Genomic DNA, 118365 nt, shown 5'->3' on the forward strand with positions numbered 1-118365 from the left:
GTAATTACAGTGTTATTTGGTATGAAATGACCTATAACTATAGTAATTAGAGTGTTATTTTGATATGAAATGACCTATAACTAAAGTAATTACAGTGTTATTTGGTATGAAATGACCTATAACTAAAGTAATTACAGTGTTATTTTGGTATGAAATGACCTATAACTATAGTAATTACAGTGTTATTTGGTATGAAATGACCTATAACTAAAGTAATTACAGTGTTATTTTGGTATGAAATGACCTATAACTATAGTAATTACAGTGTTATTTGGTATGGTATGAAATGACCTATAACTATAGTAATTACAGTGTTATTTGGTATGAAATGACCTATAACTGTAGTTATTACAGTGTCATTTGGTATAAAATGACCTAGAACTATAATTTCATTTCGAAAATATAAGTGTAAAAAGGACATACCTTGTTTAAAATACCACATATACTGGTATGCTTTAATTGGTTACGATGGTGTATTCATTATTTCAAGAAAATTTGTCTTTGTTCATATTGAAATACACTTTCTATCATGTACAAATTTGTCCCATGTAATTGATAAACAAACTAAATAATGATTACAAGAACATCAAACTCTAAACTAACATCATTTAAACTTTATTTAATGATATATAAAGCATATTTTGCACATGTGCCACAAGATATTGATACAATTTTAAGAGCAGGTCTGTAAAACTTAATGGGGTATAACTGACATCATACATATCAAACTGTTATAAATGAACTATCATGCAAGCAAGTGAATACGATTTTAATGTCAACATCTTATAATTTCAATCATAATCCTATACATCAATATGAACACAAAATGTTGAATAGAATACATTATGTTAAACAGGCTATGTTATCTTTTTATACTACTATTAATCAAATTTTGTTTACTTGAATTCAAAAGAACTTTTTTATGACCATACTTATACATTAACTTGTGTTTGTTGTCAAAAGAACAAATTACACAATTGCGTCAAGTGCCATATGAATTAATCTGCACATAATAGAGGATTTTCGCCGATAGAGTACTTCCTATGTAATGAGTTTTCTTTCATAAAAATAAAAATATGTGAAATTTTCAAAAACTGTAATCTCCCAAGATTTTTTGTACAACTGCTGTTGAATCTTTATTCAAATTGTTTATTTTTCAACATTTCATCTGTTTTGAAAAAAATATTACTATCATTATATATTCATTATATATATATGATTATTATTTAAAGTCGTTATATTTTCAACAATTTCTTTGTTCGGAAAAAATAACTATCATGCTATATACTTGCTTACAGACCAGAGAAACACTAATTAAAGAATAGTAGACAGACATGTATATCTTTATAGCTAAATGCTACAAGTTGACTATAAGTATTAAAATCTCATGATCAAATAAGAAGCAATGTAATTATAGCACTTTTACACATGCACTTATTAGAAGTATGCTCTGGGATATTTCGAATTTTATATAACTCAATACAATAGAATTACTTGAGTAACACAGGGACTAATTTCAATACATGCACATCCATGAGTTAGTTATCATAATGCAGACATTGTAAGACAATTGTTATAAAATACTTGAATATGTATATGTTGCTCATTTCATTAAAAACACAGGTATGATATACATACGGTAATTATTACATATTATCATGAATTTATTTGAAAAACACAACATCTTTTTTTAAAGTTCCCACTTGCAGAACCAGCTATAAAATAAAATCAAACCATAATTTTTTATAGGTTTTGTAAGTGTGGAAATTTTGCCATCATCAACAGCATTGCAGTCTTTTACAGTTGTTCAGTAATACATTGTACAGTCAGTCATGCAGTCATTTATCCTGCACTTACTTTGACTGGGTGAGCTGGCTCACTAGTATTGGTACTATCCACACATACATATTGCATCAGTAACTTGCAACTGCACATCTTAAATCAGGTGTAGTAGGAAAAAAGTTACAGGAGAATTGCATTAGGAAAACTCAAAGACCAATCACAAAACTAGTTATTTTGCCTATCCCAAAACTGAACTAGCAATCCTTGGATTTTTTATCCAGTGATTTACAAATTGTCTGCAAATTATGCATTTCAACTAAACAAGTATCCAAGCAATTTGTGACAGCTATATTAATGGGAACTTCTTCATTACAGTCCAATTTATATATAAATTTAACATCAGAACATGATATTAACATAGAATACATACAGATGTCACATAAGAAACTTGAAACATAAATTAACATGTGAACATGCTGGTGTTGACGTTATGATGCTCATAACAAGGGCTGTTTTTAAAACATGCATGCCCCCCCATATGGGCTGTCCGTTGTAGTGGCAGCCATTGTGTGAATACGTTTTTTGTCACTGTGACATTGACCTTTGACCTAGTGACCTGAAAATCAATAGGGGTCATCTGCAAGTCACGATCAATGTACCTATGAAGTGTCATGATCCTAGGCAAAAGCGTTCTTGAGTTATCATCCGAAAACAAATTTTCTTAAGTAAAATTCATTTTAATTATTAAATACTTACCTGTTATCTCTAGCTACCCCTTTCCAAGGGAGTTATTTCATCCGGAAAATATTCAAGCGCTGGGAATCGTCCACCTCTATAAGAATCCAAATCAGGTTAAACATAGTACAATGCAACCTAACAGGAAATCAAGAACCACAACTCATCTTTCCTTTACGCAAACATAAAAAGGCGATGAGCGGGGTGGGAGGTGGGACTTACCGATAACAGGTAAGTATTTAATAATTAAAATGAATTTTACTTAAGAAAATTTGTTTTAATATCATAAATACGTTACCTGTTATCTCTAGCTGATTTTGCAGCTGCGGCGGGAAGGTTCGCATATTTTTTCCCATCACAGCAAAACCCATATAGAGGGTTTACAGCCAGAGATAGTAGAATCAAGTCCTCTTATAATCTTTGTTAGTACAGTATAGTACTTAATTCTCGGATGGCACCAGTGTACTTACGCCATAGAAGAAACTACAGTTTGAGCCACTACAAGAGGACCCAACTTATACAAATTGTCTTGTTGGCACTCAAGAGAACGAAGATAAAAAGAGGAGAAGGTGGTCGGATTCCTCCAGAAAGCAGCTTGAAGCACTTCAGATAGTGGGGTCTGATTAATATAAGCCCACGAAGCCGAAAGAGCTCTTAATTCATGCGGTCTTATCTTAAACAGGGATGAATCCCTCGATGAAAGAGAAGAATAAGCTTTCCTTATAGTCGAGGCTATCCAACGAGAAATAGAAGCCGCAGACACATCGCCCCCCCCTTTTAATGGAATGAAAAGTCTCTTGCGAGAACCTCGAATAGACTTTACCTTTTTAAGGTAGAACTTCAAAGCCCTGACCGGGCAAAGGAGTCTATCATCATCTTCATGTCCACAAGTTCTAGATAGACTTGGAACTTTGAAGGGTTTGGAAGCCATAGAGGGGAGTTGATTTTTAGCAAGGAATCCTGACTGACACAACAATGTAACAGAACCATCAGAAGAGTCAAAACGAAGATGACTATCCTCGATAGAAAGAGCATGAATTTCACTTCTCCGTTTGGCTGAAGCCATAGTAAGAAGGAAAACGGTCTTCCATGTTAGGAATTGTAATGAAGCCTGATCAAGAGGTTCATAGGGAGCCTTAATAAGGGAACCAAGCACACAAGCTAAATCCCATTTAGGAGCAAGTGTACGAGATACAGGACGACTAAGTTCCATAGCTCGAACAAGTTCTGAAATAGCTGGATCAGCACAGACTTGTGAAGACTTAGTGAAAGCCAATGTATGTGAAATCATAGATCTGTATCCTTTGATGGAACTAAGAGAAAGTTTCTTATCATCAAAAAGATAAATGAGAAAATCCGCTATTCGTCTAGCAGAGGGATTGAGGGGATTAATTTTCCCTCGAAAACACCAATTGGAGAAGAGTTTCCAACGAGCATCATAGACTGCTCTGGTGGATTTTCTCCTTGCCGAAGCAACGAGGGTTGAAGCCCTGACAGAAAAACATTTCTTCTGCAAAGATTGCCTGATAACGGCCAGACGTGTAAGTGGAACATTTTTGGGTCCACATGTAGTCTGCCGCTTTAAGACAGAAGATCTGACCTGTGAGGAAGATTCCTGGGATAATCGTACAGGAGACTGAGAAGATCGTTGAACCAAGATCTTCTGGGCCACCAAGGGGCAATCAGGAGTATCCTGCAAGAGCTCACCCTGATTTTCCCCAATATTTGGGGAATTAGAATGGGTGGGGGATAGGCGTAAGCGTCCAGTTGGTCCCATGCAAACGAAAGCGCGTCGATTGCCCACGCTGCTGGATCGTAAACTGGACTCACATACAGAGGAAGTCTGTGATTGTGTCTGGTTGCAAATAGATCGACCAGGGGATAACCGAACTTGAAAAAGATCTGGTTGGTCACTTCTTGATGAAGTGTCCACTCCGATGGAAGTAACTGGTGTTTGCGAGACAAACCATCCGCCAGGGCGTTGAGGCGACCTGGTATATATTTTGCCAGCAGATGAATGTTGAGTGTTTTGCAAAGAACAAGTAATTTTCTGGTTTCCAGATACAGGGATTGAGAATGTGTTCCCCCCTGTGCCTGGATGTAAGCCACCACAGATGTGTTGTCTGTTGACACCATCACACAAGAGTCTCGAAGATGTGATTGGAAATGAGATACAGCTAGAAATACTGCTCGCATTTCTAGATTGTTGATATGAAGGTGAGATTCCTGATGAGACCACAACCCTGAAATTATCAGACTGAGAGGTTCCAGGTGAGCATCCCACCCTTCCTTGCTCGCATCCGTTATTAGATATAATGACGGTTGCGGGGGAAGAAGGGGTACTCCTGCCAACAGAGTCTCTTCGTCTAGCCACCACTGAAGATGAGACCTTAAGGAGGGAAGGATTGGAATCTGTGTTAATAGATTGCCTGGAGACCATTTCCAACAAGCTGAGAGATAGTGCTGAAGAGGACGTAGGAAGAGACGTCCCAACTGCACAAAGTCTGCTACTGAGCTCAGGATACCGTTGAGAGAGAGGAATTCTTGAGCTGTTATATGAGATTGGGACAAAACCCAGTTGACCTTCATCAGAAGGTCTGATATACGTTGAATAGACACTCTGACCCGATTGATGTGGGTCAAGAAATTCATTCCCACAAACGTAAAGTCCTGTGAAGGAATGAGGTCTGATTTGTCTGCATTGAGAAGGAGCCCTAACGAGAGGAGCTCCTTCCAAGAGAATTCTATGTTGTACAGAAGCAATTGACGATCGAGCTGGTGTAAGAGCCAGTCGTCGAAATACTGAAGAAGAATAATCCCGTGAACTCTGAGGTGTGATCCGACTGCCGACATTAGTTTGGTAAAAACTCGTGGGGCTGTCGCCAACCCGAAAGGCATAGACCGGAACTGGTAGACTTGGCCTTGAAAGGCGAATCGCAAGTACTTTCGGTAGTTGGGATGTATAGGAACATGGAAGTAAGCATCTTCCAGATCCAAAGACACCCCCCAGTGCAGGGGTTTGATGGATTCCCGTATGAAAGAAGGAGTCTCCATTTTGAAAGTTGGTTTGAGGAGATACATGTTGAACACTTTTAAATCTATTACTGGTCTCCAGGAACCATTTTTCTTTTGAACAAGAAAAAGACGACTGTAAAATCCTGGAGAATAAGGATCTTGAACCCTTTCTACCGCCTGTTTTTACAAGAGCCCGAGAATGGACTCTGGAATATGTGGATGCCGAGATACCAGCTCTATAGGGACGCGAGAAAGTGGAGGCCTTTTTTCGAATTGAAAAGTCAGGCCTTTTGTCACAAGAGAATGAACCCATGCGTCTGAAGTAATTTGAAGCCATCGATTTGAGAAGTGGAAAAGTCTGGCCCGACTGGTATTTCCGGCATCGGAGGTTGTGGCGGTAGAAAGGGAAGGGACCTAGGGCTGATAAGCAGGAGGTGCGCCCCTGCCGGTAGAAGGTTTGAAATTCCTCTGTCCCGGCTTGGGTTTGCCCTTTTTCCCAGAATCTTAATTAGAAGACTTGTGTGACAAAGAAGGTCTGTTATAGGAAGACTGCCTATTAGGACCTGACCGTGGATTAAAAGAAGGCTTTTTAGAGAAAAGGTTATTTCTCTTAGCCGTCTTGAATGCTGGAACTGCTGGTGGCCTAGAAGCAGGATGCTTAAAGACCCCTTGGCGTTGTCCAGAGTTGTTTCTAGCTAAAGAAGCATGAAGTTGGTCATCCTTGTCAGCTGTGATTGCTTCTTGTATCCTTCCACCAAAAAGAAACCCTGATGTGAGAGGAGCTGTTCTGAGCGAGTTCATACCAGGTTCCAACAGAAAATCTTTAGGTAAAGAAGTAAGGATAAGATCTCTACGAATCCTTAGCATCTCGGACATTGAAGAAGCAGAAGTGTGAGATAAGGCCAGTGTGGTCCGTGAGAGATGAATTAACAAATCACGGAGTTCCTCCGGAACAGATTCCGACCAATCACACACCATTTGTAAAATTGTCGCTAGCATGAAGTCAATTTGGTTAGTCAAACCTAATGATCTACGTTCCCTCATTTCCCAAGTTTCCAACATTGAAAACGGAACAGAAACTGAATTGGAACCACTTGGCATTACAAGAGATAGCTTGCTTATGTCCGGATCTGGAACCGGAAGTTTTGAAAAATCCAACCCAGATGTTGCATGTGGTACAGGAGGTTTGTAACTTTTACTACCTTCCTGGTGTTTTGGATCAGCTAGTTCCTTAGGAATTTTCCATGTTTCTCCTCGTTTTGGAATAGTCTTATTAGCTGATTCCAATGATTGAAGAACAGATAGAACAGTAGAACCAATGGGAAGTCGTGGGTCAGGACGAGCCGTCGACTTAATAACCCTGTTGGGATCAAATGTACGAAAAAGTTGTTCTGTCACAGAAATCGTCGCATTTGAAGACAGTTCAGCAGGTCTTGGACAGTAATCTTCACCAAGAGTACGAAACATCAGTTCATAGATCTGACCAATCGGAGCTAAATATTGATCCGTCTCAACATTAGATTCTGCATCTGAATCAGCCTCACTCTCTACAACACCAGCGGTTTGTATAGAATCAGCAGGAACAGAAGTGAGAATATCTTGTACCGGATTATAATTGTCTGGTAAAAGCGAATGATCATCCCCGACGTCAGTAAACTGATAATGTAAACCGGAAGAAGGTAAATTATCAGCATTGACCGGTACAAAATGTCCTGCCGAATTCTGTATCCATAGTGTATCAGGATTCGACAGGGTAGCTGTAGGGGGTACACGACTAGATACTGTAGATGATACCCGTGGTGTTGACACTGACGCCGTAGTAGTGAGATGAGCTCCTGAAGATGCAATACGTGTGGCAGTCAACGTTGGAACCGACACATTTGGCATGGAAACATGCGATTCCATAACGGAACACGATGGTGAACGACTATACGTATGGTAAGTCCGATGCTGTCTACGTGAACGTTGCCGACGTCCTCGTTTCCTGCAATGTCGAGATCTGGATCGGCTGCGCTGTCGAGATGTGGATCGGCTGCGATGAGATCGAGATTTTTTGGAATACCGTCTCCGTGAGTGACGACGTGATCGCTTATGAGCGCCGCGACGATGATAACTGCTCGACGAAGAAGAGCGTGTCCGATGTCCACTCCTTGATGAAGACGATGTATTCGACGACGAATCGGATGTAGAAGAATACGCCGATGATGAAGACCGAGTTCTTCTTGACCGGCGATTGGTGTTATCGGTGGCAGGCCCAACTGATGACTGTTGACCGGTGACCGGTGACCGGACCGGTGACCGGACTGGACCGGTGATCAATGACCAGACCGGTGACCGGACCGGACCGGTGACCGGACCGGACCGGGTCACCGGTCCGGACCGGACCGGTGACCGGACCGGACCGGTGACCGGACCGGACCGGTGACATGACCGGACCGGACCGGTGACATGACCGGTGACCGGACCGGACCGGCCGGTCATATTATGACCGGTTACGTCACCGGACAAAGACCGTAGAATGGCGGCTGTCATGTGGTCTGACATTGATCCAGTCGTTCCATGATCAATGTCGCCGGTATGCATGGTGTGAGTCATAAGATCTGATGACGATCGACTGACAACAACACCATCTTGCCCGGTACCCAGTGACTGACAAAACCGCTGGTCATCCTTGACCAGTGGAGTCACCGGGTAATCAACGTCGGATGGAGGTTCGTTGCGTTTGCGGCTGATCGACGTCCTCCGGCGACCTGCTTTTGTCCATACGTCGTAAGCCCACAAATCGCAAACCGCACATTTGTTATTAAATGTGCAACCGGTACATGCCAAGCAAGTATCGTGGGAATCCCACCTTGCTTTGATATGACCACAAGAACCTCTATCCTGTAAGTTCATTCTGAAATAAAAGAAACAGAAAGAACCTACAAAAGACAAATTAATGATTATAAATTCAAATAAAAAGTTAAACCACAAAATGTAAACACAAAGAACGCTGTCCAATTGACCTCAATTACTTATTGGGGAATAGGCACGAATTCCTCGTGGTTCACGTGCTCATGACGTCATGTACATGAGCGACGATGCAAACAAAGAAACCCAGCAAAAGCAGAAATATGACAATTACTGCAACAAAAAGTATAGAAATATAAACCGAATGATACAAATAAAAGATAAATAAACTTTATCCTTTTAAACTCCGCCAAAAACACAGTGAAAAGAACACATAAGTCCTGAGCCTAAAATAGGCGTGCACATGGTTTTATCCGGAAAGGAAAGATGAGTTGTGGTTCTTGATTTCCTGTTAGGTTGCATTGTACTATGTTTAACCTGATTTGGATTCTTATAGAGGTGGACGATTCCCAGCGCTTGAATATTTTCCGGATGAAATAACTCCCTTGGAAAGGGGTAGCTAGAGATAACAGGTAACGTATTTATGATATTAAAATCATATTACTATTTCGGGTCAACGTGACCTTGACCTTTGACCTTGTGACCTCAAAATCAATAGGGGTCATCTGCGAGTCATGATCAATCTACCTATGAAGTTTCATGATCCTAGGCATATGCGTTCTTGAGTTATCATCCAAAAACCATTTTACTATTTCGGGTCACCGTGACCTTGACCTTTGACCTAGTGACCTCAAAATCAATAGGGGTCATCTGCGAGTCTTGATCAATCTACCCATGAAGTTTCATGATCCCAGGCGTATGCATTCTTGAGTTATCATCCGGAAACCATTTTACTATTTCGGGTCACCGTGACCTTGACCTTTGACCTAGTGACCTCAAAATCAATAGGGGTCATCTGCGAGTCATGATCAATCTACCCATGAAGTTTCATGATCCTAGGCGCATGCATTCTTGAGTTATCATCCGGAAACCATTTTACTATTTCAGGTCACCGTGACCTTTGACCTAGTGACCTCAAAATCAATAGGGGTCATCTGCAAGTCATGATCAATCTACCCGTGAAGTTTCATGATCCTAGGCGTATGCGTTCTTGAGTTATCATCCGGAAACCATTTTACTATTTCGGGTCACCGTGACCTTGACCTTTGACCTAGTGACCTCAAAATCAATAGGGGTCATCTGCGAGTCATGATCAATCTACCTATGAAGTTTCATGATCCTAGGCGTATGCTTTCTTGAGTTATCATCCGGAAACCACCTGGTGGACGGACCGACATACCGACCGACCGACATGAGCAAAGCAATATACCCCCTCTTCTTCGAAGGGGGGCATAATTAAATAAAGACAACAGGGATAACTTTTACCCGTAAACATGACATCACGGGCAGGGTTCACATTGAACATAAGCCATTTCTTTACAGTTGAAATACTTGACCTGAACTCCAATATGTAAATAATATCAATACACCAAAACACCAAGGTCACTACATGTATGATATAAGCTCTTGTTAATATAAATATCCTTGCATACATTAGCCACAAATCGTGAAACTTTATGTAAAGAGGTAAAACTGATGCTTTCACGAAGAAGACAAGAGAATGGCATACTATCAGAACTGGTTCTATAGACAGACAGAGTACTTCATTATCTCTTATCCAGCAGGTCTTTGTAAGTCCAGGTATCCCCAATCTTCTCAAAGAACTGAAAATAAGAATATAACATTTCACAAGCACCAAACAACCACTGACACTGGTAACATATTATAACACACTTTTTACTTGACAGTCATTGGTTGGTAACTTGCATAAATCAATACATGTAGATAACTTGTTGTGGCACTACATTTAGGAAGGATACTCAAATTTTATTTTGTTAACCCTTTGCATGCTGGGAAATTTGTCGTCTGCTAAAATGTTGTCTGCTGAATTTGTAAAATTAGCATTTTCTTTGATTTTTTTTCAAAGAATACTATCAGAATAGCAAACAGTTTGGATCCTGATGAGACGCCACATTCTGTGGCGTCTCATCTGGATCCAAACTGTTTGCAAAGGCCTTCACAATTCCGTTCCCGCACTGAAAGGGTTAAAACACTATCATCTGTATCAATTTCCTACACAACTGGTAATGTGTTTATAGCTCAAAGATCCTTCTAGTAAATTTAAATTTACAAAGCAAAGACTGTCTTGTGAAAAATATCATGAGAAGCAAACAGTAACTTATTTAAAAAGATCAAAGCAGAAGTACAAGGTATGAAGCTTTCTCATACCAATTACTTGTGATCTTGAGCTTCAATCTAGAACAAGATGTGTTTGTGAAACACTATGTCCCCCCCATATATATGACCTTGAAGGCTGACCTTGACCTTTCACCACTCAAAATGTGCAGCTCCATGAGATACACATGCATGATAAATATCAAATTGCTATCTTCAATATTGCAAAAGGTATGGCCAATATTAAAGTTTGACGCAAACCAGCAAACAGACAGGGCAAAATCAATATGTCCCCCAGTATAGACTGGTGGACATAAAAATATGTAAATATGGTAGCTGATACATGGGACACATTGCCTTGATAAAATGATTATAATTTCTGCCATTTTATTTTGAAATCTCACCAAAACAAACAAGAGGGCCATGATGGCCCTCAATCGCTCACCTGACTAACCTTGCTTCATCAACTTAAATTCTATCAGACCCATATACAATTCCAAGCCAGATTTCATTAATTAATACATTCTGACAAAATTTAATTAAGACGTAATGAAAACTGTGACCTCTTTCATCTACACAAGGTTTTACTAGAATTGGGTTGGTGACCTAATTTTTGACCCCAGATGACCCATATACGATCCAAGAAAGATATTATCAAGATAAAAATTCTGACAATATTTCATTAAGATCAGATGAAAACTATGACCTCTGTTGTCTACACAAGGTTTTTCTATTATTTGACCTAGTGACCTAGTTTTTGACCCCAGATGACCCAAATACAATCCCAACCCAGATTTCATCAAGATAAGCATTCTGACCAAATTTAATAAAGATTTGATGAAAACTGTGACCTCAATTGTCTACACAAGGTTTGTCTATTATTTGACATAGTGACCTAGTTTTTGACCCCAGATGACCCAAATGCAATCCCAACCCAGATTTCATCAAGATAAACATTCTGACCAAATTTCATTAAGATCTGATGAAAACTGTGACCTCTGTTGTCTACACAAGGTTTTTCTATTATTTGACATAGTGACCTAGTTTTTGACCCCAGATGACCCAAATACAATCCCAACCCAGATTTCATCAAGATAAACATTCAGACAAAATTTTATAAAGATTGGATGAAAACTGTGACCTCTGTTGTCTACACAAGGTTTTTCTATTATTTGACCTAGTGGCCTAGTTTTTGACCTCAGATGACCCAAAACCAATCCCAACCCAGATTTCATCAAGATAAACATTCTGACCAAATTTCATAAAGATTGGATGAAAACTGTGACCTCTATTGTTTACACAAGGTTTTCCTATTATTTGACCTAGTGACCTTGTTTTTGACCCCAGATGACCCAAATACAATTCCAACCCAGATTTCATCAAGATAAACATTCTGACCAAATTTCATAAAGATCGGATGAAAACTGTGACCTCTACTGTTTACACAAACAAATTGTTGACGGACACATGCACGCACAACGGACGCCGGACATCACACGGTCACATAAGCTCACCATGTCACTTCGTGACAGGTGAGCTAAAAAAAAAAGGGGCTGGACCAAAAACGTCTACTTTGATTATATCCAAGTACGACTATAGGTAATATGCAAGAAACTCGCGTCCACTATTTAAGTCACCTTATCAAGTGTGCCCATTTTATTGAAAAGCCAAGTATGCATGATACAAAATATGGGCTGCACACAAATAAGTGCTTCCCGATATGCATATGTATACTGATTCATACAGAGTACCTGCACACTTCACCCATTGACCTTTCAACCCATTACCACTTAGATAGATTTTTTGAAGCATTTGTAGTCCTTTAGAAAGTTACATTCAATTTAAGACCTTTTTTACTATATTTAAGTTGTAAAGGCTTCATTTCTAACCCTAGATACTGGTGAGCAGCAAACAGAATTAAACCTGAAAAGTCTGCGAGTTTCTCCCAGGCTGTTCTGGTTTTATGCTGTTTGCACACAGCCATTTTCACTTTGCTTCTGAGTGGGAAAGGTATAACAAGCAAAGTATGACATGATACAAAACAAGGAACATCTTTTCAATACTCACTCATTAAAATAACATTTTCATCTTCCAATTATCAATATAAATTGCTGAACTTATTTAATAAAACCTGATGTGAAATCCCTATGTTCTATTCTATATTTGCATATATTACCTTGGTTGGGAACTGAGTGTTGGTATCCTTTCTGTGTCTCTCCCCTTCACGTTGTCTCTCCTCCAACTGTAATAACATAATGGGACTCAATTGTCATAGAAATATTAAACAGCCCTATTTGAAGCGAAATCTTTGCTTTAAACTGTAAAGTGCCAAGAAAAATCATTAAAAATCAATTTAGCTTGGTGCCCATTACACGTCAACATTGCCAGAGAGGCAAACAACAGTAGGCAGGTGGAAGATGCGGATGCACCGCCTTCACCTGTCGAAGCCTATTCCTTGGCCAGAATAATTGCACCCTGGGATTGGCTTGCCCAGACCCTGGTGCATCTGTATACATTCAATAGATTCTACAAGGTTCATTCTAAAGATGTCACACTGGCTTAATGGAGACATGGTTTTTGAACATGAATCTGTTATTGAGTCCTTCACCACTCACAAATCTCTTGTGCTCTGTGGCAGTGTTGATGTCCCCGATCTGTAGTGCCGTGGTTACATGTTGCCATAGACGTCGGGATTCAAACTCGCCCTGCTTCACCAGCGGGCGCACTCGCTTCTTCCAGATCTGGTTATCAAGCACATTCACTGTCTTTGTTGTTCCCTGGAAACACCGTTTTGTCAATTAGTTACAAGCATTAGAGGAAGAAGGTGTTGAAATATATTCTAGTGATTGTGAGATCTTAAGTTTGTTCCCTAACAAGGCAATGTTCAAAAGATAACAATAAGCATGAACCTTCCTAGTACACGTAGTTATGAATTTGTACTGAGATAATACACTTGCAAAATATTAAGCTAAGCTTACCTCGCAAGCAAATTAAAATGAATAAGTCAGACTTTTTTATATGCAGTAGCAATTATAACAAAAAAACAAAGGTTTTAGTTCAAATATTCAACACGGTCTCTTGATAATAGGAAGGGGAGATAACATAGTTACTAGACTACACCGGATCAATGGAAGACCAAAATGTATTCTTAACTTTTCTAAACACAACACCTTATTAAGATTTGTTGTATTATTGCATTGATAATAAACCTCTAATATGGAAGTATACATTAACCAAAGTAAAAAACATTCTCTTACATTTTGATCATTTTTTATTCCTAATATTTTTGTAGAGTGGTTATATTGTAAAAATAACAAGACTATTGCCAAGCAATATATGTCCCCTACCAGCTCCACCATTGTCAGAAATTCCACCATTGTCAGATTTTTTTATATATTTGTTTCCATAGCAACCAGAAATTTTGATGTAGAAACAAAATGAAATGATGTGCATAATGTCCATATTGCCATCTATCCATGTTTCAAGTTTCATGAAAAAATATGAAGAACTTTTAAAGTTATCGCAGGATCCAGAAAACTACCATTTTCAGCAGTATTTCTAGTCTATTTTTGTTGCCATAGCAACCAGAATTTTTGACATAGGAACAAAATGAAATGACGTGCATAATGTCCATATTGCTATCTATCCATGTTTCAAGTTTCATGCAAAAATATGAAGAACTTTTAAAGTTATCGCAGGATCCAGAAAAGTGTGACAGACAGACAGACTCACAGACGCACAGAGCGAAAACCTTAAGTCACTTCCGGTGAAACCGGTAGGGGACAATAAAATTAACGACATTACAATTTTGCCTTATTCAAATCACAGACAAATTTGTCATCTTAAACAATTGGCCAATGGGTCCAGACTAATTTCCATTTAGGATAAACATCAGTCATTGACTCACATCAGCATAAGTGAACTCAAAGCTACTGTTCCATTCTCCCTGCACCTTGCAGCTGATATTGCCCGTGTTCCCGTTCTTCACCTCTGCTGTAACCTTGTGTAGCCTACCACCATAGAATGGCTAAAATCACATACAAACATCTTAAGGCTTTATTTAACGTGCCAAATATTTATGTCTTTACATGCCAAATTCAAATAGAAGATATTATTATACACACAAGATTTAAATTTTTAAATAGAGGGCAATAGGTTATAATATGATAGACAGCAAATAGACTGACATTTATTTGAAAGGTCGAAATGTTAATAATAAACACAAATATTTTTTCGCAGCTTAGAGAATGGATCTGTTTCAATTACTTATTAGTCATGAAATCAGAGTTGTTAAGCATGAAATACATTGAAGTTAATTTAGAATTTCGCATATTGAACTTTTTTGTTTGCTCTTATGAAATTGGTCTCGATGTAGGACATCCTATATTATTTGTAAAAATTGTGACTAGGTTACAGTTTGAGATAAGTCCATTTAGATTTAACCTCATATCTTTCGGTAAATAAATAATTGAGTTATTGAATAGAAACAATTTGCCAATATTTACTACATATGATCGTGACCCTCACATTTTTAGTTAGCAATCTTAGCCTATGGAGTTTTTAAGTTTGAATCAAAGTCCTTAACCCTTTGCATGCTGGGAAATTTGTCGTCTGCTAAAATGTCGTCTGCTGAATTTGTAAAATAAGCATTTTCTTCATTTTTTTTTCAAAGAACACTATCAGAATAGCAAACAGTTTGGATCCAGATGAGACGCCACGTTCTGTTGTCAGTACTTTTAACCTTTTCAATCATTTTGAGCAGTAAAACACCATGACTGGGTCACATATCAGTTTAACGGTACATAAAGTATAAGATGAATTAACTTGCTAATAATTAAATCTGTTAAGTGATTTTATTTGCTTTTATTTGTTACAGCCCTTGCCATTTGGATTGGGAAAAATGGCGCGATAAACCATGAAATTGGAAAAAATAGCGTGAAAAACCATGAAATTGGGAAACATTAAGCATTATAAATATAATTATAAGTAACAGAATTAAAATTGTTTTTAAGTGCATGTTTGACAGCATTTTTATATTATAAAGTGCTGCTTTAATGTCTTCTTACGATGAAGACAATATTTAATTAATATCCATCCACATGCATATTAAACTTACAATAATCTATAGATTCTTAAATACACCATTTGATCATAATCTATTAATTTAATTCATTATTTTTAAAAATTAAATATCATAAGGGGAAAACATAAACAAATATTGACAAACACCCTTTAGTGTTCTTGTTGTGTTAATAATGTATTAAATGGAGTTAAAATAATACATTTTATTTGTTTACCTTTCAATATCTTGCACTTGACAACCTCAGTGCAATGCTATTTCATTAAACTGTACAGCGTAACAAACATAATAAAGCAGAATATGCATATGAATCTGAGTATACACAGATCAACGTACATATAAATCAAATCATGTTTTTCTCTTTCCTTTTGCGAACGATACTCATTATAATAAATGCTTTTACTTTGTGAGTAGACTGAACTACAATTTTTCCACACTTGTTTCCGTGACGCACATTCACGTGCATATTTTCTGCTAAATATTTTATTTTTATCTCAAACGTAGTATTTGCGTGAATTGACACACTCATTACATTATTCCCTAATGACCATACGATATCCGTTGTTAATTTGAATGGTATTTATTATTTTCGCCGTTAATCACAATTTCTCGTCTGCTTGCCGCCATCTTGGACGTGTGTAAAAACAGGCGTGCTCAATACAGATACATCGACTACCGTCGGTATTCTCCGAAATAGAGAGAGAGTTGTGTATACTGGATAGCAACGTAAAATCGTATATATTCGGCTAAATTTGCGAACCAATACGCAAGTCAGTTGTTGTTCGGTGACGACTCGACAAGCTCGATCAGCACTCGTTCCCCGGGAGGCTTGAATTTTAACTTTTCTTACTACGCAAGCGCCAAAATGATTATGATTGATACATTACCCGCAAAGACAGAAAATAAGCGAAAGTACGATTAAAAACTGAAATTTGACCATTTTGATCGATGGATCCGTAGTTTTTCATAACAAATCCGTAGTGCATAGTTTAGCAAAATAATCCGTAGTAACTACGGCGAATCCGTAGAAGTAAACAGGTCTGCATTATTCACAGGAAATTACCTTCTTAACAAAAAACTTAAACCTATTTTGGTGGCTGTCGCCAGAGTGCGTTAAGTCAAGCTTATTATAAATAGTACCTTTGTATGGAAGGTGACACTAGCGCTCATGTTGGTCTTGGCACAGGTCATCTGTATCTTGTCGCCCATCTCCACCCAGGGTGTAGTCAGGATGGAGCGGGCGTAGGCACTGGGCAGGCTGAACACATACTCCTCATCAAAGTCTAGTAACTTGAGAACAACTGCAAGTACAAGGCAAACAAGGGCAGCTTCAACACAACTGGAAGTACAAGGCAAACAAGGGCAGCTTCAAAACAACTGCAAGTACAAGGCAAACATGGGCAGCTTCAACGCAACTGTAAGTACAAGACAAACAAGGGCAGCTTCAACACAACTGCAAGTACAAGGAAAACAAGGGCAGCTTCAACACAACTGCAAGTACAAGCAAACAAGGGCAGCTTCAACACAACTGCAAGTACAAACAAACAAGGGCAGCTTTAACACAACTGTTAGTACAAGGCAAACAAGGGCAGCTTCAACAACTGCAAGTACAAGCAAACAAAGACAGTTTTAAAACAACTGTAAGTACAAGCAGCAATTAAGGGTAGATTCAACACAACTTTAAGTAAAAGGCAAACAAGGGTAGCTTCAACAAAACTGCAAATACAATGAAAACATGGGCAGCAAGAACAGTTACACTCACAATAAATTACAGTAATCATGAGTCTGTTTACTTCAATATTTTCAGTGTAAACAATTTGTTAAGTCTAACCACACAAGTCACTTGACCCACTCACTCATCAATGAGAACTGTTACAAATGCATTATGCTATTGCAGACTTCAATTGGTAATTAACAATAAATGAACATATCATTTTAACATTTTCTTATTAAGAAATGTTGTTTTGCTTTTTTAATGCATTCATTATTTTTGAATCTATGGCTTTTATGTTGTCAATTTGCCAAATTGTAAGCAAGTCCCTATTATCCGACAGCTAACAATACATACCCTTTCCTACCATGACCACCCCTATAGACATTCCCATAAACTTGGACTTGGTCCAGATGGATGCGTTGATACACACATTACGATCAGGGCACTCAAAGTAGAACGCTGAGACTGCAAGGAGTAATATATACATACTCGTCAGTCTATATTCATACCTAAATATAAGACAATGAAAATACAGAAAAATTATCAGAAGAGAACTTCTTGTTGGCATCTGTAAGTCTTTTATTTAAGGCAAGTTTCTGATGGCCACTACAATACATGACAAATGTAATTGTTATTCATAAGAAACAGGGCCTTACACAAACAGTACTCCCATTGTACAGGACAACCAACATAAGGTCTGGACAAGTCAAATCAGAATCTGCTTAGTTTAAAGGGACAGGTAAAAAAGACAAGGTCCTCTTTCATCCTTATGAACAAGCAAGAAAAATGTTTTGCAGACAAACCACTCAGAAGCCAAGTGAGAATGGCTATGTGCAAACAGCATAAAACCAGAACAGCCTGCGAGTAACTCACCGTCTGTTCAGGTTTTATGCTGTTTGTTGCTAATCAGTATCTTAGGGTGGGAAATGAGGCCCCTAAAACTTGAATCTAGTAAGAAAGTCTTAAATTAAATTTATCTTTCTAAGGGACTTCAAATGCGTCAAAAAAGTAACTCAGTGGTAAAGTGTTAAATGACAAAGTTGAAGGTATTTTATGCACAGTGTCATATTGATAACAACGGAGATAAGTTACATACTTCAATTCACAACACCGCCTCAGTTCCCTTTTTCAATTGTTCACACTCTGCTGTTACATATCTGCACAATAAATGTCTACGAAAACTCCAATAGCTATTGTAACTATATAGTCAAGTCAAAAGATACATGTAGGTTACAATTGCGGTTATTTTGCACAATGGTGTCAATATATTGAAAGATCTTTGAGACATTGTATAAGAACACTTATCAAGGTGCTATGTTTACATGTTTATAAACGATCTTAAAATAAAAATCCTGCTAAAATATAACTATACATATTGTAAAAGTACTCAAAGCTGATAAGAAAATTAACTGTTTAGAATAAAAATAATTTAAAGGCACTTGTCAGACTTGACTAGTGGCTTCTAAAGTTGAACAACAAGTAAAATGTAAGACCATGTAAGACATTAATGCATGAATATATATACAAGTTGAACACCAAGTAAAATGTAAGACCATACAAGACCTTAATGCATGAATATATTAAAACACTGTTAAGGTACATTCAAGTTTCCATGCTGAAAGTTGGTCTACCTGTCATTACATGTTTGAAACACAAGTACATATGGCATGCCAATTCTTAACTCACTATAAACATTTGAAAACAAACCGTCAACACATCTTACTGTAAACATTTAAATTTGTCTTTACATAGCAAAATGGCAGGAGCTGAAAACCCCAAACAACAGACATCCACCAAAAATTAGCAATTCCACAGAAGAAAGACAATGATGTCAATCTATACACTGGCCCTGCCACACTGGTTGTATATTGATAAGATACAGTCAGTCCCTTACCAGGTGGGTGATGTGAGACTTGTTCCGCAGTGTACGTCATCAGGTATGGACTGTCTCTTGTGGTCCCAACATCCTCTGGAGGGATCTTCCATGAACAGTGGAAAGTCTCGCCAATAATTGGGTTGTATGGCTTCTTTGCAATCGAGCCCTGCATATTGTATAATTAGTTGTGAGTTTTAAGTCTTATATATAAAAATTGTTTTGATACCTTGAGATTGCCAGAATTAGAATCATTTTTAAACATCTAAAATTATACTTATTTTCAGTCTTTATTAAAATTTTGAAAAAGAATTTAAATTGTTTTATTTTTTTATTCGGTTAACAAAAGTGCCATTTCTAAACTATATTTTCTATTCTTTGACTTGATAGTTGTTATTTAGAATTTGTAATAGAATTTTCATTTAATATCCCATTTTTATAACGTAAACATACGTGTCACTTGTAAACCTCTAAGCTTGAATGGCTAAGGAATCAGCATCACCACTGCCTATTTACGGGCTTGAGAGTGTACATACCTGTCTGCCGGCATGGAAGGAGGTTAGATACCACTCTAAGACAGCCATCATCCGATCTTCTGGGTCAGGAAGATTAGTTATCCTGAAACACAAGCTTGTTTACTTGATATTGGACTTTTACAGAAAGTTTCTAACTAATAAACATCACTCTTACACAGTGTTTGGTATTAAACACGTATGAACATATAACAATAATAGTGAGAGCTGAATTTGTGAAACACAATGCCTCCTACTGCACTTTGACATCCCACAGCAGCTATTTTGAAGAAAACAAGGCCAATAACTAAGCCAAAAAACCAATGGACCACAACGAATTTCACACTTCATCTGTATGTCATGAAGGTAGACTCAAATAGAAGAAAAACAGGTCAATATCTAAGAGTGTTGCGCACAAAAACCTCCAGAAACGGTTACTTTACACTTCATCCATAGGTTATGTAAGTAGACTTTCATATTAAAATTCAGCTAAATACCTGAAAGCATTGCAAATATGTGTGTTAACAAGATTTTACTATAGCCATATAAGGAAAAAGGCCCCGCCCCTTGGCAGCCATGTTTTTCAAGCAAAGGTTACCATTTTCAAACTCATCCAAGATATTATTGGGACAAATCATCTGAGCACGTTTCATGAAGATCGGAAAATAAATGTGGCCTCTAGAGTGTTAACAAGGTTTTACTATAGCCATATAAAAAAAATGCCCCACCCCGTGGCAGCTATGTTTTTCAAGCAAACGTAACCATTTTCAAACTCATCCAAGATATCATTGAGACCAATCTTCTGACCAAGTTTCATGAAGATTGGGCAATAAATGTGGCCTCTAGAGAGTTAACAAGGCATATGTTGAGGCCGCACGACGGACAAAAGGCGATCACAAAAGCTCACCACGAGCATGTTGTGCTCAGGTGAGCTAAAAACAACATGATAATTTAAAACAAGTTAAGTAAAGCATAGACATATAATGTTTTTAAAAAATCCAAAAGTAAAAAGAAGATGTGAAAAAACACAGATTTTGGGAAAATCTGTGAAAGCAGACGTTATTACAAAAACGGAAAATCACCCAAGATTTCACAGCTAATAAGCATTGAAAAGAAGTGCAGAGTTCATCATATAAGAAACTTAACTGAACAAATCATATATTTTTGTAGAATAATTTAAACTGAAGAAAACATTACTGAGTTTCAAGTACCTGAGGAAGACATCTGGGTGGGCCATGCAGTCTGCAAACAGCTCCAGGAGTGATCTCCTCTCCAGGATGAAGGTAGGCAGCACCACCTGGGTAGGCACAACACATCACCCTTACTCAGGGACATGAGCCTCATTGTGCAATAATTGGTACCATGGATTTAATACATATATGTGTCTTGTTCAGAGAAAACTAGGCATAATGAATGTGCATTAAGTGTCGTCCCAGATTAGCCTGTGCAGTCAGCACAGGCTTATCAGGGACGACACATTCCGCTTAAACTAGATTTTCGGTAAAAAGAGACTTCCTAAGAGACTTCCTTTAAACGAAAAATACCATTAAAGCAGAAAGTGTCGTCCCTGATTAGCCTGTGCGGACTGCACAGGCTAATCTGGGACAACACTTTACGCACATGCATTTAGCCCAGTTTTCTCAGAACGCAGCTCATATGTTGCCAGACTAGCTACAGACCAGCTTAAGCAATCACACAGTCTGGTCAGGAGCTATTAACTCCACTATAAGGTTACACAAGGTTTTGTGGTGTCATTATTGGACATTATGACTACTCATTAGGGTATACCGATACAGAGACATATCTAGAGCTACAGATAAGGCATACAGCCCTATTTCAACACCATGCAGCTCTTCTGGGTATAACACCATATGGGACTAACACAGCTACAGAAGAGCCTGGGTATTAGCGAGGTCTGGTCAGGAGCTACCCTGACTGCTATTAAGACAGTGTTGTGGTCTCATTAGCGGATGTTATGACACCTCGTGTTTGAGTATACTAATGCAAAGGCCTATCAAGAGCTTTACTTGCTAGGGAACTTGTTGGCTTGAGGCAGCTTAAATATGGTTTAATGTATAATTGACAGCAATTTAACCAGTCCAATTCGGAAAATTGTGTGCGAAAAACCCTGAAATTTGGAAAATTCGTGTTGTGAAGTCTTCATATTTGGAAATTGGTGTATTTAATTTTTTGCTCCCAATTACTTAAATATTCGTAACTAAATGTTGCCAAGTTGAGTTTGAGGTGGGACAGCAGGTGACGTATGATAGACTGACCTTGGTGAGGTCCATGCCCAGTTTGAGCTGGGACAGCAAGAGTAGTATGATAGACTGACCTTGGTGAGGTCCATGCACAGTTTGAGCTGGGACAGCAGGCACAGTATGATAGACTGACCTTGGTGAGGTCCATGCCCAGTTTGAGCTGGGACAGCAGGCACAGTATGATAGACTGACCTTGGTGAGGTCCATGCCCAGTTTGAGCTGGGACAGCAAGAGTAGTATGATAGACTGACCTTGGTAAGGTTCATGCCCAGTATGAGCTGGGACAGCAGGTGTAGTATGATAGACAGACCTTGGTGAGGTCCATGCTCAGTTTGAGCTGGGACAGCAAGAGTAGTATGATAGACTGACCTTGGTGAGGTCCATGCCCAGTATGAGCTGGGACAGCAGGTGTAGTATGATAGACTGACCTTGGTGAGGTCCATGCCCAGCATGAGCTGGGACAGCAGGTGTAGTATGATAGACTGACCTTGGTGAGGTCCATGCTCAGTTTGAGCTGGGACAGCAAGAGTAGTATGATAGACTGACCTTGGTGAGGTCCATGCCCAGTATAAGCTGGGACAGCAGGTGTAGTATGATAGACTGACCTTGGTGAGGTCCATGCCCAGTTTGAGCTGGGACAGCAGGCACAGTATGATAGGCTGACCTTGGTGAGGTCCATGCTCAGTTTGAGCTGAGACAGCAAGAGTAGTATGATAGACTGACCTTGGTGAGGTCCATGCCCAGTATGAGCTGGGACAGCAGGTGTAGTATGATAGACTGACCTTGGTGAGGTCCATGCCCAGTTTGAGTTGGGACAGCAGGTGTAGGATGATAGACTGACCTTGGTGAGGTCCATGCCCAGTTTGAGCTGGGACAGCAGGGGTAGTATGATAGACTGACCTTGGCGAGGTTCATGCCTAGTTTGAGCTGGGACAGCAAGAGTAGTATGATAGACTGACCTTGGTGAGGTCCATGCCCAGTTTGAGTTGGGACAGCAGATGTAGTGTGATAGACTGACCTTGGTGAGGTCCATGCCCAGTTTGAGCAGGGACAGCAGGGGTAGTATGATAGACTGACCTTGGTGAGGTCCATGCACAGTATGAGCTGGGACAGCAGGTGTAGTATGATAGACTGACCTTGGTGAGGTCCATGCACAGTATGAGCTGGGACAGCAGGTGTAGTATGATAGACTGACCTTGGTGAGGTCCATGCACAGTTTGAGTTGGGACAGCAGGTGTAGGATGATAGACTGACCTTGGTGAGGTCCATGCCCAGCATGAGCTGGGACAGCAGGTGTAGTATGATAGACTGACCATGGTGAGGTCCATACCCAGTATGAGCTGGGACAGCAGGTGTAGTGTGATAGACTGACCTTGGTGAGGTCCATGCCCAGTTTGAGTTGGGACAGCAGGAGTAGGATGATAGACTGACCTTGGTAAGGTCCATGCCCAGTTTGAGCTGGGACAGCAGGTGTAGTATGATAGACTGACCTTGCTGAGGTCCATGCCCAGTTTGAGTTGGGACAGCAGGAATAGGATGATAGACAGACCTTGGTGAGGTCCATGCCCAGTTTGAGCTGGGACAGCAGGTGTTGTATGATAGACTGACCTTGGTGAGGTCCATGCCCAGTTTGAGCTGGGACAGCAGGGGTAGTATGATAGACTGACCTTCGTGAGGTCCATGCCCAGTTTGAGCTGGGACAGCAGGTGTAGTATGATAGACTGACCTTGGTGAGGTCCATGCACAGTATGAGCTGGGACAGCAGGTGTAGTATGATAGACTGACCTTGGTGAGGTCCATGCACAGTTTGAGTTGGGACAGCAGGTGTAGGATGATAGACTGACCTTGGTGAGGTCCATGCTCAGTTTGAGCTGGGACAGCAGGTGTAGGATGATAGACTGACCTTGGTGAGGTCCATGCTCAGTTTGAGTTGGGACAGCAGGTGTAGTATGATAGACTGACCTTGGTGAGGTCCATGCACAGTTTGAGTTGGGACAGCAGGTGTAGTATGATAGACTGACCTTGGTGAGGTCCATGCCCAGTTTGAGTTGGGACAGCAGGTGTAGTATGATAGACAGACCTTGGTGAGGTCCATGCCAAGTATGAGCTGGGACAGCAGGTGTAGTATGATAGACTGACCTTGGTGAGGTCCATGCCCAGTTTGAGCTGGGACAGCAGGTGTAGTATGATAGACTGGCCTTGGTGAGGTCCATGCACAGTTTGAGCTGGGACAGCAGGTGTAGTATGATAGACTGGCCTTGGTGAGGTCAATGCCCAGTTTGAGTTGGGACAGCAGGTGTAGTATGATAGACTGACCTTGGTGAGGTCCATGCCCAGTTTGAGTTGGGACAGCAGGTGTAGTGTGATAGACTGACCTTGGTGAGGTCCATGCACTGTTTGAGCTGGGACAGCAGGTGTAGTATGATAGACTGGCCTTGGTGAGGTACATGCCCAGTTTGAGCTGGGACAGCAGGTGTAGTATGATAGACTGACCTTGGTGAGGTCCATGCACAGTATGAGCTGGGACAGCAGGTGTAGTATGATAGACTGACCTTGGTGAGGTCCATGCAGTTTGAGCTCGGACAGCAGGTGTAGTATGATAGACTGGCCTTGGTGAGGTCCATGCCCAGTTTGAGCTGGGACAGCAGGTGTAGTATGATAGACTGACCTTGGTGAGGTCCATGCACAGTTTGAGCTGGGACAGCAGGAGTAGTGTGATAGACTGACCTTGGTGAGGTCCATGCCCAGTTTGAGCTGGGACAGCAGGTGTAGTATGATAGACTGACCTTGGTGAGGTCCATGCACAGTTTGAGCTGGGACAGCAGGAGTAGTATGATAGACTGACCTCGGTGAGGTCCATGCACAGTTTGAGCTGGGACAGCAGGAGTAGTATGATAGACTGACCTTGGTGAGGTTCATACCCAGTTTGAGCTGGTACAGCAGGAGTAGTATGATAGACTGACCTTGGTGAGGTTCATACCCAGTTTGGGCTGGGACAGCAGGTGTAGGATTATAGACTGACCTTGGTGAGGTTCATACCCAGTTTGAGCTGGGACAGCAGGTGTAGTATGATAGACTGACCTTGGTGAGGTCCATGCCCAGTTTGAGTTGGGACAGCAGGTGTAGTATGATAGACTGACCTTGGTGAGGTCCATGCCCAGTTTGAGCTGGGACAGCAGGTGTAGTGTGATAGACTGACCTTGGTAAGGCCCATGCCTAGTTTGAGTTGGGACAGCAGGAATAGGATGATAGACTGACCTTGGTGAGGTCCATGCCCAGTTTGAGTTGGGACAGCAGGTGTAGTATGATAGACTGACCTTGGTGAGGTCCATGCACAGTTTGAGCTGGGACAGCAGGTGTAGTATGATAGACTGACCTTGGTGAGGTCCATGCCCAGTTTGAGCTGGGACAGCAGGTGCAGTGTGATAGACTGACCTTGATGAGGCCCATGCCCAGTTTGAGTTGGGTCAGCAGGAGTAGTATGATAGACTGACCTTGGTGAGGTCCATGCCCAGTTTGAGCTGGGACAGCAGGTGTAGTATGATAGACTGACCTTGGTGAGGTCCATGCACAGTATGAGCTGGGACAGCGGTGTAGTATGATAGACTGACCTTGGTGAGGTCCATGCACAGTTTGAGCTGGGACAGCAGGAGTAGTATGATAGACTGACCTTGGTGAGGTCCATGCCCAGTTTGAGCTGGGACAGCAGGTGTAGTATGATAGACTGACCTTGGTGAGGTCCATGCCCAGTTTGAGCTGGGACAGCGGTGTAGTATGATAGACTGACCGTGGTGAGGTCCATGCCCAGTTTGAGCTGGGACAGCAGGTGTAGTATGGTAGACTGACCTTGGTGAGGTCCATGCCCAGTTTGAGTTGGGACAGCAGGTGTAGTGTGATAGACTGACCTTGGTGAGGTCCATGCCCAGTTTGAGCTGGGACAGCAGGTGTAGTATGATAGACTGACCTTGGTGAGGTCCATGCCCAGTTTGAGCTGGGACAGCAGGAGTAGTATGATAGACTGACCTTGGTGAGGTCCATGCCCAGTTTGAGCTGGGACAGCAGGTGTAGTATGGTAGACTGACCTTGGTGAGGTCCATGCCCAGTTTGAGATGGGACAGCGGTGTAGTATGATAGACTGACCTTGGCGAGGTCCATGCCCAGTTTGAGATGGGACAGCAGGTGTAGTATGATAGACTGACCTTGGTGAGGTCCATGCACAGTATGAGCTGGGACAGCGGTGTAGTATGATAGACTGACCTTGGTGAGGTTCATGCCCAGTTTGAGTTGGGACAGCAGGTGTAGTGTGATAGACTGACCTTGGTGAGGTCCATGCACAGTATGAGCTGGGACAGCGGTGTAGTATGATAGACTGACCTTGGTGAGGTCCATGCCCAGTTTGAGCTGGGACAGCGGTGTAGTATGATAGACTGACCTTGGCGAGGTCCATGCCCAGTTTGAGTTGGGACAGCAGGTGCAGTGTGATAGACTGACCTTGGTGAGGTCCATGCACAGTATGAGCTGGGACAGCGGTGTAGTATGATAGACTGACCTTGGTGAGGTCCATGCCCAGTTGGAGCTGGGACAGCAGGTGTAGTATGATAGACTGACCTTGGTGAGGTCCATGCCCAGTTTGAGCTGGGACAGCAGGTGTAGTATGATAGACTGACCTTGGTGAGGTCCATGCCCAATTTGAGCTGGGACAGCGGTGTAGTATGATAGACTGACCTTGGCGAGGTCCATGCCCAGTTTGAGCTGGGACAGCAGGCACAGTGTGATAGACTGACCTTGGTGAGGTCCATGCCCAGTTTGAGTTGGGACAGCAGGTGTAGTATGATAGACTGACCTTGGTGAGGTCCATGCCCAGTTTGAGTTGGGACAGCAGGTGTAGGATGATAGACTGACCTTGGTGAGGTCCATGCTCAGTTTGAGTTGGGACAGCAGGTGTAGTATGATAGACTGACCTTGGTGAGGTCCATGCACAGTTTGAGCTGGGACAGCAGGTGTAGTATGATAGACTGACCTTGGTGAGGTCCATGCCCAGTTTGAGCTGGGACAGCGGTGTAGTATGATAGACTGACCTTGGTGAGGTCCATGCCCAGTTTGAGCTGGGACAGCAGGTGTAGTATGATAGACTGACCTTGGTGAGGTCCATGCCCAGTTTGAGCTGGGACAGCAGGAGTAGTATGATAGACTGACCTTGGTGAGGTCCATGCCCAGTTTGAGCTGGGACAGCAGGTGTAGTATGGTAGACTGACCTTGGTGAGGTCCATGCCCAGTTTGAGATGGGACAGCGGTGTAGTATGATAGACTGACCTTGGCGAGGTCCATGCCCAGTTTGAGCTGGGACAGCAGGTGTAGTATGATAGACTGACCTTGGTGAGGTCCATGCACAGTATGAGCTGGGACAGCGGTGTAGTATGATAGACTGACCTTGGTGAGGTTCATGCCCAGTTTGAGTTGGGACAGCAGGTGTAGTGTGATAGACTGACCTTGGTGAGGTCCATGCACAGTATGAGCTGGGACAGCGGTGTAGTATGATAGACTGACCTTGGTGAGGTCCATGCCCAGTTTGAGCTGGGACAGCGGTGTAGTATGATAGACTGACCTTGGCGAGGTCCATGCCCAGTTTGAGTTGGGACAGCAGGTGCAGTGTGATAGACTGACCTTGGTGAGGTCCATGCACAGTATGAGCTGGGACAGCGGTGTAGTATGATAGACTGACCTTGGTGAGGTCCATGCCCAGTTTGAGCTGGGACAGCAGGTGTAGTATGATAGACTGACCATGGTGAGGTCCATGCCCGGTTTGAGCTGGGACAGCAGGTGTAGTATGATAGACTGACCTTGGTGAGGTCCATGCCTTATTTGAGCTGGGACAGCGGTGTAGTATGATAGACTGACCTTGGCGAGGTCCATGCCCAGTTTGAGCTGGGACAGCAGGCACAGTGTGATAGACTGACCTTGGTGAGGTCCATGCCCAGTTTGAGTTGGGACAGCAGGTGTAGTATGATAGACTGACCTTGGCGAGGTCCATGCACAGTTTGAGCTGGGACAGCGGTGTAGTATGATAGACTGACCTTGGTGAGGTCCATGCCTAATTTGAGCTGGGACAGCAAGAGTAGTATGATAGACTGACCTTGGTGAGGTCCATGCCCAGTTTGAGCTGGGACAGCAGGTGTAGGATGATAGACTTGTGTTCCTCCACGCCACCCAGGTCCTGGTCATGATACTCCTCCTCATCCTCTACCTCCTCCTCATGAACCACAGGGGGAGCTGAAACATAGTCGTATCCATGGCAACCAAACCAAGTACAATATCCACGATAACCAAGATTTAACGGTATCCAAGACATATTGGGCCCAGATGAACAGCTTCAGCAGGTATTTTATTTATCGCCAAATTCATCTTTTGAAACATAGCGTCTTTCCTTGGTTACATAATTGTTTAAATATGTGTATCTATGGTATTGTTTCTATACTGGTATTCTTTATGACAATTTTGTTTTGGATTCCAAAATTTCAATGCCAAACAATCATTTTGTAAACATAAGTATCCATGATAGCAAAGCTTTACAGGCAAAAATAAGATCCCTACAATGGCATAGAGGTGACATTCACTCCTCTTTTTTTAAATTGTACCACTCTTTTTTCTATCTCGTGGCTTTGACTTAGTAACTCAAGGCCACCACTTACTAACTTGTGGCCACAATGTTAGCTATGTTAAACAAAAGAGGAGAGAATTTTAAGTTGTTTTTATCAGAAAAACCTATTCAAGGAAAGTAGTATCTATCCTGTATAATATATAGTACAGTTTATATGTGTGTTTTGCAAATATTTAAAGCAAACAAACAATATATATATTATGTGCCTATAAACAAAACAAAAATACAACATAATACAAAATTACAAAATAATTATGAGTACATATTACTCATATGTGTCTTGGCATAATTCAATTCAAACGTATATTTCCAGGTCCTGATCAAATCAAGCTTCATTAATCATATTTCATCTGTTTACTTATTGACTACAAAATTTTGTTCAATGTCCATACCTGAAGCAGCTTCTAGAAAAGGGAACGGAATCTCATTTGCTGATGTGAAACTTCCAATAGGTGAAGGGATTGAATCTGAAATGCTCTTGGCGCGCATCTCCAATCTTGGAAGCCTGATGAAAACAGCAATACACAACTCATAGAGACTATAACTACAAGGAATTCCTTTGAAATTCACAAAATTCTTACAAAAGTCAAGGAGAAATTAATAATCATATAAGACATAATACACATAACAAGACATAGAGAATAATAGATTAGTGTTGATTATAGATCAGGTTTATCATGCGAGGCTTAGAAAACAAAAAGCATGAGCTTTGGCTTTATTAATTACAATTTTATTCATATTGCATTGCAAATCTAAAAGTTTTATAACATCAATATAACATTAAGTTGTTATATACAAGGAACTACATTTGTTTACAACATAGCCTAACAACGTAGCACGAGCCGTGGTTTATAGCAGAAATTTAATCAACGGGGCTTTAATCAACCGAATACTCTGTAAAAGTGGTATAAAAACATTTCCATAGAACACTGATGCCCCCATGTTCCACTTATTGTATAAAAAGTCGGTTTATGTCAAGCAGGTTGATAGACAAGTTTGACATTTGACCTCTAAGTGGGACCTTGAACTTTGAGGAAGAGATGAAGGAAACATGCACCAGGCCGCCTATTTGTAGTATTGTGTGATTTCCTATTATACATTTGTTTGATCAATGACAAAGTTACAGTTCTGAAAAGCTTTTTTACAAAGGCGTTAAACTGGACTGCTGTCTCTTCCTGTTGGTCATTTCTTTTTTTAGTAATCTTAAAATTGCAAAATGAATGGCTAAGTTACACTCAAAACAAACTGTTGTATGGCCAAATTTGAAATTCGACATAAGTTTCTTAGATTCTTGAAGGCATACGTCTGTTTGAAATTGTAAATGCAACAACAATGATAGTCATCTAAACTTGCTGTCACAGTGAACTTGTGCCATCCATGAAAACATGTTGTTACTTCTATAAATAATACAATGCTTGTAGTAAAAAATGTTATGGTTAACAATATACACAAATCTCAAATGAAAATCAAATTATGAAATGTATAGACAATATTGATAATGGTTCTCTTTAAAAGATGCAAAACTACAATATAAATAATGCATTAAAAAGGCACATCATTTATTCCAATACGATACTACAGCTCAATTAACAAAATGACAATACAGAATATTATGTAACTATCACTCACATGACATAACCCGTATCATGCGAAAATGGATCTTATGCCATATGCTTCAAACATAGCCCCTGTCAGCTCAATCTGGTCAGGAACAACTTTGTCTACTACTTCAATCACAAAACCTTGTGTGACTTTAACTCTGACAAGGTTACTTCTGACCAGACTGCCCCGATGAGTTGTCTGGTCTGGAGCCAAGCTGGCCGCGTATGGTATAGGACCCTTTTTTGCATGCTGTGACTCACATGTGCCACAAGCCACAACATATCACTAGACAACACTTACTGGTCTACAGAAGAACTAACACTCTGCTGTCCCAAAGATGCACCACCAAAAGCCTCCTACAACAAAACAGTAGTTAAAGAAGAATTATAACAACTATCTTTATTCAACTTAGGTCACATTGGCCATGTAAAAAGTCACATTGGCCATGTAAAAAGTCACATTGGCCATGTTTTGACATGTTTCCTCTGAAGTCTAAATCAGATCAACAGATCTATTTATGCTCTTAAAGGGACTTGTTAAAAGATATTTAAAAAATGTAAGTTAACATATTTACTGCAAAAACTGAATTACTTAAAACAATTAAGTATTGAGACATTTTGTTCTATCAATTCTAAGTTTTCACATAAATTGTGTAATTCGAAAAGTTTGTGAATACACAATACAAGTATGCAGCTTATAGCCTAATGAATTCAATAATAAAGTGCAAGCATACTCTGCACATGCATCATAGCACCTGAAACAACAGCTACACATACATCATAGCACCTGAAACAACAGCTACACATACAACTATGCACTATTCAAACAAAACATAAATCCAAAGCATCAGGAATTTACAATAGTGCACAGATGCCCCAAGTAAGTAATGTTAAACACAAGTTGTGTATGGCCATATTTTATATTTGACCTTGACTTTTGAGGTTATGTGATGGGTAATAATTGCCACACATAGTTCCCACATAGACGTTTATTTTAAGTAGCATGATGAAAGACAAAGTTTCCGGCTTGAAAAAGGTTTACGATACAAACAAGAGCTGTCTCCATAGGAATAGGATGACATATGTCCCCGAAAAACGCTTTGATAGAAGTTATGAGCATTTTTTGAAACCTAAACACTGATTTTGAACCTAAACACGGAGCATGGAAAGGCTTTGTCCATATACACATGCATACCAAATATGAAGGTTACATCTGAAGCGACATAGAAGTAATGAGCATTTTTCGAACCCTATATGCAGATGTCGAAACCTAAACGCAGACCATAAGTTAAAGGTCAAGGTCAAAATTTGTGTGCGAATGGAAAGGCCTTGTCCATATACACATGCATGCCAAATCTGAAGGTTACATCTGAAGCAACACAGAAGTTATGAGCATTTTTCGAAATCTACACAAATCTACACAAAGTGTGACGGACAGACAGACTGACAGACGGATGGACAGTGCGATCACTATATTCCCTCCTTCAGGGGCATAAAAATGTTGCCTTACCATGGATTTAATTTCTGTTATGCCATTTTTAAATAGCATGCTATATGACAAAGTTACTGAAAGGAGGCTGTTTCATGGAAACTTCAACCTTTGAACTCTAAAATTGACCTTGACATTTGAGATAAAGAGAAAAGTTTAACATACCACATGTTAACTTATGATAGATTGCATTTTATCCATATTATTTCAATAACCATCCATAAATAACAAAGCAATGGTAATTGCAAGCTGTTTCATGGAAAAAAATTACCTTTGATCTCCAAGCCTGACCTTGACTTTTAAGGTAGGAAGGCAGATATTACACTTGACACATTGTCTTGTGCTAGTTAACATTTGTGCCATTTATAATTTTAAAATTCATTATTATATGGCAAAGTTTTGGCTAAGACATTAATTTCAAAATGTTTACTGGCCAATTTTGATCTTTGACATCTAAGTGTGACCTTGACCTTCAACATAAGGAGACAGGTGTTAAACGCCACATGTAAACTTATGACGGAAGACATTTTGGCATTTAAATTTAAAATCCACAAACATTTGGCAAAGTAATAGCTTATACACACAATTTTGCACAGGAAGATAAAAAGAAAGACAGTGTGAATGTTATATGCTGCCTTCTTAAAAAAGGGACATAATAAAAATAAGTTTGTTTATTGTTTAACTGAATACATACATGCTGTTATATGATATTGTAATATCCAAATATAATGGGAGCCAACATTAATTTTGTTAGTCAATTGAATATAATATTTTGTGGGTTATAATGCAAAGCTGTTTATTAATTGGTTCTATAATTTTTAACTATGTTACAAATTCTGGCATACTGTTTGTAAGAATATCTTATGCTTATAATACTTATACATGAAGTAATACAATACTTCTGCTTAAGAAAGCAAAGTAAAAGGAGTTAAGCTGTCTTGGCTTGTAAAATTAGCACAGTATATAAATGGTTAATGCCTACATTTATTTTGATGAAATTATAATCAATTAACTTACACTTTCAACATATACAAGCAATCATTGACATGTTTACAATAATCATCCATACCATTTGAACTGAAGTAATTAACAATATAAAAGGGATACCATTGACTGACCTAAGCACAGTAAAGCTAAGTTAAAATGCACGGTTGATTTCCAAATAAAACATAATAACTGAACTATTCATCCATACTAAACTAAATCAGAACATGCCATACCCTATGGAAAGCTGTAAGTCTTGCATATCTGTCATGCATTCAATACATAATTCACGGATACAAGTACTAAATAAAAAAAGCTTTTGACTTTGACTGCACATTACAACACAAATGACCACAACCGAAGGTCAATGTCACCAGGGGTCAAGACCACCAGTTAAGCTTACCCTTTTCATATGACGCTGGTATATGAAATGAAGCACATCTCCCATAAGCAACATTTCAATAAATGCCATCTTTTGGTTAAAGCATTCAAGTAAGTTATGGATGAAAATATATTGGTGGGTTGTTATAAAAATATTTAAGATAAGACAAATCAAGCTGTTCTCAATATCAAGAATATTTGCTTCCACACAGATAAAAAAGTTGAATGCTAAAAAAGTATTCTACTCATGGTTTAAATTTGATACTTTAATAAATAATATAAAAGATCCTGGAATATGGAAAACCATTAAGTCTCCACATACTACTGTTGGCATGACAATAATTGTTCATCAAATAAAATAAACAACTGTCAATTCACTTATACAAATTTATACATACCAATGATTTGTTTGGAAATGAAATCAAATTTACAAGGAAAATTGAGGACTCCCCTTTTCACAACTGTGATATGTTGCGATGGTAATAATCATGTTCCAGCAAAAATGGCAGACAATGTGTATGCAATTGGTTTCGTGGGATATTATTCCTTTTTAAAAGTAAAAAGCCTGCAGCCAATTTATGACAAGAAACCGTCTGAGACGGGTGATGCTCCCCAAAGTTTTTTTTTGTCACAATATTGCACTATAAATTCAGATAAAAGGAAACGTCTTGAGGGGCATAACTTTGGACAAAATAATACGATGGATGGTTTAGCAACTTAAAAATTTCAAAGGGCCATAACTCTCTAAATAAATTATCTAACAAGCACCCACAAATAACATAGGCATCTCCTCAAAGTAGTTAAGTATCTCATAGAGCTTCATTGAATTCCAGCCAGTAGTTGGGGGGACAAGAATTGCCCTATATCTACAGTTAATGGAAAATTTCAAAGGGCCATAACTCTGTGAAAAATCATCTGACCAGAACCCGCTGATAATATGCACATCTCCTCTTGGTAGTGAACATTCCCATAAAATTTCATTGAATTGCTGGTCATTAATTGCTGAGAAATAGCCCGGACAAAAATTATGCACGGACTGAAGGACACAGGGACAGACGAAGCGTCGACTATATTATGCTCCCCCCCCCCCCAAATAAAATTTTGGGGGAGCATAAAAAGCAACTAGATGGGTGTTTTGCCAAATTTGACCACAGTTGATCCCAACCTATCTAAAACTCAGTTGACCACAACACCTATCATTAACTATGACCTATATATTCTCATATCTGACCAGTATTTTTGTTCTATACATCAACACCACATGAAACCTTTACATAAAACTTCATTAACATGTTCACGTCTCATACAGCAACTGTCACAAACTATAAACAAGAGCACCGCCTTGTGGGTGCAGACCGCTCATCTATTTTCTTTTTTAAGGTGTAGGGACCTATCTCAATTTCAATCACAAAGGAGGGAGGGGTGGAGTGGAGAGGGGTGTATAGTGTGGGGTGTGGTCATTTATTAGATTATCTTCCAAAAATGCAAAAAAAAAATAAAAAAAAAAATTATTCTTTTTTGGGGGGGGGGGATTCTTGGGTGGGATGGTCTGACCGTATTTCAAAAATAAAATAATAAAAATAAATATTTGTGTTTTTTAACCATGTTTGAAAAAAACAAGAGATGTGGTTGTCAGAAACACAATGCCCCCTATTGCACCGCTTTGGACAAAAGTTTTTTGTTTTTTTTACCTTTGACCTTGAAGGATGACCTTGACCTTGAACTTAAACCGCTCAAAATGTGCAGCTTTATGAAAACGCCGCTTTGAATTTTTAAAAATCCTTTAAGGATGACCTTGACGGATGACCTTGACCTTGAACTTTCACTACTAAAAATGTGTAGCTTCATGATAATGCAACTTCATGAGAAAGCTGCTTTGATTTTGTTGTTGTTGACCTTTGACCTTGAAGGATGACCTTGACCTTGAAGGATGACCTTGACCTTCCACCACTCAAAATGTGCAGCTTCATGATAACGCTGCTTTGAAATTATTAATTTTTGTTTACCTTGAAGGATGACCTTGACCTTTAACTTCCACCACTGAAAATGTGCAGCTTCATGATAACGCTGCTTTGATTTTATTTAATTTTTGACCTTTGACCTTGAAGGACGACCTTGACCTTGAAGGATGACCTTGACCTTTAACTTCCAACACTCAAAATGTGCAGCTTCATGATAACGCCGCTTTATTTTATTTTTTTCAACCTTTGACCTTGAAGGGTGACCTTGACCTTAAGGGTGACCTTGACATTGAAATTCCAGCACTCAAAATGTGTAGCTTCATGATAACGCCACTTTGAAATTATTATTTTTTGACCTTTGAACTTGAAGGATGACCTTGACCTTGAAGAATGACCTTGGCCTTGAACTTCCACCACTCAAAATGAGCAGCTTCATGAAAACGCCGCTTTGAAATTTTATTTAAAAAAATTCACCTTGAAGGATGACCTTGACCTTTAACTTCCACCACTGAAAATGTGCAGCTTCACGATAACGCCGCTTTGATTTTATTTTTGACCTTTGACCTTGAAGGATGACCTTAACCTTGAAGGATGACCTTGACCTTGAACTTCCACCACTCAAAATGTGTAGCTTCATGATAACGCTGATTTGAATTTTTTTGTTGACCTTTGACCTTGAAGGATGACTTTGACCTTGAAGAATGACCTTAACCTTGATCTTCCATCACTCAAAATGTGTAGCTTCATGAGAACGCCGCTTTGAAATTTAAAATAAATAAATTGACCTTTGACCTTGAAGGATGACCTTGACCTTGGAGGATGACCTTCACCTAGAACTTCCACCACTCAAAATGTGCAGCTTCATGAGAACGCTGCTTTTAATTATATATATATATTATTTTTTTTACCTTGAAGGATGACCTTGAACTTCCACCACTCAAAATGTGCAGCTTCATGAGATACACATGCATGCCAAATATCAAGTTGCTATCTTCAATATTGAAAAAGTTATGGGCAATGTTAAAGTTTTCTGACCCACAGACACCATAAATTGAACATTTGACCTTGAAGGATGACCTTGACCTTTCACCACTCGAAATGTGCAGCTCCATGAGATACAAATGCATGCCAAATATCAAGTTGCTATCTTCAAAAGTAAAAAAGTTAGGGCAAATGTCAAAGTTTTTTTCGGACGGACGGACAGACTGACTAACATACTGACGGACAGTTCAACTGCTATATGCCACCCTACCGGGGGCATTAAAATTATTTTTTTGGGGTGGGGGGTGGGGTGGGGGTATAGTATGAGGGTGTGGTGGTCATTTATAAGATATTCTTTAATTAAAAAACAAATAATGGGGGGGATTGAGGGGGATTTGGGGGGGGGGGATTCGGGGGGGGGGCATGGGGGATGGTTTGGGTGGAGTCTATTGTGGTATGTCAGGTAAGAGTTGTTTTGTCAAAGTATCAATCGAATCTAATCATAAATAAAGAAGTTATGGCAACTTTAGCAAAATTTAATAATTTGACCTTGAGAGTCAAGGTCATTCAAAGGTCAAGGTAAAATTCAACTTGCCAGGTACAGTACCCTCATGATAGCATGAAAGTATTTGAAATTTAAAAGCAATAGCCTTGATACTTTAGAAGTAAAGTGGATCTAAACACAAAATGTAACCATATATTCAAAGTTACTAAGTCAAAAAAGGGCCATAATTCCGTTAAAATGACAGCCAGAGTTATGCAACTTGTCCTTTACTGTCCCCTTATGATAGTTTGCGAGTGTTCCAAGTATGAAAGCAATATCTATGATACTTAGGGGTAAAGTGGACCAAAACACAAAACTTAACCAAATTTTCAAGTATAAAGGGCCCATAATTCCGTCAAAATGCCAGTCAGAGTTACATAAGTGCCTGCACAGTCTCCTTACGATAGTTAGTAAGTATTGCAAGTATGAAAGCAATAGCTTTGATACTTAAGGAAAAAAGTGGACCTAAACACAAAACTTAACCAAATTTTCAATTTTCTAAGAATAAAAAGGGCACATAATTCTGTCAAAATGCCAGTCAGAGTTACATAACCTTGCCTGCACAGTCCCCTTATGATAGTTAGTAAGTGTTGCATGTATGAAAGCAATAGCTTTGATACTTAAGGAATAAAATGGACCTAAACACAAAACTTAACCAAAATTTTCAATTTTCTAAGTTTAAAAAGGGCACATAATTCTGTCTAAATGCAAGCCAGAGTTATCTAACTTTGCCTGCCCAGTCCCCGCATGATAGTAAGTAAGTGTACCAAGTTTGAATGCAATAGCATTGATATTTATGAGAAAAGTGGACCTAAACGCAAAACTTAACCGGACGCCGACGCCGACGTGATGACAATAGCTCATAATTTAAAAATAAATAAATAGATGAGCTAAAAAAACTTACTCAATATGATATATGCTAAGATGTAGATAAAATTTTTGATGAATGAGTGAATTTTAAGTTTGTTCAACAAATAATTAAAAACTAAGACAATGAATAATTAATATTTATTCACTATTTATTAAATGGACTCATTTGTTCAAAACATTAACTGTTGGTTAAATTAATCATGATACAAAATTTAAGACACTGTTTATTTCTTCTAAATATTTGCTTATGCATGAAACAAAGAAAATTAACCAAGGTTATCACAAACCAACAGGTAATGTTTTGAAGATCCGGGCCCTGGTGAGACAAGCACACCAATATGGCAGCCCCTGCTGGACTCACCTGTCTCTGCTGTAGCATGGTGAGACACTGCCCCAGACACTGAAGGGTTGCCGTGGAGGTTGCCTTCATCAGCAACATGTCCTGCAACAGTCACCTCGGTAACAGCCCAGTAGCTTCATTGTATAAGTTGTTACAACAGCTTTGTTACAGAACAAAACAGCAGTTCAATACTGGGTTAATATCATCACAGTAGGAACAGGATCACCATAAATTTCTTTCACAAGCACAAGTAGTAAAAGAATCAAGATCTTAGTTTTTGCTTATTTCTGTAACCTTAGAAACTACAATATTTGTCTAACAAATAAATTGAAGTAGCATGCATATTACTCAATTGCCTCTCTACATGCATTCACATTCTGTGATTCATAAACCCAGCCAAAGTACTTTTCGAGAAGCCTTTTGACCCACACATTGAGTTTCATAAACCTAAACAAAAACAAACTGAAAAACAAGTGTAAATTGTGTATTTCCCATTCAGCTATCGATCCTCATACAGGGTTTCATCTAGATTGTGTATTTTTCAGTTATGTTAGGGTCAAATTTTAAATTATTTCTGAAACTATGGGCATTCACAAGCAGGAAATAAGTTTAATTTAGGTAGTTGCTGCTTGCATTCAAAATAAATTGGTGTACTTTAATGGATCTATTCAAAATGTACTTACTTTATCCAGCCCTGATATTGGCTCCCCGGTCTGTGGTAATGCCTGCAACAGATCAGTTCTGTCATTGCTATTTCAACAAATACACTATATCCTCTTGTCACAACAAAAGTTGATCCAGGGTGACTTATTGAACAGTTATGTGAGTAAAATGCAGGGAATACATCCTCTGATTTTGTACATCGTTACCTACAGGGAATACATCCTCTGATTTTGTACATCGTTACCTATCTTGTGTAGTTTAACATAGACCAATACTTATTACTTCATCATTAAACAAGCGGCTATGTTCTAAATCTATGTTAATAAGATCGGGTGCAACAGGGTAATATTTATCAACCCTAATTTTACGCTCAAAAATAATAATTCTTTATTTCAAAGGATCAATTTTATTGGAAAATCAACAATACAACCCTTATGTACCCTAGTAAACATCAACAACATATTGAATTACTTTATGTTAGGAATACTTAAATTGAAGACAATGTCATTTACTAAAAACTCATGATAAAGCAAACACATCTGAAAACCAAACAATGAAACCTAATCCCAATGCTGTTGAAGTTAGAAAGATTTCACTGTCTCTTGTTCACAGACAAATCGAGAATAACTTCCATGTTTTCAGCATTTTTCAGTGTAATAGTGAATATGTTTAGGTGCAGCAATTAAAACATAAAAGCAAATCCTGTTTAGTGTTGGCCATCTTGTAACAGTATGTCATAAGTCGCTGTAATTTTTGTTTAAATAAAGTATAAAGGTAAATTTCTACCAAATGTATCATCATTGTCAATAGTTCAAAGATTTGACTAACAATTATTGATTTGTAGTCTGAAATTCAAGCATTACAGACCAAACAGTAAAACATAAGATACAAGAGTCATAGAACACATTTTACACTATAGAACACATTTTACACTAAATGGGCCTTTTGATATAGAAATTAAAATAATAAATAACCAATAAAGGTACAAAAATGATGTTTCTATCTATAATCATTAACAGACTTTCACAAGAATGTAACCTTTAAATGCTATCTTGCAATTAAATTAAATACAGTGAGAAAAGTGATTCTGCAAGTAAACAGGATAAAGAAAAATCACCGTTGGTGATGTGAACAAGCAAGTTTATCAAGTTTGGGTGGAACCCAATTATATTGATAAACTCCTCCACAGTAGCACTACTGCTGCATTCTCTGTATCTTAAATCATACAGAATACTTAGATAACCATTTTTTTTACAATTAAAAAAGAATTCCATGTCATTTAAAAGTATTGTCCATCAGACCGAAACTTTGAAATACCAAGGTTTTACTGTATTGTTCTCTGGCAAACATACACTGATTTTGTCGAGAAGGGAATGAGAGTAGTCTTCAGCCTCCATCATGTATTCTTTCACCTCCCTGAACGGGTCAATGGTGTGGGGGTGGGCCATAGGAGCCTTGCTGGTGGGTGGAGGGGGCCTTAACGGGAACAAAAACATAATGGTAATCAGCAGTTCTTTAGAATAATGTTCAAGTACTTAACACATACATGGGTTTCACGTGAAACAGTTGTAATTGACAAAGACATATTAAGCACTTACATCAGTTTCCGCTTAAACATTAAATATTTACCTACGTCGTTGGGCAGAATTTCTCTTCCACCAGGTTTAATGCAAAAAGCGAAAACTTGAAAGAGTTTTAACTGACAGTCACATTATTATGATGATACATCGATATTTTTTTGTCCACCAGTTGATCACCTACCGAGAGGGAGGGGCACTGTGTAAGGCAGGTTGTGCAATATTCTCAGCAGAAGACTTCAGTGCCTTGGGCCCACTCTGGCTATCAAGCTGACCAGCGCTACCCATAGACAGGGACCTTACACTTCTCAGCGACGGGTCAATGGGTGTCAAGGTTTGCTGAAAGCAATACATACCACTGGATGTTTAAGCCACATTAAGCCAACATGGGTTTCATGTCATATGCAGCCAGCCAAGGCTCCACACCAGCCTGCCCCTGCACGCAGTCTGGTCTAGAGCTTCCATGTTTGCTAGTCTTCATGTCCTCAGTAACGGACGGGTAAGATCCTTACCAGACCATGAAGGATGCAAATGCCTTGAGACCCTTGGTTGCACAACTCAGCTCTATTTATAAAGTAGGTCCTTTGGTTACAAGACTTCTCCTTCCAATTTTATTAGAGAAGTGAGCCAACCTTTGATCAAACGCCTAAATGTACTTTAATATTAATGTGACATATATCTAAATAAAATTGCTGTAACACTAACTAAACATTTTCTTTTAAACTGCCATGATGTTATAGAGATATTGCTCTCCTTAGAACTGTAAAACATGTGTTTTATTTGGCCAAAATACACATTCATATGTAATTGTAAAAGAGCCTGAGAATGTAGGATAAAGGGAATATAGGGCAGAGCCCTAGCATATTGGTCATTTTTTTAGTCTTTTTAAGTGCAATTTCTGGTTAGTACATTGTGAAATATTGTCAACCAGACCATCCGTAACACTGCATGTTTATTTGTCATTCTATAAAAATGTTATAATTAACATCAAAAATAATTAATATCGACGAACCATACGTATCCGAAAACAACTGTCCGAAAACATGTTGATATACGTCTTTTGCACATGGAAGTAAAATATGCATATTGTTTGACTGCAAAGAATGAAAATCAGTAACCTGTAACCTAACAAATATGCAATTAATATATTATTTGGTTGACATAATGCTTTAAAATATAATATTGCAGTGCTTTACTTTGCTTATAGATAGTTTAAAATTGCAAGGTGGCGGACATTAGCAACATTCATAGATTGTTACACGGTTTTCGGACAGTAGCGAAGAGGTTTCATCACTTACTGCTCATGTCAGTGCCAGCCGCTTACCAATCAGAAATCAATAAATAAAAGACCGGGCAATGTCTCATGGCGATATAGTAAAGGCATAACCATAACAATGCAAATACTATATTTTCTTAATGCTATATTTTATCCCCTTTGCGCACAATAAGTCACTGTAAAGCAGTTGGTTATTTCTCTTCGATTGTTATTGCATATGCACATTTTTAACTGAATTTAAATTGGCAATTTATCCCAATTAATTTCGCATTATGCACCAGTCTCAATTTGCAAATAAGAATAACGACAGAGAGTAACGTGTATATTTCATGGGAGATTCTTCAACAATACATGTTTATGTTCTATGCCAGCCATAGCTTAATTATTCCAAGATTTGTTGTTGTGTTTTATTCGATTAAAATACATAAATTGATGTAACACACCATACCATTCTGAAATAACCTAAATTGTAATTCTCCCAACTGAGTGTTGCGTGCCGGTAATTCTAATGTTTGAACGACGTCAATGACTTTTAATGGAATGTCCCCACGTGCTTTTTACTGCGTTTTTGGATTAAACTTTTAATTTGTAAGTCTGTTTCTCTGTTTGTGATATTTGTTAATCTCAGTACTCAAATATATTATGACTGAAATTTAGCAGTGAGATTCGTTTTAAGTGGTACAAAACTTCAATCATAACAATAAATGAACAATGGCTGTATTAGTTCCAGACAGCCTTGACAAATAACAAGAGCCGATTAAAAAACTGTTAACGAGGTCAGGAGCCTCGACTGGCATTCTATACATACATGGTGATGTCATTACACTATTGTCGGTAAGACAGGTGTGTACTGGAATAATCCAAGGCGACTTGCATCAGCGGTCAGTGATGCCTGGAAAATCCTGTCGCTATCAGTAGATCAGATAACCGATAATTGCACACAGTACACAATGACAGACTTAATTAAGTCAATTAATGATCTTTCACATACATGTCATAGCTAAACTGAAAATATTTGTGTAACCTACATAACTATGACGGACATATATGACAAAATTACAATGCATAGAACAAATTTTGGTCCTGCCACATACAATGTATGATATGTAATTTCCAAGGTTGACAGCTAAGAGACATGCATTTCTGACATATTCATAAAATGTCTCACAAAATTCAAACATACCAGAAAACTATCATTCAGCAGGTGGACATATTTTTTCCAGTTTTTGGGGCTCCATTTCCAGAGGGGGTAATCACGTGACAAACAAGATGGCGACAACCATGCCGAGGCAGGTTTCACGTGATTACCCCCTCTGATTTCTCCCAGACAAATAATTATAATTTTTCCACATAAAAATTCCCCTATGAAACTTTTAAAAATTAGTTTTGAAATGTTTGTGAATTTTAGTAAAACAAATAATTCTATGCAGTTACAGCATTGTGTGTGTTTATTACATAAAGCATATATATTTCAATTAACTAGATGTCCATTCTTTTTAAGAAAATTAAAATATTAAAAACATGTCATTCTCACGATAAAACTCCCCCATTACAGGCTCGGGCCCTATTCCTCCAGGAATGAGAACATGACCTGTATTTGTCCTTGGGAGGGTCTGAGGTATGCTTAGATATCTTAAATGAGCATTCATTCAACAGTTTGACATAAAGGGAACAAGAGCTGTCACCATAGGATGACTTATGCCCCCTATAAATGCTTGATAGAAGTTATGAGCTTTTTTGCAACCTAAATGTAGATTTCGGAACCTAAACGCGGACCCTAAGTTCAAGGTCAAGGTCACAGGGGTCAAAATTTGTGTGCGTATGGAAAGGCCTTGTCCATATATACATGCATGCTAAATATGACATTGCTATCTGAAGCGACATAGAAGTTATGAGCATTTTTCTTAACCTAAATGCAAAGTTTGACGGACAGACGGACGGACAGTCCGATCACTATATGCCCTCCTTAGGGGGCATAAAACAATACTCCTATGCATTGGCCCAATTAAATGATCATTTTGAAACTAATAATTTCCAATAAAATGATCCAATGAAATACAAAATAGAAGTACCATTTTAAAACTAAATAATTGATATTAATGCATGTCTTAAAATCCCCAAATAATAGCAAAAAGGATCTTTCTGAAATGCACATAACAAGTACACAATTTCAATAATGCAATAATCATTGTCATTTTTATCATGCATTCAAATAAGTTCAACAACTGTGTCCAGTGCCAAGACCATCTTAACACAAGTATAACATTTATAAGGTGCAACTAAACTGAAAGAAACAATCGTCTCAAAGAAGTTGAATATCTATATAAGATTAGTATCACATTTAACAATGTCATTGAGCAGATATCTGTGAGTGTTTATTTTAAGTAGTTTAACATAGCATAAGGCTGCATAACAAAATTAATTTAGAAAAACAAAAGACGACTGATATGAGCCGCTCCATGAGAAAAGAGCCTTATTCCAAATGTGACCTACATAGATCTAGCCCAGCCTGCATAATTGCACAGTCTGGTATGGAGCTATCCTGTCTAGCCCAGCCTGCACAATTGCACAGTCTGGTATGGAGCTACCCTGTCAAGCCCAGCCTGCACAATTGCACAGTCTGGTATGGAGCTACCCTGTCAAGCCCAGCCTGCACAATTGCACAGTCTGGTATGGAGCTACCCTGTCTAGCCCAGCCTGCACAATTGCACAGTCTGGTATGGAGCTACCCTGTCTAGCCCAGCCTGCACAATTGCACAGTCTGGTATGGAGCTACCCTGTCTAGCCCAGCCTGCACAATTGCACAGTCTGGTCAGGAGCTACCCTGTCTGCTAACGAGACCATGAAACCTTGTGTGATTTTGTAGCAGACAATGTAGCTCCTGAACAGACTGACGAATTGCAGGGGCCGGTTTGGAGCTAGGCTGGCCGCATATGAAACATTTTCCTATGATGCTGCTAAAATGGGGTTTAATGCATAAGGGTCAAGTATTGTCCCAGATTAGCATGAGCAGTCTGCACAGGCTAATCAGGGATGACACTTTCAGCCTAAACTGGATTTGTGCTAAGAAGAGACTTTCTTTAAACGAAATATATCAAAAATGCAAAAAGTATCGTCCCTGATAAGCTTGTGCAGACTGCACAGGCTAATCTGGGACAGCACTTAACTCATATGCATTAAATCCCTTTTTCACAGAACAGGGCCCATATGTATGTTGTTGCCCATAAAGTTAGCAATTCAACATGTAGCATTAATACAAATTTTATACCAAGCTCTAACAGCTACCGTATACATGTGTTTCTAAAGCTATCTTTACATGTGCAGAAATAACCTTGCAATTCAAAAGATACACTAAGCATTTCTAAAAAGAAAATAACAACTAATACTCTGTTCATTATGGACCAAACTTTTGCCTATAGTTCTGAAATTTGGCCCCACAACAAATGCAAAGGCAAAAATTCAAATGTCAACCTTGTCTCTCAAAAAAATAATGAAACTTGCATTGCAAAATGTAAAAAAAATATGTTGCCATGATTGAAAATGTAAATGTGTCTTGTTCTGAGAAAATTGGGCTTAATGCATGTGCGTAAAGTGTCGTCCCAGATTAGCCTTTTATGGTATTTTTAGTTTCAAGGAAGTCCCTCCTTGCCGAAAAGCAAGTTTAGGCGGAAAGTGTCGTCCCTGATTAGCCTGTGCGGACTGCACAGGCTAAGCTGGGACGACACTTTACGCACATGCAATAAGCCCAGTTTTATCAGAACAAGACACAAATAGTCATCGTTAGAATAACCCCAACTGACAAGCAAACTGCTATTCAGGTAACTGTGGAACTGGAAGATGGCATAATTGAGATATGTTTAATTGCTTACAACAACAACTGTATTTTTATTTTAACTTTTATTACAGATCTTTAATAAAGTTCACAAGAAAAAGAAAAATATGCATTTGTTCATCAAAGTTGAAAAATGCAATACTTTTTGAAAAATGAAACTTAGTCCAGAATGAACAATGAAAAGGTGTAAGAAAGAAATAGCAAGTGCAAAACATTTCTACTTGTTTTAGTAATCAAGTTAAAGTAATACTGCTAGTAACAAACAGGCATATATAATTATAAATAGGTTAGCAAATATATAAACGTTCCATCCCCAATCTGTTAAAAAGCTGTTGTATGCATGCGTGATGCATTACCTTGGAGTGGTAAGACCTCCTCTAAAAAGATCGTTTATTGAGGAAATGTTAGATATTGTTAAAAATCTTTAAAAAATATACAAGTATATAATATTATCTGTAGATAATATAGATCATAACAGTAGTGCCAATAATGTAGATAATAGACATACTACCAATAATGGACACTTATGTTGATAAAATAGGTAATACCTGTTATGACTGATAACGTAGATAAAATAGAAAATACCAGCCTAGCCAATAATGGCAGGAAACAGCTTCTAACTACGAACAGAGCATCACTTTAAGACTCATTCACTGGTATTTCAGAACAATAAAAGATAAAGACTAACCATTTAAATATGTTAAAAAGAGTTGAGAACCCACAAACTATCAGTACAAAAGCCTGTTTAAACCCACTGCAGTGCTACAAAGAGTGCACGGTAAAATAGTGTCTGACTACGAGTACTCACGTTGTTAAGGAAGGAGGCATGGTGCTCCGCTGTTACTCGCAGGCGGTCCACCCACTGCTGGCGCTCTCGGGCATCAGAGGCTGAGAAAACATGACACGGTGCTTTCTACTAAACATTTCAGTCATGTTCTGAGAAAACCGGGCATAATGCATGTGCGTAAAGTGTCGTCCCAAGATTAGCCTGTGCAATCCACACAGGCTAATCAGGGACGACACTTTTCGCTTTTATGACATTTTTCGTTTAAATAAAGTCTCTTCTTAGAATCCAATTAAGGTGGAAAGTGTCGTCCCCAATTAGCCTAGGAAGACACTTTACGCACATGCATTATGCCCAGTTTTCTAAGAATGCGCCTCATTTGAGATGCTCTCTAGGAAAATTGGGTTAAATATGTAAGCGTAAAGTATTGTCCCAGATTAGCAAGTGCAGTCTTTAACTAGATTTTTGCTTAAAAGAGACTTCCATTCCAAAGAGTACAATAGTTGTTTCTGATTAGCCTGTTTGGACTGCAGAGACTAATCTTGGAGGACACTTTTCGCACATGCACCAAACCCCGTTTTCTAAGAGCAATACACATTTCTATTTAAGACGCAATAAACACAGAATCTTTTCAACAAGCTTGATGAAAATGAATAATTATTTACTACTGCTTAACCCCCGCACAAAAAACTTCTGTGATTTCAATTTGTTTACCAAAACAAAATATTGTCCATTTTGCATAGATGCCCTCTTATTGCACTTGTGTTTACAATTTACACATGTTTAAGCATAGAAGTATAACTATGTGGACACAAATCTTTGTTAGCAGTTTCTAGCAAAGCCAAGACCCAATTTTATGATTTTGGTTCCATGACAACTATAATTTCATGTACCCAGTGGAAATGTGGCTAATATATTCCATCATATATAGTAGAATGTTATGAGTTTTAGCTCTTTTCTCAAGTGAAATCAAGTACTTGTGCAGCATTATTTTGCTTTGTTCACTTTATTAATCCTTTTCTAATAGTTTAATATACATGTATCCAACAATTTTAAAAAACTTAACAGCTAGACTGTGTTGAAGGTTGTTAAATAGTCTTTTGATTTACCCCTGTTTTGTATTTGCTCACGTAAAAAGACAATCCAACGATTTTGGGTTGACCAGTCCAGTGTATGAGCAGTGGGTAGCAGGGTACAGCATACTCCTATTTAACTCTAAATTTACCAGAAGACCACTGACATGTATATTTCTCTTCACAAGCATATCATTTACCCCTGAGTTTGAACACCTCTCCGTTAGCAGCACTGACAGAAAATGTCTGGGAATCTTCTTCCGATGGTGAGATTACAGCTGCCTGTATAGAAACACACAACTGATCTGAAATATCAGGCGCAATACTAATTGGGCTTAATGCATGTGCGTAAATTGTCGTCACAAATAAGACAATTCATTTGAACGCAATTGAATTAAGCCCCCTTTTAACAGAGAGAGGCTAACATTTATATCATATGTAACAATATATTCAAGAATTACCTTACTGTATTCAAGAATTACCTTACTGTATTCAAGAATTATCTTACTGTATTCAAGAATTACCTTACTGTGCATTTCATGTGAGGAGAACCTTGTTCAGTGACTTGGTTTACTGGTATTTAAGAATAGTAACAATTCTCTGGGGGGGGGGGGGGGTTTGCACAGGGAGGTGTAGATAATTTTATTATTATGGCTATACAAATAAGCAAAATACTATTAAAACAGGAGCTGTCTCCATAGGATGACATATGCCCGCGATAATGGCTTTGATAGAAATTATGAGCTTTTTTCGAAACCGAAACGCATTTTTTGACACCTAAACGCGGACCCTAAGTTCAAGGTCAAGGGGGTCAAAATTTGTGTGCGCATGGAAAGGCCTTGTCCATATACACATGCATATTAAATATGAATGTTACATCTGAAGTGACATAAAAGTGATAAGCATTTTTCGAAACCTAAACGCAAAGTGTGACGGACAGAAAGATGGACGGACGGTGCAATCACTATATGCCCTCCTTAGGGGGCATAAAAAGTTCATAACATGTAATTTCTATTGATTCTTTGGAAATACTACATGATTGTGGTGTTCCAACAGGCTGTTTCTCACTAATTGATTGTGTAATGTTTTCACCACACCATAGGGCATGTTGAATGCGATTTCTCACAATTAACCATTAGAACACCACAACCATGTCATGTTTATAACAAATAACACCATAACGAGTCATCAACGCAACGCATGATGTATGAATTCCTCACATAAACATAACACTTTCTTGAACAATACCAATATTGACTTGCTTTAATGAGGTCATGAGGATATATACATTAATGTCGTCATTCAAAATCTGTATTTTCAAGCAATTGAAAACATCAAAAGATTTACCACTAAGATATGGATACCTGATTGGGTCTTGTGTATTTTATAACAATTCAGTCTGATTATATATATTTATATGATTCAATTATCTTTGTGAATTTAAAATTAACCCCTTTGTAGAATTGATCCTGATGTAAACTTACACAGTGAGTAAAATATGTAAGACAAGTGTTTAAAAGCTGAAAAATACCATCAATTTTTGGAAACAATTTTTCTTAAAAGTAGTATTCAATTCACGTAGACATTTTTGTATAGCATAATTCACATTAACAAATTTGTAAATGCACTCACAGCCAGGTGAATCGACCCTCTGGCACGCTGCTTCTTATGCTCTTCTTTCTGCAAATAAATACACCTCAAATACTGTATTACAATGAATCCAACACCATTTATCAATTGCATCATGTTTATGGAAATACTATTGGGCTACAACTGGATCATTGTTTTTTACCCCAATTATTTGTTTCATTAATCAATCTGAATCCACAGAGTGACCAGTTTTGATCCAGGAGAAAATTGGATCCAATTGATTTAAAGATTTAAAACGCAATCTAACATCCCATATATATATATATATATATATATATGTTTATAATACATCAATAGACCTTTGAGTTTAAGAGCAAGTGATTGTTTAAATATAAAGAAAATTAGAGAATTTGTCATGGTTCCTAAACTTTTCTTGTCTTCTTGCTCTTCCTCTCATGATTTAGAGTTTCATTTAAATCCCTTTAATTTTTTTTAGTTTGATCTGCACCACAAATATACACTATGTACCTGTTTTTGGGCCGGGCACAAGATATATACCAATTGCAATATCTACCAAAACAGTATGCTTAATGTTGAATAAAATTGTAGATCTCCTGTAATAGAATTTAAGAGTCTGCAATTAAATAAGTAAATGCAAACATCTCTACAAATATTGACGATAGAGGTATGGTATTTTGACTGTGACCTTCCTCTCAAAGGCCTTAAAGTCTTAACCATTTACCACTTAAGATACGTATTTTGATGCATTTGCGGTCCCTTTTTAACATTTAATTAAAAACCTTTCTTACTAGAATCAAGTTTTAAAGGCTTCATTTCCAACCTTTAGATACTGATGAACAGCAAACAGCATAAAACCTGAACAGACTGCCAGTTACTCGCAGTCATAGCCATTTTCACTTTGCTTCTTATGGCGGAAAGTCTTAACACGAGTCCATACACAACTTTATAAGTTCAGCATTGTACGATCAAATTACATGTAGAAATGTTTTGCACACAAAAATACTAGAGAACAAGACTATCGCCAAGCAATAAAGTCCCTTACCAGAGAAACTCCAGCATTAATTATTTTTTCAGATTTTTTACATATTTGTTGCCATAGCAATCCGAATTCTTGATGTAGGAACAAAATGAAATGATGTGCATAATCTCCATATTGCCATTTGTTCATGTTTCAAGTTTCACCAGTAGGGGACTAAAAAGTAATGATTCTTTTACCATGCACTTAATCCTAAAGTCGTCTATCATCAATTTAAGAAGTTGTATTTGTATCCCTCTTAATAATTATAAATCTATGCCAAGCACATGACAATTTAAAAAGGGACATAATTATGTTGATACTGAAGAGTTATGGTTTTTCGAAACTGATTATACAGAAAATGCTCTGAAACTCATGAAGAGACAATTATGGATCTTGTCCTCTGCAGAAGAAGCGGGTCACAGTGAAAGAAAAGAAGGATAGCCAGAAGAATGGATTAAGCAATAATTATACTTATGCCTTCCTTTGTGGGAGAAATTTTTGTTATTTTTAATGTAGAATAAACAAGAGATGTTTATCAGAAAGGCCCCCTCCTGCGCCTCTTTGAAGCCATATATTTGACCTTTGACCTTGAAGGATAACCTTGACCTTTCTCCACTCGACATGTGCAGCTCCATGAGATACACATGCATGCCAAATATCAAGTTGCTATCTTCAATACTGCAAAAGTTATGGCCAATGTTTAAGTTTTCGGACGACGGAAAATTCAACTGCTATAAAATCATCGTAAAACAAGTTTGTGTCTACAGACAAACTGACAGACGAACGTTGTTATTCATCCCATGGAAATAATTTAATTGGAATATTATAGTAAATTCAATTTACAAACAAACAAATAATGATGTTCCAAAAATGTTGTTGTAATAATTATTCAATAATCCAGACATACTTTTTATTTAAGTATACTTTTACATGCTAGAAATGTTTATATTCTTCTAAATAATGTAATGTGACATGGAAACATTTCAGCAAAATATGAAGTTCACCTCAAAATACTCTAGCATTCCAGAGTCTGGGTCCAACAGAAACCATCGCGGCTGCCAGCCTTTCATCACATTGGTGAACTTGGTCAACTGACCTTCCAGCGACTGCCAGCTGAAAAAACACTATCAAGAAAGAGGCTGTGTGTTTAAAATGTGTACAGAGCTTTCCTTAGATTAAAGAAGACATGACGGGGGATAATTGACTTTGAACTGAGACCTTAACCCTCCACCTACTAAGATAGAAGCATATACAAGGTATATGACACATCCTATGGTCATCATGGGAATAGTAGTTAAACATAATTAAACCAGTGCTTTCCACAGGAATTTATTCAGGCTTCATCCCTCCCAACGTTTATTTTTTTTAAATTTAACATGTCAATTGACGTTATGTGGTGCGTTATAAGTCAATGAAAAACTGCGTCAAAAGACATCATTTGGTGCGCTATGACTCTTCAAGTAACGCCCCCAGCTATAAAGTCGTTTATAAAGACATTTTTTTATAATTGTTTTAAAACTTTCCCACAAATATAGTAAAATCCTGACTCAATCGATTCCCCAATACATCCGTATCAATCCCACTCTATTACTGCATACTTACTACTTTTCAAGTTTCTATTCATTACCTGATAATCCCATTTTTAAAAGCACTTTCTGGTAAATATTGACGATAAAAGTGCTCAATAATTTCTTTTACAATGAACGTTGCCATTTTTCTTAAGTATCAAATAAATTTCGGCATAAGTGACTATTTATAGATTTGATGAAATATTACCATTGAACATGCGTAAAAAGCTTGACGTGGTTTGTGCTTGTTAATGCAACGCTCAATACACCCATGCTTTCTATGCATATGACGCGACGTTGTTCATGCTGCATAATTTTTTGCGCCCTTTTTATTCAGACAAAGGGTAAACACAAAATAAATTATCACTGTTTATTTGAACAATCTGTTAACGTAGAGTTAACATTTACCTTCAGAAGTGGGTTTCGGATTACAAATTTAATTATGCTCATTTGAGACTTCAAGAAAACATGAACAGTTGTGTATTGAATTCAACGATAATTTGTTAAAACGCTTTATGAGTTGAGTAAATGTTTTGACAATATTATTCATGAAATGCACAACTTCCACGAGGATTACAGACATCATCAGTCCTCTAAGAAACTGGACAAGATTTCTGTGGCAATTACATATACGTCACGAGTCGTCTGCATGAGGCCTAAATTAAAATTGAGTTTGTTTGCCCTTTACCGACCGACTCACTTTTTACCCCCCGACCCAAAAAATTTTATTGCGATTTCTGAAAACGTATTTTTTTTATTTTCAATTTTTGTCGACGATCATAAAAGAGCCAACAGCAATATTTATTCATGCGCATATTTATATCCCTGTCCATTATTATCGCCCCTGACCGATCTAGGTCACTCCGATGGTTGGAATTTCATACGCCACAATATAGACAGTAATGCAAGCGTCTATAACCAGCATCGCGATCGGCAGTGTTCCGTGAAAATGGCCGAACGACATCATACTTAACTATTGGTTCGCGAAAGTAGTCGGACATATACGAGTTTACGTTCGTTGTACACATGCTGTTAACATGATCTAAGACGGCGGACAATGAAAAGAAATAACGATGCTCAGCGAGGACAAATGACTATCGAATTTACGACGGACATCATATAACTAGTATGGATTAATGAAAAGAGCGTGTCATTCTACGATGGAGCATACGTTTTAGATACAAATAAAACTCTCTTTTTTTGGAAATGTATGAACTGAATGTCACAGAACAAGTGTTTGAAATTTGGAATGCAGTCTACTCGCAAGGAAAAATACATTTAACAGTTACAGGATTATTGTTCGAAAATGCAAAATAAAAGACAAACATGATTTGATTTATATGAAAGTGGATCTGTGTTTAATCAGATTCATGTGCATATTCTGCTTTATTATGTTTGCCACACTAAACAGTTTACTGTAATGGCATGTTAGTGAAATGGATATGTAAAGGTAAACTTATTTAAAATATTAATGTCTCTTAGCTAAATACATCGACAACACTCAAGTATATATGTTTAAAGCGTTAATATATCCACAAACTGAATCTAACACCCTTAATTTATTTCCCCAAATCAAGTTTTCATGCTTATGTTAGTTGCAATAATACAACTCCCAGCTATTGACCCTCTGAGCTGTACGTATGTACTCATAAAAGCTCAGAGCATTCAAGAAGAAATAATGCTTTATAATAATGTTCAGTTTGCCCTTTTATGAATTTACTTTGCCATGACGAGACTATGCACTAACCGGTCAAACACTTAAAATTGAGGCCTGTAAAAATTTCAGCTGGCCTGTGAATTGTTTCTCCTGGTAGGCAAGTCTGGCCTGTAAAATGTGACGGTCTTTCGCCATGTCTGAATTTTTCCATTAAAGGCTTTGGGCTGTCTTTCTATACTCCTTCAACGCTTGTTGCATGCTAATTAAGCGCAGTTTAAGGGAAAGGTTTAAGTTAAAAATAAAAGCTGGCTGGCTGTTAAATAATTACAAATGCATTTGAGCAATTAACATCATATAATGAACAAATATTTAATGTAATAACACACAAACATGCATTTGATATTAATATATGCAAGAAACAGCAACAAGATAATGTTAAGCTACATAGGGCTTCGTACACTGCAACAGTGCTTTAATAACAGTGTTTTAAATATTTATAGACTATTAGTGTATAAAAAATATAATTTCTCAAATAAAATAAAATAATTTTCCTACCTACCTACCCAACTGTAAAATTTAGGGTCGGTAAAGGGCAAACCAACAATATTTTAATTGTGGCCTGATTTAACTGCAGGTAGTGCCTGCCTACGAGTGCTGTCGCTTACACAAAGCGTACGCTCTCATCAGCCAATATTGATTTTCTAATACAGCAACGCTCAGCCCTTAAGCTGGCTTAAGTTGGGCAAAGCGTTAGATGTAGTTGACTGAGGATCATAAATCGGCTTTCACAATTTTCGGCGAAGTCGATATGGCTTTGATCTTAAGAATGGCTAGTTGAAGTAACAGCCAAAATACACTGATCGGAAAATTTTAGGCGCCCCACGGACACTGATTTCGAAATTCAAGCGCCCCGGTGAGGGACCGTTAAATGGCCTTTGGAAAGCACTGATTAAACATAATTCATATAAATTCATCCTAGCAGTGTTTTTTTCACCATTTTTGGAATACGGCCAGGTCCCACTTTAGTTTGGGAAAATTTGAGAATTCAAGTGTTTTCAGTATAATATTTACTAAGTTTGAACTTACATGGATGGCAGTTGAACAAAATTATTGAGTTTAAAAAAAATATATACATGTACTTTTATTTATTTTTAGAAATCTTCCATTGGGAATTTTTAGCTCCCATTTTGGAATACTACTTTTTTCCATTTGGAATGGGGCCGATTACTTGACCCGATGTTAAATGAAAAAACAACAACTGCCTTGTATCAATATATTTACTTTTTACAAATATAGTTACAAAACAGAAATGTAAGTTAAACGATCATTGACCTTAAATTGTGATCCTGACTTTTTACTTGAGAGGGTACTAGATGTATGCCATGCATAATCTATCAATGAACATTCACATTAATAATCTGAAGTTATACCTTCATTCTCAGCATAAAAAAGTCAAGAATAGAGCCAATCAATGAACTTTGACCCTTGATTATAACCTTGAACTAACTTTGGAGAATTCCAGTTGTGTGTTATAATGTTATACAGAATACATTTTGTTATTATTTTATTAAATGTTACAATCCTCCCAAGCAAAACAATTAAGAACAGAAACAAAAATTACTTTTGACCTTGAAATATGACCTTTCACAAAGGAGTCTCAGAGTTGTTAGGACAAATTGCATCGTTATGAGGAATTATAATGTAAATGAATATTAAAATCCTTTCATTCCCAAACCAAATTTAAAACAAGAGCACCGCATAACGGGTGCCACGCTTGGCTACAGGTGCAGTTTTGAATAAATGAAAGCTTGTCAGAATTTTTTAGAGGTCACAGTGACCTTGACTTTTGACCTCGTGACCCCAAAATGGGTCTGGCATGTAGATAACTCATCAAGGTGCATCTACATATGAAGTTTTAGGTGGAAGCACTTCGATTTTAGAGCCAATGTTAAGGTTTTAGCACGAAACGGACGTCAGACGGCGGACAACGAGCTGGATATGACAATACCTTGGGTTTTCTCCGAAACGCCGAGCTAAAATTCCCAATTTGATTTGTTCCCCCTATTTAAAAAAACACATTTTTTTCATTTGGAAAGAAGTGTCTAATGTTCATTTAATGTCAATTTTAGTTCAATTACATCGCACAAATTATAACTTTACTTTAACGATTTTGTTCTTCTTATAAATAAAAAAAATTGCATTGAGTTATATTTAAAAATTAGATTCTACCAAATCAGTAGACTTTTCGCACATACAAATTCTAAATCCTGAGATTGCATTTTTTCCAAAATGGCCAGGGAGCCATTTCATCAATGATTTATAGTAAATAATTTTTTTGTTGGAAATACATAACAGAAGCTAAAGGCTTACTTAAAATGCAAGGGACATCGATATAATAAACCGTCAACATTTGACAGCTGTCAAACATGACAAATTTACATTTCAAGAGTTTGGGCCCAATAAGAGTTCTTATCTGCTGGTAAGCACACACACCGGTTGACAAGGACAGCTGTTTGTACAACTGTCCTGTTCTTATTTTTTCTCATTTTTGTTTAGGGATTAGGCCCACTTTCGCCATGACTTGTTGACTTTGTCTGCTTAATAATTGCGCAAATAATGTTCTGCAAAAATTTCTACTGCGTCACTGTTTTTTCAGTTAACAAACACCATTACTTTACTTGGTCCTATTTTATGTTAATGTCTTTTTTGATTTGGTTGATGAAACATTTTTTATGTAGAATCTTAAACTGCTACACAAATATTGATGCATTAAAGGCAATTCAATCAAAATTGTTATTATCCCTACGCTTTTTGAAAAGCGTGGGGATATTGTGGTAATCTCCGCTGTCTGTCCGTCCATCCGTCCTGGCCACTATCTTCTCCTACACTATCAGCACTAGAACCTTGAATCTTACACACATGGTAGCAATGAGCATATGAGCGACCCCGCACTATTTGGAATTTTGATCTGACCCCTGGGTCAAAAGTTATGGGGGTTGGGGTGAGGCCTAGTCAGAGATGTTTACTCATTTTTTAAGGTAATTTTACTATAATTTCTTCATTTCTACACCGATTGTCTTCAAATTGATACTGAACCTCTCTTATGACAATACGGTCAATCTCAACTATGCATGGCCCCATTACCAACCCTGGGGCGCCCCGCCAACATAGGCCACACCCACCCAAAATTGCCTATTACTATAATTTCTTCATTTCTACAAGGATTTACTTCAAATTGATACTGAACCTCTCTTATGACAATACAGTCAATCTCAACTATGCATGGCCCCATTACCAACCCTGGGGCGCCCCGCCCACATAGGCCACGCCCACACAAAATTGCCTTTTACTACAATTTCTTCATTTCTACACCCATTTACTTCAAATTGATACTGAACCTCTCTTATGACAATACGGTCAATCTCAACTATGTATGGCCCCATTGCCAACCCTGGGGTGCCAAGCCCACCCAAATTTGCCTTTTTACTATAATTTCTTCATTTCTACACCGATTCACTTCTAATTGACACTGAACTTATTTTATGTACAATACGGTCAATCTCAACTATGCATGGCCCCATTACCAACCCTGGGGCACCCGTGGGTCAAACATGCGGCGTGGGGATATGCGTGGGCCTCTGCCGCGCCATTTCTAGTTATTGATGAAATGGCCTCCAGGCCTGCAAAAACTCAATAGATGTTTCGACCATTACAATAAAGCCAATAAAAATTTAGATGTAAATTTAACAGGCAAAAATTAAAATATGAAGTGTACATGGTAGCACTACATTTAATTTTCCATCACAACCAGTAAAAGTCATATATTTGTGTTAATTGAATAAAATTTTAAAATTACATTAAATACTGCGCTTTGAAATACAAAGATAACATTATGAGTTAAATATATAAAAAAATGGACCTATCAACAATAATTTACATGCAGTAACAAACATGAACCCTGTCTAAAACCTTACAACAGGTGAAATTGGTGAATATTTACTGTGATCACAACAAAGAAAGTTGAAAATTAGACCCACGCCAAAATGTGTGGCTGATCATCCCTTGTATATTTCCCATCTTTGCACGATAAACTTGAAATGAAATAACACCAATACTGAAAACATTGGAAAGGGCACCATACCTTTTAGTCTTTGCCTCCTCCTTCATCTCAAACTCCTGAAATATTTAATGAAGTGAATTACATTTTAGCCTCACTCTGTCAAAAAGGGGTTAAAGCATGTGCGTAAAATGTCATCCCAGATTATCCTGTGAAGTCCCCAGAGGCTAGTCAGACGACTCTTTTCGCTATTATTGTAATTTTTGTTTAAAGGAGGACTCCTCTTCAACGTAGTCCAGTTTAGACAGAAAGTCGTGTCCCTGTTTAGCCTTTACGCACCTGCATTAAAACCCTTTTTCACAAAGCAAAGGCTCATTTGTTAAATGAATAACGAGAATATTATTTAACCGGCATTAAGTGCTAGCAGGTCATTTTGATGTGGCGTAGCAGTCAGTGATTTCAACAGGATTTATTTTTAGTCTTTTTTTAAACCCCTCTTGGCCGTTGGGGGGGGTTACGGTAGGAAGAGTTCAGTAGCCCACTCAGTCTTCTAAAGACTAATTAACTTGCCATGCTTTCATTGTTAAAGAGTAAATCTTAGGACCGATGGGTGTAAAAAAATAAATGAAAAAAAAGTAATGTTTGGATTTGATAATTATCACTGATAATTTTCATTGTTTGAAACAGTGAAATTATCAGTTTTATGGTGGACAAACCAGTTATCACACACCTAAGAAATTACGTTAAATTACCTTAAAATTGAAACACTTAAAATGACAAAAACATTTTGTTTTAACAAATGACTAACAGTTCAATCATTGAATGATTTATCTGAAAAGTTTTCCAGCAAACTACCTTCAAGAATTCATAACAATGATTCCCTGATTATTGTCACCTCTAGCAGACAAAACAAAATGGCGGCCGATGTTATTACCCGACACTTCATAAATGCTACTCCAGTATATACAAAGTCACATGACTATCACGTGACCTGGACTCGGTGAAAAAATATGCGACTGCGGCAATCAAAATTGCAAACAGAAATATGCTTTTTGGTATGTAAATGCACGTATTGATAAATGCATTTTAAAAAGTTATAGCAAAAAACACACAAAACGGTGTAAATAACAATAAATGCATTTCTTTAACCTGTTTTTTGCGCATTTGTTTCAAGCTAAGTAGGCAAGTACGTCATGGACTTCATGTGCGACCATTTGTTTATCAATGTGACGTCATGCGCATTTTTGCGCATGTGCATACAGAACCAAAGCAAAACGTCTGATAATAGGTGCTGTTCGATAACAGGTACTTCCACGATAATTCACTGATATTTCTCTATAAACCAGCGGAAAGCATAAAATAAAAGACTGATTTCAAAGTGAATCAGGTAATTTTTAATAAATTTCACATTGAGGTTGTATTTACACTACAATTTGTTTACAAAACAAGCAAGAATTATTTAAAATACCGGGAAATGTCATTCTGAATTTGAAAACACTTGAGCACATGGTATTTTACTAAAAAATGAAATAACGTCATATGACCATAAAATCTCGGGAGATTCCCATTTCAAAAACGCCTGTCGCATCGCTGTTTTTCTCGATATGTTAGAGCAGAAAAGATAAATTTAACATGTTTAAGATAATATTTTGTGAAAGAATATATCAGTTAAATGTAAGAAATATCAATCTTTCCGATAAAGTGGTTAATTTGGGCCAATAACTGCATTTAAAAGCTGCTTTTGGACTGGTCTTTGTTAACTGTCAACTTTTCGGGAAATTCTGGTTAGCTTTCCTAATGGGGTTGGTCCATAACTTTAAAGTCCTGCAAGTCAAAAATCATAAAAAGTGACATTCAAAGTTATGGTAGCCAGAACTAAATATACCGCATACAGAAAAACATCTAACCTTATTATTTCAAGTGATCTTTTGATACAAGTACATTATCTTCGTCAATTTTTAAAATATTTCATCATACAGTCGATCGGGTAGTTCCGGATCTCGGGTAATTCCGAATCAACTCTATGATTTAATTAAAATATTAGTCTAAAAGATATTGCCATATCAATATAACTGTGATTTTTGGAAAATGTGATCAATTTCAAGCAATAACACAGTTTTGCTTCTTATTTCAACGGTGTTTTCATTGAAAATCACACTTTGGTAACTATCACAGTCGTGTCATTTTACCGTCGCACTGTCTATCAATAACACGCGTCAACAATTAAAAGACGATTTAGAAGCACATTTCCTTGGTAAATGCTTGTACATTTGGTATGAATTTGTTTATTTATTATCATTTTTAAATTCCTGCGAGTGATTTAAGTATATGTTTATGATTTATGGAAATAAAAGCATGGACATTGCACCTCGTGTACATGTCAGTTGCGGATCAGCTGATTGGGGAAAATCTCAAAACAGTTTATTATTGTTTAAATACTGTGTTAGTAATATTTTAAAGCTCTAGCTACCACAAAAGTTTATATATATATATATATATATATATATATATGAAATGAAAAGTGCCTAGTTTCTCATAAAGTTGATACAATGTTTCATTTGAATTATTTAATTATAATACTATTTTGTGACTTCAATGTCGAGAAATACAGAGAATAAGATTGAATTTTGTTTATTTTGTCTGTCTTTCTGCCCTAAAACTTTAACCTTGCTCATAAAATGAAACTTTATGGACCTGGTTCTCCAAACTTTACATGTTGTTGCATCTGATTGAGATCTATTCTGCAAACCAGTTATGAGGCATTAGGTCTAAGTCACAAGGTCAATGCTAACACATGCAGTAAGCATTTGTTGAATGCATCTTGGTTTGTTTGTATATTTATGTGTTTAGTATTTTTAAAATAAGTTATAACATTTAAATGTATAATAGCGGAGTAATAAAAAACCAGCGGAGTGCTAAAATCTGTACTCTAGAAAAAATTCATGGATTAATAAATGATGGTAAGATGTTACTAGTGCTGGAAGGAGATTGGTAATATTTTAAATACTTATCCAATTTTTAATGTGCATTTATGCTGTGATTTTGCTTTTCAGATAATTGTCAAGTTGGACTGATGGGTCCTAAAAAGCACGGGTGCTCTGCACAGTCATTGGCAAAGAGGCTGAAGCGGATACTTTTATATATATTTTTACATTATTGTGATCCTATTATTGTTAAATGTTGCCATAATATGTTATTTACCAAACATTTAACTTGATATCTAGTATTGTCTTCCATTTCTTTACCATTATTATCCCAGAGGTACTGGTTTATGTTTTTGTTGCTTTTTATACTTTTATTACATTATTTTACATTATTGTGAGCATATTATTGTTACATGTTATCATACTATGTTATTTACCAAAAAAGTAACTTGATATCTAGTATTGTTTTCCATTTCTTTAGCAAATTTATTCTAGAGGCACTGGTTTATGTTATACTTTTTATGGATGCTTTTATATATTTTTACATTATTGTTATCCTATTATTAGCAAATGCATTCCAGAGGTACTTGTTTATGTTCAGTTGTCATTTTTATGCCCCCGGATCGAATGATCGGGGCATATTGTTTTTGGCCAGTCTGTCATTCTGTCCCAAAACTTTAACCTTAGTTAAAGTTTTTTGATAACTTTTGCAATATTTAAGACAGAAACTTGATATTTGGCATGTATGTGTATCTCATGGAGCTGCACATTTTGAGTGGTGAAAGGTCAAGGTCATCGTTCAAGGTCAAAGAAGCTAATCCAAGGAAGTAATAAGCTTTAAAGGGCCATAATTATCTGTACCTGCCAAATGAACAAAAAACAAAGCGGCGCAATAGGGAGCATTGTGTTCCTGACAAACACATCTCTTGTTATAAATACATTTATATAAAGTTCTGTATTTTTTAGGACCTTAGTTATAAACATATTTTCTAGTCATACATAAAATGTTCTAGTCATAAGCATATATGTCATATTTTCATACAGTTTGTACATTATTGCAGGCTTGGCGAAATTGCCGGTCCGCAGGTCCTGACCGGCAGATTTCAATTTGGTCCGGCAGGTTTAACAAGAATGTCGGTCCTGGTGACCGGCAAAATGTGAAATGATTGCAAACAAATCTTTTTTTTTTCAAGTTGAAAATTCGAAGAGCAAATCGCTTACTACATCATGAAAATGAAATCGCTCGTTGTTTTGATGTTTGCTGTAGGTTTGTTACGTACAATTAGCAAATCCAACTTGTTACACAACACCTACTTTAAACTCGTTTGCAAAATCGCCAACTGCGTTCTAACAAAAAAGATCTTGATAGCTTTTACATATTTTTCGAGTAGGATAAGGACAATAAAATATGGTATCGTGATCAACACAACCATATGCATACGCCATTTTTCATAAGTGTAAAGAGTACAGTGCATTATGGGGCAGAGCTTTCATTGGACGAGCGAATTTAAATTTAGATTGAATGCAATACGATACATGTACAAAGAAATGTTTTTATTGCATCATATGCAGTGCCATGTAAAAAAACGTGCTTCCCGGGGACTTTCTGAAACTGGTCAAAAATGAAAATGAATCTCTGTTAACAATTACACTGCGTTAGCATGTAAATAAATCGTCTTTTTTATTTAATTAATTACTAGTAAACGTTCTGAAAAATGAAATGCCTTAATCATTAAATGTCAGGTAACGTGTTTTGTACTGTATATTTTAACAGCCGCTCCAAACTGCAATCATATTAAAGTAAGAATGTTTAAATCGTTTCGAATAACTTTAATTTGATAATTATTCGGCTTGCACATACGTTATTGAAATTATCGCACCGAACCGTTCTAATAGGGAATACATGTAATAAAAACTGACACGCAAATTTTTCACAACATGATTGACATTACACAACCGATTAACACCAATTTGCTGCCAGTGTAACCTCTAAGCGATTAAAATCAATTTAACGGCCGGTTGAATAAAGAGATCAAGATGTGATCGCTGCCATTTTTGAATTTTCTAGTTAAGTTGTTGTTGCTTTACGGTCCGGCTAAATTTTCTCCGGACCGGCACATTTTCTGAAATGCCTGTCCGGATGACCGGCAGATTTTTTCTAATTTCGCCATGCCTGTTATTGTGATTCTATTGTTGTTAAATGTTATTATATTATGTTATTTCCCAAGAAGGTATCTTGAGTTTATCAATAAATTGCTTGTATTGAGTATTTGTGCTTGTTTTATATAACCAATAATACAGAGGAATCCATTTCAAATCAAAACATAAATACTTTCCAACAGCTTTATTCTCCTGTGTACAGTCATACACCCCATAATGTTTTTAAATTGTCAGACAGTTATTAAACTGAAACAAACGAACCTATCTGATGTTTTATTTAATACATGCATCATTTGTTTTGACAGTCAAAATAATTGTTGACAGTCAAAATAAGTTTTGAGATGATCCCTGACCTACATCTTCCAAATAGTCTGAGTGATCCGAAATTACCGCACTCGATTCAGAACTAGCCGACTTTATGCAAGCGAATAAGTTCAAATTGCTACGTTAGCGTTACCGATCGCCGAAATCGCCATTGGCGATTACAATTCCTAGCTGGCGATTAAAAATAAGATTTTCATGAAATTGGCGATTGAGAAAAAATAGACCCTATGCTTTACAAATGCACACTCTAAATGCCTGTTTTCAGGCCGTATCAATCGCCAGAAACATCGCTAAGATTACACAGATAACATCCTTATTGGCATCAGAAATGTATTGGTAAGTATTAATAAATTAATATGGCCTGAAAGATGAAATATTTTGCCTCAACAAACCAAGTTTTTTTAAAGCAATTGCTTTATTTTAAAAATATTTACACCATTATTTACGTTAGTGATCCGGAACTACCCGACCGACTGTATCAATTGTTTAAAAATAACAACAAGCTGACATCATTTAATTTTCATTTACACTCTGTTTTACTTTTAAAAAGATTTAACGGTTATTGTACTTTAGCCCTCTGCATAACTGCATGTAACTGTTTCCGTTCGAATTCTGAAAGAGAGGCTAAATCAGGGTCAAAGTCCACTTTTTTATTCGATGATGCAGCAGCCATGTTTAATTTCCGGTTTATAAAAAGGGCAGTAACTGTTCTTCTCTCGACGAAGGATACACTGCACAAATTCTAGCAGATACAAACAAATCTAGATTGCTTAAAAAAGAAGCATTCATCCAAAAGTTCGATAGCATAGTAAGATTATTAGGCAGAACTGCTGGGATACTTAATCCGGCACCAGAAGTGAACGTATCTAATTTAGACACAAATGTGTGTATTGCTAATGCAGTGATTGGAGTCGCGGACCCATGCTATTTATTTGATACAAATTGGCTTCACAGATACATAGCAGGTTCGATTATCGCTGCATCTAATATCTACATCGTCTTTCGCACGCGAAATTATCCCGAAAACAAAAATACTTCGCACCTTGCTCATAAAGACTCAAAACAGGTGTTCTGGTGCATATGTGAGAGAATCTGAGAGTACATGCAGTGGTTGGTTTGCGCGCTTATCACCTTCTGACCCGCATTAAAACCAAACCTCAACGCATTATTGCATCGTTGGAGGTTAGCCCATCGGGCATTTCATTTGTGTGAACAACGGCTTCCACATTGCCTTAAGAGGATAATGTCACTACACAAACCAAAATTTTACCGCTTTGATTCAAAATGTGTCCCAGCTTTCCTGTATCTCTCTGTTATTAATTTTCGTATGAGCGCATGCATAGATGGACTAACTTAATGCAGCCTTGGCTGCGAAACTTTTGAAATACACGCTTAAACAGTAACTAAGTATGTGTGTTCGACAGATTTTTTTAATTTATCAAGCCACTACTCTGATATCTGGGTTATATAAAGCTAATATATTTTTAATATCACGTCAAAAAGTTGAAGTTATATCAGTCAATGTTTGGTGGTAGGTCATGTTAGTCGGAATCAACTATAAAGTTATCATTTTTGACCATATAGAATCAGATCGAACAAAACAAATGATTTGATACCAAGATGTAACATATTTAGACACAAAAGCAACAAAACAAGAAACAACAACATATTTTACAAATATTCAGCGCAAGAGCTCATGGCGTCATTATTCACACATCAAACAGCAAAATCTTATTCATCCCCGCTTAAACGGCCGCATCGTAGCGATTATATTTCATTTTATCATACCGTCGCATTGATATCTGCCTGATATAACGTTGTCTGATATATGTTTTTATATCATGGTCAACAGGAAGTTCTTATATCAGTCATGTATGGAGGATGGTCATATTACTCGGAATCAACTATAAAGTCATCATTTTTAACAAAATTGAATCAGATTCAACAAAACAAACGATTTGATATCAAGATGTAATATATTTCAAACATAAAATGCAACACAAACAGCAAAAACCTTTTTACAAATATTAAGCGCGCGTGCTCATGACCATTAACACGTCAAACAACAAAAGTCATATTATTTCCCGCTAAAACTGAAGCGTCACGACAGGGTTCTTACTTCAATCGCCGAGCATATAGACCAAGCACGAAAAGCGCAGAAGACGACCAACAAGGCCTCTCATTCATTTCCTTTGTCAGAGCCGTATAAGAAGGGGCAAAGGCCAAACGCGCATGTGGAATTCTTGGAACGGCATCAGATTGGAGAATGGAAGCAGACTTGAAGAAACAGCTTAAGTTTTCACAGGAGATCACCGTGACAAACCAGAGACCCAACATAGTACTGTCGTCGGCTGCATAAAAACAGGTCATGATGGTGAAGCTCACAGTACCATGGGAGGGGCGGATCGAGGAAAGCTTCGAACGGAAGCGCGAAAAGTACCAGGCTCTCACAGATACCTGCACAGAGAAAGGCTGGACGGCATGGTGTTTACCGGTGGAGGAGGGCTGCAGAGGATTCCCAGCGCAATCACTGTGGCGCTTTTTCAGCAGACTAGGGAGTTACAGGACAGGTCCGGAAACGGGCCATATCGGTTGTTGCACATGAAACGGAGTCTGCTTCCTTGTGGCTATGGCGGAAGAGAGAGGAGAAGTGGATAGGGGGACACAGGGCAGTTGACTAGCGACTGGCCACCGAGACCTGGCAGATGAGGAAATGAAGCGGAGGCTTATTATCTCCTGGCCGGAAATTGATCACTTCCGGTCGGCACACCATAGGAGGACGTTATGGGACAATGCCGAAACGTCCGATGAATATGGCCCCACCTGATGAAGGAGATGGTAGCAGCCTTACGGCTGTATCTGTCAACTAACAGGAAGTTCTTATATAAGTCGATGATAGGAGGTAGGTAATATTACTCGGAATGAACTTAAACGTAATCATTTTTATTAAAATCGAATCAGATTAAACAAAACAAACAAGTTGATACCAAGATGTAATATATTTTAAACACACAATGCAACACAAACAGCAAATTAACTTTTTTTTCAAATATTAAGTGCACGTGCTCATGACGTCATTATTAACATGTCAAACGACAAAAGTAATATTCTTTCCCGCTAAAAATGCAGCTTATTAGCGAATTCTTTTTCATTATTTGTTTAAAATCGGGGGCTTAGAGCTATGATAAACAAAAAAACAACAACAAAAAAACAGGTTACTGCCTGTTTTTTTGGTAATAAATCAGTCTCGGAACGAATAAAAATTATGTTACTCTAAGCCTAGCCTGATATACCTGTATTACAAAAAGATCAGGAAGTAACCTGCTATTCTCTATAATATATCGTTCAACACGGAAACATAGAGGTTAGATTTACAGTAAGACAGGTAACCGCCTCATTGTAACGTATCATGCAAGGCTTAAAACAAATAACGACGAGGCTTGCTGACTTCTCTATATGCACCCCAGGTGCATAGCGTGTGGCTGTGATATTAATTAGTAAAAACATCATTTAAAACGAAATAATCAATCTACAACGAAAAATCAATTTCCCTGAAGATAAGTCACTATCAGACATATATAATGCATGGTACTCAACTCAAAATGACCCGAAAACAGAGTGCATCGCTTTGTACAGCCATAACTTCATCAATTGTGCAGCGATTTTCATGAATTTGGTATTGACTATTCAACGCAGAAATGAATGATTGTTTTTATGTAATTATATATGTTTCGCCCATATGCTTTGAATATTTCGTTTTATAACCACATTGTCTGTCGTGCTTAAACCTGCCCTACTCTGCCGTGCTCTGGTCTGCTCAATATTATTTTGAAGGTAATTTATTTGGTTGATTGCAGCCATATCTTTCTGGCGTGTTGTCGACAACATGATACAACAGAAGGGCGATAATTTAACAATTGTCGTATTGGCGCCAATTCTATCGTTCTGAAGGATATGTTGTGTTGGCGATTTATCGGGTTTGAAAGACGCTTGTATGACAACTCACCAGAACGACACATTTTTCTTCCGAATTAAGAATAAGTGGGAACAATGCTATATGTGGTTTTCTTAGTAGCGCCCGTTTTGTCTTTCTTGTCGATTCGTTGGCGACATTCTTCATACATGTCATCGCGCTAGAACTATATAGCAAAAGTCAACCCCATAAGAATTGTGTAACCAAAGGCTTTTCTAGTATACTAAGAGACAGGCAAGGATAATTATCTTTTTTATTTGCTTTATACTTAAAGGATAATGTCTCTGTCTTATCTTAGGGGTATATGGGACTTTTCTGAAAAGTTACACAGTTAAACTATAAAAACAGTTACGCATTCTGCGTGCTAAGACCAATTTTTGTATTATGCCAGTCCATTGATTTGTACAATCATTCGGATTTGTTAACTACTCATTAAAACTGGATTTTGTTTTACATTATATAGACTGGAATCGTCGGTTATGTACACTTTGTGACAGTGATAATGTTGGAGATAAAATGTATTTTTGTGGTTTGTGTCTTCTTTCATTTTTTTCAAATACGTAGAGTAGATTAATTATTGTACACTATTATTGAAGATATTCAACTATATGGTAGATGTCTTTTAAGTTTCGGCGAAAGCAAACGTACATTTAATAAATTATTCTCAAATATTTTATTATTTTATTATATTGTTTCTGTGTCTACCATGTCACAGTTTTCTTTCGTTTTAAGAACAATATATATGGTATGACTCCACGATCGAAAATATGTGTATGTTTAGATTATACACACGATGTTTCGTCCAATTACATGTATGTGAATTTTTTCATAACGAATTTTACATGAATACTGAAAAATGTATATTTGAATGTCATTGTATGGCACTGACATTCATTAATTCTTTTTTTGTATCAGTCTGGTTGTTGATTCCAAGTATTACAACATAGAATACTAATGGGATTTATGTTACACACGCATTTAAGAAGCATATCATTGTTAAGGTTTTATCAAATAAATGTTATGTTTTGCGCCATCAGACACCATTTTGTATTTCTTTTTCGCGCTTCATTTGTCCTGTAATGATCTTCTTCTGTAATGAACACTACAAGTTGCAATTTAAGCGTACATCGACTGTTGGTGGTTTTATTGGTGTTTGAGGAATAAAAATAAGATCAGTATTTTGACGACACTTGCTAATGCTGCAGCAAGTGGGATGAAGGGTGAATGGAAATTTGCAAATTCTTCCCCATGTAGTCTGTGTCATCCTGTGATTAGAATGCGAATTGAAGATTCACACATTGTGCAAATCTTTCCTGCACATTCACGATTATACTGTTATCTAATTGGCCAGTTTATAAAGCCGAGGCGGAGAATGGCGTTATCTTCTGTTTGTTTTAGTTTGTTTAAACGTCTGTCAATATTACCGTGACATTGTTGGCCGTTCTTGCTTATTTTTGCGATAACAGTTCCTACACTTCCCACTTAGAGTGAATTCAAATATTAGTTTTATCATTAAGCTTACATTTGCGTTGTTTTTCATGTAAATGGTTTATTGATTCATCCATATTTCGGGATTATTTATGAGGAAATACACAAGCCCTTGTTTTAATTCTCGCTGTTATTATTGGTGAATTTGTTGATAAAATTATTACGTGCAATTTAATAAATACGAAAAGTGTTATTACATTTAGTAAAAAAATGGATACGTTAAACATTCATCTGCCTCCAGTAATTCCGGATTCGTACTATGACATTCCGAACCACTCACATTCGACGTATCAAACTTCGTACTCGACACCATCATGGGCACCAAGAGACGAACCGTCACGTCCATTTCATAACCATGGTGCGGAGTTTGATGCCCAGCCTCGTTGCCTAGGTAACATAGAGGCGAGAGAATGCGCCGTGGGTCACATGGAGGTAGTTGAGACCGACCAGGATGACGTAATCGCTGACGTTACAGAAAACGGTATGTTAAGTTGGTTTGACCTATATATTTAAGCTGTGTTTTGTGTGCCGTTTTAATCTCCGAAAATATATTTTTTTAGAGTTACAGTTTATATCGCACAAAAGCGTCAATATAATAGCAATAGTTCCAACATGCCATACATCTTTCGTTTCACAATGAACACAGTTGATGTTTATAAACGTCATAGCAAGTACAATGAAATTGTTCCAGACGCGGAGTGAAGCATAATAATGATAGTTATAATTGCAGTTGTCAGATCAAATAAGAATGGAATAATTTCTCGCCTTTTCGTTGCTATTGGCTCATAAACAAAAATGGCGTTCGCTTATAGCTTATCAACCAGTTGAAACTAATTATATATTATTTGCATTGATCAAAAAGGAAAATTGTTGCACCATGCTCCTGGTGTTTTATGTTCTTGTATTTTAATGCCATTCAGATCATGTACAGTTTTTCAGTCAGTAAACATGAGAATATATTGTATGTTTATATACTTGACCAGCGTAATAGCGTGTGTAAACGGTGTATTTTATAAAATAACATCTTTAACACTGATGACGTTTCAAAAAGGCTTTAATTAAGTTATTTAAAAAAAACGTACCAAATTGTAAATCACACATCAACCCATTTATGCCAAGCGTCTAGAAAAAAGGCCTTGGCAAACAGCGTAGACCCAGATGAGACGCCGCATGATGCGGCGTCTCATCTGGGTCTGCGCTGTTTGCCTACAGGAATTTCTGTTAGAAATATTTTAAATATAGAAATAAATAAACTAGACATCCCTAATTTTGAAAATAACTTGATCCAATTTAAAAGGATGGGAGAGTCCACTAGGCATAAATGGGTCAAACAGATGTGTTACTCGCAGAAAAGTATGAAAGCGTATATAAGCGAATATTTGTATTTATTGAATATTCGACTTCGCTTTATTAAATCCACTGACATTGCGCATGATAATAAAAGTAATATAAACGAGTCTAAACAAATATTCAAATACGATTCAAAGAAATACAACATATATTTTAACAATAATCTATGAGAATATAGTTCCCTAATATAAATACATTGTACATGACCCCCCCCCCCCCCTTTAACCGTTTTAAATTTAAAACAACAAGGTATTTGCCATTTTCTGATTAAAAAAACAAACAAATTTGTTTTGTCATTGTCCTTATATGTTACAACCGGCATTATATCTTAAAGATCGGCATTACATGATACGAAATTAAAAAAAAAGGTTTCAGTATTTGTTGCAAATGGGCATCATCATCCTTATCATCATTTTCATAACCATATTCGCAGTTTGACAAATAGCTATTGCAACAATTTCATCACCAAATTTACTATTAAAACTAATAAAAGGTGAGACTTATGCTAAACTTGCAGCTGAAGTAATACTCGGTGTATACTGCACCTCGGCGCTAATCATTTGTGGATGTATAAACTTCAAAGTTACAAGCGTATAAACGGTATGATCATCCGTAAAGAACACCACATGTGTGTTTATGCGCTGTTAAGACGGACGCAGTGGTTCTGATTATATTCCTCTTCAGACTTCAGTGTTTTGAAATGTATTAGGATGACTATGAATTTCTTGATGATTGAGATTGCTGATGCAGATACCAATGCTGATGCTAGAAATAATAGTAAATGAAAATACTGATCACAATATATGAATGATTTCTCACTATAATATTTTTAAATGTCGAAGCATATCAATAATGTAACATATTTAATAAATGAGGATTATTAAAATTAAGGCGTTATTTTCAGGACAATTCATTTGATTTTTGATCTACATACTAGTGAAGCCGTAACGTCAACAGTTTTTTTTATAAATTTCAAAATGCAAATAGCCAAATAAAGAGCGTCTTCGACGTTTTTAAAAGCATTTTGTAACAAATAAATTATAAGTGGAATTGCATACATTAATATCATTATGAACAAGAAAATTACAGAAAAAAATGTTGTCCTTTTGGGATTGAAGTTGTGACCTGTGGAGGCTAATGGACCTCACAGGCTATAGTAAACACCATTGTATTTTAATCAGTATGCTAGTAATAAAGATCATTTCCTGTAATATCAAAACGAACATTGTTAAAGATGCCCTTTCATACAGTTCGATTGATGATTGTCCATACACAAAAAGATATTTAAAAAAATACACACACTATAAATCAGAAATGTTTTTACATTTCTTCGAATGTAAGTAAAAAAAGAAACTGTCGCTTGTTTCAACTAACCAAAGAAGTTAGGGTAGGTAGGTCTACTTAACTTTTGATTGTTAACCTTTTTCGAAAACTATTTGTAATTTAAATAAGAATATGCGATGACATTAAGAAATCTTCCAATTTTCATTTTAGTATTCTTTATGGGTTATGTTTTGGTCCATATTAAGTTTATTTAGAACAAATGATCTTAAGCAGTAAACTATATCGTAAACTGAATTGTTCATTTCGTAAATATGATCGAATTTAGCAGGTATGATTAATAACTCAGGCCTTTTGCATACATGTATCTTTATACATAAATATAGTATATAAAATAGTTTTTTTAATGTTGTCATTTTGCTTAAAGTTAAACAAGTTTACGCCGCGAAAACAGAGCGTGTCGTTTATGCAGACTAAAGAAGTTATTTCCTTATATGGATGATTATTTGTTTTATTACATTTAAACCATAATATACAACTAGTCAAAATAGCCATTATTATTTTTAGTCTAGAATTTATTTCTGTACTATGTTTGTCGTTTTATCCTAATTGCCTATGCAATCAATATTCATTGCTTTAAGTTACACATTTGTGCAAGTGTTCAACGAAGGGATTTGTGACAAAATCAACAAGCTTTATTAAGATTCAAAACTCTACATAAATTATATTTATGCAATCAAATTAAAACCAGTGACATAGACAAAATACTAAAATAATTTGTTTCATCAATCTCACTCGATTAAATAACAATGGTTTCGTTGCGCTTTTCATCCATAATTTGTAGTAACAAAGCATTTATTCTTAAGCCTGAGTGGCAAATGAGTAACGCGCACGAATTTTCTTGAACAGGTCCCGATGAAGTCACTCAAGTTGTATTCGTTTTTTTTGTGTAATGCCATTTCAATTATTTCAGATTCTTCTTTATTGTGCGCTTAAGTTATTCAATACATTCAAAGCGATTATATTGGATCTTACCGTTTTGGAAAACAGACAAAAACACAAACAAACTAGAATTAAAGTGTTCACAAAGGGAACACCAACGGAATAAGAGTTCTATACGATTGCTAATAATTTTCTGTGTTCATGTGTGAAATAGACTTGCACACAATCCCCACAATTTTGCACACAATTGTTCCTTTGTCATATTGACTAATTTGTTGTTTCTGCAACAAAGACCAGTATTGGCGGCATGGACGTAAACGTTGTCCTTTTGAGTATTATATCTGTAGTAACATCTGACATATTACACTTTTAAATATAGTTAACTAATTTAATTAATATGTTTCGATCATAATTATGCATTTGTTTGATATGAGGAAATATAATACCGACAGGAAATTCGTTAATTCTTTTTTCTTTCTAAAAAATACGAAAGGCTGTAAACAAGTTGTCGTTTTATTTGATGTCCGTTAAGCATCGTGGTTTAGACGCTCACTTTTCAAGTCGGCGATTCTGTTTACATCCCACTTTTGACAGAGGTTAGTTTGTCTGGTGGTCTCAATATCATTCAGGTGTTTATTTCTTCCGATGTCCATTCTCCAATGTCACACGACCAAACCAAACTTTCATAGCATATAATATAATATAATATAATATAATATAATATAATATATAATATAATATAATATAATATAATATAATATAATATAATATAATATAATATAATATAATATAATATAATATAAACGTGCTATCTTTCTTTTTAAACTTTATAGCAGTTCATAGTTCAAAGTTCGTCCCGGGTTTCATTTGCCTTTAAAGTTTTTGTAGGCAGGAGTGCTTCATGCTCAATCCCAAAATCACACAATGTAGTTTCATGCGTTGAAAGATCTCACGTCTAAATGGACCGTGCTCTGTGAAAAGTGGATTTAATGATGTGCGTTAAGTGTCGTCCCAGATTACTCTGTGCATTCCGCAGTTAATGCAGGGACGACGCTTTCCGTTTATATGGTATTTTTCGTTTACAGAAAGTCTCTTCTCAGCAAAAATTCAGTTTAGACGGAAAGGGTCGTCCCTGATAAGCTTGCGCAGACTGCACAGGCTAAGCTGGAACGACACTTTAAGCGCATGCATTAAACCCCATTTTTACAGAGCACGGCTTAAATAAATAAGAAATGTACACATCGGCGTTCAGCTAAATAACATTTAAGTTATCGCAGTGAATACCGGTAAGGTTCGATATACAAATAAGACAAAAACAGAATACAAAAAAGTGTATATCATGTGTGGTATAAACTACGAAATCTTATAAGCACGGAAGCCTTATTAAAGACATGTTTATGTTTTTAATGGATATGCACTACGTGGGGAAACTTATTATTTGTTTTTAATTTGTAATTTTCAGATTAATACTTTGCCGCCATTTTGATTTATTCTTTCATAATCGTTTTAAGAGTACATAACGAATCGTATTATGTGAAAAGTGAAACAACCTCGCCTCACTAACTAGTATGTTAACAACGTCGCAATTTTTGTTTTTAAAGTTGCTTTAATCGTAATTAACTCTTATTGACACCGAATTCGACATTATAGCAAGCGCATGTCACTGGTGGCCAAGTTCCCGCGCTGCCAGTGTTGTCTGCGGGTATGCAAGCGTCTACAGCATGGATACACTCACGCTCTCCGCACACGCGGCGTCTCCAAGTTTTTTGGGATCGGTTAACAAACCGGGTGGAAACAATGTTTCAATTGCGAATGCTATCATTAATACTTCAAAATTTGTTCAATGATTTAAATAGATAGATATATGTTTACATGTTTAAAAGTATAAATATATAATCGTTTAAGTATGAAAAAACAACAACATAAATACATAAATGCATACATATATTTATACATAAATACATAAATAAAAAAATAAAAATAAATAAATATATATATAAACAAATAAATAAATAAAGTAAAATAAATACAATTAAATACAATAAATACAACAAATACATAAATTCAAAAATACAAAAATACAAAAATACAAAAATACAAAATACAAAATACAAAATACATTAATGCATAAATACATGAATACATAAATACTCAAATACAAAAATAAATAATGAGTAAATAAATAAATAAATAAATAAATAAATAAATAAATTATTAGATTTATAAATAAATAGATAAAGACATAAATAGACAAATGAATTAATAAATAAATAGATACATAAATAGATAAATAAATAAATAAAGAAATAAATACATAAATTTATTAATAAATTAATTAATACAGAAATGAATTATTTAATTTAATTTATGAAAAATAAATAAAATAAAAATTGTAAACTATTTCCGGTACACTTGAGTATCTATCACTATCCGGAGTATTTTTTTATTTAAAGTTTTGCCAATAAGCGTGAATGTTATTGCTACCCTTACCAGGGTGTTCCTCAATCAGCCAAAAATTAAACAATTGTTTGGTAATTAAACTTGCGACTGATTTGAACCGATAGCAATTCTTTAATTACGTTGGCATAGAGGTGACATTCACTTCTCTTTTTTTAAATTGCTCTCCTCTTTTTTCTATCTCGTGGCCACGAGTTAGCTATGTCGTGGCCACGAGATAGAAAAAAGAGGAGTGCAAAACTAAATAAAAGCGGAGTGCAATTTAAAAAAGAGCGGTGCAGTAAATTAAGGCCCAGTGCATTAATCAAAAGAGGAGAGAATTTTCGCTATCTCGAGATCCCGAGTTAGTCAGCCAATCAAATTTGCGTAACATGTGAAAATATTCTGAATGCATATATATATAGCTGGTCAAAGCAGGCACGACTCTGATATAACATAACATGCTACTTTAAGTACTACTATTACCACCACTACTACTGCTGCTGCTGTTGTTGTTGCTGCTGTTGCTGCTGTTACTACTACTGCTACTTCTACTACTACTTCTACTACTACTACTACTACTACTACTACTACTACTACTACTACTACTACTACTACTACTACTACTACTACTACTACTGCTACTACTTCTACTACTTCTACTTCTACTACTACTCCTACAACAACTACTACTACTACTACTACTACTGCTACTACTACTACTACTACTACTACTACTACTACTACTACTACTACAACTACTACTACTACTACTACTTCTACTACTACTACTACTATTACTACTACTTCTTCTACTACCACTACTACTACTACCAAAATAAATAAATAAATAAATAAATAAATAAATAAATAAATAAATAAATAAATAAATAAATAAATAAATAAATAAATAAATAAATAAATAAATAAATAAATAAATAAATAAATAAATAAAACAATAAATAAATAAATAAATAAATAAATAAATAAATAAATAAATAAATAAATAAATAAATAAATAAATAAAATTAATTAATTAATACAGATATTAATTATTTTATTTAATTTATGAAAAATAAATAAAATAAAAATTGTAAAATATTTCCGGTACACTTGAGTATCTATCACTATCCGGAGTATATTTTTTTAATTTAAAGTTTTGCCATTAAGCGTGAATGTTATTGCTACCCTTACCAGGGTGTTCCTCAATCAGCCAAAAATTAAACAATTGTTTGGTAATTAAACTTGCGACTGATTTGAACCGATATCAATTCTTTAATTACGGTGGCATAGAGGTGACATTCACTTCTCTTTTTATAAATTGCTCTCCTCTTTTGTCTATCTCGTGGCCACGAGTTAGCTGTGTCGTGGCCACGAGATAGAAAAAAGAGGAGTGCAAAACTAAATAAAAGCGGAGTGCAATTAAAAAAAGAGCGGTGCAGTAAATAAAGGCAGAGTGCATTAAACAAAAGAGGAGAGAATTTTCGAGTAGTAGTAGTAGTAGTAGTAGTAGTAGTAGTAGTAGTAGTAGTAGTAGTAGTAGTAGTAGTAGTGGTAGTAGTAGTAGTAGTAGTAGTAGTAGTAGTAGTAGTAGTAGTAGTAGTAGTAGTAGTAGTAGTAGTACGGTAGTAGTGTATAAGTAGTAGTAGTAGTACCAACAACAACAACATCAGCAGTAGTAATAGTAGTGATAGTAGTACTAATAGTAGTATGTTATGTTATATCAGAGCCTTGTCTGCTTTGACCAGCTATATATATGCGTACAGAATATTTACACATGTTATGCAAAATTTGATTGGATGACTAATTCGGGATCTCGAGATAGCGAAAATTTTCTCCTCTTTTGTTTAATGCACTCTGCCTTTATTTACTGCACCGCTCCTTTTTAATTGCACTCCGCTTTTATTTAGTTTTGCACTCCTCTTTTTTCTATCTCGTGGCCACGACATAGCTAACTCGTGGCCACGAGAAAGAAAAAAGAGGAGAGCAATTAAAAAAAAGAGAAGTGAATGTCACCTCTATGCCACCGTATTTAATTCCAAAATTTGTGATATCACAGCAAGCAGGGGGTAGATCGTTCGCAATTTACTGGTGTGGCGTAGGTAAGAAAATATTCAATGGTGTTCACAATTGCTGATTTTTCGATGTTTTTGTCCGAACTTTTGAAACGTTTGTACATTTACCATACTTATATGTCATTATCATTACGCAAGTTACTGGTTTGGCATAAGTGAACAAATATTAGCGTGTGTTCAAAATTGCGGCCGATGGATGATTTTATATTCCGATGTTTTGTGCATTTTTAAGTCATTTATAAGGTTTATCATCAGTTTTCATGAAAACGTGGACTCAAGAACAATCACCGTTTACCGTGCATGAACATCAGAGTGTTTCGAACAGGCAATAGCAATAAGTGCATCAAAATTGTTGGAAGCATCCAGCATGCGAGGTACACTATGATGGTTCCTGAGTCCACCGTTCCATGAAAAATGACGCGAAACCCTTATATGACCTAAGCATACACAAACCATGAACCATTCCAGATAACGCAAACAATCAAGCACTTGCGTATAAAGTGTTCGATAACATCTAATAGTTATGATGCATCAACAGGATTAATACCGAGGCTAAATAGATACCAGTAGATCTAATGGTATCCATTTAGCCTCGGTATTAATCCTGTTGATGCATCATAACTATTAGATGTTATCGAACACTTTATACGCAAGTGCTTGATTGTTTGCGTTATCTGGAATGGTTCATGGTTTGTGTATGCTTAGGTCATATAAGGGTTTCGCGTCATTTTTCATGGAACGGTGGACTCAGGAACCATCATAGTGTACCTCGCATGCTGGATGCTTCCAACAATTTTGATGCACTTATTGCTATTGCCTGTTCGAAACACTCTGATGTTCATGCACGGTAAACGGTGATTGTTCTTGAGTTCACGTTTTCATGAAACTGATGATAAACCTTATAAATGACTTAAAAATGCACAAAACATCGGAATATAAAATCATCCATCGGCCGCAATTTTGAACACACGTTAATATTTGTTCACTTATGCCAAACCAGTAACTTGCGTGCGATCTACTCCCTGAGCAACGCGAATACTTGTTAAAATATAATTTCGTCAATTCAGATTGGACGGACAAAGACGATGATGTCACTTGCGATGAAAGTGGCCACGAAAGAGGTCAGCCACGACAGTCCCAGGTCGCCGTGACATTGCAGTGGTAGGCAACGATTGATAACTTAGATATAATGTTGGATATATCCGCACAGGCTTATTAGGGACGACACTTTCCGCTTTTATGGTATTTTTCGTTTAAAGGAAGTTTCTTCTACACGAATATCCAGTTAAGACGGAATGTATCGTCCCTGATAAGCCTGTGTGGACTGCACAGGCTAATCTTGGACGACACTTTACGCACATGCATTTTGCCCAGTTTTGTCAGAACAAGACACATATGATAAGCGTCAATCGAAAATGGGTTTTATGCAATCAGAGGCCAATTGTTGATCAGAAGCTACCATGTCCGCTATAAATCACGCATGGTATTATGGCCTCTTAAGGCGAGGGTTTGACTCCTGATCATTTGCTTATTTGCAGGCTAGTTTGGAGCTACGCTGGCCGAATATGACATAAGATCCATTTTCTCAACGACGCTGCTCATACAATGAAACTCGCGCTTTATCGCGGCATCGTATTCAGGTCATAAACGGGAAAAACATCATTTGAGTCGCTGTTTTATCTGTGAATATATATAACGAGAAAATGGTAAAAGAAGGATTGTTTCTTGATGATATGAAGTCCTCAAATAAGAAAAGTCTTCAGAACTTATTCTTTAGACAAATCGAATGATCTTCTTTTCTTCGATTTCTAACAGTATTCATAAAGCCTTGTCAATATAATCACGATAATCGTTTTATATGGATATTAAATTGATAATATCAACATACATTTGCATTTATTAATTATGTACTCGTGCACTTTAATGTTGAATGTTTAGGCTGCGCTGTAATTCATACCGAGCCATACCCTGTCAGCTTTTGTTTTCTTCCCAGTTGGTCTATGGATATCCCATTATGTAAACCTTCTCCGATAAGACGCTTTTACATTTGATAGACATGTAACAGTCTTTCCGGACTATCTGGTATGTTATCTCTGCTTAATCCTTTAATTTACTCCTAAATTTCATAAAACTGATAAATGGTTTTCCTAAAGAAAATGTTCAAATAACGAAATCGATTTCCGGGCGTTTTCATGGTAACTTGTGTATGCATGTTGGAGAAAAAAGTCTGTTGATTGGAAAAGTCAGGAACGCATAAATAAGTAGTATTTTTCATTATCCATGGGAGTTTATTGCTCACGATCATTTTTGACTTCATATTCCTTTTTTTTGTTTCTAAATGAACCTGCGATAAACGCTTTATCTGAACTAATTGATCTATATATTAATCCAAATCTTTCCTGTTGTTAGACATTCAAATAGCCCATTATCTTGCAAATCTCAACTTTCGATGTAACACAAGTAAAGGAAGTAATCAGAACGCAAACATGTGCATCAAGTGCTGCCTATATTTGTTGCCATATTTAATACATATGCTAACACATTTTTCAACGGATTTACTGAAATAAAGCAAATATGTTTCAGTATGAACACTATTAAACATATTAGATTTGGGCACATTTGCAAGTTAACCATGGCAGTCAAAATTGTCAATACAATTTCACTGATTGGTTCATAACAATGATTTTAAAAATGACGCGGCCCTTAAGTAAAGCGTTCACGGATCTACAAATGACTCACACATTTAATATACCTTTGTTGGAAATCCACCCAAAATCGTTGAAAAATAATTCATATTCTCACATTGCGCGCATGCCTCCGTTTCCGCGGCCGTATCGCGGTAAGAGAGTCACGGGTGATAATAACTGTATGTTGAGATTTCTAAATACACAAACATTATCATTTATATCCGCAAGATGTCACATACAGGCGAGGTCGCGCAGATAACTGGAATGGGGACTACTAAGACTCGAGCAATTCTCTTGGACGTCATGGACCGCCACTGAGCCAGTGAATCTGTTTGGCTCTTTTAATCACTCGGCTGGTTCGCTGCTGGATTCAGAAACTATAACTGATTGTGTGTAATTCATATTTGTCAGAGAAAGAGCGTGGGGCGAAGGAATTGTTTAACGTGACTCAACATATTTATTATATGTCACGAATAACGCTTTCAGTAAATCGCCACTTGATCGCTCGGTATGTCCGCTAGTGGTTTCAGAAAAAAGTCTGCTTTTTTGTATTTTATAGAATTATATAAGATAAACTAAACGACTGTTTTGTCGTGGTTCCAAAATAAACTGTATGACATTTAACAAAAATAGGCAAGGGTTATTTCGGGGGTAACGAGTTAACCAAAAGATGTGACTACAGGCGAAACCGATGTAGAGTTAATAGTACGAGTTCAGCAAAGTACGAGAACACTTGGGTACGATTTGAATAGAAACATATTCTTTGTCATTTGCAGTTCATATCACTTATCCACTTTTACGATACAAGGTTACGCGCTGTAATAGAAATTGAAATAACTCCGTTAATCCGCCGTTGGTACATAAATACCAACTGATGTATTAAATATTCAATTTTATCTCCCATCAAACAGTTAGGCCCAATTGCAAAGAAACAACATTAACATTACAATAACAGGAATAATGTAAAAAGAGCTGAATTTATGTTTAACATTTGAACCGATAATTGACAGTCTCTGCCACGACTTTTCATGTGATATATTAAGAAAAAAAACGTGAATGTTAAATACAGTCAGACACATTTTCATTCCATGTAGATGTTTGTCCAGAAAACCGATAGAAACAAAACAATCAAATTTCGTGTGCGTCCGTCAAATTATATATTTTATTGTTTGGTTCTTTTTAATAACTTCGCAGAATAGCGGGATCAGGAATGTTAACGTTAGATTTGTATTTGACTTAAATACAAATTTGTTGAAGAGCTTCGTCCAATCTCTCCCGATTGCAGGCTATCTGAGAACTATGAGAGAGCGGAGGGCGTGTGCCTGCCCCGCTGCGTGCTATACCAGCACTATCTTGACCTCTGTAAGAAGATGAAGTTTACACCGGCAGGGGCTGCCACCTTTGGCAAGGTAGATAAATCATGTCACGTGAATTGGGGTATGAAAATGGGCTTTCAGTGATAGTTGACTCAGACACGTTTGCAATAATTGGACAAAATAATGCGGACAAATTTGACAAAGAACGTTACAAATGTAGTTTGAAACAGTTGGCAATTATGTGTGACTCAGACAACGTGAAACAGTTTGGCAAAGTACTTACCTTTATCCATGTGACACGGTTTTGGCAAGGTATGTAACGTAGGCCACATGGAACGGTTTGGCACGTGACGCTTTATAGACACGAGTCAAAGTGTTAAAAAGTTTAGTAATATATGTAATTCAAGTTGTGTATTAAAGTTGTGTCAGTATGTTGCTCATGCGTATGATTAAACTTGTCAATTAATGTAACTCAATTAATTTAGTGCCATTTTATAATGTATGTTACTCATGCCAGAAGAGACTGAGTCACTCACCTTCACCCATTTATGCCTTGTGGACTTTCCCATTCTTCTACATTGGATCAATTTATTTCCAAAATTAGGGATGTCTAGTATATTAATTTCTATATTTAGAATATTTCTTACAGAAATTATTTTAAGCAAACAGCGCAGACCCTGATGAGACGCCACATCATGCGGCGTGTCATCAGGGTCTACGCTGTTTACCAAGGCCTTTTTTCTAGACGCTAGGCATAAATGGGTTAAAACACAGGCAATCAGAGACAGTTTGTAATGTGTGTAACTCTGGCAATGTTACATAGTTGGTCAATGCATGTAACGCAAGCCAAGTGTTTAAGTCGGTTAATTTATGTACCTCAGGCCACGTGATAAAGTTTGGTAATATAGGTAACTCTGACCATAAGATCAATTTGAATAAGTTAGCAATTATGTACCTGGGGTAAAATGTAAGAAACTGATCTTAAGTGTGATAGTAAAGACCATATCAAGACTACCGATATATTGCCTTCTACCGGAAATATCATGCCGAACGTGGATTATGGTCAAATATCATGCCGAACGTGGATTATGGTCAAATATCATGCCGAACGTGGATTATGGTCAAATATCATGCCGAACGTGGATTATGGTCAAATATCATGCCGAACGTGGATTATGGTCAAATATCATGCCGAACGTGGATTATGGTCAAATATCATGCCGAACGTGGATTATGGTCAAATATCATGCCGAACGTGGATTATGGTCAAATATCATGCCGAACGTGGATTATGGTCAAATATCATGCCGAACGTGGATTATGGTCAAATATCATGCCGAACGTGGATTATGGTCAAATATCATGCCGAACGTGGATTATGGTCAAATATCATGCCGAACGTGGATTATGGTCAAATATCATGCCGAACGTGGATTATGGTCAAATATCATGCCGAACGTGGATTATGGTCAAATATCATGCCGAACGTGGATTATGGTCAAATATCATGCCGAACGTGGATTATGGTCAAATATCATGCCGAACGTGGATTATGGTCAAACGAGCAAATTGCACAATACGCTCCACACTATGTTGCTTGTAAAGGAGCGTGATTTTGATATATATAACAAAAGGTTAATCAATTAGATCTAGTTATCTAAAACGCAATATTTTGTTTATTTAAATGCTTTGGTGTTATGCATAATTTGTATGTGCATACAAAATGCTTTTGACCGTTTTGACAATACTCTTATCTTTAAGCCAAATGTAATGTGTTATGCTCTTTAATGCGCATATGCTATATTTTTTTTATTAGAGTCATTTCATTCATACATTCACATTTCATATCATGAGTCGAAACACACTTGAAAGCCCCAATTCAATGGGATGATTAATGTTCATTGTGTAACATCAGACACCCGTTTTCAGATCATACGTCAGCGGTTTCCGAAACTCACCACCCGGCGACTCGGTACACGAGGACAGTCCAAGTATGCAAACCACTCTCTGCAGTATCACATAGTCGTATTTATATAATGATAGACAAGAATTAATTGTACAAGCAAGTTAATACGAATTGCTATTTATTTAGAGGTTGAAACTACAGATTAGAAAGAATTAAATGTCCTATTGAGTTTGTTCAATCATGATCGAATGATTTTTTTATTTTTTTTTTAATTTTCTTAAAACAATGAAATCTATTTTGAAAAACCAGTGCTAGTTTTGATGCTTCACATGGCTCAAATTTAATTAATATCTAAGACTGGTATCGATTTATACATTAAAGTTATATAAAACGGTTATTTTCCACACACAAAAACGATCGATAAGCTACTTTCATTTCACGTTTGTTTTTCGAAGGTTTATATGGTATTTAACAGGTACCATTACTACGGTATCGGAATCAAAGAGTCCTCGATCTACTACCACTCCGTGTATTCTGGCAAGGGCCTCACAAGGTAATGTACGCACTCTGGCAAGGGCCTCACAACGTAATGTAAGTACTCGCATGTAATATTAATTTCCTAAGCATTACCTTGTTATATCTGTATTTGTAGCATTTATACTGTAAGAGCATAAACAAAGAATTGAGATAAAAATCGAATTGATTTTTCCACAAAATATACATATGATGTTTTACAAGGTGAAACCTTATAAAAAATCAAGTGATGAGCTATTTGGTTATAAGTTTTTCATTTAAGAAACCGCAAGCATCGCATTATTGATTATTTTCATATTAGGTCATAAGCTTAGATCAAGCTGGCAACATTGAAATATCTACTGTCGAACTGGAAACGCATGTTTGTGTGACATGTCCATGACATAAATGCAATAATCAATTGTTTTATTGTCCTTAAGTGTTTTTTTTTTAACACACATGAACTGTATTGCAAAGAATGACAGCCAACATCACTTAAAATGTTTTTTGCTTTCAGGGTATTAATAAAATCAGCTTTTTAAGCATTGACTTCACGTTTTATAAGCTATCATAATAGAGGTTTTGTTTGACAACATTACGCCCACTTACGCATACACATATTTTTAATTTCAACAGCTTCCTACTCGCGTATCCAACATAAACAAATGTATATGAGATTAATTGTTAATCCACCTTTCTTGTGTTGCAGATTTTCGGGCATCAAATTGAAAACCGAGGTATTTACTTTTTAAACATTTAATAGACAAAATCTGTCGCGAACTCCATCGTTATCAAATTATGAATAAGCCGGCTTTGCAGTGTCATTGTATACACTGTACGAAATTGTAAAGGCATGTTTTTAAAGCGAGTTTGAATGGAAGCATACAGAGAGAAAAACAGGTTACTGCCTGATCTTTTTGTAATATATCAGACAAGGCTAAGAATAATATACCGGCGAGGCTTGCCGAGCCGTTATGTTATACGTGCCGAGCCTGATATATTACAAACTGATCAGGCAGTAACCTGTTTTTCTGTTTATCATACATCTACGTCCCCAATTTTACAGAAATAATAAGAACATCGCTAAAAAGCTGCGTATTTAGCGGGAAAGAATATGACTTTTGTTGTTTGACGTGTAAATAATGACGTCATGAGCACGCGCGCTTAATACGTGTAAAAATGTTTTTTTGCTGTTTGTGTTGCATTTTGTGTTTAAAATATATTACATCTTGGTATCGAATTGTTTGTTTTGTTGAATCTGATTCGATTTTACTAAAAATAATTACTTTATAGTTGATTCCGAGTAATATGACCATTCTCTATACATGACTCCATATAAGAACTTCCAGGCCTGTATTCACCAAACAGTTCTGAGACTTAAGAATAAAGAATAGACTTGGAACCAAGAAAAATGCATTCAGTGTTTGAATATATAGATGCATCCACTGGTAATTATGTCATTAACACAATGTTCTACATGAAAAATGCCATAGATAGAGGTGTTTAATAACACGTTTTAGTCAATATTCAAGCACTTATTGAATATATCAATTTTAAGAATATTCTTTATTTATATACTTAAGTCTAAGAATTGTTTGGTGAATATGGGCCCCAGTTGACCATGATATAAAAAATATATCAGGCAACGTTATATCAGGCATATATCAATGCGGTGGTATGATAAACCATGGTACCAAGCGCAACATAAAAGTGCATACACTATAAACACTTATAAAATAGAACCTCTGCACCAGATGATATCTATTCTGGAATGTTTCATATCTTTTTGTTAGAAAAATTGTATGATATAAGTTGTTTTTTTCCGTCAAAGTGTAATTATTTCAATTAATTGACATAAAATAAATACACAATTTTCAGTTTGATGAATGTATATAATTTATCATTAAAATAACTACAATATAGATATATATATTAATACACTGTTCTGATGTAAATTAATTTTCATGTACTCTAGCTTTAATTTTCTGTCAATTTTAAAGTTTGTTAAATCTGCCTGAAAGTCACGATTGCACGATGTTGTCGAAAATTACCGTAATATTCATTTTTTGTTGATGAAATACATGTGGAAGTATATGATTGTATTATTCGTGGGCAAGTTTAAAAAAATATGCTTCAGTAAATTGCAAATAATAAAATAAATTGTGGATCACGTTGTGCGATCAATCTAGATTTCGAAACTTCGTGTCAATGGGTTGCGAAAAGACACTTTACCAATCATCTTAGTACTGTTGTTGTATACTAAGGACACAATGAAATCAGTGGCGATTGTTTTGCTTAAAGTTATCTGTCAACGTTATCTTTTTTTACAAACATGATCGGTTAGTATGGCCTGAGGTGGTATAACGTTTACCTGAGGTAAAGAAGACTAGAAATTTCTAATTTGCGCAGTATACAACAGATGGCTTATGGGACAGTAGGAGACTTCGCCACTGTCAATAATTCCCTGATTAATGAAAATCGCGTAAGGTTTTGTTAAATACACACGTCATGATAATCGCGAAATTACAGCGCTCACATTCCCGCGAAGTTAGACTGGGCATTGATCAACGCATTGTTTTAAGTTTGAATGAAACGTTCTGTATAAATAATCAACAAGCAAAGGACTTAGTTTCCGTCTAAATTATGCTTTGAACATATGGGCTTTGTTCTATGAACGCTCGATAACGTATTATTAATGATTTTTTTTTATTTAAACAATCTGACACTTTATGTTTTAATATTTTACGGAAATAAACAACTTTAATCTTTTGTGATTGTGTTTATTTCCACTGAGCATAGTGTTATAGCACATACATTGACATAATTTATTATTCAAAGTGGTTAAAAACAAGCGTTCGAAGCGTGTATAACGCTGTTTTTTTTTCTTCAGTAGAGAGCAATTTAACTTAAGAACAACGCAAATTAAAATGCATGGAGCGCACGTATTTTGAAGACACTTATCAGTGGCATAAAGAATTATTTTCGGTTGTTTATAAACCCAAACTTATTGTTTTTAAGTTGTTGGTAATCTAGAAAATAGCACCACAAAAAAAAAAAAAATTAGTTTTATAAGATAATGTGAAGAGGCACGAATACAAAATGATATGTCTTTAAAACTTAAAATGTAAACGCACAATAAAAAACAAATTGTATTCACAATTTTAAGGGTTCCAGCCGAAAGTACTCACTGAGTTCTAAGACTGGTACGCTGCTTCCAGAGTTTCCAAATGCAGACAACCTGCTGTTACCGCCGGGAACCGAACTGGACAAGGTACCATTGGGGCTGTTGAATATCTATTCCTTTTTATTTTCTTTATGTTTAAATCAGGCTTGTTTACACTTTTAAATGATATTGCTTTGTTGTTCAGCCAGTAAGAAAATAACCAACCAACATATGGCGACTATAAGACATACAATGACCGAACAATTTTTGAATGTGTTTTGCTTAATTTAAAAGCTATCATGATTTTAGTTTGATGTACTGTAAATTGAATCAGGTGCCGATTTTAGATAGCTGTTCTATCGTACTTGGTCATATCAATCCAATATGAGTGAATTCCAATGTTCTGTATGACAATACGAGTGAATTCCAATGTTCTGTATGCCATTACCTCGTTCCGCACACTTTCCCAGATGCGGACGTTTATAATGATGTACCGGACCCACTGTCAGAGAATGCTGGACACGGTTATCAGCGCCAACTTCGAGGAGGTAGGGTTTTACAAACATAGATTGCTGAATCATATGAGTCTTGTTCTGAGAAAACTGGGTTTAATGCATGTGCGTAAAGTATCGTCACGACTGTATAGAAGACTTCATGACTGTATAGAAGACTTCATGACTGTATAGAAGACTTCATGACTGTATGGAAGACTTCATGGCTGTATGGAAGACTTCATGACTGTATAGAAGACTTCATGACTGTATAGAAGACTTCATGACTGTATATAAGACTTCATGACTGTATAGAAGACTTCATGACTGTATAGAAGACTTCATGACTGTATGGAAGACTTCATGACTGTATAGAAGACTTCATGACTGTATGGAAGACTTCATGACTGTATGGAAGACTTCATGACTGTATAGAAGACTTCATGACTGTATAGAAGACTTCATGACTGTATATAAGACTTCATGACTGTATAGAAGACTTCATGACTGTATAGAAGACTTCATGACTGTATAGAAGAATTCATGACTGTATAGAAGACTTAATGACTGTATGGAAGACTTCATGACTGTATAGGAGACTTCATGACTGTATAGAAGACTTCATGACTGTATAGAAGACTTCATGACTGTATAGAAGAAAGCGCAGGATGTCACGTGACTTCAGCTTTAATGAAATCATACGAGAGTCGATTTACATAATCTTAAAACAAGTATTGCTTACCACGGTGTTGGACCTTAATATTCCAAAATATATCACTTAATGAATCAAACGTTGAGTAGGGACTTAAGCTGTATTCGGTACCGGTGTCTCTTCATTCTAGTGGTAACTTCTTTCGGAGACATTAACTTAACCCATTTATGCATAGCGACTAGAAAAGGGCATAGGAAAACAGCGAAGACCCAGATAAGACGCGGCATGAGGCGGCGTCTCATAAGGGAATGCGCTGTTTGCTTAAAGGAATCTCTGTTTTCAGGTTCAGAACTTTCTCGTCCATTTCTGGCAGGGCATGCCCGAGCATATGCTCGATCTGCTGACCTGTGATATCTTGCCGGATATTGTCGCCGTATGTGACTCTGTTCTCTACAAGGTAAGACAAGGTGCTGAAATCTTGCCGGATATTGTCGCCGTATGTGACTCTGTACTCTACAGACAGACAGACAGACAGACAGACAGACAGACAGACAGACAGACAGACAGACAGACAGACAGACAGACAGACAGACAGACAGACAGACAGACAGACAGACAGACAGACAGACAGACAGACAGACAGACAGACAGACAGACAGACAGACAGACAGACAGACAGACAGACAGACAGACAGACAGACAGACAGACAGACAGACAGACAGACAGACAGACAGACAGACAGACAGACAGACAGACAGACAGACAGACAGACAGACAGACAGACAGACAGACAGACAGACAGACCAGACAGACAGACACACAGACAGACAGACACACAGACAGACAGACAGACAGACAGACAGACAGACAGACAGACAGACAGACAGACAGACCAGACAGACAGACAGACAGACAGACAGACAGACAGACAGACAGACAGACAGACAGACAGACAGACAGACAGACAGACAGACAGACAGACAGACAGACAGACAGACAGACAGACAGACAGACAGACAGACAGACAGACAGACAGACAGACAGACAGACAGACACACAGACAGACAGACAGACAGACAGACAGACAGACAGACAGACAGACAGACAGACAGACAGACAGACAGACAGACAGACAGACAGACAGACAGACAGACAGACAGACAGACAGACAGACAGACACACAGACAGACAGACAGACAGACAGACAGACAGACAGACAGACAGACAGACAGACAGACAGACAGACAGACAAAAAGTTTATTTGAGTCTCACTTTTATTCATTCATGATATATAAAACATGTAGAAAATTTAATGTGTGTCGGTCTAAAAGACAAATTGTGTGTTATGTATAGGTGTAAGAAAATTTTGTTTGAATGTTTTACTTGTTATAGACCTATTTGTGTATGTTATTTTAAGAAGGCCACAATGTAAATAAGTATTGATTCATATGCATAATATGTATAATGTGTCATTGTCTTAATGTGTAACCTTCTTTTAATAAAGCTTTTATTATTATTATTATTAATTTTTTATTATTATTATTATTATTATTATTATTATTAAACAAGTTCATGCATACAACCACTCTAATAGAGTTATGAGAGACTGTAAAATGTATAAACCTACGTCATAATAAACGATATAACTAAACAACATAGGTAAAATAATAAATAAAACATTTATCAACGTTTCTATGTACAACATATACACACTTGTATTTACATATAAAATATAATATTCACAGTAACATAATAATACAAATTCAATATTCATTATTTTTAAATGTAGCTGCGTCTTATTCTTAGTATTTCATGACAGGTTTTGACACGCTATATTTTACCATATCTTCATCGGAGAGTAGGAATGAAATCTTATCAGGCACTGATACTGACTTGAAATCATTATTGATGGATGTCGCTTTTAATACAATTTCATTTCTCAAGGTGTTGTACAATGGACATTGGAGTAAAACATGAGTTTCGTCTTCCACCACAGTTTTACAATAAAAACAAGTTCGTTGTTCTAAGACAATTCCTTGATAACGACAAGTTTCAATTTTTAAGGGTGCTACTCCGCACCTGAACTTGGCTAGAGCACTTATTTCATTTCTTGTTATAGTTCTATTTTTGACATAAGGTTCAGCTTTAAATGTACTTTTAAAAGTCTTATAAAGGCGTAATTTATTTCCACCGGTACTGTTACTGTTACCCGTAACTGAATTAATTTGGTTTAACCATGTCTTTTATTTAACTCATTTGACTTATTTGATTGGAACAAATTTTGATTGGAACAAATCAATTATTTGTGTTAATTGTGATTTACTGACATATGTATTTATGTTTAAATCATGTTCAGTAAACGATTTAACGGTCTTTTTAACAAATTTGGCCAGCATTTATATTGAGAAGAAACGGCTCTAAACGTAAAATTGTTAAATCTACTGGTGTCCATATTTGAGAGTCTAATCCAATGAGTGATAACGGCCTTCCACTGTTTTACTATTAGTGGCGTCCATCCAATGTCCCCATCCAATGTCCCCGTTCACAGCGGCGTTTGGTATGTACTTCCCGACCCCCAGGAAAAAGCGGGCAGCTCGATGTTGGACTGCATTAATGCACGAGAACTCTCTGGTTCCCCATATTGCGGCTCCGTAGCTAATTGTGGGACAGACCCTTGCCTCGTAGAGTTTTGAGAACACTTCGTATGGCATCCCGCCCAATGCTTTAAACTTTGCGATGATAAGACCAAGGCCTCGTGTAGCTGACTGCGCTACATGTTTTGCCGTTACGTTATAGTCCAAAGTGTCAGTTAACAGCCAAGATAACGGTAGCTTTCCACGCATTCTATAACGTCATCAATGCACCTGAAATTAAAGTTCGTTTTTTTCTTTGGAATCGGGTCGAAAATGCATAATCTTCGATGTATCAGTATTAATTTTCATATTATTTAGATCGCACTACTGTGATAATAAAGTTAATAGATGTTGGAGATCTTCCTCATTCTCTGTGATTAAATACTAGATCTACAATGTAAGACAAGGTGCAATAATCGCCATCAGCAGTTTATAAGTATCTTTTTAAAGGAATGCAATAAAGCTCGTCACTTTCAAGTATAAAGACGTCTATAGGACATACGTTCTTCCACCAGCACAGGACCGCCACAAAATCATAAAAGAATTGCAATAACCTTCCACCGCTTTGAAACCATTACATAACTTAATATGTTTCTTGTTGTATTCAAGTAACAATAAAATATATTATTCAATCATATTCAATGCATGCATAACAAACGGCCTATGTATCATATTCCAGCTCTCCTATAAAACACCACTTGGTATTCTATTTAAATATCGCGGTTTTAATTTCCATATGTTTTAATGATATTAGAGTAGTGCATAAATATCGCCAATCTGAAATGTATTCAAAACTGGAAATACTCCGCCGCCTTCTGATAGTTTCGTAGTCTGGGAAAGAACAGAACAGAATAGTTTATTCAGACTTAAGAATGTTAAGCTCATCGCCATTTACATACGTATATATTACAAGCATTTAGTAAATACAAAATATAATCATTTCAAAGAAAGATCAATTTACAATATAAGGGATAAACATATTTTTGTGAGAATGTTTTACATAGGGATCAAAACGTGTCAAAATTTGTTTAACCCATTTATGCCTAGCGTCCTGAAAAAAAGACATTGCAAACAGCGTAGACCCAGATGAGACGCCGCATAATTCGGCGTCTCATCTGGATCTGCGCTGTTTGCTTAAAGAAATTTCTGTAAGAAATATTCTAAAAATAGAAATAAATATACCAGACATCCGTTATTTTGGAAAAAACTTGATCCAATTTTGAAGGATGGGAAAGTCCACTAGGCATAAATGGGTTAATAATTGCAATATTTAGTACGTTATTCTTCACCAAATATAATTAGTGAACAATATATAATTATTTCAAACTTCATCTATATGATATGTTGTTAACATTCAAAACTTTGAGGCATAAATGGAAAATACATCATTATGAAGTCATATGAAGGACACATATAATCGCATTAATCCAACTTTATACTTGCATGTTATTTGTATTCGTAGATAAATAATTTTAGAAATACAGATGTAACTGCCTTTACAAATGCTGATTTAAATAAAGATACTTGTCAATACACTAGATATATAAGAGTACTGCATTTTACAGCCAAATATTATTGAACCTGTCGATTTTTGAAATCGTATTTGCTTTGTATATCGTAACATATGTTTTCTAAACATACATTTATTTTCGATTTCATGCTTTAAATGCATTATCACAAAGCAGCTGTTGACGTCCGCAGTGAGGATGCACTTCATTAACACATTTATGCCTAGCGTCTAGAAAAAAGGCCTTGGCAAACAGCGCAGACCCAGATGAGACGCCGCATGATGCGGCGTCTCTTCAGAGTCTTCGCTGTTTGCTTAAAGGAGTTTCTGTAAGAAATATTCTAACTATAGAAATAAATATACTAGACATTCCTAATTTTGGAAATAAATTGATCCAATTTAGAAGGATGGGGGTGTCCACTAGGCAAACATGGGTTAATAATCGTATTGCTCATTTGCAGGTTCTGTTGGACGTTCTCATACCGTCTTCTATCCAAGATATGCCAAGCACGTGAGTTGCAATCCCCTTTATTTCTACATTAATTCATAAATTAAGCCTATCATGGCTTAGGGATTAAACATATAACGTCAATGTCTGCATGGTACCGTGAACGTTAATCGTATGACTTGTATCTTTTTCATGACTATGCGGCTTGTTCGGTTTGACCGTATTAATTCCTTTAATGTTTATACATTTTTTCAGTACATTGAAATAAAGTCGTGTATATTTTCTCTGAATATAGTGATTGTATTTAATAAACGTGTGATTGGTTGCTTTTTACACGTGTATACCCTCCGATACAAATTAATGGTGTATTCTGTAATCACAATGGACCTATTGTGTGTGCGTGTGTGTCTGTTTGTGGGATCGTCTTTTTGTCAGTTTACACAAATGTACACTTTGTGCAGAAACGTTCCTATACACTTTTAGACGTACATTACCTTCACTTGCATTAATTGTTAATGATGATAAGATGCATTTGTAATTATTATCATCTTCTTTTTAAATTACAAAAGTTACGCCTTAATACAACTGACATTATATGAAACAATAGTTTTGTACTAAAGATTTCATAAAAAATTAAATGTTTCTTAAAATCTAAAACTGGGTGATATAGGGAAAATTCAGTATAATCCATTACATCTTAAATGTTGTATGGTAACAATGTAATATAAAGGTATAAACTTATATTACCATCTGTGTGAAGAAAATCTGTTTTTGTGGACAATATTTAAATATCAAAATTGTTCTCCAAGTCAAACTATTTGTAAACACCAGCTTTATTTCATAGTTTGATGATTATAAACTGTTTCATGTTTTTCATGAATATATATGTACTTCAGGCCGCCAAAAGTGGGACAAGTCGTTATAATGGCTAACCATGATTATCAAGCATTTCGTACAGAAATAATGTTTTGATATTAATCATTTAGTAAACAATTTTTAACAAATGCTGTCATAATACGCTGTTATTACTAAGAAGTGAATTTTCCTTACAACAAAATGTGACTGTGGTTACCATATCATGAGTTTTTTTCCTTGGGTTGAATGAAAGCTTTTCATTATTTTTATCAAAGTATTTGTCTGGTGATGACCACCGAAAGCAAAACTTTGTATACACCACAATGAAATAATTCACCCCGCCAAAAAGTTTTTGTGTGATGTACATTCTCGTTGACATAAAACTAGGTCATGAAATTTAAGCAATAAATGGAAAATTAAGTTCGTCTAATAAAAAGTTTTTAATGAAAAAGGTTAAAAAATCATGTGTTCATACAGCTTCATTGTATGTATCTGTTAGATATTGGTAAAACTATTAACGTTACATTTTCCTTGCGTTACCGTAATGGTGAGTGCACCTGGTATTCAATTAGTCAACGCATGTGGTACAGAAGTATGCAAACAAAATATTAACCATTGACACCGCCACTTGGCCGGCTCAATTTCATTACTTCACTTGTTCGCAGCATGCAATTAGCGCGGAAGTTTCTGCCTTTGCGTCTCTTTGGTATCAGCAATATTTTAATAATAATCATGCACAACTTGTGAAATTTGTTTAACTTCGTTATAAAGCCTGCTAACGATGCATCTAAATTGATCCGGTATCCGGACAACGCTTGGTTGTGTTTGTAATGGCTCGGCTCAGTGTTGGCAGATCAAGACGCTTGCTAGGCGATGCTGCTATGCGAGCCCTTTACCGCTTCGCTTGCTCGACCATGGTCATGTGTTCATGATAAAGGCTTTTAAAATCAAGGGCTGTCGGGTTGGAAGTGAAAAAAATGATACATGTCTCACGAGTCTTATTGGGTTTCAACACATTCGTGACTTTTACTAATTTCCTCCAGGAAAACTTAATTTAACACGCGGCGGCTGGTTAAGAGATTACTTTTTTATTTCAGTTTTTGTGTTATTAACAAACTCGGCGTGATTCATTTAAACGTGATTGAAAACATTAATGATAACAAGTAAATCGCATTCTTCGTGGAGGAAAAGGCTCGGTGTTTATAGATTTATTTCTGTGTTTGTCTTTCAAACGATGGGAGTGCAAACACATGAAACAGACACTTCTTTCTCTATTGCAGCATGATGCGCATACATTAATTGCACTTCTACATATTGGAATACACGGCTTTAAAGAAACGTCACCGAAGATTCGAAAATTTTGATTAATGTTTAAGAACTTTTCCTTATTTGCACTCGTTACCAACAGCATTTGGTGTAACCCGTTTTTTATGTTTTGAAATGAGCTCATGTCCATTAGAATTTTTTCTCTGTTATATGTTGTTAAATGTTGTTGAGTTTTATGTTTTTCATTGTTATATATACAATACCACATATAAACAATGTGCCCTGTATCTTCAAGATGGAAAATCTTAAAATTGTACACAATCCTTTAATTTGTAGCAAGTTACTTTTTGCTAAACAACCTGATTCAGCAAACAAGTATACACTTACTTTCAATGCAAGAAACAATTGTGTGTTTTTTTTGCCAAAAATATGTTAATGATCTTAGCATGCATTTGACAAAATATAAATAAATAATGATTTATTGTATTTGGGTGGATTTAAATTGTAAAAGTTAGTTCTCGTCTGAGGGCTGGTCAACTTGTGATTAAAACTACTTAGTTTTGCTACACTCTGTCTAAATTATATATTAACTAAATAAACGACAACAATATTACGTCGATTGTTTCAAGAGAGTAATACAGTTAATATCAGTACATGTACAATCGTGTTCAATAAAGCATTTTAGTCTATTAATTCTGTTATTGATATAAAGATATGCCGAGGACTAATTGCAAGGTATATCGACAACTTGAGTTTTCAAACATGTTTTACACTGTATCGTGTCGTCTTTTGTTGTTTTGTTTTTTCCATAAGTCTTATTGTACGACAATTGTTCACTTATCTTAAATAAAGCACATGTATTGGATGACAATTATTATCTCCTGTTGAAACAATATGAATTTAATGTGTACTGCGAAAAATGCGTATACTGTTGGGAATTAATTAATGCTGGGCTCGTCCATTGCTCAATTATTGTTAACTGTTGTATTTTCAGACTATTTGCAGAGATGCGTCTGTTTGCCAAGCACCTTCCCTTCTGGATCGAGAGTGCCATGGAGACAGTGTCCAAGCCGATCCTAGAGAAAAAGCAGGAAGGTCGGATAGACTAAGTTTAGGCTATATATTTACAGTGTATACTGTCAACATATTTATCTACGTATATCTAATAAACAAATAACATAATATGTCTTGCTTTTTATGATATAAATATTTATTAGTTTATAAAAAAGGAAGCTTTTATTGAACAAATATTCAATTATCATGTTCAATCGTAAAATTCGGTTTTCTCTAAAAATGGCATTTGCATTTAAAATTATCACAATCTTCATATCAATGTATTTAATATACCCCTGTGTATCTCTATTACAATATCATGCCTATCTCAATTCACACCCGTTCTTACTGCATGTTTTTCAGTCGCCAAGGTGTTCATACAAAGCTTACGAAGGCAGTCATCGTTCGTCAGTTTGGCACAGGTAACTGCATGCTCATAATTGATATGTTTGAAATTTGAAAACGCATTTTTAATGTTCTAATAAGTTTGATAGAGTTGACTTGCTTTATGTTTATTTATTACTGTTATAGCCATACATAGATCTGTATTCATTTTCGGAAACATTTAAATCGAACATGTGTTTATTACTTGTACCAAAAGCTAGTTACCTATACATGCGTATATTGGTCAACCGTACTGTATGTACAGTTTACACGTGCACATACCTGTGTAGGTTAGACTACATGTAGGAATCGCCATATGTGTCTGTATCTTTGTCGATTTATCTGGCTAGCTTTAATGGAAATTGTACAAAACAAATTAAATTTATTGCAAACCAGTCTGCATCTGCGTCAAGGCGCTTTACGCCGGTATTAATAAACTTAAGTACTAGCTTCAGTTTACATACACACGTATATACCCGCGTCATGCGAATTTGGGTCTTAATCCATATGACGCCAGCGTAGCTTCTGCACATCTGTCCAGTCAGGTCATGAGCTACCCTGTCTGTTAATGAGAGCGCCTTATCTTGGTAGACATTTTAGCGGACACGGTAGATAATGACCAGGCTGCGCAAAAGTGCTTGTCTGGAGCTACTTTTTTCCGCATATGGCGGAAGACGTATTTTCGCAGGCTCAATACGTACGCATTTGAGTCTGGACATAATGCATGTGCGTAATGTGTCGTCCCATATTAGCCTGTGAAGTCTGTACAGGCTAATCAGGGACGACACTTTCCGCCTAAATTGGATTTTTGCTAAGATACTTCATTTTAACGAAAAATGTCATAAAAGCGGAATGTGTCGTCCCTGATTAGCCTGTGCGGACTGCACAGGCTAATCTGGGACGACACTTTACGCTCATGCATTAGCCCAGTTTTCTCAGAACACGACTCATTTGATTCAGACGGCCCGAACGGTGATTTCGAACCAGGAGCTGTTGACGCAAATGGTGGCAGATATTTCCAGCGCTGACTTTGTTGACATCTGTAGTCAGGCGGGGTTCATGGACCCGTCTGCAAACCCAAAATTCTGCATGAAAATGCAAAACTGTACGTGTGGGTTCTTGTTATCTTATACGTTTTCGTCGCACCAAAATATATCTGTTTTGCACTAAAGAATCTTGTAAATACCGAAGTGATAAAAGTCCCGTACGATCTATTATTCGAATCTTTTTCATCCGAAAGAAATCAGCATTTCAATGCAGCAATACTTTATAATATTAAATAAAACTAGAGCTTTGTCACAGACTTGACGAATACCCCCACATGCCGCATTGACACAAAATATTTTGCATGTCGTCTTCACAAAAACAGCGGACACCATGCTCAATTTTTAAAACGCATTAAGTGACCCCTTGACCTAGTTTTTGACCCAGAAAGGTCCATGTTTAACTTGGCCATGAGATCATCTCCATAAAACTTCTGACCAAGTTTGGTGAAGATCGGATGTAAACTACTTGAATTAGAGAGCGGACACCATGCTGAATGTTAAAAAACGCACTAAGTGACCCCGTGACCTAGTTTTAGGCCCGGAATGGCCCATGTTCAAACTTGTCCTAGAGATCATTTAGATAAAACTTGTGACCAAGTTTGGTGAGGATTGGATGAAAACTACTTGAATTAGAGAGCGGACAACATGGTGAGGTTTAAAACGCACTAAGATACCCCGTGACGTAGTTTTTGACCCGGCATGATCCATATTCAAACTTGACCTAGACATCATCTAGATACAACTTCTGACCAAGTTTGGTAAAGATTGGATAAAAACTACTTGAATTAGAGAGCGGACAACATGGTGAGGTTTAAAACACACTAAGTGACCCCGTGACCTAGTTTTTGACCCGGCATGGCCCATGTTCGAACTTGACATACACATCATCTAGTTACAACTTCTGACCAAGTGTAGTGAATATCGGATTTAAACTACTTGAAATAGAGAACGGACACCATGCTCAATGTGTAAAACGTACTAAGTGACCCTGTGACCTAGTTTTTGATCTGGCATGGCCCATGTTCGAACTTGGCCTTCATATCATCTAGATAAAACTTCTGACTAAGTTTGGTAAATATCGGATGAAAACTACTTGAATAAGAGAGAGGACACCATGCAGAATGTTAAAAAACGCACTAATTGACCCCGTGACATAGGTTTTGACCCGGCAAGGCCCATGTTCGAACTTGGCCTTAAGATCATCTAGATACAACTTCTGACCAAGTTTGGTGAAGATCGGATGAAAACTACTTGAATTAGAGAGCGGACAACATGCTATGTTAAAAACGCACTAAGTGACCCCGTGACCTAGTTTTTGACGGCTCATGTTCGAACTTGGCCTAGACATCATGTAGATACAACTTCTGACCAAGTTTGGTGAAGATCGGATGAAAACTACTTGAATTAGATAGCGGTCAACATGATGAATGTTTTGAACGCACTAAGTGACCCAGTAACCTAGTTTTTGACCCGGCAAGGCCCATGTTCGAACTTGGCCTAGACATCATGTAGACACAACTTCTGACCAAGTTTGGTGAAGATCGGATGAAAACTACTCGAATTAGAGAGAGGACACTTAATACGGACCGACCGACCGACAAGTTCACTCCTTTATACCCACTAAACTTCGTTTGTGGGGGTATAACTATATTGTTTGATAAACGTCTTTATGAAATAAACAAATAATGTAATGAAAAGAGTAAGAATACACTACACTTCCTATCGATACGCTTACATTGATACAAAGTCTATATGAATTTTATGACAATTGTTGTGAGATTATGAACTTATCTTGCACTTGTAAAGCCAAAAAAGAATATTATTGTTTCTGCAAATATGATTAGGAACATTTGTTGTCTACCATTTCTTTAATATAACGCAATACATTTAGAATTTACTGATTTTGATGAACTCACATATATACACTATATTTAATCTATATTGTGTTACAATATAAATACGGCTTTTATTACGTAAGACTGCCGGTTTGTTGCTATTTTTTCCATATAGTCATATTTTTTGTGACTTTGATCTACTCTTACCCATACAATATATTTCATTCATAATTGGAATTATTTTTGAATCCTAATATCGATATTATTTTCATAATATCAAGCAATGAAATCACAACGGTGATGTTTATTAATTGTAGGCAAACATCTTCACTTCTTTTGATTTTATTTAATCACTGTATATACCCAATACTTAACCTACAAGCTTAGTTATTAAATTTAACAAACATGAACATTGACACCATGTATACAATAACGGCTTAGATATAATTATGATCGTTTTTTCAACATTATATTGTTCTTGTTTGTTGTGTAGTTTTGAGGTATTTTAATCCACGGCCTAAATTTTAACTTAAAATTAGTGCAGTTGTCTACCTGTCCATGTTGACGTATATAAGTCTTTAACGAGTGCAGTGAGTCGTTATGTCTGTTTTGACGTATTTTATCTGAAACGAGTGCAGTTTGTTTTTACGTTTTAAAATCCAAACGAAGTTCGTTTCTTGTTATGTCCATATTCTTGATATTTTAGTCTAAAGCGAGTTCAGTTCTACGTTATGTATTTATTGACGTATTGCAGTCTATAGCGAGTTCAGTCTAACGTTATGTCTATATTGTGGTTTTGCAGTCTATATCGAGTTCAGTCTCACGTTATGTCTATATTGACGTATAGCAGTTAATAGCGAGTTCAGTCTCGCGTGATGACTATACAGACGTATTGCAGTCTATAGCGAGTTCAGTGTCACGTTATGTCTATATTGACGTATTGCAGTTAATAGCGAGTTCAGTTTCACGTTATGTCTATATTGACGTATTACAGTCTATAGCGAGTTCAGTCTCACGTTATGTCTATATTGACGTATTGCAGTCTACAGCGTTTTCAGTGTCACATAATGTCTATATTGACGTATTGCAGTTAATAGCGAGTTCAGTTTCACGTCATGTCTATATTGACGTATTTCAGTCTATCGCAAGTTCACTCTCAGTTAATGTCTATATTGACGTATTGCCGCCTATAGCGAGTTCAGTCTCACGTTATGTCTATATTGACGTATTGCAGTTAATAGTGAGTTCAGTTTCACGTTATATCTATATTGACGTATTACGGTCTATAGCGAGTTCTATCTCATGTGATGTCTATATTGACGTATTGCCGTCTATAGCGCGTTCAGCCTCACGTTATGTCTATATTGACGTATTGCGGTCTATACCGAGTTCAGTCTCACATTATGTCTATATTGACGTATTGCAGTCTATACCGAGTTCAGTATCACGTTATGTCTATATTGATGTATTTCAGTTAATAGCGAGTTCAGTTTCGCGTTATGTCTATATTGACGTATTGCAGTATATAGCGAGTTCAGTCTCACGTTATGTCTTTATTGACGTATTGCAGTCCATAGCAAGTTCAGTTTCACGTTATGTTTATATTGACGTATTGCAGTCATAAACTAGTTCAGTCTCACGTGATGTCTATATAGACGTATTGCAGTCTAAAGCGAGTTCAGTCTCACGTGATGTCTATATTGACGTATTGCAGTCTAAAGCGAGTTCAGTCTCACTTTATGTCTATATTGACGTATTGCAGTCCATAGCGAGTTCAGTTTCACGTTATGTCTATATTGACGTATTGCAGTATATAGCGAGTTCAGTCTCACGGTTTGTCTATATTGACGTATTGCAGTCTATAGCGAGTTCAGTCTCACGTTATGTCTATATTGACGTATTGCAGTCTTTAACGAGTTCAGTCTCACGTGATGTCTATATTGATGTATTGCAGTCTAAAGCGAGTTCAGTGTCTTGTTATGTCTATATTGACGTAATCCAGTCTATAGCGAGTTTAATCTCACGTGATGTCTATACAGACGTATTGCAGTCTATGGCGAGTTCAGTCTCACGTGATGTCTATATTGACGTATTGCAGTCTTTAGCGAGTTAAGTCTCACTTTATGTCTATATTGACGTATTGTAGTCTATAGAGAATTCAGTCTCACGTTATGTCTATATTGACACATTGCAGTCTATATTGAGTTCAGTCACACGTTATGTCTATATTGACGTATTGCAGTCCATAGCGAGTTCAGTTTCACGTTATGTCTATATTGACGTATTGCAGTATATAGCGAGTTCAGTCTCACGGTATGTCTATATTGACGTATTGCAGTCTATAGCGAGTTCAGTGTCACGTTATGTCTATATTGACGTATTGCCGTCTATAGCGAGTTCAGTCTCATGTTATGTCTATATTGATGTATTGCAGTTTATAGCGAGTTCAGTCTCACGTTATGTCTATATTGAAGTATTGCAGTCTATAGCGAGTTCAGTTTCACGTTATGTCTATATTGACGTATTGCAGTCTATAGCGAGCTCAGTCTCATGTTATGTCTATTGACGCATTGCAGTCTATAGCGAGTTCAGTATCACGGTATGTCTATATTGTTGTATTGCAGTCTATAGCGAGTTCAGTCTCACGGTATGTTTTTATTGACGTATTTAAGTCTATAGCGAGTTCAGTCTCACGTTATGTCTATATTGACGTATTGCAGTTTCTAGCGATTTGAGTCTCATGTTATGTCTATCTTGACGTATTGCAGTATATAGCGAGTTCAGTCTCACGTTATGTCTATATTGGCGTATTGCAGTCTATAGCGAGTTCAGTCTCACGTTATGCCTATTGACGTATTGCAGTCTATACCGAGTTCAGTCTCACTTTATGTCTATATTGACGTTTTGCAGTCTATAGCGAGTTCAGTCTCACGTTATATCTATATTGACGTATTGCAGTCTAAAGCGAGTTCAGTCTCACGGTATGTCTATATTGACGTATTGCAGTCTATAGCGAGTTCAGTCTCACGGTATGTCTTTATTGACGTATTGCAGTCTACAGCGAGTTCAGTGTCACGTTATGTCTATATTGACGTATTGCCGTCTATAGCGAGTTCAGTCTTACGGTATGTCTATATTGACTTATTGCAGTTTATAGCAGGTTCAGTTTCACGTATGTCTTTATTGACGTATTGCAGTCTATACCGAGTTTAGTCTCACGTTTATCTATATTGACGTATTGCAGTCTATAGCCAGTTCAGTCTCACGTTATGTTTATATTGACGTATTGCAGTCTATAGCGAGCTCAGTCTCATGTTATGTCTATTGACGCATTGCAGTCTATAGCGAGTTCAGTATCACGGTATGTCTATATTGTTGTATTGCAGTCTATAGCGAGTTCAGTCTCACGGTATGTTTTTATTGACGTATTTAAGTCTATAGCGAGTTCAGTCTCACGTTATGTCTATATTGACGTATTGCAGTTTCTAGCGATTTGAGTCTCATGTTATGTCTATCTTGACGTATTGCAGTATAAAGCGAGTTCAGTCTCACGTTATGTCTATATTGGCGTATTGCAGTCTATAGCGAGTTCAGTCTCACGTTATGCCTATTGACGTATTGCAGTCTATACCGAGTTCAGTCTCACTTTATGTCTATATTGACGTTTTGCAGTCTATAGCGAGTTCAGTCTCACGTTATATCTATATTGACGTATTGCAGTCTAAAGCGAGTTCAGTCTCACGGTATGTCTATATTGACGTATTGCAGTCTATAGCGAGTTCAGTCTCACGGTATGTCTTTATTGACGTATTGCAGTCTACAGCGAGTTCAGTGTCACGTTATGTCTATATTGACGTATTGCCGTCTATAGCGAGTTCAGTCTTACGGTATGTCTATATTGACTTATTGCAGTTTATAGCAGGTTCAGTTTCACGTATGTCTTTATTGACGTATTGCAGTCTATACCGAGTTTAGTCTCACGTTTATCTATATTGACGTATTGCAGTCTATAGCCAGTTCAGTCTCACGTTATGTTTATATTGACGTATTGCAGTCTATAGCGAGTTCAGTCCAACATTATGTCTATATTGACGTATTGCAGTCTGTATTGAGTTCAGCCTCACATTATGTCTATATTGACGTATTGCAGTCTATAGCGCAATCAGTCTCACGTTATGTCTATATTGACGTATTGCAGTCTATCGCGAGTTCAGTCTCACGTTATGTCTATATTGACGTATTGCAGACTATAGCGAGTTCATTCTCACGTTATGTCTATTGACGTATTGCAGTCTATACCGAGTTCAGTCTCACTTTATGTCTATATTGACGTTTTGCAGTCTATGGCAAGTTCAGTCTCACGGTATGTCTATATTGACGTATTGCAGTCTACAGCGAGTTCAGTGTCACGTTAAGTCTTTATTGACGTATTGCCGTCTATAGCGAGTTCAGTCTCACGGTATGTCTATGTTGACGTATTGCAGTCTATAGCAGGTTCAGTTTCACGTAATGTCTTTTTTGACGTATTGCAGTCTATACCGAGTTTAGTCTCACGTTTTATCTAAATTGACGTATTGAAGTCTATAGCGAGTTCAGTCCCACATTATGTCTATATTGACGAATTGCAGCTATAGCGAGTTCAGTCTCACGTTATGTCTATATTGACGTATTGCAGTCTATAGCGAGTTCAGTGTCAAGTTATGTCTATATTTACGTATTGCAGTCTATAGCGAGTTCAGTCTCACGTTATGTCTGTATTGACGTATTGCAGTCTATAGCGAGTTCGGTGTCACGTTATGTCTATATTTACGTATTGCAGTCTATAACGAGTTCAGTCTCACGTTATGTCTATATTTACGTATTGCAGTCTATAGCGAGTTTAAAGAGCTCCTGGGGAAGCAGTCGCCTATAGAGGGCTACACAGAATGGATTGATGATATAGTTGAGAAGCATGTATTAAAGGTAAATATGGATAAAATATTGTCAACGGTCTAAACAGTTTTGTTCCTTTGGGCTTAGACCATAAGTTTTCTTAACAGCCCTATATGTGATAAATTTAAATGATCATAAAAAAGCACCTGCTACCAATAATTCAGGAAAAAAGATCTTTAATAGACAAAGCGCAATAGCTGCTACATATAATTCAAGAAAAATGTATAGTTAATAGACAAACCGAAATGCCTTATAAATTATATCTTAAAATCCTTCTTTGTCGAAATTCGCTGTATATATTCGTTTTTAAGAATATTTTAAAGCCACTTATTGACTAATGAAATTGCACTTCACGTTAATGGAATACTATTTATTACGAAGTATATACATCTATTTTAAATGACTGGATATAGGTAAATTAGGCAAATGAATTCGGCAAATGAAAGCAACGTCCATATGGCACTATTTAAAACCGCGTGGCTTCGTTTGGTTGAAATGCTTATCTTTCTTTGACCAAAAAAGTAAACAAGAAATAAGTTTTGGATTGCCAAAACGTTCAAATAGCATGCGTATTTAAGCTATATATTGACAGTCTAGTCATAAAGCAAAACAACACTAACACGAGTATATACATTTTCAATATCAACATTATATTTTCTACTTTTTATATAACTATAAATCAAATGTTGTTAACTGAAATAAAATTCGCAACGACCACGTTTACTCCGATAAACTCCGTTTTTTTTCGATCTGAGTACATGTTTTTTGAACATAAATTCATTTTCAACTGTACATTCGCAAGTTATTTGCCATTGTATATAAACTATATTTGCTTTGCTGTTCCTGTGTTAGTCCTTCTGAGCATGCATTGTACATGTTTACTCATCGACGTTTTATCTGTCTTAAAACAAATAGTAAGATCGTATTTACAAGCTCTAACATAACAAAACTTACGATCAATCGGCCCTGGAATTCTTGCCTTGTCACCAGAAACGCAAGTCTTTTTAGACAAATCAAACGACAATATGTCGTACAGTTAAAAATAAATCTTGATACTGGACAATTTAGTTTGTAAATATAATCACATTTCCATGAGTTGTAATAGGCTTAATTTCAACACTGATAACTGATACAGCATCTTCGCTAGTCGTCAATTTTAAGAACGATTTCTTTACGACACTAGGCGTAATTTGGTTTTGTCACAACGTTTGATTTGCCCACAATATTTTTCAACTAAAGCTTTGCTTAAATGTACTTAAAATGTCGGGAATATGAGGTACAGTATGCATTATGAGTAATTGTACTCCATAACAAACATTATTGACTTCAGCAATGGTACTTTGTGAACACCCCTGCATACAAAAACATAGGTGACATCAGTTACGATAATTTGCGCAAACTGCTTTGCAGACAAAAATTCTTTATTTGATCTGTAAACATGTATTGCCACTTTTGCCGAATCCGCCAGGTGTGTGGCGAGGACCACGAGTTGTTCCGCGAGAAGGCTTCCGAGTTCCTGCTGCACTGGGGCGCCTTCAGCGGCCTCCTCATGCGCGAACTCACCCTTCAGAACGCATCATCGTTTGGTAGGTTAACCCATGTATGCCTAGTGGACTCTCCAATCCTTCTAAATTGGATCAATTTATTTCCAAAATTATGGATGTCTAGTGTACTCATTTCTATACTTTTTCTTACAGAAATTCCTTCAAGCAAATAGCGCAGACGCTGATGATACGCCGCATCATGCGGCGTCTCATCTGGGTCTACGCAGTTTGCCAAGGCCTTTTTTCCCCATAACTCAATTATCATTACCATTACTTTTGGAAGTATCAAATTCATGCAACACAGTCCTTATAAAAACGGAGTCAAGAGGATAAAATAGTTAAACGGTAATTCATAAAATATAAATTTTCTTTGATATAATAAAAATTCCAAAATATCACCATTTCTATCAAGGTTTTTAAAATTATATGTGATAGGACTGACGAATTCGAGGATTATATCAAAATTCTCCATACACTGCTCTGTGAAAAAGTGCCCACTAATATAACCACTTGTGACGCCGCATTCCTGTGAATAAGGGGCAACTTATATAACCATTTGTAACGCGTCATTACTGTGCAGAGCCCATTACTCTAACCTCTTGTATCGCGGCTTTCCTGTAAATAAGGGCCCACTACTCTAACCTCTTGTATCGCGGCTTTCCTGTGAATAAGGGCCCACTACTCTAACCTCTTGTATCGCGGCTTTCCTGTGAATAAGGGCCCACTACTCTATCCACTTTTAACGCGCCATTCCTGTGAATAAAGACCCACTAATCTAACCACTTGTAACACGTCATTCCCGTGAATTGGCCCACTTATCTGACCACTTGTAACGCGGCATTCCTGTGAATAAGGGACCACTTACCTTACCACTTGCAACGCGTCATTATTTTGCAATGCCCACTTATCTAACCACTTGGAACGCGGGCTTCTTGTGAAGAAAGGCCTTCTAATCTAACCACTTGTTACGCGGCATTCCTGTGAATAAGGCATTCCAGTAAAAAGGGGCCAACTTTTCTAACCACTTGTAACGCGGCATTCCTGTGAATAAGGTCCCACTTCTCTAACCACTTGTAACGCAGCATTCCTGTGAATAAGGGCCCACTTCTCGAACCACTTGTAACGCGGCATTCCTTTGAATAAGGGTTCACTAATCCAACAGATTGTTACCCGGAATTTCTCTGAATAAGGACCCACTTATATGATTTCTAGTAACGCGGCATTCCTGTGAGTAAGAACCATTTAATATAACCCAGTGCAACGCGTCATTTCCATGCAAAAGGGACCACTACTCTAACCACATGTAACGCGGCATTCCTGTTAATAAGCAACCACTAATATAATCACTTGTAAAGCGGCATTCCTGTGAATAATGAACCACTACTCTAACCACTTGTTACGCGTCATTACTGTGCATGGCACACTAATCAAACCATTTGTTTCGCGGCATTCCCGTACATGGCCTACTAATCTCACTACTTGTAACGCGGCATTCCTGTGAATAAGGGCCCGCTACTCTAACCACTTGTAAAGCGGCATTCCTGTACAGGGCTAACAATTCTTACTTCTTGTAACGCGTCATTTCTGTGAATAAGGGCCCACTTTTTTAACTACCTGTAACGCGGTATTCGTGTTAATAAGGGCCCGCTACTCTAACCACTTGTAACGCGGCATTGCTGTGAATAAGGGCCCACTTATCTTACAACTTGTAACGCGGCAATCCTTTGAGTAAGGGCCCACTTCTCTAACCGCATGTAACGCGTCATTACTGTGCAGGGCCCACTAATCAAACCATTTGTTTCGCGGCATTCCTGCACGGGGCCCACTAATCTAACTACTTGTTACGCGGCATTCCTGTAAATAAGGGCCCGCTACTCTAACCACTTGTAAAGCGGCATTCCTGTAAAGGGCCAACAATTCTTACAACTTGTAACGCGGCATTCATGTGAATAAGGGCCCACTTTTCTAACTACCTGTAACTCGGAATTCCTGATAATAAGGGCCCGCTACTCTAACCACTTATAACGCGTCATACCTGTGAATAAGGGCCCACTTATTTAACCACTTGTAACGCGGCAATCCTGTAATTAAGGACCCACTACTCTAACCACTTGTAACGCGGTGTTCTTGAGATTAAGGAACCACTTATCTTACCACTTGTAACGCGGGAATGCTGTGAATAAGGGACCACTTATCGGACCACTTGTACCGCGGCATTCCTGTACATGGCCCACTAATCTGACCACTTGTTACGCTGCATTCCAGTGAATAAGGAAACACTTATCTGACCACTTGTACCGCTGCATTCCTGTTCAGGGCCCACTAATTTGACCACTTGTAACGCGGCATTCCAGTGAATAAGGGACCGCTTATCTGACCACTTGTAACGCGGCATTTCAGTGAAAATTGTACCACTTATCTGACCACTTGTACCGCTGCATTCCTGTTCAGGACCCACTAATCTGACCACTTGTAACGTGGCATTCCAGTGAATAAGGGACCACTTATCTGACCACTTGTACCGCTGCAATCCTGTTCAGGGCCCACTAATCTGACCACTTGTAACGCGGCATTCCAGTGAATAAGGGACAAATTATCTGACCGCTTGTACCGCGGCATTCCTGTACATGGCCAACTTATCTTTCTACTTGTAACGCGGCATTCCTGTGAATAAGGATCAACGTCTCTAAACACCTGTAACGCGGTGTTCTTGTGAATAAGGGCCTACTATTCTGACCACATGTAACGCGGAATTCTTGTACAGGGCCCACTAATCTAACTTCTTGTAACGCGGCATTCCTGTGAATAAGGAACTATTCATCTCACCACTTGTAACGCGACATTCCTGTAAATAAGGGACCACATATCTAGCCACTGGTAACGCGGAATTCCTGTAAAGGGCCCACTAATCTGACCACTTGTTACGCGACGTTCCTGTAAATAAGGGACCACAAATCTAGCCACTTGTAACGCGGAATTCCTGTACAGGTCCCACTAATCTGACCACTTGTAACGCTGCATTCTTGTAGAGGGCCCACTAATCTAACTATTGCAACGCGGCATTCCTGTGAAAAAGGGCCCACTTCTCTAACCACCTGTAACGCGGCATTCCTGTGAATATGGGTCCACTAATCTGACCATTTGTAACGCGACATTCATGTGAATAAGGGGCCACTTATCTAACCACTTGTAACGCGACATTCATATGCAAATGTTCCCTCTCTAGTGTCGATTCACATCGTGCACCTAATGCTTGACGAGTACACGTTCCTCGTTGTGGAAACCCAGCAGGATATTGAGTGCGACTCCCGTCTACAAAGGGCGTTGCAGAAGCACATGAAAAACGCCGGTGAGTTTAGTATTGGGTGGTGTGTTTTTCATAGATTCCTTACAAACCTACACTCTGGACGCAAGACATTTTATTAAAAATAACTTATCCATCTAACCAACTTTAACCATCTAACTTATGTTGATGTCTTTGAAATGGTTTGTTAATGAAACACATTAGTCCAGTTGATTATAATTTGTAGAAAGCACAAGATAACAATAGCAGTTTTACCAGTGATTTTGTAAAATAGAAGCGTGTTTCATTGAAAATGTTTCATATTTAATAATGTATTAATGGAATCGCCAAAACATACTTAAGTACCTATGTGTTTTATAACGGTTCGTATTAGTCTATAAACGTCTGCCAAATCTATATTTTTATTAGCATTTGATAACTTGAATAAGATCATACTTGGATCGGATTAGTAGCATATCCTGTACAGTGTGATACAGGGTCAGTAAATTAATGCGTTGTCGCCAAATATATCAGTTACTTACTTTCCGCGAGAGAGCAGCATGTAATCATTCTCAAGCAGCATGTATAATGGCCGAGTAGACGAAAATGAAGTATTTTGTATAAGGCTAGATAACACCAATTTACCGAGCGAACAAGTTCGTGTATGATTGTTATTATATTTCCATTATGATCGACAACTTCAACTCTCGTGTCATTTTTCTTTGCAATAGATAAACTTAATTTCGTTTTTTTTTTTGGAATCTCTTTTGTCGCTCATTTATAATACTTTGCTCTGTGATCCACGTCTAGTATTATGGTGCCTTTTATATATTACTGCCAACTTCATTACAATGCCTATAATTTCGAGAATAACACAGTTACGTATTCCGCAAAGATTATGTCATTCACCATCAAGATATGTATATGGGCATCTTAAGTTAAGTAAAGTAAACGTTGTCTTCATTATTTCTGATTTAAACTATTAGCCAAGTATGTCTAATCATCCGTTGCTAATCTTATTTTATATTTTATGTAACCAGAAGAGATACACATAAAGCCAGCTGTACGCAAACACGTGAATAAAAGTATCAACTCGCCGAAAGCTAAGAAACGAAGACACACTGAGGAGTTCGAAGGCAAGTTGTATGCCATCGGTAAATTAATATCCTTCTTAAATTCATACCATGTTGGTATACATCTTATCAGTACTTTTAATCAAAAGCATTAACTGACAAATATTTCTTAAACTTACATGTGTAAACCAATGTTTTAATGTATCAAATTAAAAAAAAAAACACTCTTTAATAGCTGATTGGAATTGCTGAGGCGATGCTTTAACTTTTTGCCATTTTTTTGGCGTGCCGTTAGATGTTAAACACGATTCTCCATCTATCTCTCATCCCATTTAATGTGATTCAGATTCCGCGATGCTGGCAGATGATAATCGGATAACCTCGAGCAGCAACGTTGAGCCATTAACATCCGACCACATGCCTTCTAACACGGCATTTATCCGCCCACTTCCGACCACCACCAACAGCAAGACCATGTCCGACCACGATTCGTCCAGATCCGATCTAATTGTGCATGCGCAACAAAATATCCGCCCTCACAATGGCGCCATTTCCGTACCTCCGATGAAACCTTATCAACCGTATAATAACACATTTGACAGGCCGACCTATCTTCCGCAGTTCGGCATCAGTTCCTATCCGGATTATATGAGTCATAATCCCTCTTTCGGGTCTAGCAGAATACCAAACTACTCCGAGGCATATTCCCAAACATTTTCGTCCAATCCTTTCACGTCTAACATAACCTCCAACTTGCCGTCTGTTGGCGGCAACTATTGGTCAGACGCGCGCTCCACCCACTCCTTTTCTGACCCGTACCAGCACTACAACTACAACAAGTTGAACGCCACCTATGACAGTCTTAACAAGACCGCGTTGCTAAGGAACAATGCGTACCAGGACAGCATCAGCAGGCAGGCGTTCGACTCGTCAATATCGTCCTATTACAGAAGCCCTCATGACAACCTCCAAGGTATATTCATCACAAAAAATATATTCGAATTGGGGAGAAGCTTGTTAAGGGCATACTTTGCACAGTAACATAGTCAATTTTTTCTCTAAACGACGAAGATATATGTCGAAATACCAATTGCTTTTAACGTCATTCAAAGATAAAACTATTACAAATGTCATATTGCAAAGTTCTAAAAAGGCTTTTTAATGCTTTTAACTGCTTAATACATTCCCACCGTAATTAAAGACTCATTGATAAAATACTTTAAAATACCCATACAACTCACCGAGTTCGAAATGGGCATCTATGGAGCTTATGTGCTTTTATTCGTCACGTGCGAATTATTAAACACACTTACCCATCATTTATATACAGGCCCCACTTATTTGTTTTGTTGTTTTATAATGAATGAAATCACGAAAAATGCATTTGTGTTATTTGATGATCATGAGCACTTTTTAACACCATTTTTTGCAGTGGGAACCCCTCTCCAGGTAGGAACGTATGGCACAAACTTCATGGACATCGCGCCCCCTGCAGGCCAATATTGTTACCAAGATGACCTGTTTGCTGGGTCATTCGCAAAACCTTTTCTAACAGGTCCATTTAGATGAGGCAGATAATGCCCCCATAATGTATGGAGAAAATAAAAGCAGGGACTTTTCTTGGCGATTGCATCACATGTGTTTAAGGTGATATACTCTTTTCTGTTTGGTCATCGGAAACGGAAAAAACAACAAATACAATGTATCGTACAATGGGGACAAACAACTCATGCGCAAAAAGACTCTCAAACATCGTCGCATATGCTGAAATCTTATAAAAATTGCAATATCCGTCGGCAGCTCATCTAAATACATGCATAGATCTGTTCCGTCATGCTTTTATTATGATATGTGTTTAAATGAAAATCTAAATTATTCAACATACGTATTGTAACTTTGTATCTTTTACTGTATATTACATGTACCAATAAATGTATGTACCGATGCAATATTCTTTAACTGATAATACCATTATCGCTGCTATGTTTATATTGCATAAGCAATCCGTACATGTCGAGTGAAGAGCATACATTATGATATTTACTTTTTAACAATAATGGTCAGCGATACGATAAGTAAAGACTTTTATGTTGATGCATTCTGGTTTTATTAAACATGAATAAAACGAGACTTTAAAGTAACGAGAACAAAAACGCTCAAATAAGTAATATCTAGTGGAATTACAGTACAAATCATGGCTTGAACCTAATTTGATAGCAATATTCAAAGGTGTCTTTTGCTTTGAAAATCAATTTCATATAGTTGAATTTAAAGTAATGCAGAGCCTTCTCTCGATTATTGTATAAGGGCAAAATTGTGCAACTCAATGTTTTTAAATAATAATTTAGACTAAATTTAAAGATGTTAAAAAGTTTAAGAATTTAAATAAATATTTTTCTAAGGATATTAGACGTAAAACCAGTTAATGGATTGCCAAAAACATTCCCATAGTTTTCATTAATTATAACAAAATTATAAACAACAATTTTAGATCTAATCTGAAGAATCTGCATTTTACAACATTAACAAATATAAAGTTATTATTGCAATACTAAACTTGTAAAATGAGCTAATAAATACATTTGACATAAAGTATTTAGCGTTTTAAATGAGTATTCAAATATACGGGACAAACCATAGATAGAACATTCAATATAGCATTCACTTAATCTGGGATAAATTAATTGGAAAGGCGGATAAAAATATTTGGGGTTTAAACTGGTTTTAAAACACTATCCGTAAGATAAGTCCATAGTTTACCAATCAGGGTATAACAGATCTGTGTTGGTGGTGCTTCAACGACAACGTCTTGTAGCATTTTTACTTGTGTAAATGTAAACAAAACGTATGTTGTTATCTCCGAACACACTCGTTTCCAATCTGCCTTAAAAAGCAACCCTGCCATGCAGTAGAAAACTAAATTAAATGTGAAGTGACAATATAAAATAATGACTTTAATAGCTTAATAAACGTCTGTTTTCCCTTCAATTAAAAAAGTCTTGAGAATGGATATTGTGTAATAATAACAGAAACACTAATGAACAACATCATTTTCGCCAAAGGGTTTATTCTTTTCATACGTTCTGTCTCGGTCGTTTTAAGGACGATCTGAATTTTCCTAAGTCGCTGATTGTTTTTTTGTAACACGACAGGCTTTTACTGCTTACAACTAACGCTCTGGTCTGCATTATGTTTGAAAACAAGGTGGTCATATTCCGTGCACTGAACTGTCTGTACTTTGGGGACTATATTATGTAAATAATAAGGTAATTTCGTTGGGTATATGACATATTTTGTTAATGTCTTAACGTTAAGTTATGTTTTCACATACCGTTTATGAAAGTTATGTATTGTCCCGTATGGTTCAGGCACTTCGGTAATTGCATAAGCCAAGCGGATTGTCAAAATAATTATTATCCCCACGCTTTTTGAAAAGCGTGGGGATATTGTGGTTTTCTCCGCCGTCTGTCCATCCGTCCGTACGTCCTAGCCACTATCTGCTCCTACACTATTAGAACTAGAACCTTGAAAGTTACACACATGGTAGCTATGAGCATATGTGCGACGGTGCACTATTTGGAATTTTGATCTGACCCCTGGGTCAAAAGTTATGGGGGTTGGGGTTGGGGTGGGGCCGGGTCAAAGATTTTTACTTATTTATATGCCCCCGGTATGGTGCATTGGTCAGAAACCTTTGCAATATTAAAGACAGCAACTTGATGTTTGACATGCATATGTATCTCATGGAGCTGCACATTTTGTGTGGTGAAAGATTAAAGTCAAGGTCATTTTTCAAGGTCAAAGGTCAAAAAACAAATCCAAGGGAAGTAATAAGCTTTAAAGGGAGATAAGTAAATAGCCTGCCAAATGATATAAATTTTTTTAAATAAATCAAAGCGGCGCAGGAAGGGGCATTGTGTTCGTTCATCCTTCAAGGTCAAAGGTAAAACACAAATCCAAGGAAAGTAATAAGCTTTAAAGGGAGGTAAGTAATGAACCTGCCAAATGATTTTTTTATATAAATAAACCAAAGCGGCGCAGAAGGGGGCGTTGTGCTTCTGACAAACACATCTCCTGTTTTATGTTATTTTACATTAACTTCTTCATTTCTACACCGATTCACTTCCAATTGATTATGGACATTTCTTATGACAATACGGTCAATCTCAATTATGCATGGCCCCATTACCAACCCTGGGGGGCCCCCAGTGTCAAACATGCGGAGTGGGGATACTCGTCGGCCTCTGCCGCGCCATTTCTAGTTACTATCGTAAAAATGTTTATGGAATGTCATATTGTGTCAAGAAAACCAGACGACATGTACGTTCAATACACAATTTATTATTTTATTTCAATAAATTTGCTGACATTTGCATAAACAATATTCATCATTATTAACCTACATGAAAAAAGCATATCATATGCATTTGAAAGTAACCTACAAAATGACTTGACAGTTTTGCTTATGGCTAACTGAAATGAACAAGCGACTGTCAAGTTTCTTTAAATTAGTGAGGTCCGAAATAAATCTATATATAACACATACCAGCAGATATTTGCACTTTCATGTCATACAAGCAAATGGTTCAATAATCATAACATCACATACAATTCAAATGTAATGTTCAATGACATCAATCAATTATTCAATTCTTAAAATTTAATTCAAACGAATTAATTATGCTTACGTTAAACGATGTGACAGAAAAAAGTAAACACGTATGAAGTGATGATTGCGTTTTTCGCCGTAAACATCTCCGTGGTATACGTAGTTGAAGTCGCCATCAGAAATCTCGCGATAGTCAGAATCCCATGTTGCATGGTGGCAAAACCAACAAATGTGAATATGAACAGATAAAAGTTCGGCAGTAAAAAGACGATTCTTACCTTCATTGTATGGAGGCTATTCGTTGCCAAAAATCCAGTCATGCTGATCTGTGTTGTTTCCGGGTGAAATACATATGTGTTTATTCTTTTGTAAACTCAAAAAGTGTGTTTTAAAAACGAGGTTCCTTGATGTAATAATGTACACTCGTCTTTATATAAAATAAGATGAACGTTATTAAACTTTTAAATAAATATTAGTTCTACCAGAGAGACAATTCCGAGTGTTCATCCTGACGTTCAGGATAAACAATATAAATGTGTACGCCTACAATAGAACGCTGCCGAAACTGCCTTTACACGCGCATCTTTGCACTTTCCGATCATCATGATTCGGGTATGTAAAGTCTAGCTTCACAAGTTTTGAAATAATAGATCAATAAGTTCCGCCTATTTCCCCGCCCTTTTCACCATCGTAAAGAAACGTGAGCATTCGCTATTCTTCGGTATCACCCCCGGAAACCCGATATGCTGTGAAAAGTTGGATGTGCTTGGAAAAGTTGCCGATTCATTTTGCTGAATTTCGGTAGGGTAAGTAAATCCAGTTCTGTAATTGTTTAAATGCAATTTTGTATTAAAATATCTTTTGGTATATGCAAAGGAGGTACTATCATGAATGTTAGAGAAATCCTGGTTATTATTATTCAGGATTTATTGAAATATGGCTATTTGAAGTCGATGATGCAGGGATTTGTCCCCTATTTAGCACTTTATTTACAAATTTCTTTAAAGGTATGCCAGTGAAAAAGTTTTTGCACCGAAAGTTATATCACCCAATGTCCCCGAGTAACATATCCGCCATGAGTTCTTAAAAAAAAATTCGTATTGGTGGAGAAATTCGACTTTACATTCAACATGTTGATTAAAAAATGATATGACCCGGTGCAGTGCCAAATATGTTAAGATATGACAGGAGTGCAGTTCATATATAAACTTAAAATCTCGCTAATACAGCTGATTTATGCCCACTCTGATGCATTTTAGATCATTTTCATTGAACTTTGAGGTTTCATAATTATATCTGTTCTGAAGCTTAGTTGATTGCCAGCTGAACTGGCTAAATTTGAATCAATGATACATGACTTAAAATTGAAAATTAATGTTTACACTTTGCATATATCATTACCAAAAAGAAAGAAAAGAAACAGACATTGTCATACGTGAATTGTCGGAGATGTTTGCAAAGCTGTAAACTTTAAGTCATGTATCCAAATTTAGTTCGGATTTATGAAAGTCTAACCTTTATTGGAACTATAGGAGATAACAACAAAAGTGGCCGAGCATGCATATGTAAAGCGATTTTACCCCCTACCCCTAATCTGATAAATAAGCATATACCTGGTTTTCGTCACATTAGTGTGCGACCACTATAGTTATTGCCGTGCACCATCAATAATTCAGAGTTACCTTCCTTACTTTCATGTAATGAATGCTGGCTCTTCCTCTTTATCCTCGGTTATTTCCGTAAAAATTGCCCTATATTATGCAAGTTGCAAAATCGTCTACTAATGTTAATCGCCTATCTTTGTAAAAGTCAAGTGTGAAGTTGTCAACCTGATAGTGATGGCTGATGCAGTTTCATTTCATCAACGGTAATGTGTACTGTGTAAAGCGTGCCGTGTACGTACATTTAATACAAGTGGCGAATTTAGTTTTGAAAGTTACACAAGCGAATTGCAGTTTAACTAATTTGAAAGATGTCAACTTCAAAGTTAAAAGTAGAAATTGAACTTGTAAAACTGAGATAATAAAAGACCGATTACAAGCAACATTTTATATTTAAACAAATCTATTTAGTTCGATCTAAGTATAAATTGTCATGTTGACAAGGCTGGATTTTTGGCAACGAATAGCCTCCATGCCGTTTAAGCCACTTTTGAAATTAGTTGACGTCCATTACACAATTATATCGGACACAGATAAGCATATATATATTCTGCCTGTAGAATACTGCCGCAATTGTTTCTGCCATTAAACAAAAATACAGAGTACATATGCTCCAAGTACGATTTGTACCACGGGCATAGTCGCCAAAAGCCTGAAAGTTATTTAACACTCCATCGGTAAATCTGGATTGGATTCCATTCAAATCTCGCTGCTGGTAGTTAAACACGGTTTTTTCAGTTTCATATTTATACACGATATTCGAGCTGTAAAACGTATTATTTAAAGTGCTAAACATCTATGAAAACAATCATTTTAATTAGTTATGCATTACAATTGCAAATACCGATAAAGTTTAACATGATCAATAGAGAATAAAAGGTTACTGTCCCATCGTTTTGTAATATATCAGGCGATGCTTAGAATAATATAACGGCGAGGCTTGCCGAACAGTTATTTTATTCGTGCCGAGCCTGATATATTACAAAACGATGGGACAGTAACCTGTTTTTCTGATTATCGTTCCGCATTTTCCTAAAAATCTGCAAAACAATAACAAAATATATATATACTTAAAATGTACGGATCCCCGCTGATTTTGCTGATCCGGCTTTTACACGTTTACATACATGTAGCAACGGCGTTCGAAAAGACAACACAAATAAACGCTTATTTTAAACATCGTATAGAGAAAAAAAGTTGTTTGCACTAAGAATGGGAAGAGTACACCCGCTTTAATTATAAAGGTCTTGAATCGGAGATCAGGAATGGACTGCAGCGACAAATTTAATCGAAGAACACTCTTCACCGAATAGTTTGGAGACGCCATTTTGGAGATGTGTATTGAAATTGACATTTTGATGGTGGTGTCAATATTGACAAAAGCGTGTAAAATCGTTTGTTTAAATAGTTGATGATTAGCATACAGTTATCATTTGTCTTGACTTTCTGTGCAACACTTGCGAGTCCAATGACTTTATCGATATTTAAGATTTATTGTCCCATTGATGACGTCATTTAACTTCTGTAGTGCGGGCTGTGGTGATTTTTTTAAATAAACGTTTTTGTGATTTATGACTTTAAACTAGAATAAAATATGCACGTTCTTTGTATCAAATTGTTTGTTTTGTTGAACCTGATTCATGTTGATAGAAATTGTGGATTTTATTGCAAATCCCACGTGACTCCAAACATTGACTGATATAAGAACTTCATGTTGACCATGATATAAAAAATATACCAGGCATCATTTTATCAGGCAGATATCAATGCGGTGGTATGATAAATAGTTATCGCACGTGAACGTATATGCCGCTAATCACGCATCTATCTTAACGGTCTTTAGGGTAAGCTTGAGGGAAAAAAACTGACGATTCTTTAGAAAGAGCATATAATAATTGTCTGTTGAACTTAATTGTTAATATTAAAGCACACTTATGGTAAAACTTCTTACATTATTTCTTTTAGAACCCAAATTACTCTTTTATTAGCGAGTATGTGTCTGGGAAATTTTATTTGATATCAACGAACAAAATAATAAGCTGACTAATATTATAAGCAAGACTTAATAGGGAAACGTTGCTATTATATTTTGGTCTCTACACAAAACGCACGTTGTTGTTGCAAATTATCATATTAAATTACTAGGTTGTTTCTGGAAAATATATAAACATGGATAACTTTTGTGTTTAAGTTCTCAATCGATATTGGATAAAAAATTTCATACGCTTGAGTGCGCGTAGGCTCCCCAGATTTAGTATAACGTGATTATACAAAATTTGCCACAACGTTTCATGTCTATTTAAGAATTCATTTTTGCTGTTTTATATTTTATCTTTTTCCGAAATATATTCTTAAATGTCAATATGTTCAAATACGCTACTAACAGTTGAAAGACAGCAAGAAATTCCAGGGGATTCAATGTCGGATTTATGGAGAGATTGACTAGCCTGATCCACCAGAATTCCCACGTCAGGATCTTCAGGGACGGTTACAGGCAAGTAAAGGACAGAACGATGCAACTTATTTGAAATCAAACTTATGTATCAATAGACTTGCATCAAACCCATATATTTTCTTACATTCCTCCATTTGGAGTTGATTGATCTCCATGACCGGTTAACAACTTCCATCTTTGTCTTTTAACAACTTATTGTCATGTTCATGTTCACTCGCAGATAAATTATCCACCATTAAAGTGCGAATACACGTATCTATGTCAGGCGTTTATTTTTTGTACATATTTTGATTTTGCCTTGGCTAGTATTCCAACAGAAGCAATTACTATTATTCCAACAGAAGCAATGGCTATTATTCCAACAGAAGCAATGGCTATTATTCCAACAGAAGCAATGGCTATTATTCCAACAGAAGCAATGGATATTATTCCAACAGAAGCAATGGCTAAGAAGCAAACGGCTATTATTCCAACAGAAGCAATGGCTGTTATTCCAACAGAAGCAATGGCTATTATTCCAACAGAAGCAATGGCTATTATTCCAACAGAAGCAATGGCTATTATTCCAACAGAAGCAAACGGCTATTATTCCAACAGAAGCAATGGCTATTATTCCAACAGAAGCAACGGCTATTATTCCAACAGAAGCAATGGCTATTATTCCAACAGAAGCAATGGCTATTATTCCAACAGAAGCAATGGCTATTATTCCAACAGAAGCAATGACTATTATTCCTACAGAAGCAATGGCTATTATTCCAACAGAAGCAAACGGTTTTTTATTTTTATTAAAGCATGTTTATAATTTTAATTAAATTCAAATGTATTTTACAAGTATATAAGAATGAATTAATTAAAACTTTATTTGAATTTATTAATACATTGTTTTAACTATTTTAAATCATTTTGTTATTTTGAAGAGTTGTAAATTTTATCTAATACAAATCAATCATTTTTGTCTTTCTTGACTGTTATGGGCTGTATTGCTTAAACAATTAACGCTCGAGAGCAAATAAAGCGAGTGCTTTGTTATTGCGTTCATTTGCTCAATAAAATGTATATACAACCATACAATGTG

The 118365-nt window shown here is 36.8% G+C and overlaps 2 protein-coding genes across 8 annotated transcripts; one reads left to right on the top strand and one right to left on the bottom strand.

Moving 5' to 3' along the window:
- Nucleotides 1-599: 599 nt before the first annotated feature.
- Nucleotides 600-63114, bottom strand: LOC127834237 (oxysterol-binding protein-related protein 11-like). Of its 7 annotated transcripts, none has more exons than XM_052359918.1 (24): nt 62998-63114; nt 57106-57140; nt 50744-50852; nt 48743-48790; nt 47311-47392; nt 46062-46141; nt 45610-45630; nt 40330-40484; nt 39921-40044; nt 38589-38630; nt 37927-38007; nt 33232-33246; nt 30657-30712; nt 29147-29259; nt 28230-28366; nt 21047-21132; nt 19860-19941; nt 19345-19492; nt 17805-17915; nt 16877-17037; nt 14564-14683; nt 13272-13433; nt 12833-12898; nt 600-10145 (listed from the first exon to the last, which is right to left on the bottom strand). In XM_052359918.1, exons 1-24 carry the CDS (start codon nt 63100-63102, stop codon nt 10089-10091), a joined length of 2196 nt encoding a protein of 731 aa, XP_052215878.1. In that variant the 5' UTR covers nt 63103-63114; the 3' UTR covers nt 600-10088. The 7 variants fall into 7 exon arrangements, with proteins under 7 accessions (XP_052215878.1, XP_052215920.1, XP_052215911.1 ...); XM_052359960.1 differs by having other exon boundaries at nt 62876-63020; XM_052359951.1 differs by lacking the exon at nt 62998-63114 and adding an exon at nt 58929-59492.
- Nucleotides 63115-64517: 1403 nt separating this feature from the next.
- Nucleotides 64518-110511, top strand: LOC127834446 (DNA-binding protein RFX6-like). The gene is made up of 20 exons (XM_052360294.1): nt 64518-65331; nt 68132-68371; nt 77042-77135; nt 79947-80070; nt 81907-81968; nt 82359-82436; nt 83106-83133; nt 85563-85667; nt 86030-86107; nt 87046-87159; nt 91305-91354; nt 94407-94507; nt 94829-94887; nt 95810-95954; nt 102598-102692; nt 104131-104248; nt 107433-107555; nt 108530-108625; nt 108909-109535; nt 109995-110511. The coding sequence occupies exons 1-20, from the start codon at nt 65256-65258 to the stop codon at nt 110129-110131; spliced, it is 2550 nt and encodes an 849-aa protein (XP_052216254.1). The 5' UTR covers nt 64518-65255; the 3' UTR covers nt 110132-110511.
- Nucleotides 110512-118365: the final 7854 nt, after the last annotated feature.

The sequence above is a fragment of the Dreissena polymorpha genome, chromosome 1 (assembly GCF_020536995.1).
Source record: "Dreissena polymorpha isolate Duluth1 chromosome 1, UMN_Dpol_1.0, whole genome shotgun sequence".
Classification (NCBI taxonomy): Eukaryota; Metazoa; Mollusca; class Bivalvia; order Myida; family Dreissenidae; genus Dreissena; species Dreissena polymorpha.

Coding starts and splice junctions, on each gene's coding strand:
- LOC127834237 (XM_052359918.1), bottom strand. CDS start 63,102: ATGGCTGCTGCATCATCGAATAAAAAAGTGGACTTTGACCCTGATTTA. Junction 45,631..46,061: donor ATGCCTCCTTCCTTAACAAC/GTGAGTACTCGT, acceptor CGATCTTTTTAG/AGGAGGTCTTACCACTCCAA. Junction 40,485..45,609: donor GGAGGTCTTACCACTCCAAG/GTAATGCATCAC, acceptor TATTGCTTTCAG/CAAACCTTGACACCCATTGA.
- LOC127834446 (XM_052360294.1), top strand. CDS start 65,256: ATGAAGGAGATGGTAGCAGCCTTACGGCTGTATCTGTCAACTAACAGG. Junction 83,134..85,562: donor GCATCAAATTGAAAACCGAG/GTATTTACTTTT, acceptor CACAATTTTAAG/GGTTCCAGCCGAAAGTACTC. Junction 94,888..95,809: donor CGTTCGTCAGTTTGGCACAG/GTAACTGCATGC, acceptor CATTTGATTCAG/ACGGCCCGAACGGTGATTTC.